Source organism: Daldinia loculata (assembly GCF_022478755.1).
Source record: "Daldinia loculata strain CBS 113971 unplaced genomic scaffold F4817scaffold_60, whole genome shotgun sequence".
Taxonomy (NCBI): domain Eukaryota; kingdom Fungi; phylum Ascomycota; class Sordariomycetes; order Xylariales; family Hypoxylaceae; genus Daldinia; species Daldinia loculata.
The window spans coordinates 1-132810 of record NW_026054914.1 but is presented as its reverse complement, the minus strand read 5'-3'; the positions used below and the strand labels follow the sequence as shown (position 1 = coordinate 132810).

General features: G+C 46.0%; 38 protein-coding genes across 38 annotated transcripts in view; 23 read left to right on the top strand and 15 right to left on the bottom strand.

The window, feature by feature from the left end:
• The window catches only part of F4817DRAFT_244393 (FAD-binding domain-containing protein), a 2555-nt gene extending 2434 nt beyond the window's left edge, over positions 1-121 (top strand). The window contains exon 4 of the mRNA XM_049299081.1: positions 1-121. This exon is cut by the window's left edge and continues 1249 nt beyond it. The gene's annotated coding sequence lies outside the window, so the exon portion shown is untranslated.
• Positions 21-3085, top strand: F4817DRAFT_244269 (putative MFS transporter). The gene is made up of 7 exons (XM_049299078.1): positions 21-705; positions 768-782; positions 846-1261; positions 1315-1665; positions 1721-1836; positions 1887-2144; positions 2270-3085. The coding sequence occupies exons 1-7, from the start codon at positions 484-486 to the stop codon at positions 2647-2649; spliced, it is 1758 nt and encodes a 585-aa protein (XP_049155535.1). The 5' UTR covers positions 21-483; the 3' UTR covers positions 2650-3085.
• A 1-nt stretch (position 3086) lies between these two features.
• F4817DRAFT_244270 (PK beta-barrel-protein domain-containing protein-like protein) lies at positions 3087-5286 on the top strand. Its single transcript, XM_049299079.1, has one exon. It carries the CDS (start codon positions 3274-3276, stop codon positions 5203-5205), a length of 1932 nt encoding a protein of 643 aa, XP_049155534.1. The 5' UTR covers positions 3087-3273; the 3' UTR covers positions 5206-5286.
• On the bottom strand, positions 5287-7223 carry F4817DRAFT_244333 (putative cytochrome P450 oxidoreductase GliC-like protein). Its single transcript, XM_049299080.1, has 3 exons — positions 6997-7223; positions 6755-6942; positions 5287-6661 (listed from the first exon to the last, which is right to left on the bottom strand). The coding sequence occupies exons 1-3, from the start codon at positions 7135-7137 to the stop codon at positions 5368-5370; spliced, it is 1623 nt and encodes a 540-aa protein (XP_049155533.1). The 5' UTR covers positions 7138-7223; the 3' UTR covers positions 5287-5367.
• Positions 7224-8114: 891 nt separating this feature from the next.
• F4817DRAFT_244263 (uncharacterized protein) lies at positions 8115-9738 on the bottom strand. The gene is made up of 2 exons (XM_049299077.1): positions 9487-9738; positions 8115-9411 (listed from the first exon to the last, which is right to left on the bottom strand). The coding sequence occupies exons 1-2, from the start codon at positions 9586-9588 to the stop codon at positions 8179-8181; spliced, it is 1335 nt and encodes a 444-aa protein (XP_049155532.1). The 5' UTR covers positions 9589-9738; the 3' UTR covers positions 8115-8178.
• Positions 9739-10134: 396 nt separating this feature from the next.
• F4817DRAFT_348687 (kynurenine 3-monooxygenase) lies at positions 10135-12321 on the bottom strand. Its single transcript, XM_049304725.1, has 2 exons — positions 11929-12321; positions 10135-11806 (listed from the first exon to the last, which is right to left on the bottom strand). Exons 1-2 carry the CDS (start codon positions 11980-11982, stop codon positions 10589-10591), a joined length of 1272 nt encoding a protein of 423 aa, XP_049155531.1. The 5' UTR covers positions 11983-12321; the 3' UTR covers positions 10135-10588.
• Positions 12322-15558: 3237 nt separating this feature from the next.
• F4817DRAFT_348677 (uncharacterized protein) lies at positions 15559-17595 on the top strand. The gene is made up of 5 exons (XM_049304724.1): positions 15559-15721; positions 15789-16218; positions 16295-16365; positions 16424-16803; positions 16863-17595. The coding sequence occupies exons 2-5, from the start codon at positions 15969-15971 to the stop codon at positions 17398-17400; spliced, it is 1239 nt and encodes a 412-aa protein (XP_049155530.1). The 5' UTR covers positions 15559-15721; positions 15789-15968; the 3' UTR covers positions 17401-17595.
• On the bottom strand, positions 17588-18338 carry F4817DRAFT_348676 (uncharacterized protein). Its single transcript, XM_049304723.1, has one exon. The coding sequence runs from the start codon at positions 18118-18120 to the stop codon at positions 17782-17784; it is 339 nt and encodes a 112-aa protein (XP_049155529.1). The 5' UTR covers positions 18121-18338; the 3' UTR covers positions 17588-17781.
• Positions 18339-18501: 163 nt separating this feature from the next.
• F4817DRAFT_348674 (cytochrome P450) lies at positions 18502-20634 on the top strand. Its single transcript, XM_049304722.1, has 4 exons — positions 18502-19037; positions 19105-19321; positions 19382-19456; positions 19544-20634. The coding sequence occupies exons 1-4, from the start codon at positions 18834-18836 to the stop codon at positions 20581-20583; spliced, it is 1536 nt and encodes a 511-aa protein (XP_049155528.1). The 5' UTR covers positions 18502-18833; the 3' UTR covers positions 20584-20634.
• Positions 20635-20686: 52 nt separating this feature from the next.
• On the bottom strand, positions 20687-26465 carry F4817DRAFT_244150 (acetyl-CoA synthetase-like protein). Its single transcript, XM_049299075.1, has 2 exons — positions 23374-26465; positions 20687-23317 (listed from the first exon to the last, which is right to left on the bottom strand). Exons 1-2 carry the CDS (start codon positions 26065-26067, stop codon positions 20897-20899), a joined length of 5115 nt encoding a protein of 1704 aa, XP_049155527.1. The 5' UTR covers positions 26068-26465; the 3' UTR covers positions 20687-20896.
• On the top strand, positions 26186-28018 carry F4817DRAFT_244153 (FAD/NAD(P)-binding domain-containing protein). Its single transcript, XM_049299076.1, has 3 exons — positions 26186-26478; positions 26545-27406; positions 27477-28018. Exons 1-3 carry the CDS (start codon positions 26448-26450, stop codon positions 27793-27795), a joined length of 1212 nt encoding a protein of 403 aa, XP_049155526.1. The 5' UTR covers positions 26186-26447; the 3' UTR covers positions 27796-28018.
• Positions 28000-29722, top strand: F4817DRAFT_348670 (uncharacterized protein). Its single transcript, XM_049304721.1, has 3 exons — positions 28000-28885; positions 28956-29125; positions 29310-29722. Exons 1-2 carry the CDS (start codon positions 28159-28161, stop codon positions 29084-29086), a joined length of 858 nt encoding a protein of 285 aa, XP_049155525.1. The 5' UTR covers positions 28000-28158; the 3' UTR covers positions 29087-29125; positions 29310-29722.
• Positions 29723-30108: 386 nt separating this feature from the next.
• On the top strand, positions 30109-33692 carry F4817DRAFT_368159 (uncharacterized protein; the record flags this gene model as incomplete). The annotated part of the gene is made up of 5 exons (XM_049307212.1): positions 30109-30915; positions 31059-31169; positions 31230-31324; positions 32566-32772; positions 32825-33692. 5 exons carry the CDS (start codon positions 30109-30111, stop codon positions 33549-33551), a joined length of 1947 nt encoding a protein of 648 aa, XP_049155524.1. The 3' UTR covers positions 33552-33692.
• A 1543-nt stretch (positions 33693-35235) lies between these two features.
• F4817DRAFT_348667 (alpha/beta-hydrolase) lies at positions 35236-37467 on the top strand. Its single transcript, XM_049304720.1, has one exon. It carries the CDS (start codon positions 35416-35418, stop codon positions 37147-37149), a length of 1734 nt encoding a protein of 577 aa, XP_049155523.1. The 5' UTR covers positions 35236-35415; the 3' UTR covers positions 37150-37467.
• A 557-nt stretch (positions 37468-38024) lies between these two features.
• On the bottom strand, positions 38025-40445 carry F4817DRAFT_361235 (Sodium:solute symporter family-domain-containing protein; the record flags this gene model as incomplete). Its single annotated transcript, XM_049306380.1, has 3 exons — positions 38025-39673; positions 39744-40005; positions 40155-40445. The coding sequence occupies 3 exons, from the start codon at positions 40443-40445 to the stop codon at positions 38025-38027; spliced, it is 2202 nt and encodes a 733-aa protein (XP_049155522.1).
• An 850-nt stretch (positions 40446-41295) lies between these two features.
• F4817DRAFT_368153 (peptidase M24, structural domain-containing protein) lies at positions 41296-43095 on the bottom strand (the record flags this gene model as incomplete). Its single annotated transcript, XM_049307211.1, has 5 exons — positions 41296-41543; positions 41608-41714; positions 41767-42138; positions 42222-42858; positions 42917-43095. 5 exons carry the CDS (start codon positions 43093-43095, stop codon positions 41444-41446), a joined length of 1395 nt encoding a protein of 464 aa, XP_049155521.1. The 3' UTR covers positions 41296-41443.
• Positions 43096-44951: 1856 nt separating this feature from the next.
• On the bottom strand, positions 44952-46038 carry F4817DRAFT_361233 (cyclin-domain-containing protein; the record flags this gene model as incomplete). Its single annotated transcript, XM_049306379.1, has 2 exons — positions 44952-44988; positions 45020-46038. The coding sequence occupies 2 exons, from the start codon at positions 46036-46038 to the stop codon at positions 44952-44954; spliced, it is 1056 nt and encodes a 351-aa protein (XP_049155520.1).
• Positions 46039-50431: 4393 nt separating this feature from the next.
• On the bottom strand, positions 50432-52370 carry F4817DRAFT_361232 (thiamine diphosphate-binding protein; the record flags this gene model as incomplete). The annotated part of the gene is made up of 3 exons (XM_049306378.1): positions 50432-50691; positions 50765-52088; positions 52206-52370. The coding sequence occupies 3 exons, from the start codon at positions 52368-52370 to the stop codon at positions 50432-50434; spliced, it is 1749 nt and encodes a 582-aa protein (XP_049155519.1).
• A 2981-nt stretch (positions 52371-55351) lies between these two features.
• On the top strand, positions 55352-57003 carry F4817DRAFT_319434 (putative glucooligosaccharide oxidase; the record flags this gene model as incomplete). The annotated part of the gene is made up of 5 exons (XM_049301064.1): positions 55352-55602; positions 55664-55671; positions 55734-55933; positions 55993-56118; positions 56170-57003. 5 exons carry the CDS (start codon positions 55352-55354, stop codon positions 57001-57003), a joined length of 1419 nt encoding a protein of 472 aa, XP_049155518.1.
• A 2965-nt stretch (positions 57004-59968) lies between these two features.
• On the top strand, positions 59969-60783 carry F4817DRAFT_368143 (uncharacterized protein; the record flags this gene model as incomplete). Its single annotated transcript, XM_049307210.1, has 2 exons — positions 59969-60115; positions 60165-60783. 2 exons carry the CDS (start codon positions 59969-59971, stop codon positions 60450-60452), a joined length of 435 nt encoding a protein of 144 aa, XP_049155517.1. The 3' UTR covers positions 60453-60783.
• A 2220-nt stretch (positions 60784-63003) lies between these two features.
• On the top strand, positions 63004-64433 carry F4817DRAFT_361230 (malic acid transport protein; the record flags this gene model as incomplete). Its single annotated transcript, XM_049306377.1, has 3 exons — positions 63004-63178; positions 63242-63895; positions 63964-64433. The coding sequence occupies 3 exons, from the start codon at positions 63004-63006 to the stop codon at positions 64431-64433; spliced, it is 1299 nt and encodes a 432-aa protein (XP_049155516.1).
• A 2841-nt stretch (positions 64434-67274) lies between these two features.
• On the top strand, positions 67275-70531 carry F4817DRAFT_243721 (subtilisin-like protein). Its single transcript, XM_049299073.1, has 5 exons — positions 67275-67733; positions 67800-68156; positions 68206-69063; positions 69124-69218; positions 69268-70531. Exons 1-5 carry the CDS (start codon positions 67605-67607, stop codon positions 70445-70447), a joined length of 2619 nt encoding a protein of 872 aa, XP_049155515.1. The 5' UTR covers positions 67275-67604; the 3' UTR covers positions 70448-70531.
• A 468-nt stretch (positions 70532-70999) lies between these two features.
• Positions 71000-71696, top strand: F4817DRAFT_243675 (bola-like protein). Its single transcript, XM_049299072.1, has one exon. The coding sequence runs from the start codon at positions 71161-71163 to the stop codon at positions 71647-71649; it is 489 nt and encodes a 162-aa protein (XP_049155514.1). The 5' UTR covers positions 71000-71160; the 3' UTR covers positions 71650-71696.
• Positions 71697-73347: 1651 nt separating this feature from the next.
• Positions 73348-73876, bottom strand: F4817DRAFT_319429 (uncharacterized protein; the record flags this gene model as incomplete). Its single annotated transcript, XM_049301063.1, has 2 exons — positions 73348-73421; positions 73480-73876. The coding sequence occupies 2 exons, from the start codon at positions 73874-73876 to the stop codon at positions 73348-73350; spliced, it is 471 nt and encodes a 156-aa protein (XP_049155513.1).
• Positions 73877-76666: 2790 nt separating this feature from the next.
• On the bottom strand, positions 76667-78373 carry F4817DRAFT_361228 (heterokaryon incompatibility protein-domain-containing protein; the record flags this gene model as incomplete). The annotated part of the gene is made up of 6 exons (XM_049306376.1): positions 76667-77323; positions 77417-77614; positions 77699-77836; positions 77896-77949; positions 77995-78161; positions 78268-78373. 6 exons carry the CDS (start codon positions 78371-78373, stop codon positions 76667-76669), a joined length of 1320 nt encoding a protein of 439 aa, XP_049155512.1.
• Positions 78374-80921: 2548 nt separating this feature from the next.
• On the top strand, positions 80922-83015 carry F4817DRAFT_243617 (NUDE protein). The gene is made up of 2 exons (XM_049299070.1): positions 80922-81287; positions 81361-83015. Exons 1-2 carry the CDS (start codon positions 81060-81062, stop codon positions 82861-82863), a joined length of 1731 nt encoding a protein of 576 aa, XP_049155511.1. The 5' UTR covers positions 80922-81059; the 3' UTR covers positions 82864-83015.
• A 5304-nt stretch (positions 83016-88319) lies between these two features.
• On the top strand, positions 88320-95657 carry F4817DRAFT_243561 (acetyl-CoA carboxylase). The gene is made up of 4 exons (XM_049299069.1): positions 88320-88714; positions 88776-89041; positions 89107-93953; positions 94007-95657. The coding sequence occupies exons 1-4, from the start codon at positions 88532-88534 to the stop codon at positions 95539-95541; spliced, it is 6831 nt and encodes a 2276-aa protein (XP_049155510.1). The 5' UTR covers positions 88320-88531; the 3' UTR covers positions 95542-95657.
• An 892-nt stretch (positions 95658-96549) lies between these two features.
• On the bottom strand, positions 96550-98751 carry F4817DRAFT_243511 (uncharacterized protein). Its single transcript, XM_049299068.1, has one exon. The coding sequence runs from the start codon at positions 98422-98424 to the stop codon at positions 96733-96735; it is 1692 nt and encodes a 563-aa protein (XP_049155509.1). The 5' UTR covers positions 98425-98751; the 3' UTR covers positions 96550-96732.
• F4817DRAFT_243505 (ERG4/ERG24 ergosterol biosynthesis protein) lies at positions 98750-100980 on the bottom strand. The gene is made up of 3 exons (XM_049299067.1): positions 100599-100980; positions 100231-100535; positions 98750-100166 (listed from the first exon to the last, which is right to left on the bottom strand). The coding sequence occupies exons 1-3, from the start codon at positions 100661-100663 to the stop codon at positions 99076-99078; spliced, it is 1461 nt and encodes a 486-aa protein (XP_049155508.1). The 5' UTR covers positions 100664-100980; the 3' UTR covers positions 98750-99075.
• A 56-nt stretch (positions 100981-101036) lies between these two features.
• On the top strand, positions 101037-103146 carry F4817DRAFT_348617 (mannose 6-phosphate receptor domain-containing protein). The gene is made up of 4 exons (XM_049304719.1): positions 101037-101082; positions 101130-101173; positions 101243-102459; positions 102546-103146. The coding sequence occupies exons 3-4, from the start codon at positions 101521-101523 to the stop codon at positions 102699-102701; spliced, it is 1095 nt and encodes a 364-aa protein (XP_049155507.1). The 5' UTR covers positions 101037-101082; positions 101130-101173; positions 101243-101520; the 3' UTR covers positions 102702-103146.
• F4817DRAFT_348612 (glycoside hydrolase family 5 protein) lies at positions 103147-106029 on the top strand. The gene is made up of 5 exons (XM_049304718.1): positions 103147-103867; positions 103924-103965; positions 104016-104112; positions 104168-104781; positions 104855-106029. Exons 1-5 carry the CDS (start codon positions 103799-103801, stop codon positions 105446-105448), a joined length of 1416 nt encoding a protein of 471 aa, XP_049155506.1. The 5' UTR covers positions 103147-103798; the 3' UTR covers positions 105449-106029.
• Positions 106030-106121: 92 nt separating this feature from the next.
• On the top strand, positions 106122-108334 carry F4817DRAFT_348609 (DUF1760-domain-containing protein). Its single transcript, XM_049304717.1, has 2 exons — positions 106122-107180; positions 107236-108334. The coding sequence occupies exons 1-2, from the start codon at positions 106338-106340 to the stop codon at positions 108169-108171; spliced, it is 1779 nt and encodes a 592-aa protein (XP_049155505.1). The 5' UTR covers positions 106122-106337; the 3' UTR covers positions 108172-108334.
• A 1826-nt stretch (positions 108335-110160) lies between these two features.
• F4817DRAFT_348608 (NAD(P)-binding protein) lies at positions 110161-111362 on the bottom strand. Its single transcript, XM_049304716.1, has 2 exons — positions 110956-111362; positions 110161-110890 (listed from the first exon to the last, which is right to left on the bottom strand). The coding sequence occupies exons 1-2, from the start codon at positions 111249-111251 to the stop codon at positions 110326-110328; spliced, it is 861 nt and encodes a 286-aa protein (XP_049155504.1). The 5' UTR covers positions 111252-111362; the 3' UTR covers positions 110161-110325.
• A 2599-nt stretch (positions 111363-113961) lies between these two features.
• Positions 113962-116231, top strand: F4817DRAFT_243387 (allantoinase). The gene is made up of 3 exons (XM_049299065.1): positions 113962-114859; positions 114921-116151; positions 116209-116231. Exons 1-2 carry the CDS (start codon positions 114338-114340, stop codon positions 116013-116015), a joined length of 1617 nt encoding a protein of 538 aa, XP_049155503.1. The 5' UTR covers positions 113962-114337; the 3' UTR covers positions 116016-116151; positions 116209-116231.
• Positions 116232-118481: 2250 nt separating this feature from the next.
• On the top strand, positions 118482-118937 carry F4817DRAFT_243357 (uncharacterized protein). Its single transcript, XM_049299064.1, has one exon. The coding sequence runs from the start codon at positions 118585-118587 to the stop codon at positions 118849-118851; it is 267 nt and encodes an 88-aa protein (XP_049155502.1). The 5' UTR covers positions 118482-118584; the 3' UTR covers positions 118852-118937.
• Positions 118938-119137: 200 nt separating this feature from the next.
• On the top strand, positions 119138-123250 carry F4817DRAFT_361218 (P-loop containing nucleoside triphosphate hydrolase protein; the record flags this gene model as incomplete). Its single annotated transcript, XM_049306375.1, has 2 exons — positions 119138-120835; positions 120893-123250. The coding sequence occupies 2 exons, from the start codon at positions 119138-119140 to the stop codon at positions 123248-123250; spliced, it is 4056 nt and encodes a 1351-aa protein (XP_049155501.1).
• Positions 123251-124356: 1106 nt separating this feature from the next.
• F4817DRAFT_319417 (class I glutamine amidotransferase-like protein) lies at positions 124357-125111 on the top strand (the record flags this gene model as incomplete). The annotated part of the gene is made up of 2 exons (XM_049301062.1): positions 124357-124434; positions 124494-125111. The coding sequence occupies 2 exons, from the start codon at positions 124357-124359 to the stop codon at positions 125109-125111; spliced, it is 696 nt and encodes a 231-aa protein (XP_049155500.1).
• Positions 125112-125281: 170 nt separating this feature from the next.
• On the bottom strand, positions 125282-127475 carry F4817DRAFT_361216 (TPR domain protein; the record flags this gene model as incomplete). Its single annotated transcript, XM_049306374.1, has 2 exons — positions 125282-126955; positions 127458-127475. The coding sequence occupies 2 exons, from the start codon at positions 127473-127475 to the stop codon at positions 125282-125284; spliced, it is 1692 nt and encodes a 563-aa protein (XP_049155499.1).
• Between the last annotated feature and the right edge of the window lie 5335 nt (positions 127476-132810).

The window sequence follows — 132810 nt, the reverse complement described above, 5'->3', positions numbered from 1 at the left end:
CCGCCGCTTATTCTGGTGAACACTCCGAGCAGGACCCCCTATCCTACTTAATAGCTTGAAGAGGCAGGACATCGACAGCCTCTATCTATCGGCGGACCGACCAAATGCGAGAGCCGCACGGAACCCTGGCTTCTCCATAATGTAAAGCTTTCTGTTAGCTATAGTCGGGAGCTATGATTGCTCAATAACGTCTAATTATAGGTCCTCAACACGCACGTAAGGTAGTATTCCAGCACGCCCAATTCCTTTTTTTTTTTTCCCTAGCACGGTTAAGCACCGTTACTCTGTAGACTGCTACACTGCATTGCTCTATTATTCTATGTTGTAGATCTCCTACGTGTATTAACGGGTTGACTTGATATGTATACCTAGTCCTAGTATATCGCCCGCCTAAGAATAATTTCTCTGGGCGTCTGTTTCGCTCCTCGCTCTTTCGACTTGTATACCACCTTTTTCCTTCCTCCCCGTCGAGAGCTATCCACGATGGCTGCGTCTCGGGATAGAACTAGTGCCGACGCTGACGCGACTAGCGCTAGGTCGTCTCTTCCGCCCGCGTCGCTGTCGGGGTCGCTGAATGAAAAGGCGGATTTGAAAGAGGCTGTTATTGCTACGAATGACGATGCTGTTAATACGCCAGAGGCGGTGTATCCGGAGGGGTGGAAGCTATGGATCGTCTATGTCGCGACGCTGCTGACTATGTTTCTTGTGGGTAGATATCCTTGGCTGGATAGTGCTTGGCTGGATTGCTAACCGCGTCTATTCTATAGGTACCGCTTGACATGGTATGCGATTGACCTCATTTAGTGTTCCTATCCGCGAAGTCTTATCCTAACAATTACTTCTAGACCATAGTAGCAACCGCCATCCCCAAGATCACGGAAGAATTCCAGAGTCTAGACCAAGTTGGATGGTATGGCTCGGCGTTCTTCCTAACTTTGGCAGCCTTCCAGGCGCCATGGGGAACGATCTACAAATACTTCCCGCTCAAAATCGCTTATGCTGTCTCCGTTTTCATATTCGAATTTGGAAGTCTGATTTGCGGTGTTTCGAGGAACAGCCAAATGCTCATCGCGGGCCGTGTGATCACCGGCTGCGGAGGCGCAGGTATTACTATCGGTACCTATGTTATCATTGCTCATCTTGTCCCGGCCGCAAAAGCACCGGCTTTTATCGGCGGTATAGGTGCTGCTTTTAGCATTGCGAGTGTAGCTGGTCCGTTGGTTGGGGGAGCCTTTACTGGAGAAGTTACATGGCGGTGGTGGTACGTCTGTCCTTGCTTACTTGTGATTAACTGTGATACTTACTGCTATATAGTTTCTACGTCAACTTACCTATTGGTGGCGCCGCATCCATTATCTTCTTCGCTCTATTCCCGAAGCCAAGTATGCCACCTGCGCCAGCAACTCTGAGGGAGAAGCTCTTAGGTTTGGATCCTTTGGGAACGATCCTTGCGGTTACGTCTATTATATGCTACTTCCTCGCTCTCGAATGGGGTGGCGTGTCGAAAGCATGGAACAGCGCGGACGTGATCGGGACGCTCATCGGCTGGATTCTTCTTGCTATTGCTTTTGGTGTGGTGCAATGGTTCCTAAAAGAGCGAGCATCGATCGTCCCCCGAATCCTCGCGCAAAGACACGTATGGGGTGGCGCGGCTTTCATGTTCTTGTAAGTGTCATCGAGATGCGTACTCCTTCAATTTTAACTAACAAGTGAAAATTAGACTGAGCTGCGCCAACTTCATGATGATTTACAACCTTCCGCTTTACTTCCAATCTGTAAAGGGCTCTAGTCCGACTTTGAGTGGTATTCAAGTCCTGCCACTCATTGTTTCTGCCTGTAAGTTCTTCCAGGCCCTCTTTTCGACACTTACTAACATCACATAATAGCCGTGACCGTTATTGTCAGCGGTGTTCTCTTTACGAAATTCCCCTTCTATCAACTTTACCTCCTTATTGGTGCCAGCCTAACCGCGATTGGTGCCGGACTACTTTACACCCTCGAAGTAGACTCGTACGCAGGAGCATACCTCGGATATCAGTTCGTAGTCGGTATCGGCAATGGCGCGTGCCAGCAGATCCCTCTTACGGTCGTACAGGCCTTTTCTAAGCCTGAAGACTTAGCAACGTCAATGTCCACCCTTCTTTGTGAGTCAAGCCCTCATCCCGGTCTCAGTCTCTCTACGAGCATGAGATGCACCCGCAGCCTGCTTCATATACATATTGCTAGTCGCATAAAGAAAAAGCGCTAACCATCTTACCTTCGTCAACAGTCTTCCAGCTACTATCAGGTGCCATGTCCGTAGCTGCGGCCCAATCCCTCTTTATAAACCGCTTACTCTCCGCCGCTTCCATTCGTGTCCCAGACGCCGACCGCGCAACCATCATCGCAACCGGAGCTACTGATCTCCAACGCGTGTTTCCTGGCGACCAACTATTGGGCATACGCGAAAGCTATTTGGATGGATTGCACGCTGCGTGGGCTATGGCTATTGCGTTTGCGGGTGCTGCTTTATTGACCGGGTTGACGCTAGGATTCAAGAGGATTGAGAGGCCTCAGGGAGGAGAGCCGACGAAGGACGCCGAGGAGGGCCAGGGGACTGAAGTAAAGGCTGAGGAAAATGGGACGTTGGGTAATGGTGAGAAAGCGTAAAGAGTTTAGAGAGACGTGAATACGAATTGAAAGACGAGCGGATTTTGAAATTGGAAACGGTATGATTCAATTTACTTCAAAAATCAAGTTTAGATCTCCTCGGGTTCACGGATGTGTCTTCTTGAAATTTAGACAATCTAGAGAACGTACGGGATCAGTCACATCCGGGGCCTGTTTATGGCGTTCATTGGGATGTAAAGCTGTCGGTAGGTTGTATGATCGGAGGCCGCGTAACTTGACTTCAAGCGTGGGTTTCGGGATCTTAGCTATAAGATGGTGGGTCTTTTCGGAGATATCCCGTTTCTATACGTTGTTCATTCACGAACCGAGGCCGAATTCCTGGCGGATCGGGGCCGATTTTAGCTAAAGGGATATGATGATCGTCCGGCACCAATCCTAGATTATATATAAGTTCTCCGGACTCTATGCCTGGTTCAAGAATTAAGTATTCGCCATTGGAATGTAGCCAATCGCCTTCCAAACAAGGTAGCATTAACCCCCCAAAGCTACTTATAATATTCGTAGGATGCCCATTTCTATATATTTCCTCGTTCTTGTTCTTCTTTGATACCCTCCTTCTTGGGGTAACACTATAGCAACACTATCCGCTATCTACTATACAACATGCCTGCAAAAATCGAACCCCGCTTCGCTTCTCCTGTTCATGACTCCAACTCCTTGACCCCCTCTTCGGATTTCACCGTAGTGGCGGTTTCGCGCTCGCGACCGGCTACCCACGATATCCACTCTCAGCCAACGCTCACAGCTATCGTTCGGTCTCCTTCAACGACACCCTTGGTACTCACTCCCGAGGGAGGTATCGAGGGACACAAGTCTGCCGTTCACGATGCGCAGGTGTACGCATTCTTCGCCCATCATTATGATTACTGGACGTCACGTCTGAACATCGAGCGGTCTGAATGGAATTGGGCTTTTTGGGGAGAGAACTTGACCTTGAAAGCGCCAGATGGGATTGATGAGTGGAGCATCAACTTGGGAGATCGGTGGGTATTTTCGTCCCCTGATGATGACGTGAACGGTGAGCACCAAGGAGTTGAGAATAAAGGGGTTATTCTCGAGGTTGTAGGGGGGCGAAGTCCGTGTTCGCGGCTCGCGTGGCGATGCGGACAGCCGGGTAGTTGGCTAGCCGAGGTCGCTAAGTCCGGCTTCTGCGGTGTCTACCTGAAAGTCGTGCGCGGAGGTTCTATCGCGCCCGGTGCCACAGCGAAAATCATCCCGACTGATCAAGAATACACGGTTCCGGCCGGCAGCATTGCCCAGTGCGTGTTCTCACCGCTCGGAGATCCTGCTACTCGTACGTTGGCAGAGCGTATCCTGCGTGTGCCCAACTTGCAAAAGATGAACAGACAGGTCATCGCTCGTAAGCTAGGGATGATCGAGGATAATGAAGCAGCAGGGAAGAACCGATGGGCTGGATGGCGGTCGCTAAAGGTCGTCAAAGTGGTTGATGAGTCTGCAAATATCAAGTCTTTCTATCTGAATGCTGTTGATGACAAGCCCTTGGCATCCTATCTCCCGGGACAATTTCTCACTGTAAAATTGCCCTCTGGTGACATCCGCCGCTGGTCCATTTCTTCCTGGTCGCCCTCCTCCTCTACCTCAGTCCCGCCATCTTACCGTATCACGGTTAAGAAAGGGCCGGCTGCCTCTCGTTATCTTCACTCCAATGTCCTAACTGGGGACACGATATTAGCACGCTCACCGTCTGGATCGTTTGTCCCTGACTTAAGCCGGGAGTTCCCCCCTCGCAAGATATACATCAGCGCTGGAATAGGCATGACTCCGATCCTCAGCATGCTCCAAGCTCATTTTTCTCACCCGGCTTTGAAAAAAACACCCGCGATCCTTATCCACGTCGCCCGGAATGGCGAGCAAAATACCTCCCATTTTAGATCGGAACTCCCATCATTCAGCTTATTCCGCATGATCACATTTTATACCTCTCCAATTACTGGTGTAGACGTCCAGGGTAGAGACTTCGACTATACAGGGCGACCTACGTTCGAATTCTTTACCACGTTGTTAAGCCCATCGTATTTTATCGATCCACTAGGAATCACTGCCATTGAACTGCCAGGAAACGTCTCCAACGCGTATATTTGCGGCCCACCAGACTTTGTAGATACCACACGGGACTACCTTGGACGCTGCAAAGTACCACCGCCAGCTATACGTTACGAAACTTTCTCGTCAAATTCGGATTTCAAACTTGACGATTTATCAGTTTCGGCGGCGGACGGGACAGACCTACCAGAGGAGTCAATCGTCCGGTTTCGAACGAAAGAGGCCAAATGGAAGAAAGCTGAAGCTCTCTCACTCCTTGAACTTCTCGAGAGAGATGGTGGAGGTGAACAACCAGAATCGGCGTGTCGGGAGGGCGATTGCGGGACTTGCGAGGTAAGGATCTTAAAGGGGGAAGCTCGAGTTTCGAAGAACGCTGGGAAAGAGGCAAAAGAAGCAAGTGGAAAGGCCGGGACTATGATTAGGTCGTGTTGCTCCTTTCCAGCAAGCAAGCTACTAGAGTTGGAATTTTGAAATACTACATCATATTTTATCATCATGGGGGCCGCAGGATATAACGTGATACACTAGATGCCTTTGAAATGGCCAGAATTACACAGATGAATAGCCAACAGCCTATACCAGACCCGACTCTTTCAAAATTACCCTTTCATTCAACTCAACCTCCTTCGTAGACTACCTCGTCAAAGAGTCACACTTCAGCAAAAGATCCGGATGATGGATCCACATCTCATCATCCCACGGCCAATCCATATTCTCCTCCTCCCCATCACCACCAATTTTCTTCTCCTTTTCTTGCCTCCCTACCTTAACATCCAACGAAATATTCCAAGTCTCCAAGATCTCAACAACCACGCTCCTCAGGACCAACTCCGCGACGTACTTCCCCAGACAGGTCCGTGGACCAAACCCAAACCGCCAATAACGATACCGCAAGTCGCGTCCGCCCTTCTGCCGCTCAAGCCACCGTTGCGGTCGGAACCGCTCCCGGTCCTCGCCCCAGAACGGGTCCCGGATGTTGAGCGCGTACGAATCGACGACGAAGTTAGTGCCTGCGGGGACTTCGTAGCCGTCGAGGACGCGCGGCGTCGGGCATGCCTGTGGTGTGGAGAACGCGGCGAGCGGGCGCAGGCGTGCGGACTCTAGGATAGACGCGCCTAGGAGAGTGGGTGTTGTCGTCCATGATGAAAGGAGATAAGCATTGCGTGTCGCTGGGTCTGAGGAATGTGCGAGGATCTCGCTGCGCAGCGCTTTCTGTACAGTTGGATGGGTCGCTAGGAACACGAGGGTCCATGACATACCGCCCATAGTCACGTCAATGTTTGCGAACATCATCTCGTCGAGAGTCTGCAGGAGTTCCTCGCGTGACATAGTCCCTTTCTCGACGGCTTCGTACATCCCGATGATAGGGGCTGCGTCGGATCCCTTGGTGTTGAGAGCGTGCGCGTACGCCCTATCATTCCAGTCTGCCCAGCGCTCTTTGAAATGGCGAAGCGCGCGTATTGCTGGGAGTGGGAGGAATCGCGAGATAGGGAATCTTGTGATTCCCCCGCTAATCACGTTCTTGAATAAATCCTCTCTATTTGGGATCAAATCCCTAAGCTCTCGCTCTAGCATCGCATCCAGCGGCCCATACACAACCCTTGCGACGAAGAGGAACGGGAGTAATTTTAAATCACGCACGGGATGTAGTTTTCCTTGCTCCCTAAGCGTCTTGTTCTCTGCGCCCAAGGTGCGCATGTACGACTTGGTGAAATCCTGTACATCAGCAACATATGCGCTCGTTGAACGGTGTAGGAACGGCGTCTCGACCCCGGTCTTAACGGCGATCCAGGATGAGCCGCTGATGAGACCAAGGCAAGATCCCAGAAGACGTTCCATAAGGTAACCACTGTCATTTGCGTGGGCCTTGATGTGTGTGTGAGAATCACGGAATACAAGCTCTACATGAGAGGGCTTGGTTAGAACGCTTACGAGATATGTTAGCAATCTGCTTGGTATTCATATTGGTAGCGGCATTGAGTTATGAAGATGAGACTAGGGGGAGAATTAGGATACTCACACTTCCCCCTTCATCCCTGACCATAGGCGATAAAGACTCCCATGCTCACTCTCCCACTTGGCGCTGTTCGCACGTCCATTCAGAAACTTCTCGACGTTTCCTTGGCCATTAGGAAAGACATATGGAAGTGATGGCAAATCAGAACCATTCTTCACATGTTTGATTTGGTAGCGGTTAGATAAGATTGTCTAGGAGTTGGCTGTTAGTTGAATAAGCGGACGACTAGGTTTAGAAGTACTCACGTTAATTACACTGGAAAGCAAGGACTTAAGACATGTCTGTATTATTTGGCTTCGTAGTATGAAGACCAGGCCGACGGCTGCAGCGAGAATTGCGATAGGAAAGGGAACGTTGGCAGGAATGTAACCCTGTGAAGAGGACATCGTACCAATTTGTACGGAGCACTCCGCAGCTAATTACTACGATAGAAATTCCAAGTCTCTGGAGTAAGGGATTACAAGCACTAACTAGAAATCAACGAAGAGGCCCCTTGGGCTATGATAAAAGAAACTACAAGTCAAGCCAAGTCTGCAGATTACCCACAGCTGAAATCCTCTACGAGTATGGTACAACAGATCCCGTCTTAGTGCCGGGAACCATATCTAGGGGCTGACTCCTCCGAGCCTTGACCCATGACGCTAACCACCGTACTGCGTGTGGATATATTTTAGCAAAAGTTCCCTCTACTGACGCTAGCTCTCACATCTCGCGATTATAAGGAGATGGAATATCTAGCAATAGATAACGGCAATGGGGTCTCTAAAAGGGAACCGACGTATAAGCTATCCTGTGTTACACATCATCACTGTACAACCCCCGCACTGTGTGAAGCGAACGTTACGGCATACGGAGTCCGGGCCGAGCGTCAGTCGGCCGCCGATCCGGGAGCCGAACTCTCGGGAACTAAATAAAGACGCACTACGCCGAAGCTACACTACTGAGATTTACGCACAGACTTAGACATGACTCGTAGTTAGACTTACCCGTAAATAGTACTAACTAAGCTGCGTAAAGCCGGATATCAAAGAATTTGGTAGGTCGTCGTTAGTACCTAGCGAATTAAGGGAGGAAGACGCTCTATATGCGGAACGCGCTAGTTGACGGCCCTACTGGATTTAATGTCTTGTCTTGCCTTACAGAGAATGTAGGTAGGCACGTAGGGTCCCGTCCCCATGCGATCGGCAAGCTAAGCATTGTAAAATTGCGAGGACCCGAGATACTATGTATATGCAGGACACGATTCTAGCAGCTACTATTTATAGTAGACTGTTTCTGCGTAGTAGTCGACAAGGATGAAAAATAAGCATAATCTTACGTGCCGATTTACGGTACGTTATCGTGACTCGTTACCTAATTTACATCTCTGGTGCCCATGCTAGCTACCCATACAAACAAGTTTTGATTTACATACATGGCAATCGCTCTCATAGCGCGAGACGCCGCGCCGAACTCCATTTCTGCTTCATCTGATACATCAACGTCTTCGTCCTGACCTGCAAGTCTTCAAGCAGAAGATCGTGCGTCCGCTTGGAGACGTTATTCCAATCCGGCTGTAGCAGTGTCTGCTTGATCAGCTTGGATACTTGGAGAACCGTTGACAATTCCTTTCCTACAACGTGCATCTGTAAAGCTTGCTGGACCTCGCGGTCGACTTGGTAGGCGCCAAGGTGCAGTGAGAGGTCTCCGGATGATCCGGTACTTGCGAGGCCGCAGATTATGGACGGCATGCACTGCTCGAAGAAGGTAATCACCTGCGTGAGGCAGACTAATATGAGAATCATATGCGTAGAGGATAGCGGGTCTGCTAAAGGCAATGCGCGGAGAGCCTCAGTGACGCGTGGAAGGAGTTGTGAGCTCTGATGAAGCACTTCATCGAGCGGCATGGGTGATTTGTGTGGTCTGCGGGAGAGCTCTTCAAGCTGCGTCGTCCAGTAGTTGACGTCACCCCCAGAAGAATGCGGTGTACCGGGCGTTTGTCCGGAACCAGGGCCCTGGTAGCTTGATGTCGTTGTTGAGGAAGAAGTTCCAAAGAGTTGTGTTGTATGAAGCTGTTGTTGTTGCTGTTGCTGCTGCTGTTGTTGTCGAGATGGTGAAGCTCGAGGAGATTGGGGGCTAATGAGCCGAGGAAATGTTAAATCTAAAGGAGTTCCGATAACTTCAAAATGATTATCATCGATATCTGAAAAGTCTATATCCTCGAAATTCGAAATGAGCGGGTCAAAACCGGGGCTTTGAAGATCGTCCCCGATATTATCAAGTAACATGGATGTTGCCGAGTGTTTTCGTTGCTGCTGACCGGTGGGTTCGTCTGAGATACTCATGGAATCACTTGCTGGTCGATTATGATGATGGAGGCTATAGTTTCTTTCTACTGACGAACCGGGGAACTGTAGCCCGTTCTGCTCGATCTGCTGCTCAGCGTCGCCAACCCCGCTAGATAGGCTGTTAGACGAATTCCAGTCGTGTGGTTGCTGCTGCTGATGATGACTACCACCAGGGCTGGTGATATACGAGCCCATGGCTTTGGCAACGCTTGACTTGCGTCTCCTGTTTGCTCTATCTACTGGTGTGCGGCCCATGTTCGACTGGCTGTAGTGGCATGTTTTGCTGCCACGCTCACAGCGCTGGCAACCAGAGAGCTCGCCGGTGCAGCGAACCTATAGCAAGTTGTTAGTAACTAATTTTTATTTAACATTTATTAAGCAACGTCTCATCATCCTCCACTCACTCACCTTTGAGAGATGGCAGTTATCGCAAGCTAGACGCTTTTTGCGATCAGTGCTTGGCGACGCACTCGACGCATTGACCGTACGACCACCAATTAGTGTCGTCATCGTGAACCACGTTGCAGCGAGATGTGAAGAAGAGGCTGGCCGTTTTTCCTGCTGCTAAGTAAAGCGATTGGACTTCGACAAGACCCTCAGGCGTATTGTCAAGCTAGACGTCGTGCAGGTATTCTTCCCCGTACATATTCTTTCAAGAATCCAGGAACCACAGATTCATAGATTTAAGATTTATCATCTCGTCGACAGGGGCATAATTAGTCTAGTGACGCCAAAATGCAAGCCTAGGTAGGCTCTCTCGCTCATCTGCGGGGCCAACAAGGTATCGTCTAGATTCCTTTACTTTTACCTGCTAGCTGATGTACGACAACGTTGGCTTGGCGTTCCGGAGTACTGCGCATATGTAGTATCTAATAAGACAAACGGGGGCGCAGCAGGGAAGAGTGTGGTATGGTGGATCAGCTCGCTGACAAGAGATGCGCGCGATGTGACGAGTAACGAGTAACGACGAGGACGTTTGTTCAATAAACGAATCAGCATACCCTTGCTGCTTTGTTACCTCGCTATGAGTTTGGCTGTACACTAATGAGTTAGCCTCCGGGAGATGCTATATTTAAAATCCTTCGACGGCCGCTCCACAATAGCTTCGGTAACACTGCCTATTAACATAAGACCTGAACAGTGTTGGATGGTTCGTATAATTCCAAATCTACCAATTACCTAAGCGTATCACAAAATATAACCCATAGCCTTTACAAATAATAATATTGTTGGTACGTTTTTTGCACTATTGCCAACATATTATACCGACTCCCAACCTTTACGTTGCTATCGAAATCGTAGCGTACTTACAGGAGCAGCACTCCATTTCCGAAACGTAGTATTTACGGACCCCAAGGTGGAAACGACTTTCTGTTCATGGGTCTGCTACGAAAGTCCAACACTTGCAAGGCTAATCAGGTACATGCCTACTCAGGTAGGTAGGTGGATAATAATATTAGGTACATAGTCATCGCTAGGCTCCAATTCTGGACAAGCCTTTTTTTTGCTTTCAAGGATTAGCAGCCTGTTTGAGCTCTTCCACCCACTTCTCAGCCTCCTGTGCCAAATCCGGATCATACAGCCAACGTAACTCTCCACCCTCACCACGGGTGAGCGACTGGTCACTCCAGATAGCGCCCGGAGGCAGCTTAGCTCGCTCTGATTCCGGTAGACGTTTCGCGTTCATCTGGTTAGTTAGGTCGAGGACTTTCTTAACTCGCGCTTGGCGATAGGTTTGCCATTGCGCGGCAGCCTTGTCTAGCGGCACCTCGGGCGAGAGCTTCGAGAGCAGAGTGGCCAGTGCTCTCACATCCTCGAAAGCTTGGTTGGCACCCTGACCGGCAGTTGGCGGGATTGCGTGCGCTGCGTCTCCAACTAGGATAATTCTCTTGGACTCAGATAGCCACGATGCTAGGGGCGGTATACCGTGGAAGGCCCAAAATCCCATCCGGTCCACTGGCGTCGCCTCCAGTGCTGACTGTACGATATCCGGCCAGTCAGACTTATTCTCTTGAAGCATGTCATACAGCTTTTGCTTGTCCTTCCTCAGCGCTTCCCAACCTGCGGCGTCCAGCGCGGGAAATCGCCTCTGCGAGCCAATGAAAAGCTCTGACCCGTCCGGCTTTTGGGGGACTAGCAGAAACGCGCCCGGCTTGGCCAGGACGGTCGCGGGTAGGCTGTAGCCTTCAGGGATACGAAGCTGAGATCTTTGCACAACGCTGTTGATGCCCATGAAACCGGCGTACATAGGCTTCACCTCAGGTAGGAAAGTCCCACGCACAGTCGAATGGATTCCGTCAGCTCCGATTACGAGAGGAGCGGATGCGACGCGTCCGTCCGCAAACGTAAACTCGACCTTGTCAGGGCCATCGGATGTGATGGCAGTCAATTTACTATCGAAGTGAATCGGGATGTTGCGCTCCCGCACCATGGCCCTCATCTCATCTAGAAGTTCTTTACGCATGATACGGATGGCATGGTAGCCGTATAGCTCCTCAGAGCCAAAGTAGTACACATCAGTAGTCTGGTCCTGGCCATCCTTGAAGGTGAGGATGTCAAATTGTAGCGAGTTATCGCGAACACGTTTGTAGACACCAACGCTATCGAGGACCCGCAGGGCGTTGGGCGATAGCATAATACCACCCCCTTGGTCGAAATCCGCGGAGCGGGCCTCGTAGACCGTAGAGGGGATATTCAGATCGTGCAGCGCCAGAGCGAGGGTTAGGCCCTACGAGTAGGGGGCATCAGCAAAAGCCACAATCACAAAGGGTCAGAAGACGGCGCGACAAGACGGCGTGGATCGACGCTAATCGACTCGAAAGACCCAGGGGCAGACGCCAGACTACTTACGGCAAGACCTCCGCCAATAATGGCCACTTCGGCAGGGGGGGCAGTGAGAACCATGGTGAGAAGACGACGTGGGTAGGGTAGGAAAAACACAAATCCTAGCTACGGATGACGAAAAGTGCGGAAATAAACTTGGTGGATTTTAGAGGATTCGGTAGTATATACTCAACAAATGAAATGTGAGATGGTTCATTGTTCGATCAAAAGGAGAAGAAGTGAAGAAGAGAGCAGGAGATATCCTTATTATCCTCATCGCTACTCCGCCTTACGGATGACCGCGCCGAACGGTCGTCTTTCAACCTCGCCGAGCTCTTCTATTCGCTAACCTCGCCGATCTTGTTTGCCTATAGGACAAGCGGGGGACTGAGAGGGGGCGGATTGGGATGGGGTTACAGAGGGGGGAGGGGTGGGGAGAACAGCTATCGTACGGCCCCTACGGCATATTACACAACAGCCTGATTACCTGAGAGATTCAAGCTAGCTATGTAGGAAGCCGTCTTGGACCTCTAGCGATTGGCTGCCGAAGTCGATTTGTTACTAGCGCAATGCAATAGAGCCGGGGGCGTTGGGGGCGTTGGGGGCGAGTAACACAGCAACAATTTAAGACGAGGCTCGACCTACGAATATGCACGTAACGCAACCGTTTTGTATACATGCATCTAAAGAGGTAGTCTTTGAAGTTACCTCTATAAAATACCTCTGCGTTACGAATGATAACCAGTAAAGATAAAGAAAGGGGAGAAAAGGGGGGTCAGAGTCCCGGGGGGTTGATTAAGCTTATTTAAAGTTTAGCATGATTTAGCTTAAATACCTACCTAGGCAAGTATCTATGTATGTACGTGTTTAGGTACGTGTTGCAGATGAAGGTTAGTCAATTATTTTACCGGTAAATCTAACGGCACGTGTGACGAAGCAGTAAGCCAACAAGCTTGGCAGCAGATAGAGAGTACGGTTGACCAGACAAGCCACTGTGCCAAAATGAAAAAAATAATCGCACACTAAACTAAAGTTGGTAAGAGGTCACTTGCCACAATTTAGAAAATATTAAATGTATACTTCTAAGCCTTATTACGGTTTATTGTAATAGAGATATTGATTTAACCAATATAATGTAAGAGATTGGCCAATTAAATTAAAGGATTTAATTGTTAATTTAATTTTCAACTACCACATTTACACATTCAAATAACTTTACAATTCTAGCAAGTATAACATTACAATTGGTATCATTTTATAGCCTCAATTAAAGCGAAAATAATTATCTAAGTTGCATGCTTATACGATGTATTGTTGTTAAGATAGGTATTTAAAGTCTTTTGAAAACAGTCGTCTCAAAGGGTATCACGTGTACGTACAGGTCTCTGGGATGATAGGCACCTAGCCTCAAATCTAATCAAATAGCCTTATATAATACAGCCTCCTGATTGGCCAGCCAGCCTCATACATATACATATATCAGAGATCATTCAAAAAGACCTCGTTTTCAGCCTTTTTGCCTCGGAATGACTGCATGCGACCGTATAGTCTTTAACCAATATATGCAACCAAGTAAAAGAAATATGTAAGGATAGATAGCCATTGCATCGTCATTTGAATTGAATTGAATTGAATTGAACATAAGGCTGTAATATGGTGTAAGGATAAGGATAAGGATAAGGATAAGGATAAGGATAAGGATAAGGATAAGGATAAGGATAAGGATAAGGATAAGGATAAGGATAAGGATATTGCCAGACGGGCGGTGTAAGATTTAGCCAATAGAAGGGCGCGCATCTTAAAAAGAGTAGGAAGCCGCCCCGTACCTAAGTACCTATATTATCCCAGAGACCTGTACGTACACGTGATACCCTTTAAGACGACTGTTTTCAAAAGACTTTAAATATCTTAAAAATAACATATTGTATAAGCATGCAACCTGAATCATTATTTTCGCATTAATTAAAGCTATTAAACAATATTAATTATAATGTTATAATTGTTAAAATTGTAAAGTTATTTAAATGTGTAATTAAATCTTTTGATTTAATAAAAGATTACCTTTTTAAAGCATATTATATATAACGTTATAATGTATATATTTAAAAAAGATAATCCTTTTTCCCTATACGAAAGTGTAAAATACCGTAATAATTCGAGCTAATTGCGCTAACCTGTGGCTGACTACCCTTTTAAGCTAAGCTCACAGATTTTTTTCATTTTGGCACAGTGGCCTGTCTGGTCAACCGTAGAGAGCGATAGAGTCCCGCTTTTATGAGGCTGAACGAAAGGACCGATTGGTGATCCTTCTCCAACTTAAGCGGCCTAAAGTGGCGTATACATAGTGTACACTAGGACCAACAACTACTTAAGTACCTAAAGTAGCGAATGTTACCATAAGAGTAATACGTACTTGATCTGCAGTCTGCGGGGTTTCAAGAACTACATGTAGCCATAATCCAATTTTCCAAAAAGGTGCTTCGCCTCAATCCTGCATTATCTTTGTACCTAGAATGCGAAGCAGCTCCGTAGGAATCATGGAGTCCTTCAATTGCAACAATGTAATAAATTGACAAAAAAAATAACTAATTGAGATATATCCGTGGGAAATGTTCTAATCAATTGGTAAGCAAACAATGAAAAAAAGACTTATAATAATTACAATAAAACAATACGGGAGTTTAATATCCTCAGGTGTTGCGAGGCTACCAATCAGAATAATTCATGACCCTCCACCCTCCACCCTCCACAGTCTGAGCGTTATGCTTCGCATAGTACAACCGTTACTTGCAGGCCCTGGGTAGTACTGTAGTGTACGGATTCGTACACAGATTCAAGATTCATTTTCACCACATGTGCGGAAAACCACGTGGTGATATCATACCCGGAATTCGTCCGTCACCCCAGTCCCTTGCCGCGTGACCTGCCCAACTTAGCCCCGCCAAGATCTACAATTGCTTCAACCTTTTCCTTGTACAGAACGCGGTCCGACGAGGAATACAGCGGGGGGACCAAAAACCAACAAAAACCGTTACGTCCGTCTACGAGTATAACGCAAGTTGAAAGAATGTAACGGAAAATAAGAACATTGCAGGAACCTTGTAAACCGAATTCCGGATTTGAAGAGAGTGATTACTAGACCTTCCTGTCTATTTACAAAAAGAAAGTCTTCAGCTTTGGTTTTGCGGTTACACAAGGTACGCTAAATGATGAATAAGACGAGGAAAAAAAGAAGAAAATCTCACTTATATCATATCTCACATACAAACAAAAAGCAGACTCTAAGAGCAGCGATAACAATTCATCATAGTACCTACAGCGCTCATCTCATGTATCACCTTTAACTCCAGAAATCCTTCAGCAAGCCAGTGTATCAATCGAGCCACTCACATGTTCCTGTTACACCCACATAGGGAAGCTGTGAAAAACGTGGTAAGGGTTCAATTGCTCCCAACCCCCGGCTCAATCGCACGCTGCTTCGGCAATGCTACGTTAGGTATGTTGTAAAGTGCGGAAGCGAGATACTACTTAAACCCCTTACGCTAATAAGTCGAATACCTACTACGTAGGGCACAGCCTTGCCTCATGACGAAAGTCCAACTTTCAGCGGTTAACTAGTTAATTCTATTAATAGTATTGAACTAACGAACTAACCTAGGTAGTAGTAAACCCCACGAGGACATTACCTATATACTTGATACGTCTGGCAGGGTACAAAGTACCGTAACAACGGCCTTGCAGCCAGGAACGTAGGAATGTGTGAAGCAGATCTAGAACCATGCATAGTCGCTTTAGGCGTATCAATATTGTTAACTGAACCGTATATGGATGCTTCATTAGTGCCATAATGGCATACCTTCCTACATAGAGATGGCTGACGCCCGCAGGTATGGCTGAGGGGTTCGAAGAATATCTATCCAAGTATCCCCAACTCCTCTGGTCCAGTTACTGTGCTATACACTGGCCTTGCCTCCCCTCCCTATCTCCAGTTCGTCCGAGTCGTTCGTTTGATCGGTCGTTCGTTCGCTCACTCACCGTGTCTGTTCCCCCCATCGCTCTACCACACGATGAGCAGCCCAGCAGGTGCCACGCCAGCGGTCCCAACAGGGCCGTTCATCGACCCGGCGAAAGAGTCGCTGCCTCCCAGAGCCGTGCTCCTGGTAGCGCCCGTAACCACATTCTTCATCTTGGCGATAATATGTATCGGCCTTCGACTGTGGGCGAAGCGCATAAAGAAGATCTCGCTTCGGTTTACTGACTATGCTATCATTGTTGCTGCCGTCTTTTCGGCGGGATATCTTTCCATCTGCTGGCTAGGTAAGAATAAAAGAAGAAGAAGACTTCTTTTTCACCCCCCGCTGTAGATGATCGATCGACTAACTGGTGTGCATAGTGGCTAAACAAGGCGGCGTTGGCTTCCCGCTTGTACAAGTGGCTCCTCCGCAGCGTACACTTACACAAAAGGTAAACCATATCAACCCCTTTACATTTCTTGTCCAACATCAACTAACTCCATCTCCAGTCGTTCATCGTAGCATGGCTTCTGCAAGCGTGGGCCAACACCTTCGTGCGGTTATCCATCCTCGACTTCATCGCGCAGGTCTTCTCCGTGAAGAAGTTCCGCATGGTAGTCTACTTCTTCGAGGGATGCGCGATCGCGTACCTGGTCGGCTGCACGATAACTTTCTTCGCTATCTGCAGGCCGATCAAGTACAACTGGGAGGTCGGCCCTGCAGCTCTGCAGCACTGCGGCAACTTGAGCATGAAGTTTCTCCTCAGCTCCATCTTCAACCTCACCCTTGACGTGTGCATCCTGGTCCTCCCGATGCCCATGCTCTGGACGCTGCAGTTGAACTCGCGCAAGAAGATCGCCTTGACTGTCGTCTTCGGCCTCGGTATTTTGTAAGTTCTAACATCATATACTCCCATTTTATTACCTATGAAACTAACGAATTCCTCAGTGTTTGTTTCGCTACTGCGTGGCGTACATACAACGTGGTCCACTTCTCCACCCCGGAAGCGAAGTTGAACTTCACCATGACGGTCGTCGACGACGCCCTATGGTCCGGACTCGAGATCAACCTCGGCATCATCAACGCGTGTCTCCCCGTCATGCCCGCAGCGCTGCAGCGAATCTTCAAGATTCCCTTTCTTAGGCTCATCTCTTTCTCAACATGGCGCCCCGCCAGCGGCTCCGAAGCCTCAGGTTTAAGGCCGACGTGGATGCGTCTCGGCAGCACCAAGGGCGACAAGAACGGAAGCATCTCGCGCAAGGTCGAGTACTCGGTAGATGTCGAGGCGAATCCCATGGGCCACATCCCGATGGAGAATATGGGCTCAACGACAAAGCTGGCTGATAACCAGTGGCCGACGTATCAATACACTGCTACGAATCAGTATCACCCCAGCGGGAAGCCTCAAGGTCTCCCGGAGCAATATGTTCAACATCGGTATAGTCAGAATCAATATCCCCAAAATCAATATCCCCAGGCTCAATAAAGGGGAAACTTGGAGATTTAGGTTATGGGGACGGCAAACTGGTTAGGAGCGGGCATTTCAATCTTGTTGTATTTTATTTATATCATGTACATATAAACCAGAACTATACAATAGTTCTTACGTCGATGCTTTACGTTGATGCTTTACGTCGATATCTGCATTCTATGAAATTTTACTTTATTTTCGCGTTCAAAATTCCTAGAACATCACTGTGCTGAAATACAAAGTTATCAGAACTCTAGTAACTCCGAACCTTTTCTATGTCATCACATTGAATGATTGCGCAACTCACAAGAAGAAGGGAAAAATTACATTGTGCATTTCTTTGATATTAAGTTCCTGAAAACTCATCATATGTGTGAGAGACTACGAATTTGTCCCTTATTCCTCATCATCCACCACGTACATTTGGATCTTAGTCTTGTCCAAAAATGTCCTCTCATCCTTGTCCAACCTTGCCTGGTTCTCCGGCTTCTCCGCAATCTCCTTCAACCTCAAGAATCCCGCCCTGTCCTTGAATTCTAGGTAGCCGATGCCATCGTAGTGGGCTTCCGCAGGGCCCTGGACCTTTTCTGGGTAGCGGTGGACGTGGACGTCGGGGTAGGCGTCTCCGGCAATTTCTTTGAGTAGGTTGAGGTGCTTGTTGTCCCAGTGGTCCTTGAATTCTTCGAGGGTGATGCCGGGGGCCTTGACAGCGAGCATGTATACGCGGAAGACCATTGTGACGGTGGTATATATGAGTTTGGGTGTTTTTGTGTGTAGCTTTTTGAAGTTGTTATTGTTCTGATAGGATAATGAGTTGAAGTGAGTTGAGTATCCTTGTGATGGAGGGGCTTGTCTATGAGCGATGGGTGTCACTAATAAGATGTTGGTCGGGATCGTGTTGTAAATCCAGTCCGCGCACGCTAATACATATCTCGGATGGAGATAGACAGGTAGTATGAATAGTATAGTCCGTGATACTAGTAGGGGTAACAATCCTGGACGCCGCTACCGTGCATGTTCCTTCGTTGCACTAGCCGATTCCTTCGGTCACCGATTGCCGATTATAGATGTAAATGCGCCCGCGCGCGTGTAATTGAGATGTGTACGAAAGTGTATTATTGCTTCAGTATAGCGGCAATACCGACTACGCCGAATCAGACGTGCCATTGATCGGTGTGTCTCGTATGAGGCGTGTATCGTCCTATGAACGCAAGGTTATTATTGATTACCAAATTGATCCTTCAATTGATACGGTTTTACAGTAACGACAACGATTAAGAGTAATAGATTTATGAGACTTACCATGCCAAGTTCCGCAGAAGAGCTACTAATAGTGTCAATTAAATCCATGTCGTGATGCTCATTCTTGCTCAACGTGCTATACTGGAAGAACGTCAAATCTGATAATCTATTGCTATAGTATTATTTCCTACACATAACCGGCCAACATGCTGTCGGCATCTTCAGTCGTCATTGCTCTGGTGGGTGTTTTGTTAGCGGCCTGGGTGAGAGAGAGGATATCATCGAGAAGACGATTCAAGGGGCTACCACGAGTTGGGATCGATCCGGGTTTATTCGGTCTGCGGCTTCAAGCTGCTAAAGATGAATTCTATGCCCGAGGACAGCAGTTACTAGAGGAAGGTTACGAACAGGTTCGTTTAAGACATCTCTATAAATTCGTCTCTCAATCATTCCTTGCCAACTGAGAGAATCATATAGCACAAAGACACTCCGTACGTCATTCAAACATGCGACAACGAGCGTCTTGTAGTCCCGGATAAGTTTATCGAGGAGCTGAAGAACCTGCCGGACAACCGGATTAGCTTCAAGGAAGAGCTCTTAGATCGGTTTATGGGAAAATACACCAAGCTCGATGCCGTCCGAGGAACGAATATCCATCGCGATATCGTGAGGCATCAATTGACCAAAAACATAGGTACTACTACTTCGCATGCTTTGAAAGGGGAATGAAAAATACTAATAAGTAATGAATCAGGGAATTTGTTGCCGCAGATGAAAGAAGAAGCAGATCTAGCTCTGAAAAATGTTCTCAGCCAATGCAACTCAAAAGGTAGTTCTCACTCACTCACTCACTCATTCATCAAAAGCGCTGAGTGAAAATGTCACTACTATTACTATCATACTAACTTCTTACTAGATTTCACTCCCGTCAAAGCATCTTCTATCATCTTCGCCGCAATCGGCCAAATCACCTCCCGCAGGGTCATTGATGATCCCGCTATATCGCGAGACCCAGTATGGCTCGAGACTATCATGGGCTTCACTGCGTCCGTGGCCATCTTCTCCATGACCATGAGGCGCATCTCGCCCACCCTACGTCCCATAGCACAGTACACTCTACAATGCGGCCGGAAACTTCGCGCCGATATTGCTCAAGTGACGAAACTCTTGGCTCCCGTCATTCAAGGTCGTCAGCAGCACCTCGGAGAGAAGAAGGGAGTCGAGTCCGATGATCAACCAAAAGATTTCGTACGCTGGCTCTCCGAGGCCGCTGAGGGCGAAGACGCTCGACCCGACGCTATCGCCTTGAAAATCCTCTTCCTTATTGTCTCTTCAATGCACACAAGTGCCATCACTGCAATCCACATCCTCTACGACATTTGCGCTCATCCGGAGTTCTTGGAGGAGCTACGTGCTGAGGCACTCGAGGAGATCGGTGCCAATGGCTGGACTGAAACTTCGCTGCTGAGGCTGCGCAAGATGGAGAGTTTCCTGAAGGAGAGCGGCCGCACTAATTCTGCCGGTGTTGTCTCATTCCAGCGTCTCGTATTGGCACCGATCACTCTGTCTAACGGATTCACTATTCCGGCGGGCACTCATATCTGCGCCGCTTCCGATGCTCGCTCGCGCGACCCTGCGCTATATGAGGCACCACTAGAGTTCCGACCGCTACGCTTTTACGCACCGTCTACTGAAACCAGCGCCGAAGTCGACACCTCGAATCTATTCAGCTCCGTGGCAGCCGGCGACTCGTGGTTTGGAGCGGGGAGGCAGGCTTGTCCGGGGCGGTGGTATGCGAGTGCGCAGATCAAACTTGTACTATGCTTGCTATTGATTGACTATGAATTCGGGTTTCCGGAAGGGCAGAAAGAGAGGCCGAAGAATTGGGTCAAGGACGAGAAGACGGGGCCGGATATGGAGCAGATGATCTGGGTTAGACGGAGGACGACTGTTTGACGTAGTTAGAAATATCATTATCGCTGAAATATAAAGTTATTGGAATCATAATCACTCTGAACCTTTTCGTTTTCACTATTCATGCCATTGTAAACGAATAAGATGTTAGTAAAATGTAAGATCAATATTGACAGAAGAAGGTAGAATATAAGAGTAAACTATAAAATGTAAAAAGATGAAAATAATAAACTGGTAGTTATGCCCCCTACTCCATAAACATGAAAAATGGTATCACGCCCCTACTGTAAAACGGGTTCAATCATAGCCCCTAACGCCGTGGCAATCAAGCCTAATCAACCCCCGTGGACTACCCCTATGTCAAAGCCGCAATAGGGGTACCAAATTCCACATCCTCAATCCCGCCAGACAAACCCCCAACTCCAACATCCAAAAGTTTACCTTCCAAGTCACCAAGTTTAACAGATGCCTGGTTTTCGCAGAAATATCTAAACCCAGCATCGATCCGCGCAACAAAGAGCCGCACTTCGTCTGACGAAAACAGCGACGTGTCGTACTCGACGCGGAGCGTTACTGATGACGAGCTGACGGCTGAGAATTCAAACATGATGCCAAACTTGGCACCCTCGGCCCAGTTCACTAACGGCTGGATTCCGGGAATAGTGGACGACGACGATTTTCCGGTAGTGTCGAGCTCGTGGAAAGTCACCATGGCGTCGAACAGCGGATTATTGGGAATCGCTGTGGCCGCAGCTGCTCGTAATTTCTCGTCGTCTGAAGACGCAAGAATATCCATTAGAGAGCTCCACTCGACGGCGTGACCGAGGGCTGAACGCGAGGATTCTTGCACAGCCTGGAGGAAAGTAGCTAAAGAGGCTCCCTTGAAATCACCCCCGTCTTGGTCCGACTGTCTCCGGATACGAATCGGGAGCGGTTGAAGAAAAAGTCCGATAGTACGGATGTCTTCTTCCTGTCGCCCGAGGTAAGGACTGCCGAGGAATAAGTCTTGCTTTGACGGATTGTCAGCCTGAAGCACTAGGGACACGACTGCCAGAGCGATCTGATGTAGTGTAAGACGTAGCGAACGCGAGACTGTGTGAAGGCTTGACATTGTGTCTTTTGAGAGTCGAAATAGCAGCGATTCTCCGTGGTATGAAGTGCGAGGCTTTTTCATATATGGCGGCATTTCTGCAAAATCGACGCCGGATAGGTACGACTTCCAGAAATCAGCCGTGGCTTGATCGACGTCGAGATTCCAACAAGTCGTGTCCTGGTATCGTTTCTGAGGGGCTGAGGATAATTCTTCAATATAATCATTGAAATATACCGCCGCAAGTTCCTCAAATAGACGGTCGAGAGTTGTGTAGTCGCATATGATATGGCTCACACAAACCAGCATGTGGCGTTTCGAGACCAGTACTCGGATCGGGTCTTCCGTCTCAAGCAAGAATTCCTTGTTGATCGCAGCTCGGACGTCGAAATCCTCGACGTATACAGCCTTGGGAGATTCGGCTGCATAGGACCTTTCTACACTACCGTCTGCCGATTGGCGAAATCTACAGCGTAAAATCTCATGTCTTGCAAGGATGACATTCCAAGCTGATACTAATGCCTGATGTTGGTCAAAGGACGCGTCCAACTCCGAGACGTGGGATACGTTGAACGACGATGTCCCAAGATTTCGCTGGTATTTCGAAAACCAATCGCGTTCGATAGGTGATACCTCGCTTTCTCCGAGAGCCTTTATACCGCCAGAAGCAAGACTCGATGGTTGCCCTGGAACGGCAAGATCAAGTACACTTTCTTCTCTCAGTGCATCATCAATGGCAGATGCCAGACGTGATACTACAAGGTTCTCGATGACTTTTCGTACCGCAAAGTGCCGCTGAATGAGTGACGATATTCGACTCGCCAATTGTAGCTGCAGTATAGAATGGCAGCCAAGCTCCGTGAGGTTCGAGTCTTGATCTACAGGTACGCTCTGGTCAAGTTTCATCAGGTCGCGGATGACATCCACGACCATTTTCTCAGTCGCATTCATAACCCTCTTCTGAGTTTGAGGTTCCATCTTAGTATCTGCAAGACTTGCACTGATGGACTTTTCAATCGTCTTGTAGTCAAGCTTGCCCGCCGCGGTAAGAGGGAACTCTTCAAATGCGACGATCCTCCGGGGCATAGCGTACGGGGGTAAGGCATTACTGACAAACGCCTTCACATCCAATGCGCTGACTGCATTAGGTGAATTAGTTTGGTACGCTGCTATGAGATGATCGTCGCGACGGAATATCGCAGCACTGCCACATCCAGGAATGGCCTTTACGACTCGTGCTTCTAAGTCATCGAGGTCCAGTCTGAAGCCATTTAACTTGATCTGCCGGTCTTTGCGTCCGAGGATGCAGATCTCTCCAGTAGCGCTGTTCCAATAAGCATAATCGCCAGTCCTATACATCTTCTGACCGGTCTCGGGCATTACCGAGTCCTCTAGGAAGCGGCTCGCATTCTGCTCCGGCAGATTGATATATCCACGTGATACTTGTATTCCTGCAATATACAACTCGCCAACTGCGCCGGGTGGGAGTAGACTAAGACTAAGATCGAGAATGTACACTCTGCTCGACTGGTTCGGTCGACCAAGGGAGACGGCTTCGTTCGGGAATAGCTGCTTGATCGTCGCGCCACAAGTCGTTTCCGTTGGTCCGTACATGTTGTACAGTGAGCGGTTCTTAGTCCACGTCTCACAAAGGGACTGGGGAACGGCTTCACCGACGAGGTAAACCTAGGGGAATGTTAGCTTTCTCTTTAGTTAAAGGCATGTTATACCTATCTACATACATTTTTCAGTCGAGGATACTGGTTTGGATCAAGTGCCTTGGCGATAGACGGAGTCAAGATAGCCGCATCGCTATCCCGCAAGTGCGAAAAGGGGTCTCCCTGATGATCAGGCGACGCCAATCGCAACGTGGCGCCATGCGTCAATGCAGAAAATATTTCATGTATGCTGCCGTCAAAGACGGGAGACATTATCTGGGCAACCACGACGCCTTTCGAAGCACCTAGACGAATAATCCGGTCCTTTTGAAAGGCCACTAAGCCCTTATGAGTACATTGTACAGCTTTAGGCTGTCCAGTCGATCCAGACGTGAAGCAGATATAGGCGAGATCATCTGGGCGGGCAATACGCCTCCTTGGATAATACGCCGAGAAGCCATTGCGCGCCTGGGCGCTGTCCGCCGCGAGTATATCATCAACACCTAATACTAGACATTGGAACGGAGCTGCATCATCTTCTTCCTTTCGCGATGAGACGACGCTTTGAGATGTAGCTCGCGAGGGAACAAGCACGGCGCGCGCCCCGCTCCGAATGAAATTCGCCTGCCGCACGGACACTGGCGCCGAGGGATCTAACGGAGCATACACTCCGCCTGCCTTCAGCACGCCGAAGATTGCGACGAGCCAGTTTACTGATCGGTCGGCGTAGACGCAGACGGCCTCGTTGGGTTCAATCCAACTTAATTTCCGCGCGACAATGGCTGCCGCTTGATCTAAGTCGTCGTAGGATACCTCGAGTTCGCCGTGAATGACAGCCAGGTCGTTAGGTTGTCTCGCTACGACGTTTTCGAAGAGCGTTACTAGATCGTCCCCCTTGGATTCATCCAAGGTCTCGAAGGAGGCGCAGTTACTCCAGTCTCTGATCGTCTTCTCCATATCCTGCGGTAGTAGCGCATCGTTTACGCTCGATACTAGTCGATTTGCGTCGTTTCCTTGCAGAAGACAGTTCATGCTGTTTTTAAATACGGACTGCAGGTTGTTCATGTCTTCGTCTGCAAAATAAGAGGTCGAATAGAGCATCTGTAATCGGCATTCTTCTTCGATAACGATGTTTAGAGGAATCCCGGATCGCATATCGGGACGGTTCCGATCTACAGGTATCGGGCTTGGGACCTCCTCTTCATCACATTCGAACTGCGTAGCCATGATGGAGTGGAATTTCCTATCGAATCCCTCTGTGGTGTCTGAATGTTGGACATTGTTTAAGTCAAGAATGTCATCATGAATCCGCCGTAAGAATGTTTCAACAGAGGTCTCGTCGCCTTTGGTGGGTATTTGTACGAATAGCGGCAGGATGTTAATCAGAGGTCCAACGACATCAAAAGCTCCTGGGATCGGCAAATCGCGCCCTGAGAACACCACTCCAAAGCAGATCTGGTCTGAATCCACGAACTTGCCAAGTGTCAGAGCCCATGCTGCAGCGAAGAACACCGTCGTGGTATATCCCGTCCGCGTAACGGCTTCTGCTAGTTGTTCACTAGGAAATTGGATTGTAACAGATTTCTGAGGGGGGACCTCTGCTGTCTTGGCTATCCTTTGCGGACTCAGGCGCAACTCGCCAATTGCAGCAGAAAATTGCTCGCGTTTGTTATCCCAGAAGCGCCTTGTTGATTCGCTTCTCTCTTCTCGTAAGACTCCCAGAGAACGCACAGTCTCCCTAAATGATGGGCCCGCAGGGACACCAAACTCCCCTCCTCGCAAGGTGCGAGTGATTTTATCGCGCAGAATTCGGGCAGAGTAGCCATCCATAAACGCATGATGTATTCGCCAGACAACAGCAGTAGACTTCGCCGTTTCCCCCGATGCCGAAGGCGAAGAGGACTGTACGACTGTGAGTTTGGATATAGGACCGGTAGCGTGAATTGCATGATGAATATCTCTCTGGAAATCGGCCTCATTGTCAACTTGAATTATCTCTCGGAGCAAAAGTTGCTGCGGTAAAACGTCCAAGTCGCGAAGGAGATCCTTGAAAATCGGCTCCGCTAGAATCGTATTCGCCCACGCGTCGCAGACGTCTTGGGCATTCCAGTCGCCCGTGTAAGACTCGTGTATGGTCAATATGTTTAACTTGTGGTTTTGAGAGGTTTCCCGAAGCAGAAGTAGCTGCGGTTCTGTCCATTCGGTGGTGTCGATTGTACTCAGAAGGCTTTCTGCCGTGATAACCTCCTTTCCACAACTAAACAGAGACAAGTCTTCCGTCTCCGGGTCCGGTGTCGTGATCGCTGTATATATAGATGCCTCATCCCCGCTGATATCACCGTTGACATCGTCGCTGGTATCCTCCGTTACTATGATTGTAGGTATAGGTCTTGATATACGTTGGGCCAAGCTCGCAGCTGTTGTTATGACCTCTTTCACGGTTGATATCCGCAGGAATACGCCGGCCGGTATCAAAATCCCCTTTCTTTGGCATTCTGCAGAGATGAGGATTGCGGATAGTGAGTTGCCTCCAAGCTTGATGAAGGTAGTGGTATCTGCGGTGTAGTGGATCTCATCCACACTCACGCCAAGCACCGTCGAGATCGCTCGGATGATAATCGAGGCGAACTTGTTGTTTCGGTTGTCGTTTCCATCGATGGTTTTTTTGCTGTCGTTCGCATCTAATATCGCTATCTCGTGGACGTCGACGCCACTCGGTGGTAATGATTCTTTAATCATATTTCTACTTACGTTCTCTCTTATCTTACAACCTAACATACATCTTCATCGACAATAAGCTTCTAGTGAGCCGAACAGTTACTAGGAATATTCGTCTCTGTGAGAGCCTCACGGGTAGAGGCTCAATAACAGTACAAAGTACCTACTTTAAGTATTATTAGACACTTCAATTGCCAATGTTGGTAATTTTCCATTTTTAGAACTTCGGTGGTTATGGGCCCTGTTAGAACACGCCGACTTGGCTATGGCTTCGGCGACCGATCGACTGATTAGGTAGGTATTTACTCGGTCGGGCTAAGAGGCTCAGCGGCTTATTAAATGATGCTATAATTTTGGATATACTTTCATCCTTCGCATATACACGTGCGAGTCTGGAACCGAAGCTCACTAAGTATAGCTTGGCCAACTAAAACGACGTAATGGCAACCCTGAATGTTGCAATTGTTGGAGGTAAGAGAGGGGTTTTTTCTATTCATCACTATCATTCATCAATCATTTTCTAATTCATGAGAACAGCTGGCCCGGCCGGTCTCACGTTGGCGAAGCTGCTACAACGTGCGTCTATTAAATGTAACGTCTTCGAAAGAGATGTCGACCGGCATGCGAAGAATCGCGGGGGCTGCTTGGACCTCCATGCGGACTCCGGGCAGCTGGCCTTAAAAGAGGCCGGCTTACTCGAAGAGTTCAAGAAGCTGGCCAGACCGGAGGGCGAGACTCTACGGATATTCTCGTCCGACGGTACGGTGCTCATGGACGAGAGTAGAGGCGAACCCGGTCGTCCCGGAGAGTTCGCCGACCGCCCCGAGATCGACCGTACGCAGTTGCGCGACCTGATCCTGGATTCGCTCTCGCCCGAGACTGTGCATTTTGACTCCAAACTTGTCAAAATCCACACTCAGGAGAACTCCAAGTTAACCTTGGTTTTCGACAATCATGAAGAAACCGACTTCGACCTCGTCGTCGGTGCTGACGGGGCCTGGTCTAAGGTCCGACCGAGCATCAGCGATACCGAGCCTTTCTACTCGGGCATCGCAGGCCTAGACTGTCGCATCCCAGACGTGGACGCTAAGCATCCGAAGTTATCCGCGCACGTGGGACAAGGAATGTGTCTTAATTTGGGGTCGAACAAGGGGCTCATGTGCCAGCGTAACGGCGACGGCACAGTTCAGCTCTACGCCTTCGCCCGTGTACCAGTCGACTGGTTCTCGGCGTCCGGGATCGACCCCACCCATCCAGATGCTCGGAGACAAGTTGTCGATGCGCTTTACCCTGAATATTCCGACCTGCAGAAGGCACTAGTACTAGACAGTGATCCGGATACTGTAGGACGGCAACTCTATATGCTTCCCGTTGGTTTCCAGTGGTCACACAATCCAAGGTTAGGGGAGCTATTTCTTTACTACATCTTACGTATAAAACCTAGTATCGACTAACCCATCTCATCCCAGGATCACACTTATTGGAGACGCGGCACATTTAATGAACCCGTTCGCAGGAGTCGGCGTCAACGTAGCCATGAAAGACTCATTGGAACTTGCACATGCCATAATCGGGGAGGGCACCGAACAAGATTCATCACCATTGAGCGAGCGCCTTGCCAAGTTCGAGGTTGACATGTGGGCGCGTGCAAAGAAGAATGCAGAAGCTACAGTGATGTACCAGGACCTGTTCTTCCACGAACGCGGCGGCATCGCCATGGTGGAGCACTTTGCGAAGAGACGAGAAGAAGAACAAAAGTCACAATCGAAGGAAGCGAAGAGTACCTAATTAATTGTAAATGTCACGGATTTAATGCAAATTGTATATACACTTCATTGGAGGAATTCATATCATCTGTGTAGGACAATTGATTTCTTCTTCTTTTCTTCTTCCCATTTCGACCCGTGAATACCGACCGATGGATGAGGCCGAGCCAAGACTAAAAGCTACCGATCGGTAACTCCGAGGAACCGGAAGGATGATAGACACACCAATACTATTACGTTACGCCCATAAGCGTAGTCTCATTACCGCAATTCGAATAATCAAACGTCTCTTTATAGCTTATATCTCTACATCTTAACTTATTGGTCTTAACGTAATTATTAGATTTGCCCATTCTAGAATTATTCACTCTCACACCCTTGCAACATGGCCGACAAGCAAAAAAGCGAGTACTGGATGGAGAGCCAGGGGGAGCGCAAGCGCCTAGCTAGTAACCATTTTATAGCTAAAGATGCTATGGGTGGTAAGCTCGTTCGCGCACCCGTCGATTTCTCTCAGCCGGTCAAAGTTCTTGACAGCGGTACCGCGGATGGAACATGGCTCCTCGACTTAGCATTCTCTCTCCCTTCCCTACCCGCCGGCGCGCATGAGTTCGTCGGCACAGACCTCAACCCCGCCCCCTTTCCTCCTTCCCCTCCCCCAAATGTGTCATTCACGGTCCAAGACATCAAAAAGCCTTGGCCTGAATCCCAGCATGGCCAATTCTCCCTCGTCCACCAACGTCTAACCCTCCTCGGCGCTGGCGCTGCCCCCGCCCCTTCTATCTCCCACTTATATTCCCTCCTCAAACCCGGCGGCTGGATCCAGCTCTGCGAGGCGACTATGGTCTTCCCGCCCGAGATAGTGAACGATGAGCGCACGCCTGCGTACAGCGACCTGCTCCGGCTAATGAAGAGCGTTGCGGAGCACGTAGGCGCCGCGTGGGAGATCGGGGGAACCCTAAAGGGCTTGTTAGAGGGCGTGGGATGCACGGATATCAGCGAGGAGGAAGTAGTGCTGAAGATGGGCCGGACGAATGAAGATGACAGCTTATGCGAAGACGGTGTCCGGAGCTGCGGAATTGCAGTTGAGGGATTGTCGAAGTTTGCAAAGAGTAAGTGTACACCTTGGGTACCCCTAAATTAAGGGGTAAGGTGTTCTATTTTACTAATAATATATTGTAGCGTTCCCGCCGGAGAAGCAGCCCCTTCCAGCCGAGAGGTATGACACCTTGAGGGCGGACTTAGAGAAGGAACTTAGTGAGAAAGGGGCCGTCTTTCCACTCAAGGTTGTCTGGGGGCGGAAGCCGGAGTAGACATGCTGTACTATTATCACAGAGCTTCTATATAGGCATGTAAGTTGAACTCGTAGTATACTGTACATAGCTCGAATCAGGTGAAGCATAAGCGAAATCACCAGATACCACCGACAGCAAGCGTGCCAATTCCTTTCTATCGCCCCTAACTCTTAGATGATATTTTACATAACTTTCCGGACAAGGCAGTCCAGACATGCTTGACTTACTTACCTTATAACAGGATTCCCATAGTAGAATTTGTCTACTGGTTGCAAATATCGGAAGTTTGAACACCGATTAAGTTTCAAGGCTCAAAGTCTATGAGACCAGCTACGTTGTTGTTGGCCCCCCTTTTCAGATGCTATGGAGAACTAAGCTCACTCCGAAACATTTCTCGCATTATATACATTAATTTGCCTTATCTAAAATCCGGATGTCGTCTTTTAATATTGTCATTGGGCAATAATGATCATCTAGGCAAGTTCATAAGCTTACCGCTTTGACCTCCCTGGATCCTTAACGAAAGCGTAATTGTAGGTTGTAGAATATTAGGGTTTTCTATTAGCTGGCCTTTACTAGAGGATGGACAGTACCGATGGATGAATCGTATATGTGGCTACACAACCCATTGCCGATCAACGGCTTCTTCTTAATGTCACTCGCTGATATATTGCGTGTATCTCTGCCACCCACCCTCCTTTGTAGACCCATTTTAAGGCCATACTTATTACCGAAGTCCAGAATGACGATGCCCACGCTTTAAATGCAACCCTTCCAGTACCCCTTTTGCATTCACGACCACGTTTCAAGGGCTTCGTTGGTTGAGTCAATAATGGCATTCGCCATATCGCTTTTCAAGATGTGCTACTCTGTTGGTCCATACAGGTGTCTTAAAGGACCAAAAGGCCACCAGGTGTGCTCTGGTGCCCATTTTCTATAGCTAATACTCGAAGATCGCTACTTTCATGAGAGAACCATCAGGGGCGCAGTTCTTTCTCTCATAATCCCCCTCCCCGATTTCATCTCGGAAGGCCGACACAATGAAATCCTTCCATAGCCTCTATCTAATAATCTCCATCTCTATTTACATAGTGGCTACATTCGCAAACCGCTTAGGAGGAGTTAATAGATTTGGTTCTGGTAGTGCGAGCAATCATCATCTAGAAGTATCCGATCGCAATCGTAACGGGCTTGTCGGCGCTCACGACAATGCAGCTCAAGAAAACAAAAATTCAAACCATGGCTCCAGCAATAATAACCATGGCTCCGGCAATAATAACCATGGCTCCGGCAATAAGAACCATGGAGATGGTTCTGTTGCATCTCATAATGAGGGCCAAAACAACGGACATGGTTCACATGGAGTCAATTCCATCGTGAATGCTATCCATTCGGCTAATCAACAGATCCACACCGTAAACCGCGCGATACGAAGCGTGAGGAATGGCGGTACTATTGAGCATCTTGACTTAGCGTTCCAGTCATTATCCTCTACGATTAAGACAACTTCTGCCGCTATTACCTCAGCCAAATCACTTGGGGATGGGGATTTCCAGTCCATACAGTCAGCTATAAAACCATTTCATCAATCCATTGGTTCACTCATAACGCAGCTGGTGGCCAGGCGAGACACAATAGCTCAGTTGTGCGGATGTCGCCCCATACAAGGTGCTGTAAATCATATACGAATCTCAACACGAGACATGTTCGACGGTATTAAGAACCACTTGAACCATGGCGGTCCTTTACACGGTAGACCCGGCTTCGGAGGCTTTCATTCCTTAGACTCGGGCATACAGAGCTTTCTAAATCACGGATATAACGCCTTCGGCTTCGGTAATTGCATTGTAAGTCAATTTTCTTCTATTACGTCTTTGATTTGCTTTGCTGTTCGTACTAGGCTTCTTTAATATCCAATGCAAGACGAAATGGTTATCACAGATCAGAATCAGTCTTTGATCAGACTGTGCTAACTCCAGATACATGTTAGGACGTTGCCTCATCAGAGTTCAGCACCTATTACACAACTCAGACAAGTACATGGGCACCTTCAACTATAACAGATTATACAACAGTAGTAGACACTTTACGGGTAGATTTCGTAAGTATCCACCCATGCTCCAATTACATCCGACAATACTTCCTAACTAATATTTTTAAGACTTATAGCCCTTCGTATACTACTGGAGGCGGCTATCAAGCCACAGATGTGCCTTTAGACTACGACGGAGACATTGGGTCCTCGAACACATACGGGTCAGTAATCACTAGTACTGGTACGACTCCGTACTCTTCAAGTCTTACTAACACTGACATGAGCCGCTCCTCAGCCACCAATACGTGGACAACTAATACCATTTCAACTTCAATCTCATCAAGTTGGTCCAGCAATAGTGGCACCTCGACCTACACTTCATACTATTCCACTTTCTCTAGTACTGGATTTAGTTCGTATTCGGATACCTATTCTTCGATTTTCTCGAGTGGTTCTTTCAGTTCCCTTCTAAGTTCATACTCATTTACAAGTACCAATAGTTTTACAAGTTCATACCCGTCCAGCAATACTTTTACTATACCAAGCTCAGTTTCAAATATAAACACGATATCCATTAGTACTTTCGGCACTTCATATTCTTCTAGTTTTACTCTGAGCGAGTATGCATCATTCAGCACTTATTCTTCTAGCTTTACTAATAGCATAAGTACCTCGGCACTCAGCATCTATACATCAACATTTTTCAGCACGTTCGGAAGCACCTACACGTCATCAATCACCAGTGTATATTCTTCAACTTTTCCTAGTACGTATACATCAACGTACATCAGCATCTATACATCAACATTTTCCAGCACATTCGGAAGCACCTACACGTCATCAATCACCAGTATATATTCTTCAACTTTTCCTAGTACGTATACATCAACGTACTTCAGCACAATCTCGGATCCTGGGAGTGTATATACATCAACATTCACAAGCGCAGATACCACAGTGGGATTAATAACATATACCTCAACGTTCACTAGCACTGGGATCAACCAGGGTACGGCAACATTTACTTCAACATTTACAAGCACATTCACTAGCAGTGGGCTTATTTCTGGACCAAGTACATATACAAGCTCTGGTAGCACTTTCACGTCAACTTTTACACTAACAGAAACGGATATTATAACGGAATCAAGTATATACACGAGCTCTGGTAACACTTTCACATCCACTTTTACACTAGCGGAGACGGATCCTATAACGGAATCAAGTGCATTTACAAGCTCTGGTAGCACTTTTACATCAACTTTTACACTGACAGAGACGGATACCATAACGGAATCAAGCCAAGTATCGGAAATAGATCCATCCACCTCAACAATCACAAGTACCTACACCAACTCTGGTAGCACGATTACATCGACGTTTACAAGGACTAGAACAAACACTTCAGGAGTATCAACGAGAACCTACACGACAACTGCCACGAGTACATATACTAGCTCAGACAGCACGGTGACATCTACGTTTGTAAGGACAAGAACAAGTACAATAGTAACTTCACCAACGACCTACACAACAACACTCACGAGTACGTATACGAACTCAGGCAGCGTGGCCACCTCAACCTTTACAAGGACGAGGACGAGCACCGTAGGAACTTCAGAAACTTCGGAGCTTTCTCCAACGAGAACCTTTACGACGACTGTCACAAGTACTTACACGAGCTCGGGTAGTGTAGCGATATCTACCTTTACACGGACAAGGACAAGCACCGTAGGAACTTCAGAAACTTCGGAGCTTTCTCCAACTAGAAGCTTTACGACTACCACAAGTACTTACACGAGCTCGGGTAGTGTAGCGACATCTACCTTTACACGGACAAGGACAAGCACCGTAGATAGCTTAAGCACGGAAACATCTACGAACCCGAGTAACACTAGAGCAAACACAGAGACAGCATCGACGACAATAACTTACACGTCTACTATTACAAGCACGTCTACTATTACAGACACGATTACGAGTTCTGGTTCGACATTTACATCTGCTTCGACAACAACCAGTGTGGATACTTCGATATTGATTTCTGTTTCTATCGGCGGTGCTTCTACGTCAAGCAACGGAGATCTACCAGGGACAACCTTCACGTCCACAATTACGAGCCTGAGGACGAGCACCCTTAGCGGATCGGGGTCCGGGACGAGAACTCTCACGTCGATTATCACGAGGACAAGATCAGGATCAGTTAGCACCGCCGCTGTCAATTCAACTAGCCGCCGTAGAACGACATCCAGCACCGCAAGCACGAAGTCCGGTCCTGTTACTGCCACTGTCACTGTAAGCGCAGGTAATCCTGTAAGTCATTTCCCGCACCTCATTGTCACGTTTAGCACGACGTACCTAATAAGAATAGCAGAGTCCGACAAGTTCAACTTCTCAGACAACTACTACCAGTACAACTACTTCCTCCAGATCTTCCGGAGCAGGTAGGATACTTGAGCCCGCACGCAATGATAAGGTGTTGGGAGGCAATCTATTGGGCATGATTCTATTTCTCTTACTATAAGCGTAGTGGGATGGGGTTATTGGGAAAATCTGGCGTAGGGAGTGCTTGGGATTTTAGTATGTGCTTCTCCTATCCGATCTATCCCGTGAAATCATCTACGGGGTGATATCACAGTACCTCCTCCGCCATGTGCTTACACCTTCATCAGATGCGGCTACTTATAAGAGTAATGTCGGCGGGATACTCTTACCAGAGAAGTTCACGCGAGTGAAAAAAGGACGATGATGGCTAAGAACTTGATTATGGGGACCTGGATGAATTCTTGATGAACGATGCTTCCTCCTGGATTATGTGGATAATGTGGATAGATAATGAGGGCCTGGGACTTATGCATGAATTGAATTTTAAAAATTGTCATCTTGAATCCCGGGGTTCTTCCCTTCAGATTGTCTTATTGTGTCTATATACTAGCTGCGTTACCCGTTCGCGCAAGCGCTTACGGGGAGTGCCTAGCTTCAAGAGTGCCTTTTACGCCACATATAAGTCTGGCCTTTCTGATTGGCTAGCCACACCTTAGCGCACGTCCGATGAATCTTTTGTAAAATCAATTATATAGCCTTGCTATTGCGTAAAATATATTATAATTAGTATTGTTGGATAGAGCGCGTTTTGCATGACCTTTCTATCATATTTGCATGTGTTTTAGACCTTATGCGATAGAATGGCAAAGGGAAAAGTCGCCAACTGCGGGGCGATTCTAAGGACCTGATTGGCTGGAAAAATTGTGGCAGTACTAATAAAATATAGGAGAGTTGATCTCGATATGTCTTTAAGCTCAAAACGTTGTTTAAGCCGAAGAGTAACGGACAGCGAGTTCCACGAGTCAGATAATAGCTTGACCTGACTTAGGCCTGGCCTGACTTGGCCTGGGTAGATCCTTTTTTAGGAATATCTATCCGAGTTGAGCGCAAATTTTTTTTATTTGGTATTTTATATAAATATTTTTAAGGCAATATTATTGGCTATTGGTAAAGGTTTGGGGTGAAATATATTAGGTAGCTGATATGGTTAAGTGTAGCTTTATAAAGGTATACAAGCCAAATCGACGATACGGCCGGGTAAGCCCTCAAATCTAATATATCTGACTTGACTCGTATCGAGCCAGGTATATACGATTATCTGACCTGACCTGACTCGTGGAACTCGCTGGTAACGGACTTCCGTATGCCTCGGAGGTAAAGTTACTTGTTGAGACATGTCTGAAAGCAGATGTATGGGGATCATGTAAGACAGACAAAATAAGCATGAGAATTACCTAGGTATAACTCATTACTGGAAGACTCTCATTGCATGATCTCGATACATAATATACATACTCCACAGCTGTTCCTTGCTTTTGCGCTCGTTATCGTGTGGATAGTCCCGCCAACCTCCATCCACATCTATCTAACCACATCTAAGCCAGTACAACCTCGTTTAAGGAACCCCCGCACGATACGATAGCAGATAAACAAATGGCATGCCTATTCAAGCTAGGCGACGTGCAGCATGCAGGCCCCGACGCAACATAGCAGATAGATACGATGTGGTGCGCCGCCAATGGCGTCAGCCCAATACCACGGCTCGTTACCTAGAACAGCCATTGACAACAAAAGAAAATCCCAGACCGGTAAGACTCTTCCATGCGCATTGCCCGTGCCCGTGCCCATGCCCATGCCGGCCTACGTAGTAGCCTAGCTAGCCAGGTACCCCGTCGATCATCATGGCTGCTACCGAACATTCCTTATAAATCGTGACTTGGCGTCCGTCGTCTCTTCTCTTCTTGTGTTCCCGCTCCCTACGCGCGTCATGACAATTGCCTTCACCATGTCTTCCTTCGTGCGGCCGTTGTTGCTCGTGGCTGCGGCATCTCGAGGATTAGCTCAGTTCGTTGCGCCGCCGACTTCGCTCAAAGAAGTCGTCGGCTACGCCGATATTCCAGTTCGGTACAAAGAGGTGCCGCCGGGGACGTGCGAGCTGGACCCTAATGTGAAGAGTTACTCGGGATATGCCGACGTGGGAGAGGATGAACACATCTTCTGGTGGTTTTTCGAATCCCGCAACCAAGATCCATCAGAGGCCCCGTTGACCGTTTGGATCAACGGCGGCCCAGGCTCGAGCTCTATGATCGGCCTCTTTGAGGAGTTGGGCCCGTGCCGTGTTGATTACTTCGGCAAGGTCTACAATAACCCTTACTCGTGGTCTAACGTGAGCAATCTGCTCTTCATCGACCAGCCCACTCAAGTCGGCTTTTCCTACTCTAAGCCCGTTAACGCTTGGTACTCGGACGGCAATATCGTCGCTGTGCCAGACGCTACATGTCCCGACTATGCGCCTGCTGGCTCGTGCGGAACCTATTCCTACCCGAATCTCACGCTAACTGCAAATTCGACTACTAATGCTGCTCCTAATTTCTGGAAGACACTCCAGGGTTTCATGGGCGCATTCCCTAAGTACTCGCGAAACGGGTTTCACTTCGCGACGGAAAGCTATGGTGGTCACTACGGACCTGTCTTCAATGCGTATATCGAAGAGCAGAACGCCAAGCAGATTCCGGGCGCGAAGGAGATCCAGCTGGAGTCGGTCCTGATCGGCAATGGGTGGTACGACCCGATACTTCAGTATCAAGCCTATTACAACTTCACCGTCTATCCCGGGAACACTTATGACTACGCGCCCTTCAACGCGTCTATAGAATCCATGTTCTATAACAATTTGTACGGACCTGGGAACTGCCTCGATCGGCTAAATGACTGCAAAGCTACTGGGTTGAACCACATCTGCAGCAGCGCAGACAGCTTCTGCGCCAACATGGTCGAATCTGTGTACGATAACGTGCTCGGCCGAGACGAGTATGATGTGCGGGAGCTCGTACCAGATCCGTTCCCATACGGATTCTATAGCGAGTACCTAAACTCGGCGGAGCTGCAGGCCGCAATTGGCGCTTTCACCAACTTCTCGACGTTCAGCGACGCCGTAGGCCGGGCGTTTGACGGTACCGGAGACGACAGCCGGGAGATGGGCACGATCGAAGACCTCCGCTACCTGATCTCCAAAAACATAACCGTAGCAATCTACGCGGGCGACGCGGACTACAACTGCAACTGGCTCGGAAACGAAGCCGTGGTAGAAGAAGTTGCAGCGCCGGGATTCTCGAAAGCCGGCTATACGGACATACTCACGAGCGACAACATAACGCACGGCCAAGTAAAGCAATCCGGCAAGTTTAGCTTCACGCGAATCTACGAGAGCGGCCACGAGGTCCCCTTCTACCAGCCTTTAGCCGCCCTAGAGTTTTTCGAGCGAGCCATCAAAGGCCAGGACATCCAGACCGGAAAACACGTTGTGGATTTGGAGTATCTCACCGAGGGAACGAAGAAGAGCACGTATCGCCAGGGAAATTCCACGATGCAGTGGGAGGTTCTGCCTGCGAATACTACGTACAATGTCAATACGAACAAGCCAGGTGGGCCTTGGGAAAAGCAGCAATCCGTGCTTATGATGAAGAGCTTGAAGGCACGTTTGGGACGCCGTGGGAGGTAAATGGATCAGCGTGTTCGATGAGTCAGTTAATAGCTTGACCTGACTCGGGCCTGACCTGACCTAGCCTGGGTAGATAGCTTTTTCGGGATATCTATACAGTTCAGGTATAAAAAAAATTTATTTGCCTAGTAGGCAGATAAGTTAAGGCTGTTTAGGCCCACTTTAGTATATATTTATAGGATATAATTGGTCAATTTAAAGCAAACTGTCTGACAATATTGTGTATGATCGGCAACGTTTTATATTAAGGTAAATAAATACAGGGTTATTTCTGGCACCTTTTTACAATTGACGTAATAATAAGCTATTAAGACAATTCTATTTTAAAAAAAGGGTACGTACACCGATACGTATAAGGTAATGAGGCTATTTGTAATCGTGTTTTTAAGGTCACGATAACCTTTTGGTGTTTTGATTAAAAAAAGCGTTAAGGGTGGGGTTGAGTGGGTATATATTAGATTACCCCGAATCTGACCAATTGGATAGCGTAGACTTTGATTACCTAAATTTTTGCCTGTATCGATAAGAGAGGTGCCTCAGGCCAAGCCCACGATACGGCCAGGTAGGCCTCATTTTTAAATATATTTGACCTGACTCGGATAAGGTCAAGTCTTTACAGTTATCTGACCTGACTTGGCTCATCGAACACGCTGAAATGGATGTTGCTACAAGATTTGTGTAGGATCTAAAGCGTACCTAAGTATATACTATCATGATGACCTTGATGTCTTGAATAAATTAATTATCACAATTCAATACTGCGTTTTACGCGATGTCTACCTCATTACGTCAAGCAAAGAACCACCCAAAGCATTTATCCCCCCTTTTCCTCCAACCCTAACCTACAGCTGCAGATAAACCTTTATCATTCCACATCATGCCGAGGCCGATTTCCCAAAATATCCCCTCGTAGTTTTCCACACGCCCTTAGCACCCTTAGCAATCTCATGACGTCCATCGTACAGCGGGTACACAGCAACGGCAAGGAACGAGAAGAACTGCCAAGCAATAGCGACGGTAGTCCACCCGCTGAAGAACGGCTTCGTGAAGATGTAGTCGCGGTACAGCGGCATGGGCCACGCCACGAACGTTACTAGCACTATGAAAACGAAGAAGGCCCATGCGATACGGTACCATTTCCGCAGCTCCCGCAGTGTTTCCTCGCTGAACGGATGTTGGATCTGGTCGAGGGGGATCGCGGTGGGCTTATTTCGCGGCGAGATTGTAGCTTTAGGTAGGCTCTTCTCTGTATCGCCAAGAGCGTGCTCTGGTTTGTGCGATGACACTTTAGTCACTTCTTCCGAAGACGATGCCTGGGCTTCGCGGGACAGGTATACACGTTCAGGAGGCACGGGGTGTTTTTCGTCATCTTTCTGGCCGGGATCTTTCTTCTCGTCGCTAATCGACGACTCTTCCGATTGCTCTGCAGAAGATGCGCTATCGGGGTCGATCCGGAATTCGTCAGCAAGTTCGATGCGCAGGAACTCGCGCCAATCGAACTTGTAGGGCTTATACTTGGAGATCAGGACAGAGTAGATTGCCGGCGAGAAAAACGATCCGCATGCCCCGTATAATGCCGGTAGTCCAGCTTCGGTCGTCTCCAAGTTGATAGTACCGTACAGGGCTTTCGCTGTACCTAGCCATATAGCGAGGCCAGTAATGAAGCCTAGGATTGGAGATAGGATAGCAGCGAGACGCGTCTGCCCGGACCAGCACAGCGTCAAGGCTAAGGGGATGATGCCCGGACACGAGAGGATAGGGCGGAAGTAACCTATCCAAGTCATATCCGCACCTCCGTAGTTAAGAGCCAGCGAGACGCCCGTGATGAAGATGGCATGGGCTACCACGGCCAGATGGCTCACTCTTAGGAGTCGCTTGTCGCTTGCCTTGGGATTGATGTAGTTCTTGTAGACGTCGAACGACAGGATAGAACTCACAGCAATCATGGACGAACTCACGGTTGATGTTAACGCCATAAACAACAGCACGAAGAAAGCGACTATACCCTGGTCGCCGATTAACGCCTTGACTGTGTACGGCATGACCAGTCCAGCATTGACTTCGGCGCTCGTGAACGCGCCTGGATAAGACGGGAAGATAGGGGTATTGTGAATAGCTCGCGCAGCCAGACCAATAACAGTACCTAGTCCCCAAGGAATTCCGAAGATGGCGATGGCCGCAAGGTTATAGCCCGGTACAGTGGCAGAAACCTCGCTAGCAAAAGACTTTTGCCAGAAGGCCGTGTCCATGACCACAAGAGCCAAGTTACCAAACTTGAGGATCAGACCCCAGATAATAGCATCCTTAGATTTCATAGTAAGAAGTGATCCCTCAAAGTTACCGGGAATGTAGTTCTCAGCAGCCGTCGCCATCACCTTGTCGTAAAGGCCCCCAAGTCCGCCTATGGCTTCATGTGTCAGAATGCTCAACGTAAAGTACATGATGAGCACCAGAGCGACGGTAGTATGTATATAATCCGTAAGGAAGGTAGCTTTAAGGCCACCTACAGCGGTATACAGCACCACTGCCAGACAGTTAATTAGTCTCTATTTTCCATATTAAACTTTAAGAAGTATAATAAGAGCGTGGCTTACCACCTAGGGGAATAAGAACAGTAGCCGCGACGAAATGCATGCCCGAAATACCGTATATAAGCTGCGAGCCCGTGAGGATCATAGACGCACACCCAAACACGTTGTTAGTCAGGTTCAGCACGATGAACACCACGTGTCCAACCCTGCCATATCGCATCTTAATAATCTCAAGCGACGTATGCGCGTAGGGCACCCGTATCTTAGCCAACACTCCAAGCGCCGCCATCAGCGCGATCTGGAAGCAGAGACCTGTTGCCCACCACTGTGATCACCCATGTTAGCATGTACTCGTATCCATTTCACTCCTTTTTACCCATTTACAACATATGCTACAACCCATAGCATAGCCAAAATCCCGTACTCAACCCCCATAAAAAAGAAAGTAGGTAATAAAAAAAAACAAGCACTCACCAACGGCACCGCCAGCCCAAAACGATAACACATAGCCGCCGCAAACACCGTCTCATTAATCCACATCCACGAGGAAAACACCGCCGAGGCCGTCAGCCCGATCCCGACGGACCGGTTCGCCACCATGAACATCTCCGAGGTCCCCGAGTCCTCGGACAGGTACGCGCGCTGGATCTTGATAGCGACGAGGATCACGGCGCAGAAGCCCACGCCGAGCCCGATCAGCAGCCCGTACCCCGTGCCCTGCGGCACCAGCGTGATGCCGTGCACGCCCAGCTCTAGCTGCGACATGTTTTCTTTTTCCCTTTCCTTTCCTTTCCTAGGTAGGTACGCTAGGATCGAGCTTCGTACTGGTTGGCAGATGGAATACGGGAGGTAGTAAGTAAAGATGTAGGTAGGTGTATATTACTACACCGCACGACATCAAACAGCTGAAGAAGGAAGGTCGCGGCGGTTTTATTTAATCAAGCAGTCAGTCAAGCCTTCTCCTCTTACCCACCTACACCTACCACTCCGTTTTCGCCTCCCGTCCGGGATGGATCCGGGGCACACATCTCCGAACCCATGCTCGCGCGCGTCACGCCGTGGGGGGGAAGAATTGCGTTATGGCGATAGCGCAGGGGGGGGGGGGCGTCTGCAAGCCACATGCAAGCTTTTCGGCAGGATCCCGAACCGCTGGGACCACTCCGTGCTTTGGGCGGATGGCGTGCGATGCAGTGCAGATGACGGAAACAGCCCTGGCTGGTATATTAGCGAATGGAAAGTGTTTTGGCGAGACTATTTGGTGATACTACTATGTTTTAGTATTAGGTATAGTGGATAGAGTCAATGGTAATAGGAAAATCTATTTGAGTTGGTGGATATTAGTATTACGGGAGTTCCTGTAGTCATTGACTAGGAATATGACGTGAAGATAGCTACTTACCTCCTACCTACGCACATATATGTGAGGCAGATTTTAGTTACTAGTTTCTATGACCGTCATTTCATATAGTAGGTTAGAATAATTTCAAGGCTCCAGTCAATATCGTCAAACGAAACGTTTATTATACTAGAGTCGAGTCGATTTGATAAGAGATAGAGGAATGGCGTTTGGGGTGGGAATACGTTATAAGAATGGCAATTTATTGGCAAGAGGTGATGCTAAAGAATCAGACGTATTGGTATCATATATTTGTATCTTTGTGCATGAGATATGGGGAAGAGCTTGTGAAGTAGCAGCAGTACCACAACTCCTCAACTACCTACCTAGGTAGGTACTTATCCCTTTTCGTACGAATATTCCTTGCTTAGCTGCTGGAAATGATCTTTTCTATCTCATCAGGGTCCTTGATTGCATCAGTTAGATTGATTGAACCATCCTTCGTGATGAGTAAGTTATCCTCAATCCTATTTCATTTATGTTAGCTCTTCTCTCATAGAATAAAAGTGATTACAGCTCATTTTCGCTTACCTCACACCACCGACATCCCAGTATTTATCCAACACCTTCTCGTCAATGAATTTGGCATGTTTAGGGTCCTTCAAGTAAGGCCTGATGATAAACTCGCAGAAGTAGATCTATCATCAAGTTAGTCTGATGTAAGTTTACCAGGGTATTCATTTTACTTACACCGGGTTCGACAGTAATCACGCTTCCAGCAGGGAGGTTCGCCCGGACTCGTAGGTACCTAAATATCGGGTCGGGATCCGAATAGTTAGGGTGGCCGCCAGTGTCGTGAGTATCTAATCCGAGGTAGTGGCCTAGGCCGTGAGGGAGGAATGCCGTGCTTGTCCGAGCATCGAGAATCTCCTTCCTGTCTCCTTTTAAGACTCCTAGAGAGAGTAAGCCGTCAATGGCGATCCGATGCGCTAATAAGTGGACCTCATCCCACGATACGCCTTCTTTTAGGGCGGCGATGGTGTCTGTTTGCATCTGGAGAACGATCTCGTAAATAGCTCGAGACTCTTCGGTGAATTTTCCGGAAATAGGGAAAGTTCTCGTCTAAAATATCGTTAGTCTAACGCCTTCTTCTTTTCATCAAAGTCTAACAATGTAATAAAAATATGCTGCACTTGGCCACTCACGATATCAGAAGCATAGCAACTCCACTCGGCACCAGCATCTAAAAGTAGTAGATCCTTTCCAGTTAGATCTTTGTTATTATGGACATAATGTAGAGTAGCGGCGGCCCGTCCGCTGGCAACTATGCTGGGGTACGCTTGCTTCTTAGCCCCCTGAGAAATGCTCGCGCCCACGAATACACCCTCCAATTCATATTCGTTCTTGGCCTTCTTAACCCTTTCGAGGACGGCCTTGTGAGCGACTCCGCTAATCTCATTAGCTTTCTTGATGAGAGCGATCTCGTACTCGTCCTTGATAACACGGCTCTCGTCAATGGCTTCGCCTAGGACGGCGAAATCTTTGTTAGTAAACTCTAGAAAGGTCACGGCATCCGAGACGCGATCGGCGATGGCAAAGACTGTGGCATTAGGGGCGCTTCCTAGCCTAGCTAGTGTAGGGTTGAGCTCGGTAGAGGGAAGGACAGCATCGATGTCGTACGTCGACAGAGCTTCCTCGGGAGACAATGGCAAGCCGGACCAGATAACAGAATCCGGGTCTATAGGAGGGATAAAGAGGGTCGAGTGCTCGGTCGCGATATCGTAGATAAAGAAGCAGTCGGCAACGTCGACACCGGTCAGGTACATGAAAGCCCTCCGTTGTCTGCGCAGCTTTCGCGGTTAGCGTCGCCCTCTGAAAAGTAAAGTTCGGATAGGTTTACCGGAAAGGAATCGGCTCATCGCTGTCTTCTAATAGCTTGTCTGATCGTCCCTCTAGGTACAGAATACCGGTAGCATCGGGGATTTTGGACTTGATATACTCGACCACTCGCTTCGCATGCGCCTTGGCCGGGTACTTCCCCTGCAAGATTTTCTCGACATCGATGTTCGCCTTAGACATTGTGGACCTCGCTGGCGCTGCGGTTGTTATATGTCTAGAGGTAGTTGCGAAAGCGAAGGAAGCTTTAGGTGGTTTAGGTGGTTTAGGTGTTCTAAGTGGGATGATTTCGCAATATGAACGTGAATGCGGGGTAGTTTGAATGTCCGTGTAAAGCTTCGCCGGCACCACACGTGCTCTTATGCTACTTCTAAGAATTCCAAGGGAAACTTGTATCTGTCTCAATATTCTCGTATCGCACATATTGTACATTCAGCCTAGGCAGGTGCAAGTAGCACAGTGCGCCGTACTTGAACTCTAGTATCGCAAAAGCAGGGTACCTACCTATACTACCCGGCGCGGCTATCATCGGAATACTAGACGGGTCAAACTATAAATCCTTCCGGTCCGTCACGGCCGGACCCGAACTAGTCTTCACGTCGTTATCTAATCGCATACATATCTCACTATAATACTTCATGTTGATAAATATATTGGCATTATTTCCAATATGCGGCTTTCGTATTGGGGGAGTTGGTTACCAGGAGATAGAAAGTAAACAGTATAAGGGTTAACTAGAGTATCTAGCGTATATGTATAACGAGTGTAATTGTTGCTATAAGAGGACAATTGAGTCAGTCTTTTCCTATCTAACTTCTAAGGCGGCCAGCTTACCACTAAGTACCTACATATACGACTCCACGTCGATACCGGAATTTGTTCGAATGACTGTCCCTTCGGTCATAATTGTCTGCTAAGCTATCTACTTGGAAACACTCATTCGATATATATTAATTATTTGAGCGAGAAGTTTGCTGGATTCACTAAAAGCCTAAGCACCATGATATCTTTTAGACAAGAGATAATTTATTTATTTATATTTCGAACCATTAATCAATGGCTTAATATGACTCTAAATACCTATAAAAAAGAAGGATCTCATAAACTCGCCCTTGATATCAACTAAAAATGACTACTACCCCTATTTCGTAACCTACGCCTCGGCAGACCGACAGTCAATGCAGTCCTAAAAACTTCTTAAAAGAAATCCCTTAACTGATGGAGTAGGATGCTCAATATACTATGTACGAGTAACAAGATTCGGGTATCACATATGAACGAGTTTTCCACGTATGCCTCCCTTCCTCGATGATGCCCTTCGAAAAAAATGCTCCAGAACAACTGCCACCCATATAATGCAAACTCTATACATCCCATGCGCATATAGAAAATAACAAAAATCGTATCACCAATGCCCTGGGTCTTCGCTCTCCAGTGACTCCTGACTGAAGAATGTCTTGGTTGCTTAGTCTCTGCATCAGTCGCGTCTACCCCTAGTATCTATTAGACCTCCTAATCCAGATTCTGGTGTAAATATTGTGGCTAGATATCCTCAGTCCAAGTGCACGGCCTCGTGTCTGAATCGGTCCCTTTACAGCAGACTACACATTTAAAAACCCCGCGTGCGTTGGTTGCCAGGAGCATGCGTCACGTAGGCACGCGTCGCGTAGCAACGCCCCTTCGTCACCCCTCTCTTAGGTACCCTCATAAGTCAAAAAAACAGTTCGACTTTCACCCGCTGGTTAGTCACATTGAATGGCCTCGAGATAGCCGCATACCAAAATGTCTCTTGGGGAGCACCCCAATTCGAACCCTACGGGGGGACTTTGCGGGCGACCCCTGATTTATGACTGCCACATAAACGACCCGTTCCCCTGCATCGCGGCGAGAACCTAAATTGGCGAGGAACGTATCTGGTCGAAAAAGAATATCCCAGTAATCGAAAGTAGGGAGGCGCAGTAGTCGACACCCGGGTTAAATATAGGTGTTGGGCTGGGCCGGCGGACGGTTTTCTTTTTCTTCTCTTCCAGATTGCACTCCTAATGAGGTAATGATGGCGCGACATTGCAAGATTGTCTAGAAGTAATCACTCAGATCTAGATTTCACCCTTTTTTTGGTGGCGCATCCAGTTTCAAAATCGGTATCGCATCATCTTCCGACTGTGCAAGCTCAAAGCCCACGAGGCCATGCCCTTGCTTCAACGTCTCCCAGTGGCTCTTCAAGGTATCCTCCCCTATCACCAATTCGAAACTGGTTAGAAAGCAGAAGCTAATTTCCAGCCTCGCCAACTCGATCTCACTCACTCCACCAACCCGGGCAATCTTAGCGTGCGGGTAGCTTAAGTCCTCAAGAGCTTTCATCGCTACTCTCAGACCCGCCAGAAGTAGACGGTGGCAATTCCTCCGGGTGACAACGATGGCCCGTTCCTCGACAGCGAGCCGGAAAATATAAAATGATGTCGCAAGGTATACGGCAGTTGACATGGGACAGAACCGATGTATCCGCAACAGATAATCCTCGATACTGATCGGCGGAGGCTGTTTGCTAAAGAATTTCCGCGTAATAGCGCTGTGTTGAAGATTGAGCGGCTGCGAGTTGGCGCCGATGATTATATACGGCTCTGGGGTGTTCTTTGGCAGCCCTGGGGTTGATGTCTTCTTAAGGTGGACGCCATCGATGGATTGGTTGGGTGTCGCCTGCCCGGGATTCTGAACCTGAGCTTGAGCCCGAGCTTGGATTTCGGCCTGTTCCCGCAGTCGAACCAGGCTCTTTTCTGAAAGATTCCTAACTATTTCCGCCTTCTCCCGTTGCATACTACGCATATTGGGAATGGTTGGGCTTGTAGGAGGGGGTGTCGGAGGTATATCGCCTGTAATGTGGACAAGCGCTTCGACACTAGCACCCAGTAGTTTAAGAGCTGCAATAGGGGATAATTTGAAGAGGTCGTGAGAGGACGGACTCGGGGCGGTATGGAGCGGAGGCGGCGTTCGAGCTTGCATTGCCAATTTCGGGTCTGCTGAAGGAATAGGAGGTGGAGGAGGTGCAGTCGGTGTCGCGCTATCACTTCCCTTGTCCTCGTCTACTTGAGACGCTCCGGCGTCTGACTGGCCATTGTCGCTTGCCATTTGAACCCTACTCCCTTTCTTCCCTCGAACTAAACAGTTGACCTAAAACTATTACTACTAGGTAGTACTATGACGGATCAACCTCGAGCGGTATAGGATGAGCTCGAATCTATCGCAGTTGAATAAAGTGGTCCGGCAAAACCTGTTATCGCTCAGGATTCGATTAAGCTTGCTAGTGGATAGTACCGGGTGCTATCGAACTGAAGAGAGCTCGTGATATTTTGATCTCCGGCCCGTGGCTTGACTCATGGTCTCTCATAAAAATAACGAGGTAAGTAGCTCAATATCAGCTACCAATACACCAAAGGATATATTGCACGCCCTGGTCTTTCGGTTGACTTGTCAAAGAGCTAGGAGCTATATGTTACCGAACTTAATATGCCAGCTACAGGAGCTTAACAGATCTGATAGATATGTTTTGATCAGGGCTGCGAAACCATATTGATGATAAGTTGCAGTAGCTAAGAGATCGTCGGTGGTAGCATCGCCACTCTTCAGGACGGACCTATGAAAGGCGGGTTTGACCGAGTTCTATATCCTAGTACAATAATGAGCCGCGTGATAGGCGAACCAGAGTCGAAACGAAACCAAACAGGAATAGGTGGCGGTCGAGGCTAAGGCTAGATGGAGAAATCAAACATTTAAGATGAGGGACCAGATTTCCATTATAATAAAAATGAGGGACTACCTAAGATTAAAAAAATGATGGACCTTGGAGAAGTAGTTGTTCTGGCCGTCCGATTTAAGGTTTTCCTCTTTCTCGCTTTGTCGAAACTTAGGCCTTTTTTACCCCTGTAAAGCATCTGGGAATACGGATTAGAGTATTGTGTACCTGTACCCAACCCCTCCCACGCTAGGAGATTCTAGCCTGCCTCGGGCGAAATATGGATTTTAGTTCGGGCCTGAACATGTTGTACATATTATGTACCTACAGGTCACTAGGATGTTCAATACTATTTAGTGGAGATGTTATTTGAAATAGTTAATAAATATTATACTATTTTATTTATATGGTAAAGTATAAAGCTTTTAAAAGATTTTGGTTTAATTTTTATTTAAACCGGTAATTTTAAATGATAAAAGTTTTTTCGAAATATAAAATACGTATTTTACTATAATATTTCGAGTGTTTTAATATTTTGCTTTTTTTAATAACATCTCCACTAAATAGCATTGAAGATCCTGGTAAATTGTAATGCATTAAGTAGGTACCCAAGTCCAATAGAATTTGCATTTATTACATGTAGTTAGTCCTTTCGATTATCGATATTTTGATCTCTTACCAGGTCCAAGAGCACTTACAGCTTACATGCTTGTACAGGGGCTTTTCTACAGGTTCAAAAGACCTGTGACCCTATTTAATAGTCCCGAATTGGAATACCGCAGGACCCCGCCAACCCACTAATTGGAAGTTATCACGCTTACCATTACTAAATACACGATGCGATACCTCCTCAAGTGCGGAGTGTGAAAAGATGGGTGGGTGATGGTCGAGAGTACTTCGTAGAGATATGACAAATGACAAAGATAATTCACAAATTACCAATTAAGAAGACAATGCCGAATCAGGTCTCCAGTAGGACAAGGCTCCGTGTCGAGGTATCAATGGCACGTTCAAGCTGGTCTGTACCTCTTATCTTGTGTTGCAAGAGAATTTACATGTGAATCGCGAGCGTCCTGCAACAAGGTATGGACTAAAAGCAGGTACAGCATCTCCAAAATATATTAACTAACTAACCTAAGAGGCTTATCAGTTATTAAAAGAGCTAATGACCCGAGATTGGGAAGTATTCGCGTCCAAACGGGTACGAATAACGTGTCCCAAGTCAATTGACGGCTCTATAAACCAATAGGCTATGTTCTATATAACTACCATACCGGCAATATGTGGTTTTGAGATATCATATTTTGGGGGTGGAATGATTCTTGTACAAGTTATCCTTGCCTATACAGGAATGGTTTCTCTGATTGGGCCAATATATTATTGTAATATTAAAAAAATGAAGGTGTGGGTAATAAGGTTTAACAACGGACCAATTGTCAACAGCACTAGTGGACTGGCCACCCACTAGAGCCGTTAGCTCAATCAAAACACTCCCGCATTAGCGGGGATGTTGTGGTGGGGCTAGGAGCCTGGGGTTCGAGTCCCAGGCATCCTAGCTTTTTTGATTTTTAAGCTTTTTTGAAGTCATGTGACTTAACCCCACTTATTCTAGCCAATCAAAGCTTTAGATTTTAAGGAATCATTCTTTTACAAGGAATGATTATTTTTAAAAGAATGATTATTTCGTAAACTATCGTATTAGCCATAACAAAGGTTAGAATGAGAAATATGATTCCTGGAACCCATACACTGCCGCTACGGTAACTAACTTACTCTTATTCTATGTAATAAATACGCGAATGCGGGATGTACCGTTTGGAGATCTACAATTTTAGGGAAATATCTGGACAGGGACAGCGGTAGGCCTTGCGTGGCTGCGTGGCAGGGTAGCATTCGGCATGCACCGTCGCGTTTTTGAAGTCTAGTACATATAAAGATGACATGATAGAAAGTGAGAACTTCATGAGAAAGATAGGTACCTACTTAGGCAGCAGACCAGCTGATGCTAAGAGATTTTCGTGAGATGCATGTTTAAGGGTCCAGAACTTGACGAGGCGTTTAAGATGCCCACTTCAACGATTTAGTCCATGCAGTCTCGATCGCTTGTATCGCCAAGGTCCATGTATATCGAAACAATATATGGATACATCTCAACATGTAGGTATTGCAATAAGAGAACCGGCAGTCTCCGAATTTAATATCTCTATGTATGCATCAAGTATTAGTAGTACAAGTCAACGTTGACAATTTCATTTCTGAAAATCTCATGCAAGGGAAAGATAATATAAATCCCATACCTAATTAGCAGAAAAGGTTGGTGCAAGTGATCCATTCCCCACGACCATACATACATCCCCAGATGCTATTATGTACATGAACAAACCAGCCAATATAACCCCTTCCCCTATCCCACGAAAGTAAATCACAAGCAGTTTCGCCGCCTCCACCCAGGCTACGCTTGGCATTACCCCAGACGTACCGGTGATCGACAATCTCTCCAGCGCAAACCCCACGGCAGCCTGAATGCGTTCTGCAGGACCTAACCTAACCTATAAAAGATCAGACCAATACGTAAATCATCAATCGTCAGCGCGGCGTGGCTACGACGACATGACCATCGAGGAATTCATAGAGACCAATAGGTATAATCCTGCTCACCAACTTACATCCCCTTCACCTATTGACTTAGGTACCTAACCTATATAAAGCCGAATCGTGATATCTCAGGCAAAATACCTATCCATATCAACTTCCCCGTTTGCGCGTCATTACAGCGTCAGCCGAAGCACGGCTCCCTGCGGCAGGACCCTTCTTGCATGGATAGCACCTCCAAAGGATCGACGCAGTGATCCTTCAAGAATACACGGGACTCGCATATACGTACATATATACAACACGCATACATACGGGACCAGGTGACGCTCAGGGGCTCGCTCCAACCGAAAATACCCCAAACCCCCCATCAGCCAGAAAAGTCACGAATACATAAGAGCCCAGCAGCGCTAATAGCTGTCGACCCTAAACTCGCTTATGTACCAACAACCTAAGCACGTCCCTTTCCCCGTGGGGAAGAGTACGCAGGCGTAGGTAACCCAATACCTGCGCCTTAAGGATCTAGCATAGCACGCGACCTTGTTTGATACGAAAAGCAGAACGCCTGCATACTCAACATGCGTAATGGCGAAGTACTATAGCGAAAGCTTATATGTATATGACGAGGAAACCTCAACTACATATGCAAGGCCTTAGTAAAATGCTAGATGTACATATGCATTAGATTGGGTATTTTAGGCACCGAAGCTAAGAAGGCTATGGAGTGAGTACCTATATATAGAATCCGTGATATAAACAAGACTAAAATCCAGAAACTCGACAAGTTGCTGCCTATGTACATAGTCCTTGGGTACCTACATAGAGCCCTAAGTAGACCATGAGGTAGGCATAAAGACCAAGTCGCTCTACGTACTGTCCCGGCATACATAGCATACACATATCCACTCACATACATGTTTCTTCCTATGATGGGTTCATATAACTAGTCGAACCACTGATAAATCATACCACGATGGTGTGTATCGTCCAGGATGACATGCTCTAATACTAAGATTCCCATAGAATACCAATTTATATGGATCAATTTCTGCTATGACTCGCAACAGTGCACGATTTACCTACCCGCTCAATCAGCACGTCTATGTATAGTATATACCTACGTCCATGTGACATATCGTGATGTTGATCCCGGCTTTCAATGCAGAAGCAGCTGCTCCTATTCCAGTAGGTCTAAGATTAAGATCCAAGATTGACCTTGCAGTCCAAGACAGCACTCTGACCGCTTTCGACCGCTTTGATGGCGTCTTTGATAGTACGTTCAAGATTGTCTACCTTGTCAACCCTCGCCGCGAACAAGTCGCCTCCAGCAGCCGCCTTGGCAATACCCGCGTAATCTGGGACGGGATCGAACGAGATGTTGATTTCCTCGTTCGTTGCTGTTGACCCTAGACCGTTCGGGTGTACAAGGAGCATCGACTTTCGAGGGGCGTTCCAACCTGTTTTTTATGATTAGTCTTGCTCATATGTTCTTTGCTATTAAATGTCTTGTTGGCATGACTAGGGACTCACCCTTGTTATTTAATACGATGGTTAATACCGGGATATTGTAGCGCCTGGCGATCCAGTATACACTGCCGGGGACGGAGAATAGGAACGTGCCGTCGCCCACGATTTGCACGACAAATTTGCCCTTTCCACCGTTTTCCGCGTCTGTTGCCAACTTAATTCCCATTGCACCGCCACCAGACCATCCCAAGCCACCTCCACCGCAGTTGATCCAGGAACCCGGTAGCTCCGGCTGGAGATTATCATGCACGAATGCGGTATTTGTCACCGCTTCGATGGCCCAGATCGTATCCTGCGGGCACAAGGATCGTAGGGTTTTGGTGAGATACCCAGTGCCGAAGGAACCGTCCTCGGCTGGCTTTGCATTGGATGCTATGGTATCCAGGCGTTCCTTGTATGATGCCTGAAGAGCCTCCCATTTCTTCGTAGCAACTGCTGTATCGATACTTGAAGCCTGACTTTTGGCTTCGGAGATGATCTGCTCGACTGCGAGTAGAGGCTCCGCGCGATATCGATGTTGAGCCGGTACATAGAAGAGCGGCATGAGCTGCTTTAGGGGGTCAACGTCAATGTGGAAAACCTTTGTACCATCCTTCGGTTTGTTTAATGTCGGAATCCAGGGGACGTCGCAATCCAATATTACAATCGCGTCTGCTTTCTCTATCCATGGGTCGATACCGAATCGAAGGCCGATCCAAGCGGGGTGGGACGCGGGGAAGCACATATCACTACCACCTGTATCAAGTACACGCAATCCCTTCACAGTGTTAGCAAGCTCTACTAGAGCAGCGGGTATTTTATGATTTCGACCCGAGTATCCGGTGATAAGCAACGGATTTTCAGCACCGAGTAATGCTTCCGCAATTTGCTGAGGAGCTTTTGGCGGCAAACCACCCAGCTCAACCGAGTCCCAAACATTCTGCTCTAGCGAATACGGGTTGATTTCCTCTTCCATCACTTCTCTCGCTCCCACCAGATGAACCGGGCCCTGGGGAGCACTTGTGGCGAATTGTAAGGCGCGGTTGACCATCTGCTTAATATTCTTGCCCGTCTTGATTTCCTCTGCATATCTACAGTACTGACCGATGATCTGGGTTTGATTGGGAACATTCTGAATCCAGTGGATATATTCAGTCCGCGATCCGCGCATCTCTCCCTCAAGCGTGAAAGGACTTAAGCCGGCAAAGACTAGAACCGGTGCGCGTCCAGTACTGGCGTTATGGACTGCGGCTCCTAAGCCCTGCGTACCAACGTCGACGTGGACAATGACGCACTGTGGCTTACCCGTCAGACGCGCGTAGCCGTCGGCCATTGACATCGCTACCATCTATTGGCGCAGAGTTAGTTTTAATTATTTTGATTGGCAGCGCAGATGCAAGCCAGTTCCATCCTATCATTACCAAATGATACCTCTAAGAGGTACCTAAGGTATCTACGAACGTACCTCATTTGGGCATGTAATGATACGTGGGAATTTACCCTTAGCCTCCCTCTGTCCCTTTACCATAGCTTCGATAATACTGGGATGGTCCGAGCCTAGGTTGACGAAGCAGTGCGTGACGCCTGCCTCCCATATCGCCTCGAAAAAGGCAAACGATGCTGTGTACATGACGGGCTTAGACGTAGAGGATGCGCGGAACTGTTGCTGTTTCAATATGTCTAAAGTGAAGGACTCTTGTTGAGTATTTCTGGTTGTTGCTCTAGACCCGGAAAGGCGTTGCGTGAGAGCTTTTGTACTGTATGATCTGGCACCAGCTGCTAAAAACTTGGAAGCATTCGTTGCAGAAACAGAACCATTATACAAACTTGTGCTACGGTGGGAGGTCTTATTAACATAGCGTTGACACACACTTAAGCCACGAAGGTCGAGCCCATTGGTTACTCCATGGCAAGCCAAGTTTTTGCCGAATAGTTCCCCTTCGTACCGATTGCATGCGCCATCGACAGGTGCGGTTTCGGTCCATGAAGTCGGGATGGACAGGTCAGTGGGCATGGGTCCGGCAAGTCGAGACAAGTAGGAACAGTGTGGGAGATCATCCACCCGGTATTCCCGTTGCGGGGATACTGAAGGCGCTGGGGATGATAGCGTGAACCATAGTGAGGGTGGAGAAGTGGAAGAACGAGTAGAATAAGGTGTACGGTAAGGTGGGGGAGGGGTTAAAGACAGGGATGAAGACTTGGGGATTGGCTTCCGGAGCCCGCTTCGTCTGAGCATTTTTGGAGATTTTAGGTATTATACCTAGGTAGATTCCTTCTAGAGATGCGGGGGAAGGACGCTAGATTGGCTGGATTCGCTGGATTCGCTGGATTCGCTGGCTATTGCTAACTATGCCGAGTATGCTGACAGCAGGGCGTACCTGTACTGTCTGTCCGTCCGAAGTCGTTGCAAGTACCACCGCTTAGCAAAGGAAAGACACGGCGATACAGAACGGACGAAAAAAAGGAAGCAATCGACGGGTGCAACGTGTAAGTTGTTGAGTGAGATTCCGAATGACAAAAGGGCTAAGTTGACAATTATTTGACAAGATCCGGCTCCATTAAGGAATTGACACCGGGAAGATCTTTTGACGATGTCTTCTTTTGAGTATAATTGTTCGGGTTGATTCGACTGTAGTAGAAATACCTTGTTTCCGGATTGGTCGTATCAAGAATTTAGAATGGGAATGTTGAAGGAAGTAAATATGAGATTTTCTGGAATGTGCGTATATAAAGTACATAAATAGACTTATGCTTTAGGGGGTACACAACATTGAAGTTAAACAACCAAGCATTAAAGGTAACTACCTCCTACTTACGTATAGAGCTATAAGCGGTTCACCTTCGGCTTTATAAGTTCGTTTACTAACACCCCATTTTATGTGTGTGCATCGGTATATGCAGCATGCAGCATGCAGTTGAGGTCATGTTGTTGCCGAATAGAGACATATTTTTCGTAGGATAATATGTAAGAATCGGGTAGGTATGGTTCCTAAGTCCTTATAGATAGTGCGTATCCCAAGTTCTTTCCGACTCTCTATACAACATTACTCTAACAACTTCAAAGTTCTCTCAAGTATGACATACATATGTACGTCACTGTGGATATGACAATACCTGTACCCCACGATGCACATGTAGTACTAACTTGACATATCGCTTATTATCGGCAGGTAAAGAGTGCCGAGATACTGATTATCTAACAATAGGTCTTCGTTGATAACAACGCGGACCCTAAGGCTTAGTAAGACATGTGTGTCTTTTTCTTATATGAATAGAGTCACGTTGTTTTAAAGTAGCACAATGCGATACCTGGGACTTCGTGAACCCCGAGATGCGGCTCTGCGTGTAAGCTGAGTTGTATGCTATTGTTTTTTTCGTCATAGTTAATATTAAATTTAGCATTTCCCCATCGGGGTGTGACGTGTCGAAAATCGATCGGACAATTGAAGTATAGCGTTTTGGGACAGATATATATTTTTGAATCATCGGTTTTTGAAAATATACGATAATTTTTAACGAATACGAGTATATGGAATGATAAAAGGGGTCATTCCGCAATGCACGCACTACCTATGTCAGGTGCGTAAAGGGATGTTGGATTTGACTGCCGTACGAAGTACTCGTCGATTTGCTAATACCCCTGGAAGGCTGGAAGGGTCAACGTTACCCCCAGGTCACCTGTGAGGTCATTTCTTAACCTGGCGAATCAGAGATAGGCGATCCGTCCCCAGAATATATCGGTGACTTTCGGTAGCTGTAATTGGCTAAATTGGCGCCGGTCCTGGAGGACCGAGCTCTTTTAGGGCACTTGTGGTCAATGCAGCTCACACCGAAAGATGTGGCACGATACTTCTAGTTAATAAATATGAACATACTGCAATCTTACTCGCATCTCGAAGTGTCTTGAACTGCGAAAGATAGCCTATTCTTCTCTATGGCTTAAGCCCATGTCGAACTTATGTGGCTTATTATTCATTCGGGCTGGAATTTAGGCGGGTTTCTTGCTATTTATCTGTCGATAGCTTGATTTGACCGGCGCCCTTCATCCAATCCCGGCAACCTCACGACTGTATTGGCTTGTCAGCGGCGTTGAATACCTAGACCAGGGAAGCTTAAAAACCAAGACATATACCTGACTATAGAATCCTATTGATTCGGGCGGTCTCACTAAAAACTAACAAGACAAAGTCGGTGACTGGATCAAAAGTAATTAACACGCTGGACTTGGCCGAGGGGCGCGATCCTTGTCAAAGCTCCCTTGAGTCCTTATTGGGCAAGTAGTATCTGGGGGTCACAGGGTAGTCATGGTAATAAACCTGGAAACAATCAGACATGCAAGGAAGCGTAAGTAATAAAAGAAATCATGTTTGCGACTTCTCCCAAGTCGACAAACACAGCCCTCTCTCTTACTCACACGGGAGTCAAGCTTTCTCAAAGCTCCTTTCGACAAACGCCATTCCTCAAAGGCTTTCCCTTTTGGATCTGAACATATTCGAAAGACCAGAACGCCTTGAGCTTTTAGGCTCGCCAAACCTCTTCACCCTCTTCACCTAAAATACCTCCCTACCTGATAAACCATACTTTAGGTTGTATACCTTTGTCTTGGATATAATGGGGCAAACACCAAGCACTGCACTTTCCGACTGTCTCAACGCCGTCTGCAATGGCCGCAACGACTGCGTCGCATTTCCTGACAATCCGCTTTACCAAGTATCCTGGGTCAACCGATATAATCTCGACATTCCGGTAGAGCCGATCGCCGTAACGAGGCCGGATAACGCCCAGGATGTATCGGATTTTATCAAATGCGCCGTTGCGAATAACGTCAAGGTCCAGCCGAAGTCCGGCGGTCATTCTTATGCGTAAGCGCGAGTCCGAGTTACCACATATTTGCCGTATTGACTTTTACTAACACCCACGTAGAAATTTCGGTATGCGCAAATACTAGAAAACACCTCGCGCCGTGGAGAGTGAGCTAACACGCAAGAAACAGGTGTTGGAGGACAAGATGGCGAACTCGTCGTCGATCTCGTACATCTTCAGGACTTTTCTATGGATAACAACACGTGGCAGGCCTCCATCGGTGGAGGTACTAGGCTCTCTGATGTGACCAATAAGCTTCACGACAACGGCAAGCGAGCCATTGCTCACGGAACGTGTCCCGGAGTTGGTATTGGCGGTCATGCCACCATTGTAAGTCCTATCGTTTCTGCTTATACATAAGGAAGCTCTGCTAATAGTGTTGTCGCAAGGGTGGACTTGGTCCTTCGTCTCGCATGTGGGGATCATGTCTCGATCACGTTATCGAGGTAGAAGTAGTCACCGCAGATGGCTCTATTAAACGAGCTAACGAGAAGGAGAATAGCGATCTTTTCTTCGTGAGTATATCATGATCTAACTTGGATGTCACTCACTTACATCAACAATAGGCATTAAAGGGGGCAGGTGCAGGTTTCGGCGTCATCACCGAGTTCGTCGTCAAGACGCACCCTGAACCTGGTAACGTTGTGCAATACTCATTCTCACTGTCCCTCGATAAGCACACCAACTTGATATCTGTATTTCAACAATGGCAGGATCTCATCTCGGATCCCAACTTGGACCGACGATTTGGTACCGAATTTGTCATGCATGAGCTTGGTGTTATCATCACTGCCACATTCTACGGAACCGAAGAGGAGTGGAAAGCTACTGGCATTCCCGACAAGATTCCCGTTGGAAACGTATCAGTAGTTGTCGACGACTGGCTAGCCGTCATCGCTCAGCAGGCAGAAGACGCTGCTCTTTGGCTGTCGGAACTCCGCGTCGCATTTTCTGCTAAGAGTTTAGCTTTCCGTGCTGATGAGACACTATCCCCGGATACGATCTCTACACTTATGAACTACATCGACGACACGAAACGAGGCACACTTCTTTGGTTCTTGATCTTCGACGCTTCTGGCGGTGCGATCAGCGATATTCCCATGAACGCGACCGCCTATTCACACCGAGACAAGATCATGTTCGCTCAAGGATACGGAGTCGGCGTTCCTACCTTGAACCAGGATACGAAGGACTTTATGAACGGCATCATGACCACGATCAAGAGCGGTTCCGCGCAGACCTTGACCACCTACCCCGGATACGTCGACCCGTCATTGACAGATGCTCAGGCATCGTATTGGGGCCCGAACTTGGATGCTTTGGGGTCAATTAAATCGAAATGGGATCCGAACGACTTGTTCCATAACCCGCAGAGCGTGAGGCCGGCAGAAACTGATTAGGAGTCAAAAGGAGAAAGGAGATTTTGGCATTGATACCCCCTCTTCTGTGTTAATAATTTGATAATACCTGTACTTACATACCGTAACTTGCCATCTCATTCCTCCATTCATTGCCATTCGTGTCAATTATTGGAGCCGCTTCGGCTAATCTGCTCTGTCAACTGATCAATATTGCATGTCGTAACTAGTCTACCTCGTGAGGCTTTTCGCAGAGATCGCCAGAGAGATTATCATAAGAGCATATCTCGCCGGAAACTCCCGGCACAGCAGAGCTCAGCTCGTCGGTGACTCCGATATTCGCACCTCGATGGTTCCTAACGCCTTTGTGCAACTCGAATAAATGCGTTGTGTAAAAAAGTTTGTCATGATACGACTTGAAGCCGTAGACCATTAGAACTGCCATCCGAAGCCAAGGATAGATAGATAGGTAGCCCTCTTTTAGTCGGATATTAGCCCCCCAGCTGAGGCGATTCGATAAAAAGCTGTCGGCCCCAAGCCTTGCCCAGCCTCCGTATGATCGTAAACGGAATGCCGTCCGCATATACATGCACGACATGCCGTCGCGTCGCACTAGTCTTTTTAGCCGATGATCACAAGCAGAGCCAAGTGTGAGAATCTAAGACAACAACCTCCAGCCTCTATATCTTGAAATGGACTCGTGAATATGAAGCCCCTCGGGTGCACATATCAACAGGAATTGCTCTGTGGGGTCGATGGTGCCGGTTGCTCAGCGTCGACGTGACCCCTTTGCCGTGCCGTCCGGCCCGCGATAAGCGGGCTCGGGTCGTACACGTATGCACGCCGGGTAGTTAATTCAGCTTTCGGAGAGGAGCGGTCTGGTGTTTTTATGTCAGCAATCCTGTGCGACGAGATGGATTCACTTTATGAGTACCTATTTAGAACAACAACGTTTATAGGATCTCACACGTACGACAACTTGTGCTTATGGCGCACCACTATGCGATAGACTGACTGAGTGACTAAGTGGCTGAGTGACCGACTGGGTGAAGTTTACGAAGTCAGACATCTAGTTACACTACCGACGAAACGAGAATGGAACGCATGAAGCCGACGTCATATGTTCAGCCAAGACACGCATGTTCATCTGTGGCTAATCCGCCACTCCGAGAATACTCCCTCTCCGAGCCATAGTGTGAATAAGCGAGTCTATCACGAAATATCACCACGATAGCTGGCTAGACATTGGCATGAAGATCTGGTAACAGTGGTATAAGTGATGTATATACGCGGGTGAATAAGCGCGTTTTAAAGTAATGCTTCAGTGGTAGACAAAATCTCAGGGGCGCAGTGCTATTCATCAAGCGAACAGGTTTGCCCAGATGCGACACTACAATTACCGAAGGAGAAGGCGCCCGTCTCTATGATCTACGTGTGGGCCTGAATGTCTTGGACGAAGTCTTGGATAGAAATTTGACGGATAAAACATACATAGACGTATTCCGTTGGGGGGACTGAAGGGCTGGTATGGGGATCGACCTGTTCATAGCAATACTGCTGGATGATATTCATTCCAACCGAATATATTCGAGTTCCCTTGTTAATTAGCCCACAATGTAATTGCCGTTTGGTAGTTATCATTATAATTAATAGATTGACATGCAGATCTCTCCTATCCAGAGGCTAAGTGAGTACCATACATCTTCCGCAGAGCATGTCCAAGAGAAAATCAACGTCCATGCAGGGACGGCAATGAGAACAGTATGCACATACAAAACCATTTCCACATGGCAGATGTGTAAAGGTAGGTAGGTATGCATCGAAGTCACCCCCAGACTTCCTGCAAGACCTCGACATTAAGTTGCCACCCATTCACACCTTTTGAAAACCAATTAGGCTTCTTTACTCGCGCGCATTATGTTGTTACCGCCTCTGCGCGAAACAGGTATTTAATATACAGCTGCCGGCCAAGGAACAACTCACCATCAGCCTGGCGAATTACACAATTATCAAGCCATGCTTCTATCAAGTAGAATCGCATAACGTTGAGACATTACGGATCCGTATGTACACAGGCATAAATGGAAAAACAAGGGGGCAAGACCAAGCCCGGGAGTTCCGCCGTGTCCACGGACTTGTCCGCCTATCTATTTTTGCGCCGGATTGTCCAAGAGATGTTTCTCAACGGTAGTAGCGTTGCTTGGCGTACCAGGTTAGGTACTTAACTTATCTCTATCTTATAGCTCAGGATCTATTTGGTATAGCCATTTATAGTTACCTACCCGACGATTTGCTTATTCGAGCCCAACCTATCCTTACCTCCCAATCCTTGCCTATAGCGGTATGGTGTAATCAATACGTTTCGAGTTTTAAGATCGGAAGCTCTCCGTAGTCTTGGTACGGCGTCGGACCTGGTTGCAAGTGCCATGCTAAGCCTTAAGCAAGTGTCAATCTCTTGTCAGAGCCTACCTAAGCTTGCCAAGTATCGCGAACTCGATGATGAGCCGTCTTGCGATTGAAGATAGTATCGTTATTGGTTCTATAGCTCAGCGGTGCCTGGAAAAAGAAAGCAGGCTGTACAGAATGTAGGCTCATAATTGGATAGGATTTGAGGCCAAGAAATCAAATAGCAATTTCTGATCCGGTGCCGCAGCCGATCGATCGGTGTGTCTCTTCAACATTTCATCCTATCCGTGGTTTCTCTGCGGAGCGCTCATTCTCTCGGCGCACAACAATTCTCAACTCGTACATAGCTAAGAACGTAAGAAGGTTCCATTATTGAATGACACTCTGGACGACATAAACGCCTCAACGGGGACGAAGTAAAGCCAAATCAAGGAATTGAATACTAGGATGGCCGATATCGAAACAGCCTACAGATCCATCGTGAGGTGCATCAACGAACGAAGATGAGAGGAACTGCCAAGATACATGCACTCGCACATCGTCAAGGACGGCCAAGACTTCACGGCCGAGGGCTATATCGCCGAAATGAGGAAGACTTGCGATGTCGAGCTTACCATCGATGCTGTGGCAGTTGACAAGTCTCAACAGTGAGTGCATAGCAGCAACTGTCCTGGTGAGGTTCAAGCCTGCGAGTGTAGTTGTTGACGATGCCGCCATACCCGGCAAAACCGTCTCGTTCACGGAGCAAGTGTGTTCAACTGGTTTTACAGAAGGGAAGCTTTCCAAGACTCTAATAGTGGCAAATCGTCTCGAGATGCAGCGCCAACTTTCAAACCCCGATGCAAGGTACACGTCGGACCTTATCACCGAAGAGAATCCGCCAAGAGGCTCTCTTGACGGGGGACTTATCCGCGCTCGAACTAGAGAGCACGTATAGAGCGTATATTGATTGCACCATGGCGCGAAGAATGGAGACGGACCTGCACAAATTTGTTCACCCGCACCCGGTCTTCAACACCAAGACTCTGACGGAAGAGGACTACCGACAGGCATTCTTCACAGCAACCCCTGGACCTCGTCCTTAGCATCCCCACCATCGTCGTGGACGAGCAGACGCAGCGAGTGGCGGTACGGATGGATTGCGATAGCCGGCAAGCCCACCGACACGTTTGCTGGCGTGAAGCCCAACGGCGGGCGCTGTCAGCATCCACGATCCACGAGCACGTCACCTACCGCTTCGAGAAGGGGCAGGATCGCGAGGGTAGGTATGGAGCATCGTCGACCGGGCGTCCTACGCAGAGCAGATGTCAAATTAACATTCGCTACCCCGTAGCACAAGGAAAAAGAAGGCCCGGGTTTTCTTTTACAGTATCGTGATAAGCATGTGCCCTGGGGAAACACAGAGCTCCAGACCATTCATTGCACATACACACACACACACAATCATACAATAGGTTAGGTACATACAATACAATACAGTGTAATACCAATATCAGACATACCATTGTAGATCAGTAGCAGTAGCAGTAGCCGTAGATAAAGCATGAAGCTGGAAAAGATAAAAATATCTAGTCCGTGTATCAAGAAGCACTCCGAGATCCATATCGTCTGTTTCGCATGTGACAGCTCCCCTGTTCGAATGGAAGAATACCGCAGGGGTACCCCTGGTGATGACAACGGCGGCGGCTTTGATATCTGGGCGTACATGCCTGATCCACATGGCTAATGCCCTCTTAATTTGTAGTATATACCTACCTAGTATTTTTTTTTTCTTTCTTTCTTCCTCTTTCCTCCCATGTAACCCCTGCTGGCATCATACATATGTAAGAGCTTATGTACCTAACATATTTGCATGGGCAAGGGCCTGGCAAGTGCCGGGCTAGGCGCTTCTTGTCTTCAATAGCGTTGAGACCCGATAGCGTTACTATCCAAGGGTACAATTAAAAAAATAAATAAGAATAAAGGATATCAGGTCTTGGCTTAATTCATCCGCCTTATTAGTTGCGCGTCCTGATGCTGTGCTGCTGTGCTAGTGTCAAATAGTGCCCAGTGTGTGTGTATATCATTATCTGTGCACTTTCTACTCTGCCACTCTGCCACTCTGCCACTCTGCCGCTCTGCCACTTCTCTGCCACAACGGCTTGGCTCAGCTGGGCTGATTCTAGATTGAGTACATAGGAGAACGTTTGCCACATCGCACAAAAGAAGAGGTGAGCAGACCGAATAAAACACAACAGAATATGACAGACCATACAACGGACACTTGTCAGATTGGGATTGTAAATTTGGCCGAATCCATCCGATGAACCAATTTTTTTATTTATTTTCTCTATGCGATGTCGTCTTGGCTGCCGCGGGAGTTTTCGGGTTGTTCTGCTTCTGTACATATGTAAAACCTGTTACCCTTTCAAGCCCCCCCCTTTCCGCATCCTTTTTTGTACGTACCCCCACTGCGCCGACAAGCCAAGAGCACCGCCAAGCGTCGATATCTATCTTCCGTGTGAGGCTCATGCGTAAGCGGACTAGGGCCAGGTCCGCTAGATCTAATTTGCTTGGATGGCGGCCCACCGGCCTCAATCATCTTCATGTTTGACGTTGTCCAGTAAGAAGCATGTACAAGGATGACGTTGTTACGGTCCAATAGGGTCGTGGCTTGGTGCCATGAGGCTCCATGGGATGGGCGATCTCCCTTGCGCCAAGTCGCCGCCTTGTCTTAGCTAATAACCAAAACGAGATATCGTGATAAAGATTTTGTTTCTCCTTTACCCTCGACTCCTTACTCGTTGCAGACGATGAAGCTAGACAAGGGCATAGCTTCTATTTTTGAAGTCGTCGTCGTTTCCTGTAGCGCTCTGTGGAGTTTGTGGAGGAAGGGTTTAAACACGTCTAGTGTAATCCGTACCTAACATAGCGTGAGTGTGTAAGTGGTGTAGGTGTAAGTGGTGTAAGTCAGTGGTTCCTCGCACCTTCGTCTAATGGTTGCAGGGTGTGCAAGGTTTCGGAAACAGATACTCTGTTATTTGGTTGGGTTAGATTGAATCTCGAATACCAAGAGCTTGTCTACCAAGAAACTTGTATAACTCTATACGTCGGAGGTGTACACTATGTACGGTTAAAAGTGTCTGTGGATCCTACAGCCATGTCTCGTCGGGCAGCGTTGAAGATCATAATGGAAGCTCGGTCGTAGACGGCCGACCTTCATTCGACGATCAACCTTATCGCGACCCTGCCGTGTCATTCGGATCCCGGGAAAGCCCATCATCTTCTGTTTCCTAGCTGTTTCCTACTTCCAGATGTTTTCTGCTTTCTTGGCTCGAACCAACCAGGGTGGCTGTAGTACCCATTACTCATAAAGGCTTCGTAATTGCCCAGTCACTCGAGTTCATACCAAGAGCTTCTCCATTTGGGTAACATTTCGCATTTCGCATTTCATTTCTTCTGACGAGGCCGGTACTCTCTATTCTCTACTTATTTTCTTTTTTTATTCTCCTATATTTTCCTTGAAATTTTCCCTTTTCCTCTGGTCTGGTTCATCTGGTTCTTGTTTATCTGTAAAGTTCTCCTTTCTCCTTTTCTCTTCTTCGCCCGTTGCCTCTTCGACACGGAACTATTTGTTAAGACTTGTTATTCATCACAATGGAGCGGACACTCCTTTCCCAGGAGACTCTCTCCTATCCGACATCATCAACGCCATCTTTATCGTTTCGCACCTCAGACCCGACGGAGGTACAGTTCCCCGTAAACGAGAAGAAACATGATGGACAATTACCGGGGACACAAGCTAGTTCTGCTGCCAACTCGATATTAGAGGGTAAGGAGAACCACACCGGCGACTTAGAGCATGGCAGCCACGAGCACGGACAAGACCATGTAGATATCTACGATCCAAACCGACCGAAGCTTGGAGTCCGCCAGCGAATGCACCACTTCACATGGGCGTGGTTTACCCTACCCATGAGCACTGGTGGATTATCACTTCTTATCTTTGCCCAGACGCATCAATTTCCTGGGCTTAGACAGATCGGTTTATTCGTGTATATCGTCAATCTTATCCTATTCACAACGTTGACCTTTGCCATGCTATCGCGGTTCTTCCTTCATCATGGTGACTTTTACAAATCTCTGTCGCATCCTCGCGAGGGCTTCTTCTTTCCGACATACTTCTTATCCATCGCCACTATCATTACCAGTACGCAGCGATATGCCATCCCGGATAACGATACGCCGCTCGTGTGGGCTATTCAGCTCGCTTTCTGGGGCTATGTCGTTATTACCCTAATAGTGGCTATCGGACAATACAGCTTCGTGTTTGCGGCTCACAACTTCGGCTTACAGACGATGATGCCAACATGGATACTCCCGATCTTCCCTATCATGCTGTCGGGAACTATCGCCTCGGTCATCTCAGATACTCAACCCGAAATCTCAGCTATACCCATTCTGATCGCTGGTATGAGCTGTCAAGGCCTAGGACTCTTCGTTGCAATTATGATGTACGCTCATATGATTGGACGTCTGATGTCAGCCGGTACGTAGTTCAAACTTAACAAAAATCATACCCAAAGATGATATGATAAAGCTAATCAAAGGAAATAGGTCTTCCTAACCGCGAGCACCGACCTGGTCTATTCATGAATGTGGGACCCCCGGCTTTCACTGCCCTTGCATTTATCGGTATGTCGAATGGTCTTCCCGATACCTTCGATAGGGAGATGGACGGGTTCATCGACGTACACTTGATTAGGACTTTTGCTATAATTGGGGCCATCTTCCTATGGGCGTTGTCTCTCTGGTGGTTCGGTATCGCATTGATTGCTGTAATATGCTCGCCCCCTAAATATTTCCACTTGGGATGGTGGGCAATGGTCTTCCCTAACACCGGTTTCATCTTGGCGACTATTTCAATCTCCAACGAGTTCGGGAACGAGACGGTGAAATGGGTGACGACGGCGATGTCCATCTGCTTGTTGGCCACGTATCTCTTCGTCCTCTATAGTCATGTGAGGGCGGTAATTGTTCAGGACATTATGTACCCTGGACGGGACGAGGATGTCGAAGATCATTAAAAAAAAACACATCAACAATTATTACATTTCCAGAAGAAGCGAGAAAAGGAGGCTATACAGTTAACGTATGATGTTCCTTTCGTCTTTTCACATAACACTCTGCCTTGAAGATTATTCTCTTTTACATAGACTCAACGGTGTCCGGGCGGGCGCTAGGTTTGGTCGGACACCTAAAACAATTGGCTGGTTTTCCTTTTGGCATTTGAGATATCCCTAGCATATTAGAGAGGCGTGGTTCCTTGGTTAGCGCCCCATAAGTACACGGGGGCGGGCAAGGACTGAGCCTGTATTTTCGCATAATATAAATAGTACGGTTATATAGAAATAAAGATTGTAATGTTGGCGAAATTATAGACTCCGTGCTGTAAGTGATAGTGAATGTTGTAGCTGTAGGGTATATGCCCTGATATAAATATATAAATAAGATATAAGGTTACTTAAGTTCATATGTAGAGTACGTCTTGTAGGTTTACTTAAATTAGGTACGCTTATGCAATGAATCTTTCCCGCTATTTGAACCCGTTGTTAAGAAACTAGTTCAAACATAAGAATATGCAAGTCAGCGTAATGGCTGTATATTAAGTACTATCCTGCAGAAGTTTAACAGATATAACCAAACATCAAAGTTTTTAACAGCCATGAGATGATATTTTAGGAAGTACAGATTGTGAAATTGTACAATCTGAATTTGTGCTGAAGAGACTTAGCATTCTGTCCCGACAACTATAAATATCTAAGTCAGTGAATGCAGTCGGGACAACAGAGTTAGGAATCGTCCGAAATTGAAATTTGTGTCTTGCTTTGAGAGGTACTTTTATATATAATTAGAAACTTAACTACGATAAATATTATTTATCTACCGACTCAAACAAGTCATATACCTCTACGAACTCATCGCGCTTGATCCCGGGGGTTATACAATACCACCCCGTTTCTAAGTTGTGCCAGTTGCGGCGGTAACCCGGCTTCGGAGACTTGTATTCACGGGAGCACCGCGCCGATTGCATTCTCGTAGTCGGCCGCGCGCATTTTCTAGTCAATGTGCCGCAGCTTTACATATCGAGTTGTGTCAAATATGGTATCGGTGACTTTCTGTTGTAGCACGCGAGTTTATTCGGCAGATGGACTTGTCTAGGTTAGTGACCACCACTTGACCGTTCTACTACTATCAGCGCCACTTAGAAACGCGGGGGGCCATGCTCCTAGAATTGTACTCCTTGCGTTGATGTCTGCTGCGGTGGCGTAACGTGCGGTGCCGGGTGGATATGGTACAGGTATTTACACTACTTAGCTTCCGTCTATAGACACTATATATGTAGGGTCTAAAGTGCGTGGAGTAGTTATCGTTACTAGTCGCGGGTGGAGGAGTGGACTCTATATCTATCCATTTTTAGGGCAAATCCTCATCTCAGCAGCTGGCAAGTACTGCTCGGGATACAAAGTATTCAGCCTACCTATGTATTATGTTAGTATTTAAATGCAAGCCCCCCTTGGCATCTCAGATAGCCATTAGGCGCAGTCAATACTAGTAAGCTTTGATACCTAGTTATATAAATTAATACCAACAAAAACAATCCAGCAATCGTGTCCGTAATCCGTAAATGTTAAATTCGTAGGATGCGCCGAGAACGCTGGATTCACACGCCTTACCGAGAACAGGTAGTATAAGTCGACGAAGAGGGTACACTAGCTAGCATCTAAATCACACTGCCGATAGTGTATGTTAGGTACCTACATAGCGGATTTTACCGCTGCGCTGGTAGCGTTTCCCAAATAGGGAGGTCTCCATATTGTCGCTGGGGACTTGATCGCGTGCGCTGTTAGTACAGGGTCTCCCACGTTGTCTTTTTCTTTATGAGAGCCGCATGAGGCAAGTCGCAAGATGTTGTGGCTCGGGGATTCCAGACTCAAACCGAGTATATTATGTTGAACAGACGCAGTTGTGTGATAGGTAGTATCACGTCGGTATCGTGTTTGCCTCGTGGGTGAAATTAAGTAGTTGTTTGGGTCATCAGCATAAAGCACGACATCGACGGGGTAGCATTTGCATATCGACCTGGTAGGATATTAGTTTCTAAACCTCTCCTACTATATCTCTAACCATCTAATACGGGTTTGTTAACCGGGACGCATTGCCGATGCCGAGACTTTTCCGCAAGAACCCCAATTGCTCTAAGCATCACGTCTACAACATATATTTTCTCCATGTTACTATACCAGCCTTCTCCCCGCATTGCACGCATTTAATATACCACTACATAATCAGCGACTCATGTGTGTAACTCGTGACATCCTGTCGGATTTATTGCTTCTCGTCTTATCTTCTTTAGCTACGTCACCGTACCACTGGGCAAGCCCCGGGATATCTACCCCAAATGAGCTCCTCGCGATTGTTTTCGAAGAAATGATGCGATTAGACCCCGGACTATGCCCCCCTTGCCTTGACTGTTTATCTTGCTCTACCTTGATAAAAATAGGATGAATAGGGCAAGACAATAGACTCATAATCATTAGAGCGAAGAATAGATTCGATCGATATCGTTAATATCTCCACTTCACTTATTAGAGTGTCATGCATTCGTCAAGTTTGTTAGCGGAATTCACTTAAATTTGATATCTCCGTCTCACCTCTCTGTTGTGGGAAAACACAGATTACCACGAGGAACATAGATATTTCCACCAACCGATGAAGCATTGCCTAATGCACTCCCGGAATCTAGCCCACAATCGGCAACCCCCCCTGCCAAGCCTCTCCAGGTCAAGGAACCTCTGTGGCTATCCACCTGCCTTCCCTGTCCGCCCTGCGTCTCTAATACTACCACGGAAGCTGGGTTGATAATGGCAAGCGAGTAAACTGGCTAGACAGGTTGAAGACTTTATCAACCCTCACTTTTATAATGCAACGCGAGTGCGCGGCGCGATGGCACGTCCAATCTTGCATGCGTTAATCCGCAATTTAGCAGGTCATGGACCCTCGCTGCTCCCCCAGAAGGCTTGCCAAACAGCTACAAATACTCATAGACACTCCCACCTCTGTTTGGAGGCCCAGGTCGTTACCTCTTTCTAGCCCTTCTTCATCGAGTGGTTTGGTGCCCCCGCACTCCCTTTTAGTCTTTCGCTCCTAAACACTCGCTTGCCGGCTTCACCTTGTTGCCGCGCTCCTTGTCCAAGATGGTTCGGGGCTCTTATTTGCTGCCGCTGCTCACGAGCGTGCTTAGCATCTTCTCAGTTGAGGCCAGAATAGCGGGAGAGACAAGACATCTTCCTGGGTCTTACATCGTGGAGTTTGAAGATTCCCAGGTATTTTAGCCTGAACGCGCAGGGAAAGATGTGTGAGCCGTACTAACTAATTGCGACTTGGGTTAGGACTCGGCGGAATTCTTTAGCCACATTGGCTCAAAGGCGAAGACGCGCATGAATCTGGATTATAAGTTATTCAGAGGCGTATCTATCCAATTCCACGATTTGAAGACAGCTGAGGAAGAAGCGGGAAAGCTTGAATTGCTTCCTAGCGTTAAGCAGGTATGGCCAAATAGGGTATACTCGTTACCCAAGGATGAAATCGTCTGGACGGGACGAAGCGGCGGGGCAGACTATATGAAGAACGTTAAGAGGCAGCTTGGAAATGACACCTTCACACCACACGTGATGACCCAGGTGGATAAGCTTCGGGCAAAGGGGATCACCGGAAAGGGAGTCAAGATTGGTATCATTGATTCAGGCGTAGGTGATTATATCCAAATGAAAAACATCAGCGGCTTACCATCTTCAGGTTGATTATACTCACCCCGCATTGGGTGGCTGCTTTGGTGGTCCCGACTGTTTATTCACCTTTGGTACTGACATCGTTGGTGATGACTACAATGGTGACAACATACCAGTACCTGACGACGACCCATACGATGGTTGCGGTGGCCACGGCACGCACGTCTCGGGAATTATCGCGGCTCAGGCCAACGAGCTGGGTTTTACTGGCGCTGCCCCCGATGTCACCCTTGGCATGTTCAGGGTTTTCGGTTGTACTGGTGGTGCTGGCAATGACGTCTTGATTGATGCCTACATGAAAGCGTTCGAGGCCGGATCAAACATCATCACAGCGTCAATCGGTGGTTCCTCTGGCTGGAGCGAAGACCCTTGGTCTGTCGCCGTATCTCGAATCGTCGAAGCCGGTGTTCCTTGCACAGTCTCAGCCGGTAATGATGGAGCGGTTGGTCTATTTTATGCCAGCACAGCTTCCAACGGCAAGAAAGTTACATCGATCGCTTCAATCGACAACGAGGTCACACCTTTACTTCTCACAGACTCGAACTTTACTGTAGATGGCGGCGAGCAAAAGCAATTTGGCTACGCTCTCGGAGAACCAGGAGAATGGGCCAACGTCAATCTTCCGCTGTGGACTCCCTCCTTCGATATCACAGAGGCTGATCAGGGCTGCACGGCATTACCAGAAGATACTCCTGACTTGTCAGGTTACATCGTGCTGATCCGTCGCGGAACTTGTACCTTTGTCCAGAAGGCAACCAACGCGGCGCAGTTCGGAGCGAAATACGTTCTTTTCTACAACAATGTTCAAGTTGGGGCAGTAGGTCCTGCTACTTCCGAGGTTACCCGCGTCCAGGGAACTGGCATGGTAAGCGAACGAGCTTTAGTTTCCGTTAGTATCTAGCATCATAGCTAACATTTAAATTAGGTGACAGCTGATCAAGGTGAATCGTGGGTTGCTTCGCTGAAGAACGGATCCGAGATTCTTCTTAACATGCTTGACCCCTCTACCGCACCTGTTAGGTAAGAATCTGACAACGAACTTCAGCGTGTAATATCTAACAGGCAATAGTTTGACCTACCAGAGCAACACTATCACTGGTGGATTCGCAAGTTCTTATACGTCCTGGAACCCGACTTTCGAGTTGGATGTCAAGCCACAGCTCGCTTCTCCTGGCGGTAATATTCTATCGACGTTCCCGATTCCTCTGGGTACTTATGCCGTCTTGTCCGGCACTTCGATGGCGTGTCCCTTGGTCGCCGCCATCTATGCTCTCGTCTCAAACGTCCGCGGCACTCTCGACCCCGCTACCCTTGAAAATATATTATCGGCGACGTCGAATCCGCAGTTCTTGAACGACGGAACCGAAACTTATCCATCGCTTGCGCCTGTTGTGCAGCTCGGTTCTGGCATAGTTCAAGCCTACGATGCTGCTTACGCGACCACTTTGCTGAGCAAGTCCAGCCTCGCCTTCAATGACACGGATAACTTCGTCGACACGCTGAACTTCACTATTAAGAACTTGGGTTCTGAAGAAGTCACTTACGAATTAGGTAGCGTAGGTGCTGCAACTGGATACACCTTCTCTGACTCCATATACCCGGATCCTTTCCCGGGTCTAGAGTTAACAGACGAATATGCCACTATCGCGCTTAGCGAGTCTAAAGTGACCGTTCCAGGCGGGGAAGAAGTTGTCGTTTCTGTTACGGTTACTCCACCTGCGCTTAATGCTACCCGCTTACCTGTCTATTCTGGCTATATTACCCTGAACGGCACTAATGGCGATAGCCTGTCTCTGCCGTACAACGGAGTCGTTGGTAGCCTACACAGCACGAGAGTCCTAGATGTCGGTTACCTCTCGATCTCAACAGACGAAGAGCTAGACCCCATCACAGCTAACGCTTCATTCGTGCTGCCGAAATCCAACAGCACTGCCGCCAACGCCACATACCCCGTTGCTGTAGCGCTGCTCGCATTCGGATCACCCCAAATCAACGTCAAAGTTGTTTCGGTAAATGCTACTGCTTACGCGGGTGCAGATGTTGGTAGCCACATTTTCGGTTCACCGCTCCGCTACGCTTCTCGTGATCCCTTCGCTTTGAGTTGGGACGGAAGGCTTGCGGACGGCACATGGGCACCGGCAGGCGCGTACAAATTGCGTTTCGAAGCGCTGCACATCTTCGGTGACGCTGCCGATCCGGCCAAGTATGATATTGATGAGTCTGTAGAATTCTCTATCCGGTTTATTTGAAGACGTGATATCTGTATATTAGAGAAGAAAAGGAATAGCGAGCATTTTATCCACTGTCATAAATACCTAGGGTTACTCCTCAGTGAATTAGTAAAGATAGAATACGGGTCTGACTCCTTGTATTTCACTTGAAATGTATATAGATTCAGGTTGAAATAGATGATAAGCTAATTGTTGCTGTATTTCTGAACGATATATCGTCTGATCTTTCGATACTTCAAACAGTTGTAGTTAGCAAAAGTATTAGTAGTAAAAATGGTGTTCAAACAAGACTTGATCTTGAGAAAGGGAAAGAGGGAAGATGATGTCCAAGCTATGAAAAGTTGAGTTTATGCGACTCTATCACCTGGTTTAGTACATATATATCTCTCAATGGAATATTCTAGTCTTAATTCCGTAAGTTTAATTGCTTTAGCCCGGAAGTTCACTTAAGACGTCTACCCAATCAATGACTGCGGGATGACAATTACGTAGGATTACGTAGGTACCTACGTACCTATCGATAGACGGTTATCGTGCATTTGGATTTTTAATATGGTCGACCTTTGCGACCTTGAGTGTAATTTGTAATTCCCGTAATTCCTTAACATCTCAACTCCCGGCTTCACATAATATTGTATAACAGATACGACAAACCCGATTTTCTACTATACACTCTTGTCTGGTGGTATTCTCTGCATTTCTTACGAGGTGTGTTCGATTTAATTATCATCATGCTGTGTTACCGTTGCCGTCGCCTCGTTGCGATAGCTCCTAAACGAAGCTCTGCCACCTTGTCGCGCTACGCTCAGCCGATACACATATCCTCGGTACAAACTCAAATACGAACATTAGCCCAGTCAGCCATAAGCGACCATTTCAAAGCTCAACACGCCATTATTCGACACTATTCCTCCTCTCCCGACTCTGCAGCAGCAAGCTCAGCTAACGCTCCACCGACCGAGTCACCTCGCCTCGAAAAGCCAGATTACCTTGACGATGCCGAGTCGGCAATATGGGACAAGCTAACGGCCGAGTTCGCACCGACGGAGCTTATGGTTCAAGATATATCAGGTGGTTGCGGGTCCATGTACGGGATTGAGATTGCATCGGAAAAGTTTCGAGGTGTGAATATGCTAAAGCAGCAAAGAATGGTTAATGCTGTGCTAGGCGATCAGATGAAAGGCTGGCATGGCGTCCAGCTACGCACCAAAGTCCCTTAACTCCGATGTATGAGCAGTTGGGCTGCAAGAATTACAGTTCACCTATCATAGACTCTATACACGGTGGAGGCAAGCCACAGGGTCTCGGATGCGTTTAATATCGGACATACTCATAGATAGACATGAGAAATGTATATCCAGACATTAAGAGGGGGTGTTGTATATATCTCGATACTGAGATGCGGTAGACTCGACCTCCCGTACCAAATTCAAACTCTCCCATCCTTGGTAATGCTAGGTATTGTAAGACTGCAGAAACAATATCTACTGGAATGAGTAAACGCATAATTATATAAATTTGCACCGTAAGTTTAGCTACTCTTATTCTACAATACCCAGCATATCCAAACATAATATGGTAGGAGCATGACAATAAGTCAGGGTTCATATCAATTTCCAGTATTATACTAGTTTGGCATGTATTTGGCTTGAGGCGCCGCCGGCTGTAGCTACATCCATGCCTAATCTTTCCTACGTTGCTTTTCAAGAAGCTGTAGTATCACATAACGTGATAGCCGCTAGTTAATTAGCTCCTCGGGAGAATCTTTCTAGAATATACAAGGTGCGCCAATGTCTATATCCAAGCTTCGGCAACAATGATCTAGGCTCTGATTATTGATATAGGGATGACGTGTCGAATAGAGCTAGAATTCTTCCTTATTTCCCCATATTTCCCGTCTTAAATATCAGCGCAGATTAGCTAGCGGCCGCCACCACAGACACGGAATGAGAAATTCCCGGTGTTGTACAGCATCATTATAATAGACATACATGGTACTCGACGTCAATCTAAGACCACAAGCCCAAGGTAACTCGTATATGCAGCGATATCCACATACCATCTCCTTACTTGCCAAGTGAATACCTAGTAGCTAGCGTGAGGCAGTTATCCAATGCCAATATTAAGAGGAGGAATAGCTTAGAAACTTCCTAGGAGGTAGGTCAGAGCGAGGCCAAATTAATCCGACCTGCCCCTCATTTTACCTCATAACTCGCCTTCGTCACTCTGCGACAGCCCTTCAAGGATAAATCACAAAATTATAAAAAGTATTTCATCTTGTATGAAATTGGCTATTTCCAGGCTTCAACGCGAAAAGTTCACTGTATAATACATGCTTTGTGTAGTGAGTTTGTTTAGTGATGGTTACAGTATACGCGAGTGAGTGGAACAAACTCACTGTGAATCTGCTTTGCAAAGCAGGACATTTATATAATTTCTGAAAAGGACTCCATAGTAAAATCATTCATAGCACTCGGCAACTAGTGTACGTAACTCGACTAAATTGTTAAGTTAGAGTCATTTAACAAGGCGTCCAGGAAATCTTAGTTCAACTAAATACCACATATACATACCTACCTAACGGTTAGGTAATATAACACTGAATTCTTGAAGAGAGCCAAGTCTGATCTTAATTTAAAGAACTGTTCAATCCACCGTATACAGAACCATGACCGTCACGTCAAGTAGAATTGGTTGGTAGATATGGTAAGAATAGTCAAATTGAATTTCTATGTTAGGCGAGTGCTCCTTGATGAATTAACTCGTCTACTTGTAAAATATAGACTTCTAATAAAGCTCTAAGCATCTTGTGCACCCACTCTTGCTCTATACCACCTCTATAAGTTAGGTTCCAATTTACCACAATTTCTTAAATCCAAAGGTATCTCCGTAGGTGTACACCAGATTTTGGCGTTGATTTATCTAGGAGCCCGAGGAACGCCAAACCCGCCATCTCGTCGTAGCTTTCGTAGAAGAGATTGCTCATCAGGGGCTGTGAATGTAACGTATTAGTATTCGATTTATCACTGGTATAATATTTGTAGACTTACATGGAATCTCCGTAGCGACGCTCTGGTCGTAGACAATAATTTGTGTCGTCGTTGTCGATGCGGCGATGATTGCCGCCGCACCGTCAGGAGATGCATAATCCATTCGGATGGCGCTCACTTGAAGAGCGTAAACGCCAGCATAGCTCACGACGAGATCGGGGAAGACAGAGTATTCCTTAGCTCGGCTGCTTCGAGAAGCAGATCTGTCATGCATACTCTTGCCGGATGTCGTTAGTGTGCCGTACAGTTGGTCCTCGAGAACGCGTCCGTAGGAGTCGATAAGGGCAACCTGTATGAAGTCGTAGGTATCATCGCCTTTGGAGCTTACGACGAGTGGCGGGTACATGACTGCTCCCGCCTGGACCTGCGTCGGTGGTTGGACTTCAACCTTTACCATGGCTGCGGCAGATTTACTTCGTGTAGAGAGGGTCTTGGTGCTTTCCTAACTCGTTTGGCTGCAGCGAAACCTGTATGCCGTTGCCGTCTAAAAGTCGATATCCTACCATCATTAAGGAATCTTGCTCGAGCTTTTAAACCTTGAGTGCTTGAGTGGCACCAGCAAAGTCTCAGAAGCATAGAAACCTTACCAATGCTTTCGTTTATTGTGACATAGTCCCCAGAGTCTTAGCAAGGATAAATTATTCCAATGGGGCTCTATGTGACTTGCGGACATTTCCGCTGGAACGGGGTCCGCGCCTGTCATTTGTTACGTGTCAACGACTCATGGGGTTCTTTGATATATCACCGCAGGGGGTGAGGCTCTAGAAACACGACTCAAATAGTAGTACAGGAGGTATATACCTATGTTCAATGTAAGGTATCAAGCCCGGACCTCAATCCCAAGGAAATAGTCACTCCGTATTGTCCCCGCCAAGAGTAGAATGTCCTTTCTTGGACAGGGGATCCTATATTCACCCGAAAAGCAGAGAAGTGACGTCTTGTTCCTTCCATGGTATAGAGTAACTATTTCGATATGCTCAATTCTTCCGCGGAGATCTTAGCCTAGTAAATGCGTCGATAGCTACGGTATGATGCTATAATCGCAACGTAAAAGATGGAATATCTTAGGCCAAGGCTGAGGCCTGTAAAACAGGGCAAACTATTAACTAGTTTCTGTAGAATGAGATGGTGTAAGACTAGTGAGATATGATCAGTAATCAAATAAGGAATAGGCTACTAGGGACAGACGCACGGCAAATCAACGGTCTATAATGGTCTTCCGTTGCACACGATCTTTAAAGATCTTGGATAGATCTAAATCGGAGGTTTTCACTTGTCGTTGGATCTTGGGAAGTACAACAAATATGTCGACAAGGGTCAGGGGTAAAAAGTATTGTGCATATCTACAGGGTTCTTTGCAAGGGTTACCACACTCCTGGGAATTTCCGGGGCGCGGAACACGTCAAGAAGTCCGGGGCCTTCATTTACGCTCCCCTAGTTCAAGCCTCACCCAGGCTTGCCAGGTCGTGATGGAGTAAAAATAACATTTAATTAGAAGATTTTCCCTTGAACGTCCAAGACGCGAGTCCTACGATAGGATCGTGAGTATTTTGCTACGTCACTTTTGACGCGTCAGTACAAATCAGCTAATGTAATAAAAATTGTGCGGAAATAGGAGTTTACATACAAGACAGAAAATAAAATCCGCAAGTCCTAACTGGCCCAACGGCCGCCTTAGTGAATGGGACGCTGCTACTGTAGAGCCTCATTTCGCTAATACAGGGCCAACTCTACGCTTGGCATTAATGATGATAGACACGCGCTCGGCACGCGAAGTTATCCACGATTAGACATTTATGAATTATGCATTTTCTTCACTTTCCCATGGCGGCTCATGGGAGAAAGATAATTCGTTATCTCCCTGACGGAATGCCTTCCGTTATGGCTGGTATTATATGGACACTTGAATCAATCGTTCCACAACGCCTCCAGCCTTATGTCTTAATAGACTCATCTACAGATTCAAGATCGCCAAATCGGAGCAACTCGACTTATGATAGGTAGTAACCACACACAGATAGATTTTCGCTGCATACTATCCGAAACATACTATACACACCAAAGCTTCTTACATAGACAGACTTATACTTTTATGCGCCAAAGAGGCGTGGCGATCTCGAACGGCTCTTCTTCATTGACTGTATTTTTGCGGCCGAATGTGCATTAATGCAATTTATTTTCGAGGCTGATCAGATCCCGAGAGATTCTGAACCAATGAACCAAATCCCGGTGAGTTTTTTGTTTTTGTTGAGCCTGTCGATAGTCGGTCGACCTGCATTTTATGTAGATCTTGCATGGACTGCTAGCAAGATCGGTGACAGGGTCGATCGTAGATAGGGCTGATGCTTCGAAGTACCTACAAATAAGCAAAAAGATAGATACTACGTAACGACACAGCTGAATAGAATTTTTCCATCTTACAGAGAAAAACTTTTAAGCTATTGCCGGGAAGTGATGCTGCCGACAGACTAGTTAACGGGTTCATAAGCGAATCTTTCAGCTAACATGATTTTAAGCTCCCTCTATTACTTCCCGTGGGTGAGATACATTACAAGTCGATACCCCTCACGGTTTCACGACAGGGGACCCTGAAATGGCTGTGGCGTACAAAGCTAGGCGGAAGATTCGATTCGAGCTAATGACTTTGTGTTTTGAGCCATGCATATGCTCAACATTGACTATTTCCAGTTCAATTCCAGTTAAGACATGGAGATGGTTGTCTCATTTAGCCTTGTCTTACGAAACGGTCATAGGTCTATCAACACTAAATAGTGTTCCAAAATATATTGGGCTCGATCCTCGGTTGAACGTAAGGCTACCGAATATCTGTTGGGCATCGGAATTTACCTACCACAAATCCTAGTGATCCTTTCGCCGCTACATAGTTGGACGCCCCGACAACATTGCCGAAGTTAGGACCGGAGCTCTAGCTCGGCCGCCATCCGGGATAATTATTAAGTAAACTTGACTTATAGGTGGACAGTAAATAATTCATTGTTCTCGTTATGATTGTATCCTTACTAACTAACACGAATTCCACCTAGTCTCGTGGCCTTATTGGAGGCATCGTTCGATTCATTGGTTGTACCTGCTAGTCTTAGATATATTGTATATACGTTACAGGAGATGAACCACTCGGTGCTTTTCAAACAATACCGAGTAGTCCTACTGCTTTTCTAGTCCATGTTCAACAAACAAGCGTACCATCGCACGCCGGCTGTAGGACCCTGCACTTCCTTCTACCTAGCATTATCATATACACGACGTGACGAACATTGCTATCGGGTGCGTATCGAAAGGACAATTTCTCAACCACCAAAAAGTCAAAAACACCTTGAGGCAAAGTATTTTTATGAAGAAAGTTACCTTCTTGCAAGATGCCAAGAAGAAAATCTGTCCCGGGAATGCAGGCGTTGTTGAACGGCTCGTTCCGTACCTCCAGTCTTACAAGCACACCATCGACGGTCAAAATGGTGCCCTCGATTCTAACGTAGCCTAAGATCATATTGGTAGTCTCTTCATGTCGTCCGGGTGTTCTCTCAGGCTCAATTGCGAAATCCAACCTATCGTTATTAGCTGCTTTGCCTTCCCATCCGAGGTATGACCACGATGGGAAATCCGGACGACGGCGGGGCTTAACAGTTTGAAAATGGTACCATCGCATGGATTGCGGGAACTCTTTTAGGGGTAAATTCCAAACGAATCCTTGTGCCAGTAAAGTTCTTTGCAGAGAAGACAGAATACCTCTGAATGCATTTGAGGAGTCTGAATAGTTCGTCATTCTGCGGCTTGTATATTCTTCGACTAATCCTTGGAAAGTAGAACCTGCAGACTCGCGTCGGGACTTCAAATCCATGGTGTATTCCGTTTCATTGGGCTATAAATGAATGAGTTGCTGCTCTCCACTTGACTAATCACGATGCTCAGGAGTGCTTACTCGAAAGGGGTTGAGCTTCTTTGTATCAAGAATATGAATGCCTTCTGGATCAATAGTCTCGTCTACTGACTCGGTGTATTTTGCAGTACTACAGGTAAAATGGATCTGATACTTTCCGAAGTCAATACGGCGACTACACAGAAAATATGCTTGTAGGGTCCAAGCCCGTGTGAAATACGTTACCACACCCATCTCCTCCTATAGAGCTGGAAATAGACTGAGCAGCTGACTACCCTCGATGCTCTCATTAGCTTGAGGTACTCTTGGACTTTTGGCACTCACTCCGCAAAGTCTCGCGTCAGCATCGTTGCCATCAAGGGCGACAATGGTTACCCAATAACAGCTGTAAATGATATCCATTATTATACTTAACTGTTGGATCTTTTCCGGGCTGGGGGTCTGGTCAAACAGCGCATCCACCTTGAATATGTTGTCAGCTAGATATAACCTTCTATCCATCACACGTGAACATGACTTACCCAGAGATACCTTAACCCGAGAGCTTTGGTGACCGTTGTAGCGTCTTCGATGATCTGGGGGAGTTATCCACTCTCTAATGCTCCAGGTTTAGGATTCACGCCACCCCAAACGTAGCTCAAGGTAATGTAACGGCAGCGTGGAGGACAGTTGACTATTTTACGAGATGATATATCGATCATCTTGCGCATAAGGGGTTGATCCGACCATTCCACCCGACATCGAGTATGCTCTCGTTCACACTGGCTTATCCAACTACTCACAATGCCTGATTCCGATGTAATTCTCTCTCACGAGCCGAGAATCCCGGTCTCGAGAGGGCGGCTCTTTTGTGAGAAAGGGCGAATGCCAACTCAAAGCCATATATTGCGTACTTGTCCCCCCATCCATTTGAGGAATTCTCGGTCTGATCCTGATAACCAAGTCGGTTCTAGCTCCGGATAGGCCGTATGAAATACTCGGTATTTCAATCTTCTTCATCCTCGGGGATTGGAGGGAAGACGTGGAAGATCATTCGGCAGAGTGGACACGACGCATCCAAGAAATCGAATAGAGCGGACCTAGGTCAAGCCTTCGGGAGAGGTTATAGTTCTTATTCATCCTTCCACCTATTTCATCCCTGGCGTCTTCGTTTGTAAGCCAATCTATAATTCGAAACCCCTCACACATTTTACAAAGTTGACTAATTGAACTAGCGGGCTCTCCCGCAAGAGGTTTGGTAGCAAGATGATCTGAATCCGCTCTGAGGTCGTTATTGTTGTTATGTCGTTTAAGAGTCGGGCAATTTGATGGCTACTTAAGTATCAAGATGTAGGCGCTAGGGTGGATGCTGGTCTGTGACTATAGATGAATATTAGGATGACGGGAAATTGTACTTAATCTTTAATCTATATCCATATAGTCACAATGTCTTAACTAGATCTCGTCTCGGTATTTAACGAACGGATATAAGAAGCACAAGCACGGGGCTCGACATATAATTGACTTATTATATCTGGGGAACCCCATCAGCCCTACATATGCATTTCCCCAGACTTTGCCCAAAGCTGCTAGGCAGATTCTGGAAAAATGTCTTAAAGGGAAAGTCGAGTATAGTTGGTGACGTCTAGTCTCGGGTGAGTTGTAGACATTAAACAATACTGTTGAATGTCATCTAAAAAAATAACTTGAACAATCGTCCGCCTTTTAACCTTTTAAGATCGGCACAAAAGGCGGAGATTAGCTTTCGGAATCGTCAAATGATCGATGGAATTGAATGAAATAACATATCCGCCTTTACGGGTTTATTTATCTTCAACCATAATTTCCTATTAAATGGTTGATATGATGGAGACTTTGTTCTAGTAGCGCCTGTGAGATCTTGCTGGAGTGGAGTCGCAGATGAGCGACGAAGTAGTGTTAGGAGGAAGTAATATGACGAATGCTAAAGAGGCTTAAAGAAGATGACCCCTTTATTCTTTTTGTGATTATACGAGAGTGGGCCATTCTTTTCTACTTATTTTTCTAGTTCCTTTTTCTTTTTCTATTTCATCTTTTTAAGATGACGATATATCAATATCGAAAATCATAAAACTGGTGCATTATGGGACTGATATTATGGAGATTGGGATCCGTGCCAGGCCTGATACCTACCTACATATGGGCTATGTATGTACGGGCAAACCTGAGACTTGGCAATGCGTTCCGATCTGTGGCCGAGCGTCTTTAACCCCCCCAGACTGGTCTACCCCATGAAGGCCCATGAAGGCCTACGAAGTTGGGTACTGATGAAACACTGCACAGAGCATGACTCACCGCTCTGGCTAATATAAAATTGTCTCACGCTTCTGCAGCGTGGAATTAAACGCCCGTTCGCATTGACTTCCTTCTGTACCTAAGGTATAGTATTCATATTAACAGTGCTAATGGTAATAATAGGGGACGATTAGATCAGATTAGGTCAGATTGTAAGGTGGATAGAATTGATTTAATTACCTAAGGTGCTTTAGTCTTTTGTCTTTATTAAAAGTATAGATGTAGTTACTTCGTAATATAAGACAGGTATTTTATGTAGCGTATGTAGTGTAAGTCACAGCACCTGGTCACATGGAGGTTAGGTAGCGCTTCATCTGTTCAGTTGATATTTTAGGTACCCACATATGTTAGGTAGTCTTTTAGGTATCGACTGTACCTATGTACTACCGTATCGTGAGATATGGAATATAATCACTCTTTGAAAACACCCTCTTTCTACCCAATAACAATTAAAAGGTAAACATATGATGTAAAAGTTATACTTAAACAACAAGACCAGTACATTTCATATGCTATGCGAATACTTGTAATGCAAAGTATATTCTCGAATTCTGTAGGTATTGGTGGGGAAGGACCAGACAGACCAGGTTGTCATGGTAGCAGCCACAACTTGTCCCGCGCTAAGCCATATCAGTATTAGCTCGATGCCGTCGGAAGGGGGGAGATGTTTGAATGTTGACAGTTGAAGAAACCGCCAACAATTCCCATCTTGATTTCTCGGTTCATCGTCAACAACCCGAGTCCATCTTCCTCGACGGACAACAACGACAAATGCAAATGGCAAACGGTAAGTGAATCGGCAAACTCGACATACCAGCGACGGCGACGACAATAACTTCGATACCTACTAAGACCTTTTCTATACACCCCGACGGATATTCTATTTCGACCTTTTTTTTTTTTTCTCTTTTGCGACACGACTCATAAACACGTACCCTCCGACGGTGGAAAATAGACACGTAAGTTTGTGCTCGCATATCTTTCGCATATATTCCTTACGCACCTCGTAGAAAGAAGAACTCTGCGAACAAAGGGGAGTAAGTACCGCTGACATTTTAAAAGAAACAAGTTCATAGTAGAAATCGTCATATCCATTCACAAGTACCATTTATCGAATTCAACCGGGCTTCTTTCTAACTGACGACAACACTCTTCAACTTTTCATATCTCTTTTGTTGCGTTACGATTGTTCATTTAATCTTCTGGAAGGCCGGCACGATTAAGAAAGTGCCGGATAATAATATATCGCGTTAAATCACGACATAAGACTTTTTAAATATTCGTGATACCCTATTCACCGCCGATGCGACAACACCTTTTCTAATCGGGATTGATTTGCGCATACCGCAGTCTACCGACGTAGCAAACAAACATGGCCGAACCACCATCATCACCTCCGAACGAGACCGCCACTCCCGAAGAGTCCCTAGCCTGGTACAAGAGACAATATGAATTATTAGGCGACGAGCTAGCAGAGTTTCGTGAATCCAGCCACGAGCTTGAGGCTGAACTCGAAAAGGATTTGGATGCGGCAGACAAGAGGCAGCGCGCACTACAGCAAAAAGCTGAAGGGCTGCAGTTCGAGGTTGATGAGTGGAAAGTAAGTACATGTTTGCTGGGTCGCATCTCCTATATTGCCCCGTTGGCCTGTAAATCTAACTATGTGCCCCTAGGAAAAATGCAAGAAGGCAAAAGCCGAGGCCAATGCGGCACAGAATGCTTTGGAGAAGGAGATTACGAATCTCCGTGACACGAACCGTACCTTACAGTTGAAACTACGCGATATAGAGGTAGCCAATGATGATTTCGAGCGCCAGGCGCGAAATACGACGTCGTCTCTCGAAGACCTGGAGTCCAAGTACAACGTCGCTATCGAAAGAACCGTCATGATGGAGGAAGAGATCAAGATAGGCGAGCAAGAACGAGAAACTCTACGAATCGAAGCCCAGAGATTGCGCGAAGAATTATCCGACCTTAAGGTCGAGGCCGAGATCATGCAGGACAAGATCAAGAAGGCAGAAAATCGCCACCTGTCTACTATCTCTACGGACATATCTATCCCCGAGTCGCCTACTTTCGAAGGCTCGCCTCGTTCCATGGCAAGCTCTCCTCTCATCACCACGCCCCCCGACGATATCATCTTGCCTCCTACAGGTAAAGATGCGCCTATACTTAACGAGCCTCCGTCGCCACCCATGTCTGATGCATCGGCGCCTCTACCCAGACCCTCTTCCAAGGCCAAGACACCTGGACCTTCAGCGCAGAAGAAATCCCGTCTTCCATCTGCGGATCGCAGCATTACGCCGAAGCCGAAGGGCACTATTTCCGCCAACTTACGGGCTCCAGGCACGCGCTCCGCTACTACCGCGCGCACGCCGGCACCGACACGCACTACGAACCGCGCGGCCTCGCACAGAGTTCCGCCATCGACATCTCTTACCCATATCCGCTCCCTTACCGCCCAGATGCAACGACTCGAGGCTCGCGTCCAATCGGCGCGGTCTAAGTTGCCTGCTCCTCTTAACACACCTCCGCGCTCGTCTCCTAGAACATCGCTTGTGGGAGTAAGCCAAGTACCATCCACTGTTACGATGCGTTCAAGGAAGCGTACCGTCGGTTCCACTACTTCCTCGGTAGCAGATGAGACACCCACTACAGGCAGGCACATATCTAGGCTTAGTACCTCAGGCGTATCAAGATTATCCTTTGGGCAGTTGGCCAACCGACCCAGTACCTACGACCCTGATAGCTCTGCTGTTAGCATCTCGCGACCTAGTAGTCGGGCGAGTGTTACGAGCTATCCAAGACCCGCTAGCCGTACTGAGATTGCTCGTCCAATGTCTCGTGCTAGTTTCTCGAGTGCAAGGACACCTTTGGGAGTGAGACCTAGAAGTTCTCTTACTGGTAGCTTGCATGGCCACTCTCAAAGCGTAAGCCGTGTCGACCTTGAAGATTTCGATGAGCGGTTCGAGGATCGCACCCCAAGTCGTCGAGGAACTTACAGCAAGTTTGACGCTGACGGTTCCACTAGTGGCATCCCAACTCCCAGTGCGATTCCGATGCCTAGGCGGCAGAGCGGCGGGATGCATTCGGCTCGTAGAATTAGTGGTGGCGCGTCGAACGAGCCCGCCACTGGGAGGCCCAGGAAATTAAGCGACCTTGGAGAGACTTACTAGTCCAGCCCCCTCCCCTCCCCTCCCCCTTTATAACATCTTCCTTTTACTCTTCTCTTGTATCTGTTTGAAGTGCCGCGCATATCGCACTGTCGAACGTGGTGTGGGGGCCACTAGCATTATACCTTCGTCGCGGCGTTGTGCCGAGACGTCACGAGTTACGGACGGATTTGCATATCATATTCGCTAGCATGCGTGCTTGCATTTTCATCATTATGGGCAAAGGGGAATTTTTCGGCCGGATGGTGCTGGGCAACGCATCCTGCTCGGTACGGTGAACGATGGTGTTTCGAGGCAGGCGGGGCGTTACGGAACCCAGAAAGGGGCGATACCTATTTTCTTCGGCCTCTTCAGATTGACGTTGGCCTTTTTTTCTCTCATTTTTTTAAACACATACCATGGCGGCGGTAGTAGTTGTTGACGATTCCCTTGTATTGTGTGCGCGACCGCCAGCGTGGTAATGGGAACCTTGTACATATATGTACGGCTTGAGATGAAACGAGATTCAAAGACCGAAGACCGCCTGAGAGTCGGAGGATCTAAACCTGTTGTTGTTGTAGTAGTAATACCAGCCTGAGCGGCAAATATCTTCCCTTTGTTAAATTACACGCTTTACAAAATTTTCACGGTTCCGAGGTTGTGTTAGATATAGACGATGCTGGACATGACAATCTTGGGAATTGCTTGTAGAATACGGTGAGTATATATAGTCAGTGTGCCTGCATAGGAGACTTATGTCGGTGCAGTTGTGTATCTGTATACTATACTAGTTGTAGGGGATTTGCTCTTTTGATGTGTGTAATAAGTCACTTAGACTAAGCCTAGGAAGAGCCAGATCCTAGAATATACATACATCTGAGGGTAAATAGACCTATATATACAACCTAACGTATACAAGGTATGGCTTTTCGTATCTAGAAAGTGGGTTTCGATATAACTTTTCATTACAAGACATTTTAACAGAACTTATCATTATTATCAGTGTTTACTATCATTATCGGTCAGAAGAGGGTTTAACTTGGGGAATTGTCTTGGTCAAATCTGTGTATGAAAGGATATAACAGGTATACCTATTAACGTATTGAAGGTATACATGTCATGAGTCAGATATGTTAGACGGGTATAAGGTAATATACAAGGAGTTGCTGAAATTCGTTACTGTATACGGTTGGAACTTCGCATAGCTCTAGGTGAGTAACACATGGCATGAAGAGCTTTAGGAGAACTCCGGGTACTTGGCTTTTTATAGAAGTTTGTGTCCGAGGGGGTGGATATATATACTAGTTTAGGTACTCAAGATAGATTCTCCCTACGATTTATAGTTTAAGATGGCTAGGCTAGGTACGTTTGGGGTTATGTAAGGGAGAGATATAACCGGCGATGAAAACAAGTAGTGGTACTATATTAATACGTCAAGGGCTTGAGACATATGTGTGGCATGTTAGGATAAGTGCTCAGGTAGTTATATCCAATTGTCTTTACGTATATATTCAAAATAGAACCGTATAAGAAGTAATATAGAAAGGAGTAGATTACCAACCAAGTATTGATAATTTGGGAAATACTATCTAAAGCTATCTTCTAACAGAATAATATCTATATTACCTTCTACATGCGGAGGAAGTCATTTGTTATCCTGTGTTATTTCTAGGTATTGCATTCCGGTGGTGATAACAACCAGTACGGGTCTATGGCTAGAGTTCATGCAGACACATATCCGGGTACACGGTCGGCTCTTTTACCACGCTTGATGCCTTTAGTAGAAGCTACCTGTCGTGTTCTAGAAAAGCGTTGCACATGGCTGCAGAACGCATCAATGATACATACCTAATAGGGATGGCATAAGGCTGGCATTACTGTAACTTGATACTATTACTGTAATCGGCAGATGGGGACGACCCACACGTGATAGACGCGAGCATCTCTCTGTTCGTCATAGGTGCGTCTGTGACAGAGCGTCGGTGGATCACTTCACAGCTGTGCTGCAGGATGACAGTTTCGTGTTAGCAGCGAAACTAGAAGCCGACTCGTCCCGTCGACGTGCAGCAGGAGATGAGCTTGACAAATAGACTATTATATCTAAGTGCTTGGATAGACTTCTAGCGTATTAAGGCGGGTTGGAATTAGACCCCACCAATAATTATTCGTCACTTTATTCGTTGGACGGCCGTGCTCTCTCGATAAACACGCCGAGCTAGCCTTGTTCAGATCCAAATTGGCAAACTCGCCTTCTATACGATTCGAAGGTGTATCTCGATAACGGTTAGCGAGAAGAGACGAATTGTCCTTGGTCCTGTCGGGGAACCGAAGCCCAGTGCCGATATTCTGGGGACGGGCTTACATCCTATAGGAATTGCTTCTAGTACTGAGGCGAGGCTGGACGGGCTTGCTCTCGGGGAAAGACACATCCAGCACATGCTGCTTACCCGGGGACTATATACAGGAGTCGGGTGCCTAACCCCGTACTGATGAGTAGCCAGTGAGAGTGTTGCGGTGATGGTGGCTTTTGACGGCCTATAATCTTATAGTGGGTTGTTTGACAAGGCCGGATTTCTTCGGTCACCGGGGTGTTTCACTTCCTGACATGGATCGCGGATGACAGGAAGATCCTCTAGGATTTGCTTAGTCAATTAATGGTATAGTATCACACGGATAATCCCCAAGTGGTAGGCGGTAGTTGCTTGACTTGATTAAGAGATGGTTGGTTCAAAACGGAGATAGCTTGATAAGATACGGATGCGCGATTGAGGCGCAAACGGGCATGAATTATGCATGCTTACGCGTGTAATATTCGATTGTTCCGAATAACGCCGGACATGATGTTGGGGACCTGCGCTTGTCTTTGGTGGAGATGAGAATTCCGAATTCCCAGATTTTGGCAGCGGTGGATAATGACGACAGACAAGCGAAAAAATCAACAACAAAAAGATAATGTAGAAGGAAATAGTTCAAGAGTTGGGAAATGCCGGCTTGTTGTGCTAGACCAATTTAGCATATTAGCTGCCTGGTATATTGAATATTGAATCGAGCAAGACAACAAAATCAAGATCGTGTTCCACAACGAACTTGGTTGTAATTTGGGCTTGACTCGTTTAAGCGAGCAACTCGATAAATTACTAATTCGCCTACAAAATAATTGGCCAATTCAGGAACCGTAACTGAACCGGACCACTGGATAGCCGACTTGTCGCAGACTATGTGGCTCCCATTTTTTTAGTGTCGAAATTTACCCCAACAATTGAGTTCACTTTAGATCTGTAACTCGATGATACCTGGGTACATGCTAAACTGTCTCCTGCACGATGATATAATCAAGGTCATTATTGGTTTAAAAAAAGATGGAGCTCGAAGATATTTAAGTGTATAATTAACGATGGCAGGTGGAGAGTTATAACAATTAACTAGAATACCTACAAAACGTACGGTCCCCGGAGTATTTGACGATCTTCCGGAATGTTTGTCAATACAACACGGAACAAGTAAGCGGATTTCGCAATGATGACCCAAGATGATTACGATGATGGATGATGGGCGTGCACTGATAACGCCGGGGGATGGATCATGCACAGTAAGCATTGGCCACTGTCCTGAGGGGACCCTGGGGACATGATTGGGAGCTGGAAAGTAAATGGGTGTACATACATATCTTAGGTTAAGGTAGCTATCGAGATAGTGGCGGCCCGGTGCCGGCCCAAGGGGAATATGTACGGAACAAAGACAAAACCCATAACGACAACTACACTCACTACCTCCTAGTTGTAAAATAAAATAGATGGGATTCTCACCCAATTTGTCCCACTTCCCGAGAAGGTTCTTACTGGATTAGGAAACATTTGTTGAGATTCGGGTAATGAGTGGAGAGAGTCCACCGGGACAGCATTGGAAAAGACGTCCTCTTACTGTATTGTATCTTTTATGTGTAGAGTTAGATACTACTACTCTGGTAGATGTGGCTATTGAGGAGAGGGCGCGGAAATAAGATAAAGAAGTAGAAAGAGGTTTGTGATTGGGACTGGGAGGATGATAGATATATTCGGGGGAACCCCGATCTATTCCGTTAATTTGATATGATATAGTCCGGATGTGATATTATCCATGGTATCGACTATGGACTACATGTATGTATAGGTAGTTAGTAAATAAAACATCAAGGCAGATGCGTTAACGCTTTGCCGATCTTCTTTTTTATTTGTCCTCTAAGCTAAATGGACTTGACAGCTGCTTTATGTTAGAACTGTCGTGAATGTAATAATCGTAGGTGAAATATAGTTCAACGCACTTATCATGCATCAGAGCGTCTAATGATTAAGAATGCCAATTGGCTTTTTATTCAATTGGTTTTCCATATCTTGTTTTGGCCGGACTTAAGGGACGTTAAAACAAAACGGAAATGCCCCGTCCCCTTGATCTAATGTGACCCCAATAAGTTTAAAATCTTATTCAGCCATGTGGGAAGTTGGGTCTGTACTTACTATGACGGTATCCATCTATATGGGACCCAGGCAAATTTCGGTCTAAGATGTACCTAGAAGATGTCCTTGGATTTGTACCTGTACTGTACCCGGCCGCACCTGCCGCGCCTGTAGCAGTTGAACCTGACCCGAGACGTACAGCCTAACTTTAGAGGACGCTAGGAGATCCCCAACACCCTGGAGTCACCTATGATTGGTCGAAAAGATGACTTAGGTGTCGATCATAACAGTACGATTAGGTTCATTTTAACCGTATCAGCCTCGTTGATTCCCCGAACTAATCGCTAGTCTGTCAGTTTAGTGTAAGCTCCGATCCTCTTTTTTTATTTTTCTCTTGCCCTGGGGCTTGCTTGGGACATGTACATCACGGTATCCCTCTCGTCCAAAAAGGCTTGGATGTCCGGCCAACTTCTTCGCCTTTCCTCTCTGAAACTTTCCAGCTTTTCTGCTTTCCTCACCAACTAGTTGTAGTCGGTGCGTCAGCGCTTGATACATTCTTCCCCTCTAATTCTAATATCTCGACGACAAAGTCAAATGCATGAAAGTCGAAGATTGAATCTGGCTTTACAGTTGTATTTTACGTGTAAGTGGTAACCCTTGTATATGCATATCAAGTGTATATTCAGATATTCACTTATACCCCGACTATTTTGCCGTTCCTTTACTCCTGCGGCCGTGTCTCCCCGTTCTTGATCGACGAGGGTAGCACACAAGCTCAACAACGATATTTCGACTGTGGATCAGATAGGAACCCAAGCAATTCTCGCAGATTCTGCGAGTAGCTGACCTTCCTACTGACCTTCGCAATTTCTGCCATGATTCTGATATCCTCTATTCCCCAAAACTTCACTCTTAGTTCCCCCTCAACCTTGCCACTAACTCTGCCTTGAACAGAATTGCGGGAGGTCAGCCGAAACATCTTCAACTTACTTTTACTCTCCTACTCTGACCTCAGCTCTGACCTCAGCTTTAGCCATAACGCACGTACCACAATCGGAACCTCCCCCACTCCGATTCTTCCCCGCCTACGTATCCTTCGTTAAGGCACAATTGCAAGTCTTTGGCGTTGTTCAGCAGCTCGATTAGGGCGTCCGCTCTGCTTTCATGACCCCTTAGACATTTTATTCCGATTCATCAGTCCGGCAACCATCACCTGCGCCGCTGAAGCACCTTACATCTACCTCTCCACATCCGACACAATGTCTTCTACAGAAGTCGCCAATGGCAACCGGACGGTGCCCGTCGCCAATGGCAAGCTCACTTATGCCGAGAAGCAAAATATACCAGAGCACTTCATTGGTGGTAACAGGCTAGAAAATGCCCCCGCGTCCAAGGTCAAGGACTTTGTAGCCTCACATGACGGGCACACAGTCATTACAAACGTAAGAAGATTGAAATCGAGTTAGAGGAGACAGTATAGGATTCGTTAACACTCATCTCTAGATTCTGATCGCCAACAACGGTATTGCCGCCGTCAAGGAGATCCGATCTGTGCGAAAATGGGCGTACGAAGTTTTCGGCGACGAGAGGGCTATCCAGTTCACGGTGATGGCCACACCGGAAGATCTGGCAGCCAATGCGGATTATATCCGAATGGCCGACCACTATGTCGAGGTTCCCGGAGGCACAAATAACCACAATTATGCTAACGTCGAGCTGATTGTGGATATTGCCGAGCGGATGAATGTTCATGCTGTCTGGGCTGGATGGTGAGTTTATAAAGATTTCGAAGTTAAATTTGTTGTAAAAGTCAAGTCTAACACGTCATTTATAGGGGTCATGCTTCAGAAAACCCTAAGCTCCCAGAGTCCCTAGCGGCATCGCCGAAGAAGATTGTCTTTATTGGCCCCCCCGGTTCCGCCATGCGGTCACTTGGTGACAAGATTTCTTCTACCATCGTTGCACAACATGCCAAAGTACCCTGCATACCGTGGTCGGGAACAGGTGTTGATCAGGTCGAGGTAGACGATAATGGTATTGTTACCGTGGCCGATGACATATACATGAAAGGATGCGTTGGCTCTTGGGAAGAGGGTCTGCAAAAGGCCCAGGAAATTGGCTTCCCAGTCATGATTAAGGCTTCCGAAGGTGGTGGTGGTAAGGGTATCCGAAAAGCAATGTCCGAAGAGGGATTCGAGGAGTTGTATAAAGCTGCCGCGAACGAGATTCCCGGCTCGCCAATTTTTATCATGAAGTTGGCGGGCAATGCTCGGCATTTGGAGGTGCAATTGCTGGCTGACCAGTATGGTAACAACGTCTCGCTTTTTGGTAGAGATTGTTCCGTGCAGCGAAGACACCAGAAGATCATTGAAGAAGCTCCCGTTACGATTGCCAAGCCTCCTACGTTCAAAGGCATGGAGGAAGCTGCCGTACGTCTTGGTCGTCTCGTAGGTTACGTCTCTGCTGGTACGGTCGAATACCTTTACTCTCACGAGGACGACAAATTTTACTTCTTAGAGTTGAACCCACGTCTTCAGGTAGAGCATCCTACGACCGAAATGGTCAGCGGAGTCAACTTGCCGGTGGCCCAATTACAGGTTGCCATGGGCATTCCTCTACATCGAATTAGCGATATCCGGTTACTATATGGTGTTGACCCGAAACTTACCACGCCGATCGACTTCGAGTTCAAGAACCCGGAGAGCGACAAGACTCAGAGGCGGCCGCAGCCTCGTGGTCACTGTACAGCCTGTAGAATCACGTCCGAGGATCCCGGTGAGGGTTTCAAGCCTTCTAATGGTGTGATGCACGACCTGAACTTTAGGAGTAGCGCCAACGTCTGGGGTTATTTCTCCGTCAGTACTGCCTCGAGTATTCACAGTTTCTCCGACAGTCAATTTGGTCATATCTTCGCTTATGGAGAGAATCGAGCCGCCTCGCGGAAGAACATGGTCGTCGCTCTGAAGGAGTTAAGCATTCGTGGTGACTTTAGAACGACCGTTGAGTATCTCATTAAGCTGCTCGAAACTGAAGCATTCGAAGATAACACTATCACGACTGGTTGGCTGGATGAGCTCATTTCAAACAAGTTAACCGCTGAGCGCCCCGATCCTATGCTTGCGGTTGTCTGTGGAGCCACAACCAGAGCTCATATTGCTAGCGAGGCCTGCATAGCTGAATATCGTTCTGGGCTTGAGAGAGGTCAAGTTCCTTCTAAAGATATCCTAAAAACGGTGTTCCCGATTGAATTCATATACGAAGGTTACCGATACAAGTTTACCGCTACTCGCGCGGCTATTGACAGCTACCATCTCTTCATCAACGGCTCCAAATGTTCCGTCGGTGTTCGCGCACTTAGCGATGGTGGTCTTCTCATTCTTCTAGATGGACGAAGTCACAGTGTCTACTGGAAGGAGGAAGTCGGTGCAACTCGTATTTCAGTAGATAGCAAGACATGTCTACTAGAGCAAGAGAACGATCCTACTCAGCTGCGCACACCCAGCCCCGGTAAGCTTGTCAAGTACACCGTAGAAAACGGAGGACACGTCAAGGCCGGACAGACGTTTGCCGAAGTCGAAGTCATGAAGATGTTCATGCCTTTGATAGCCCAGGAAGATGGTTTCGTGCAACTAATTAAGCAGCCTGGTGTTACTATCGAAGCTGGTGATATCCTCGGCATCCTTGCCCTCGATGACCCTTCCAGAGTCAAACAGGCGCAGCCGTATCTCGGGGGTCTTCCTGAATTCGGTCCTCCTCAGGTTGTTGGTAGCAAGCCGGCTCAGCGATTCAGCTTGACGCATAACACTCTCAGGAACATCCTACTCGGCTACGACAACTCAGTAATCATGCAACAGACATTGAGAGAGATGATTGAAGTATTGCGGAGTCCAGAACTTCCTTACAGCGAGTGGGCTTCTCACCATGCTGCTCTCCACTCTCGAATGCCACATAAGCTTGACACTCAATTGACGCAAGTTGTTGAGCGTGCTAAGGCTCGAGCCTCGGAATTCCCTGCTAAGGCACTGGCCAGGACCTTTTCGAAATTTTTGGATGACAACACTTCACCTAGCGAGGCTGACGCACTGCGAACAACCATTGCTCCTCTTCTTGAAGTTCTCGACGAGTATGCCGATGGTCCGAAAGTGCGCGAGCTGAACGCTATCGCAGGCCTCTTACAGATTTACGCTGAAATCGAGGGACGTTTCTCGGGTCGTCGAAGCCAGGACGAAGAAGTCATATTAAAACTTCGTGAAGAAAACAGAGAAGACTATCTGAAGGTCATCAGCATCGTCCTATCTCACAGCCGTGTCGGCTCTAAGAATCATTTAGTCTTAGCAATTCTTGAGGAGTACCGTCCTAACAAGCCCAATGTCGGCAACGTCGGCAAGTACCTACGACCAGTTCTGCGCAGGCTTACCGAACTCGAGTCGCGCCAGACAGCTAAAGTATCTCTGAAGGCTCGAGAAATTCTCATTCAGTGTGCACTACCATCTCTCGAAGAACGAACTGCACAGATGGAACACATCCTCCGCTCGTCGGTAGTTGAAAACAAGTATGGTGAAACTGGCTGGGACCACAGAGAGCCTAACCTTGATATTATCAAGGAAGTTGTGGATTCTAAGTACACTGTTTTTGACGTGCTGGCGTCATTCTTTGCTCACGAGGACCCGTGGGTTAATGTTGCTGCTCTCGAGGTGTACGTCCGCCGAGCCTACCGTGCGTACAACTTGCTGAAATTGGAGTACCACGAGGACGAGTCTGATTCGGCTCCTCTCTTCTTGTCTTGGGACTTCTCTTTCCGTAAAATTGGACAGACTGAGTTCTCGGTTCCTCTTCAGTCGGCTAATCCATCTATCCCTGGCACTCCGACCTCTGAGACTGGTACATTCGGCCGAATAAGCTCAGTTAGTGACATGTCGTATCTCAACCGTCGTACCGAGGAAGAGCCTACCCGCAAGGGAGTTGTCGTTCCTTGTCGCTATCTCGATGATGCCGATGAGATGCTCCAGAAGGCTTTGGAGGTTTTGCCAACCAGGAAGCGCCCTGGGCTTATCCCCGACCTCACGGGCAAGCGTAAATCCTTTGCGCAAAAGCCCCTCGAAGAGGAACTGACCAACGTTGTCAACGTTGTAATCCGCGACGTAGAGTCCTACGAAGACGAAGAAATTCTCGAACGTATCCACCCTATAATCGACTCATTGAAGAATGAGCTTGTCAACCACCGAGTTCGTCGTGTTACCTTTGTTTGCGGCCACAACGATGGCTCGTACCCAGGTTACTACACTTTCCGTGCACCCGAGTTCCGTGAAGACAACAGTATCCGTCATGTTGAGCCAGCTCTAGCCTTCCAGTTGGAGCTTGCTCGACTAGCCAAATTCAAGCTTTCTCCTGTCTTCACAGAGAACAAGAATATCCATGTGTACGAAGGTATAGGTAAGGGAGTTGACACTGATAAGCGATACTTCACCCGCGCTGTTATTCGACCAGGCCGCCTTCGGGATGATATACCCACAGCCGAGTATCTTGTTTCTGAAGCCGACCGAGTTATCAATGACATTTTCGATGCCCTTGAGATCATCGGCAACAACAACTCCGACTTGAACCACATGTTCCTGAACTTTACTCCTGTTTTCCAGCTCAAGCCTGAGGAGGTCGAGCAGTCTCTTCAGGGTTTCTTGGACCGGTTTGGCCCTCGCGCTTGGCGTCTTCGCGTCTCTCAGGTTGAGATTCGTATTATCTGCACGGATACGACTACGGGAATGCCTTATCCTCTGCGTGTTATCATCACCAACACTTCTGGATATATTATCCAGATTGAGCTCTACGCGGAGCGGAAGTCGGAGAAGGGTGAAATGGTCTTCTATTCAATCGGCGGCACAACCAGGATTGGATCGATGCACTTGCTGCCTGTCTGCACGCCATACCCTACCAAGAACTGGCTCCAGCCTAAGCGTTACAGGGCGCATTTGATGGGTACCCAGTATGTATATGACTTCCCCGAGCTTTTCCGCCAAGCTGTTGAGAACACTTGGTCGAGGACTACCAAAGCGCTACCGTCATTGAATGACAAAAAGCCTGCCCAGGGAGAGTGCATTGATTACAGCGAGCTCGTACTCGACGACCGTGATAGGCTGATTGAGATTTCTCGTGAGCCTGGCACTAATTCGTGCGGTATGGTTGGATGGCTCATTAATGCTCGTACTCCCGAGTACCCTGAGGGCCGGAAGTTCATTGTCGTCGCCAACGATATCACTTATAAGATTGGATCTTTTGGCCCTAAAGAAGATCATTTCTTTAACAAGTGCACGGAATTGGCTCGCAGCCTCGGCATTCCGCGAATCTATCTCTCTGCCAACTCCGGTGCGCGACTTGGCCTTGCTGAGGAGCTTATCCCGCACTTCAAAGTAGCTTGGAAAGATCCGGAGAGGCAAGAGTCGGGCTTCAAGTACCTCTACCTAGATGCGGATGCTAAGAAGCGGTTTGAAGACGGTGCTAAGCGCGACGTCATCACCGAGGAGATCACTGAAATGGGCGAGAAGCGCCACAAGATTGTGGCCATCGTGGGTGCCGAGGACGGACTTGGTGTTGAGTGCTTGAGGGGCTCTGGTCTTATTGCTGGTGCCACAAGTCGTGCATACAACGACATCTTCACAGTTACCCTCATCACATGCCGGTCTATCGGTAAGCTCAACCGTTTCTCTAGTTTATTGAGATTAATTGCTAATTTTCTATAGGTATTGGCGCATACCTCGTCCGCCTCGGCCAGCGTGCCGTTCAGATTGAGGGTCAGCCCATTATTCTAACTGGTGCTCAGGCCCTTAACAACTTGCTTGGCCGCGAAGTTTACACCTCTAACCTACAGCTTGGTGGTACCCAGATCATGTACCGAAATGGTGTGTCTCACTTAACTGCTAATGATGACTTTGCCGGCGTGTGCAAGATTGTCGAGTGGCTTTCTTTCGTTCCTGCTCGGCGCAATTTACCTGTACCGATTACGCCTAGCCTCGACACCTGGGATCGTGAGGTGATATACACCCCGCCTAACAAGCAGCCGCACGATGTTAGATGGCTCATTGGCGGTAAGCAAGACGAGGACGGATTCCAGCCAGGTCTCTTTGACAAGGACTCCTTCGTTGAGACTCTTGGTGGTTGGGCCCGCACCGTTGTTGTTGGCCGTGCTCGTCTTGGCGGTATTCCGATGGGTGTTATTGCGGTGGAGACTCGAACCGTTGAAAATGTTACCCCCGCTGATCCTGCGAACCCCGACTCCGTTGAGCAAGTCAGCAATGAAGCTGGCGGTGTTTGGTACCCGAACTCTGCATTCAAGACCGCCCAGGCCATCAACGACTTCAACTACGGCGAACAGCTTCCTCTTATGATCCTTGCCAACTGGCGAGGTTTCTCCGGTGGTCAGCGAGACATGTACAACGAAGTTTTGAAATATGGTTCGTACATTGTCGACGCTCTCGTCAAGTTTGAGCAACCTATCTTCGTTTATATCCCGCCCTTTGGCGAGTTGCGTGGTGGCTCCTGGGTTGTGGTCGACCCTACCATTAACCCTGTCGCCATGGAGATGTATGCTGATGTCGAATCCCGTGCCGGTGTCCTAGAGCCCGAAGGTATCATTGGTATTAAGTACAAGAAAGAAAAGCAGCTAGAGACCATGTCTCGCTTGGACCCCCTCTACGCCTCGCTGAAGAAGCAAATTGCTGACAGCACCTTGTCCAAGGAGGAGCATGCGGAGCTTAAAGAAAGGATGACAGAGCGCGAGAAGCAACTACTACCCATCTATGCGCAGATCGGCCTGCAGTTTGCAGACTTGCACGACCGCGCTGGCCGCATGAAGGCCAAGGGTACTATTCGCGAGGTCTTAGAGTGGAAGAATACTCGCCGCTTCTTCTACTGGCGTGTCCGTAGACGTCTCAACGAGGAACACATCCTCAAGCGCATGGCTACTGCCTCATCTCCGAAGGTTATTGACTCGAACAGCGCTGCTGCCACTGAGAGCCGTCAGCACAACCTTCGCCTGCTCGCAGCTTGGTCTGGGGTCCCCGATTTCGACCACAACGACAAGGATGTAGTGACATGGTACGAGGAGAACGCTGAGACAATTGAGACCAAGGTCGAGCAAATCAAGTCGGATGCCGTTGCGCACGGATTAGCCGATTTGCTTAGATCAGATAAGACCTCAGCTCTTAAGGGTTTGAAGGATATGCTGCATGTGATGCCTGTCGAGGAGCGGGAGGAGATTCTAAAGTACTTACAGTAAACGAGGTGATGATACGTGTCAATGCGGAACGAAACGAGACAAAGAGGAACTGTAGGATTTGACGACGGGGTATGGATGGTCTAAAGGAGGCCAAGTCTACGTCGTGTATATTTAAGTCTGTTTGGGGATTTGGTTTAGGCGTCTGTCTTCGTTGCGTCGGCGCGGTTAATCTTTGTCAGTTCTTCTACTTGGTGTAAAAATCCTTAGATAGCTCATCCTATATGTTTGGACATGAGGATGACAATTCAGAGTTTTCCTTGTTTACTTGACTTAAGATTCAGTTTTCAAAATGGAATATCCCAGGACCTATCTCCTCCTATTCATTTGTCTCGCCTCATGCCTGGGTAATAATAGCATTGCTGCATATGGTAAAAGCTCCCTTTTCGGTAGGTTTACATATAAGGTGTAAAGGGGGATAGTTGGCAGAGTTGAATATCACTTTGCCTTAGGTTAGGCACCTAAGAGTAAGTAACCCTATGTCTCTTGTTTCCCTGCCGTCCTCAACGTGACCCTGTTAAATTCACTATGCCGGTAATTAAACCCATAGAGTACTATACCGATGGTTATCATTGAGCGACAACACTCGAGCGGAGCCTAAGCGTAGCAGTGAGAAATTACCTGGTTACAATTACTACACTGGCCTCTTGCCGGATTGATTACGTCTCGTGGGTATTTTGATAGATTTAGCAAATAGACGTGAACATCGCCGCGGAAGCTTATGTTTATTAGGTACCTAGGTACCTAGGTAGGTAGGTAAAGCAAGCCGTGCTCGATCGAGTTCACGTAGAGAATATTTCATAAAGTGCTCAAGAAACAACGCGTTCATTAACAAGGCAGCTCTACTTAACAAGCCCTTGCAAGCAGATTAACTTGAACAGTTATCTAAGGGCAAAATAGTAGCTAAGCCGAAGTATAACTTACAGGATATGCATAGTGGCGCCGTTCCAACAACCTGTCAAGTTCATCCAACACTCGGACCGTATCCTGTGGTAAATTTGCCTAGGATGGCATCAATGTAGATGTAATCCCATTTCCTTAGGCCTCCTTCCTTTTTCTTCGTTCATCAAACTCCTCACACCTCGCGATTCTATTGCTAGCATGAAGATGGATAATCAAGACCCTCGGATCGGTATCGTGCAAAACAAATTAGGTAAAACTGTCGGTATCTCGGGAGATGTTGGATAAAGGCTCCTATTTCTTCCACCCCTGATTGATTGCTCGAGTTAGGCTGTCTAGGTTCGGTTCTGTAAATACAGGCTGTGCAATGCACGCAGTCGAGCGGAGCGTCTGGTGGACTTTAACGGGATCGAGTTGAGGGCATACAGTCTGCTGGTATCCACGAAGGTTTGGCATACCTCCCTTGGTTAAGTCGACAAAGTCATCCAGGCTATTTGCTATGCATGCCACATCGAAAAGGCCAAAATCCGCACAGAGAGGCGAATTTCGGTTCAATTCATACTTTCCTGTTTCGATTGTACCCTCCTCATGCTGGTAACCCTTAGAGTGATTAGGGACATTGCTTTTATTGAAGGGATATTCGTATGCATATACGATCCATAGTGACTTCTTGGAGTTGGTGACATCCATAAGCAAGAAGAAATTTGTACCAATAAGGTCAGGTGGTGCCTTGTCGACTCGCGGTTGGTATACGTGGATCTCTCCTAGAGGTAATGCATAACGGAGCGGAGGAGCGAATATAAAATTCGGAACAGGGTACTCGACTTCACAGACGTTGCTGCGATAGTGCAACAGTGAAGGTAATCGCCTCGCATCTAAGTGTTGGTCGCCATCGAGGTGTCCGCGTTTATATCGTTGCAGCATTAGGGGCGCTCGCTCATAAGGCTCATACTCAATGTTCCACCATCCTTTCTCGCTGGTTCCTAGACGTACAAAGTATACCGTGCCGTCGTTCAGCGTACATAGACAATAGTCTCTCGCCGTAACTGGCGTGCTGACAAACACTTCCATCCCATACGGTGCGCGAAAGTCGAGGCTCTTAAGATAAGCCACGAAATTGTCACGGGTAACGGCCTCCGGCTGGTAATTCTCACGATTGCTATCGTTATCGTGAATATCAAAAGCACTATCTTGAAGGGGCCGTTCTCCTAGGAAGATAACATCATCACCACTATCATCGCCGCCGTCGTCAATTGCTATACCCGGCTCTGGCATCTGTGATCGTGCTTGGGTTGCTGCGTCTTGGCGGATTTTGGGTTCGGTAGATTTGTCATTAACGTTGTCTGCTTCGGTTGAAGCCTGCAGATCATGGAGAGCACGCGACATGTCGTGCACACGTGCCTCCAACTCATTGGTTTGACCTTCGAGCATTGATAGATTATCTATATCTCGACGCAAGTCGCGAATTACAGTAGCTCTAGGCAACTTGAAATCATTATATGATCTATTCAGTGATCTGACAATCGCTTCGAGTTCCGCAACACGAGCATCGAGAGTGTCCGGGCCTCGTTGGGAATTCTGGGGTTGAAAAGAGTCTTGGAAATTAGACATAGGTTCCCTGGGTCTTGAAGGCATTGTGCTTGATCTAAGTCGGTGACCGGTATGGGAGGCCATAGGCGGACGGAAATCATGGTCTCTCTCCCTGGAGTGCTGTCGTCGAGGATTGGGCAGACATTCGGAATAGTCGAAAGGCTGTGCAGAAGTTGTGTTAGTTGGACCCCAGGGCCCGGACGACTGCGGGCTAAAGTGGTCAGGATAGAAGCCGTGATAAGGTCCATCTCTGCTGAGGGGAGGTCTAGTAAAGACGTCGTTGGGAGGAGGCCCATGGTATGTAAAGAGAGGGGATGCAGGTCTTGGTCTCTTGGGTGGCTCGTCGTAGGGGTCGGCCGTGAAGGGACGAGCACGCTTATGGTTTGCGTTCGCCATGATAACTCGACTGATTTGAGTGATTGGTACTTGTTGACTATTCGTTAAATAGGTTCAAGACCAATTCTTTAACAATAGCTGACACCCGAGAAATATCGAGAAAACGTATGTGTATTCTGCGTAGATACGTAGGTGGGCAACTTTTACTATTGGCGGCGTCAACACGGTTGTTGGGTGGTTGAAAAGGATCAGTGACCGACGAGAAGAAAAAAGTTGTTAGGTTTTAAAACCAAAAAGTTAAGTCATCACTGCTGACTATTGGCTACTGGTTAATTCATAATGACGGCAGGCGGAAGTCGTCGTTACTTCCTTGATATATTTGAAGAGAGTTGAGGTGGAAGGCATCAACATCGTTGTTTCCTAAGTGATCCACAACTTGGGCCATGGGAGATACATACATGTAGGTACCCAGTGCCCGGATACTGCGGTTTCAGGTACCTAATATGATTTATTCCAACATTACCTACCTACATGATGTACCTGCGTAGTCAATCAAGGTAGGACCTAAGTTGAGAATATACATTACATATTTTCCCCTATTACCCCCCCTTTTCATTTTCAACTACCCCCTAGGTCCTATAACCCTGTCACTGTATCTGCACTATCCATCTTACAGTCGCATCTTCTTCTTAATAAGGTACTTAGATAGACCTAGTAGATACCTGGTACAATCTTGTACTTCACAATGCTCTTGTACTTCTCCCAGTCCTCTCCGTACTTCTTCGCACACTTCTCGTCGTCTCGGCCGTCGCGATGAATTAGAAGGACGGCAAAGTAAACAACGTAGAAGTAAGTGAAAAGCATACCCCAGTACTTGGCTGGGCCTTGTACTATTTCCCTCCCGTCGAGTGTCTTGATAGCACCTTCAACATTGCTGCCAGCTGGCAGGATAACGTATCCGGCAAAACCAGTGGGCAATGCATACGGCCACGACTGCAGCCAATCACCGAAATAATTGATGTGTCTTGCGACACCCCACCAGCCTGATGTCATCAATCGTGAACCCGTCTTGGTCTCGATATACTTGATATGAGCAACACGCGGGTCGCTAGGGTTCGTGCGGAAGATGTTCTTCTGGAGGTTGCTTAACCGGAAGATACCGAAACCTGCAATTAGGAGAATGGAAACCCCTGTAATACCTAGCCAGCCGAGGGTCACTGGGTGTGTAGATAGGTATCGTGTTTGCTGGCTATAAATGAAGGGGACCCAGACGAGATCTCCGAAGGACAGCATGAAGCCGAAACCGTCGTTGGTAATATCGATGGTCGTAAGAATAGCGGGTTCCATGTACACTGCATCCAAACAGTAGACAGTCTGTACGATGGCGACGAATACAATGCTGTCAGTCACGTAGCCGAAGGTGCGGTACTGCTTGGAGATGAAAGCACAGTTTAAAAGGATCCAGCCAAGCATGCCGGGGCGTAGCTCCATCCACTCCTTGATATCAATCTCGCCGATGATTGGAAGGGTAACACGAGGGTTGAGCTCCCGTCCCATATAGAAATCGTAGATCAGGTTCCCAGAGCAGCCACCCTCGGCGAGCTGTCGAAACTGAGGGTTACCTGGCTTCACAGAAAAGCTACGGACATAGACAAACGTTGCAAGTGCGTAAGCAATGAGGATGTTGGCAGTCAGAATCTGTACGTAGTTGTCGGCAATGAAGGTCCATACGGGAAACTCGGCTCCCTGCGCAATAGTACCGGCAAGGCAGAGAGAGAGGGTGAACATGTACGAGGAGAAAGCTTTAACAGACTGCGTTAGCTAAGCTCTATCCCGTGAAGATCTTCCGAGCTAGAATATACTCACCGTTGAACCTATACTTTAGCCTGCCTCCGGACGACAATTCCGTACCCTCAACTTCGGTAGCGGGGAGAATACGGTATAGAAGAGCGCTGAAGAAGTAGTATGCTAGAGTCCAGCCGGTAGCTTTCCAGCTAGCCAGACCTAAGATACCGTCCTCGGGCCATCCTACCTCGGCCTTCAATTTCTCGATGGACAATGTTTTTGGACTTAATAGCGATGGCGCGGGACAACCGGAAATATCGTTACATCCAAAGGCGAAGATGTAGCAGAGAATGGGAAGACCGAACGTAATGGCAGCGGTACCGAATCTAAACGGTTATATACCATTAGCTCTACCAACTTCAAATTGGGTCTTTAGAATAAACACTTACGGACCGCCGAACTCATAACCATGCGAGCTATGCGCTGGCTGAGGTTGCTTTGACTTGGGCGACATGTTTAAAGTTGTGTCGCGATCCAAAGGGTAGAGTATTGTTTGGGAAGAGAGAACTCGTTAGTGTTGTTATTCTCCGAGGAGCGCCTGAAAGCTCTTTATAATCCAATAACTTTCTGCCTGGCCCTCTTCTACCCGTCTCGATCTTTAATACGCGTCTATTCGAGGCGGTGCGAAATTGTGAAAAGTGACCGGCTCCCAACGTCCCGCATGGTACGATAGAGGTGGAAGTTTTGTAGATAGGAGAGCTTACCGGAAATCTTGGCTTCCGAGTGACACCATTTTTGACTTCATTACTACCTCGACTTCCCCAAGCTCATGTGGAGACGTCGGCCAGTAAATCTTAAGTAATCTTAGGTACATCGGACCTAGTTATGTAATTTTAAGGTTGGCTCGTTTCAATGGCATTTCAGCCAATCAAGGTGAGCAGAATACTAAGGTTCCACTATCAAATGACCAATAATGAAAGAGTATCTCCAGTAGCGGCAGCTAAAACGTGTACATACAGACGAAGTACGTACCAATCTCTAGGATCTTCTATTCAGGGGTCCGTGGATGTCGAAGTGCGCTAAGAATACCTAGGTAATAGCGGCTTAGACGGCAAATCGACAACTTGGCTTATTGAATCTTTGAATGTTTGGAACAACTTTGTAAGAGAAAAGACACGAACTTCATGAATAAACGAACGATTGAATCATCACCTCATCGAAACCACTATTGTTATATTAGAGGCTTCGATATATAATAGTTTATGACTAGGCTATTTTCGACATCTCCGTAGCGCATCCAGCGCATTTCCTCGACCGAAAAGAAAACCACCCGTGCTCCATACCTCTTTAGCCATAGCCTATCTCGCAACCATGCGCTTCTCTTCAGGCTCGACATATATATGTCCGACATTACTCTCCCTCCTCTGCCTCACTTCTACCTCACTTGCCGCCGATGCCGACAAGACGACAACTTCAACAGCGTGCACCGCGTCATCAACGTCAGGCGCCTTCTTCGACTTGCGGCCCGACATAGCCCTCAAGAAGAATCCCGATGGGTCTAAGCCCGCGCATAGTAACGGAGCCCCGCTAGTGGACTACCACGCCAAGGGCTACGATTACGGGTTCAACTTCACCTTGAACATCTGCGCTGCCGTGGTAGAGCCTGTTGACGAAGTGATCGGCGTAGAGCCGAGTCAGTGGAAGAATGTCAGCGCGTACTATACCTCCAAGGGCGACATATATAGTCTGGGTCTACAGTCCGGCGCTCTGATATCGAGAGGCAAGGAGCTAGTTCTACAATACACGGGAGGATCGCCATGCGGGAAGAGCGTGAAGAGGGAAGCGGATATCGAAAGTAGGAGTTCTTCTGTCCACGAAGGCGCGGCCCATAAGGGATCTGATTTCGAGCGCGAAGAAGATACGCCGTCGCCTACGAAGACAGCCGTCGCGACCAACACTCGGAAATCATCTAAAGAGACGGACGAGCCGAAGCGGAGGAAGTCAACCACCATATTCTTTAGTTGTGACAGGGACGCTGGCGCGGGCGCAGCTCAAGTCTCCTTCATCGCGACAGACCCGGAAGAATGCTCATACGTATTCAAAGTCAAGTCACAGCACGCATGCGCAGGCGTGGAACCGCACAAGCCGGGAAGCGTGGGGCCAGGCTCCGTGTTCCTAATTATTTTCGCCATCGCCGTCCTAGTCTACCTACTCGGCGGTATATTCTACCAGCGCACGGTAGCCCACGCCCGAGGCTGGAAACAACTGCCTAACTACTCGCTCTGGGCCAGCGTCTGGAGTTTCATATGCGTAAGTGCTTGTTCCATTCTACGATCACGATCACGACAGGAAGACATAAAACAGAACTTGAAGCTAACTGCTACTGCTAAACGTAGGATTTCTTCGTCATGGCCACCTCCTCTTGCGCTCGGCTCCTCCCGAATCGGAGAGGGTACCGCTACGTATCGGGATCACCATCCGGAAGAGGTCGAAGTAACCGCGAGGACGAAAACCGGTTGATCGACCAATACGACGAGGAGTGGGAGGATTGATGGGTTTCTTTTTTATAGGTTTATTCTTAGCTTTTAGTTTTCTTGATTGGTTTGCATGTTATTACTAGACTTTTGCCAACATGACCTGGTTGTACTACTAGAACTAGACGTTCGGATAGAAAACACATGGCATATGTTTTATTCTTAACGCTTTTCTCCTTTTTCTTTCCTTTTCCAAATAACTACTATGTATGCGTGTAGTTATGAATGTATGTATTAATTAGCGGTTTGATGGCTAATAGGGGCATGAATGGGATGATGGAAAACGTCGGATCTCTGGGCATTACTTGATTGCATTACTTGATCGGGTCTTCTGCAGCCGGGCGGCGCAGTTGGATATCTTGGGAAGCTGGCAATTTTTAGCATGTTTCAATGTTTCAATGTTTCAAGGTCTCAAAGTGAACCGCCTCGTAATAAGCTAACCAAGGTACGTATATGTTCCTATCCTATTTTTGTAAACTTGTCCATATTTGAGCGTCCAAGTAAAGAGTCGGGGAGATGAGAAATATTATGAAAAATAAAATAATATCGTCACTAGTTTGTAATACCGTTTAAACTGCAACTCTTAAGGAACCATAAGACTTGTTATGTGGCTTTCGTTGGTAACACGACGGCTCGCAACCAAAAAAGAAAAAAAAGGCGTGGAGGCTATGCCGTAGATAGATATATGGAATCAACATACCTTGATAGGTTAACCTATTCGGTCAGGTAATTTTGGAGGTTTAGTAGGTCTACTCTATATGCGAAACGCCGCAGGTTTAAACCTCCTGAAATCCCACCCGCGAAAGTGACCGATCATGGGCTCACTCTAACCCGATTACGCGACCTGATGGATTGATTCTTCCCTTTATATGACTGATGCCCAGTGATGCAGGACATCCTTCGCCGAGAAGATGGGATTGTCGTCTGCATCTGTTTCCTTGATTCGTTTCCTTTAGCCTTACTCTCTCAGCTGTCATCTGTTTTCTTCTACATTTTCATTCTTGCTGCAATCTCACGTTGCATTCGTTCGACGGCGGGGCCTTCATTCCTTTCATTCTCGTTCTTCGCCTTTTGACTCTCCTTATGTTCAATTCGTAAGAAGCTTTTATTAAGAAATGTACTTTAAGAAGTCGATTTTCTTGTTGGCTGCGGCGCGTGTTGTCCTTGCAAAAGTTCAATTTCTAGTACGTTGCCACTTATAGCTTCTAAGACACTCAAACGCTAACATTGATATCTCAAGGGAGTTTCGATAGCGGGAGGCGAATTCGGATGCAAGAACGATGTAAGTATAATCGAAGCTATGATTGAAGCGCCAGGTTAACATGATGAAAGGGAACATGTCCTTTAGACTCTGCAAAGCTTCCGGACGATGGAGTTACTCAGATGTGGCACTTTGTCGGAGATGACGCCATCAACATACTGAGAATGCGTATGACCACCATTCAAGATATGTTAACTTGAATAAGACTAACGAGCCTACTCAGCAACATCATGGCAGTTTCTCGTCAAAGACAATTTAGGGGGGACGCTCGATAGCAACAACTTTGATAAATACGACCGATTGATGCAGGCCTGTCTCGCTACCGGCGCATACTGTATGATCGATATCCACAACTATGCTCGATGGAACGGCAAGATCATCGGACAGGGTGGACCGACGGATGACCAATTCGCCAATCTCTGGGAACAGTTGGCGAAGAAGTACTCTGACGAGGATAAGGTTATCTTCGAGCTCATGAACGAGCCGCACGACATCGATGTCGATACGTGGGCGAAGACTTGCCAGGAAGTTGTTACGGCTATCAGAAAAGCGGGCGCGACGAAGCAGATGATACTGCTTCCTGGGTCAAACTCCGATGGCGTGGCGACACTGACCAAGGACGGCGGTGCGGAGCAATTGCTAGATATCACGAACCCTGACGGATCAACAGATAATCTGCTCTTGGATATCCATGCGTATTTGGATAAGGATGGCTCAGGGACGAACAAGCAGTGTTCAACGGATAACACCGATGCCTTCGCAGACCTTGCGAAGTACCTAAGGGAAAAGGGGAGGAAGGGTCTCGTCAGCCAGACGGGAGCGTCCCAAGATTCCTCTGTAAGTCTTAGCAACATTGCTTCTCATTCCGTCATCTATGTTAGCTGTTGCATGTTTCTAATAAGTTGGCCAGTGTCTTAAGATGTTCTGTGCGCAAAACACACTTATCAACGACAACTCGGACGTCTTCGTCGGCATAGTCGGTTGGGGCGCCGGCAATATCGAGACCTCTGATGTTCTAAGCTTGACGCCATCGAAGAAAGATGGACGTCTAGTCGATAACCAGTTGATGTCTGAGTGTCTGGTCGATACGTGGGCCAACGCTAAGGAAGTAATCAATCCGCCGGAGCCGGAACCGGAGTCGACAACAAAGGAATTCATTCCTACTTTTACTACCTCCCTATCGAGGAGCATTGTTACACCACCCGCACGCACATCCTCATCTTCAGACTCTGTAGACTTCGACGAGCCGGTTGTCACGGTCCACGTTCTGTCCGATATAAGTATACTACAGACAGCGGAGGTACCCCCCACCCTCACGACATTGATAACCGCGGCCGGATCACCGAGCGACGAATCTTACAGCATCGCATGGGAGATACCAACAACCACACCAGCAATAAGCCAGACTCAAATACCTTGGCCGACGCCGACAGCAGATGCTCCGTCGACTAGAGCCATGGCGCTCCTCCTCTGGAGCTGCGCACTGCTGCCTCTTCTTTTATGATTTCTAAGAGCATAATAGTTTAAATTTTGAAAAATTCGACGGCCGGGGTCTTTGCGGCCCGGTAGATAATGAGGTCAGGACCTCACAACCTGCGAGCGTATGGTTTTGCTCGAAATGGGAATCTCAATATTTGCGAATGGTCGCTGGAATATGAATCATCAGGCGTATGAGACCGGTTATTCTTAGTTGGGCTTCTGACCAGAATTTGTGTCATATTGGCCTTGAACACTTCCTTGTATAGGTATACTTGCATTGATGCACCGATACCATTAACACGATCCTCGTTGGATTGCTGGCAAAGAATGTCTTGGATAAATTGTGATTTTGAGTGAGATGTAAGTGATCATCAAATGGCTCACCGACTACGTATATTATGAATCTCGTTGAGTGAGATTTAACAGTATGTATCGGAGGGGTGTAGTAAAAGGGGTATGATTAAGATAGATAGATAGGTTCTTGATCTGCTTGGGAATTACTTTGTAGGAGTTAATAAAAGACGATCATGAACTGATAGCTGCATCTCTTTCACACTGTATCTATATATCTGGAAGTTGCGAGATGCGGGCGCTACTGCAAGGGACACGCACTAATAAACCACCATAACAACTTCTAAGCTGGCACGATACTGTTTTTTGTGGGACTGTATACACTGTGCTTTGTACCTGTTTACACTGTCCCCTCACCCACGTCATTGGCATTACAACTAAAAGGCTTAACAGCTTCCAGCCAGCCCGAGTCCACAACATTTAGTTTGTTCAACATCAAGCCACAAAGCCTCGTTTCTAACCCACCGTGTCTATCTCCTGCCATAATCCATAATCACCCATCCCACTCCGACGAGACGGTACACATCATATATGTTCCCAAATATTACAAATATTACATTAACATGTCTGAACTGTCGGAATCCATAAAGGCTATACAAGAAGCGTCTAAGGAAGACCGCTTCACTTATCTCACCGTCCTCCAATACCATGTTACATCTCCAGAAATCTTACCAGCCCTAAATGAAGTCCTCCAAGATGCCGATCTCACGCAAGAAATTGGTTGGGACCTAGTACAGATGCTACTGAACATCGACGGCTCGGAAACATGTCTTGAGACGGTGGCCCGCTTGGGAAATCCCCGCGAAGTCGTCATCAAGGTTATGGAGGCGCTAGAGGGTCTTACTGTCGCCTGGAATGACGAAGTAGTCGTCGATGTGGAGGAACCCGGAGTCATCCCGGACTCCAAAATACCGGGGAAATTCATCACTCTACTTGGCATGCTCGCGATTCTTCACCAGCGTATCAAGACAAAGTACCCCTCTCGATTTCTGGGGCCATCGCTAGTGAAGGTGTTCGAGGCCTATCAGCCCACACCGGAGATGACTGCCTCCGTAATAAATCTAGTCTATTCGCTCTCGGGCCGTAAAAGGCCACCTCTACCCTCTAGGAAATCTAGCATTAATGTGGCCAATCCCGATCAAGACGGGGATGAATCTAAGAATGCGCCAGATCCCGAGGCCGAGCAGGAGGATCCGCAAGAGGAGGCCATGCAGCAGAAGCTATTGCAGGCTTTTGTCACGTGTATCTTACAGCGATATGTAAATGCATACGACATGCTATGGTCACCTCGACTTCTGGAGGTATACAACCCGCAAAAGAATGTCCCAGGTAAGAAGACGACGGTTGAGGCGTTCAGGGAAAATGAGGAACTGCAAAAGCGGGATGCAGTAGTAGGACAACTTGTTGTAAGTTTATCTACCACCTCCCACTCAATATTCTATTAGAGCTAACATCGCTTAGGCCTTACTACGTGATCTCGGTCTAAGTAATTGCTCAAAACAGTTCGTAAAGAGCATTTCCGAAGGTCCAGTACATAGAGATCCCCTTGCAGCTTTCAACGACTTCTCCTCAGCGGACGATATACACTACTCCCCGGGTGGGTCCGTGTGTCTTATCGCCTACTGGTTATTCTCGAGAGACGTCTTCGGCTCAGATAGCCCTTGGCCCGAGATGCACATATTCCCGGACCATGCCTCGATACTCGGGCGATTTCTTGGCAGGGAAATGCAGTCGGAGATTCTTGCTAGTCCGGGAATCGCCGATGCTTTACTAGCTATCGGACTCGGACTCGAATATCGGAAACTAGTAAAAGCTGAAGATTATACAAATTTAATGGCCTATCACCATAATCTGACGCTCATCTCAGTATTTCATCCGGATATTCAAGTCAGGAACGCCGCCACATCATTTGCAGGCACTCTTCTTCACTCCGAGCCCGACGACCATAACCGGTTAGAAATCCTCGAGGATCTATTAGAGAACTGCATGTTTGCGTCCCTCAAGGCATGCGCGATCACGTGGCTAAAAGAAGAGCTCATCGCCGCCAGGCAAAACAAGCGATCCAATCAGTTCTCTTCCCCTGACGTCATTGAACGACTGCAATATTTCTTATTCCCTGATATGCTGTCCTTGAATGAATCGAGCTCAGACGCGTTAGTTGAGTTTTGGGCTCAAAATAACCTATTTCTCCTACAAGTTGCGAACTTCGCCTACTTCCTATTTACCGGCTTCAAGGAGCTCGTACCGGCCGGCATGGGAGCAGCGGTGGGGCAACGGTTTGTGGAGCCCTTGATAGCCGCGGCGGAGAAGCTTCAGAAGGCGGAGGGAGTAGACGGCGAAAATCAGATGCAACTTAGCATTCTTACGGATCGACTTCGCAGTCTTGGCCTGCAATAGGTCTTGTGTGGTTTGTCATTTTGGAGGTATTGGTGGGATTAGCGGGTTGTTGGAATCTTGCGTGATGTGAGGGATGTGTATGCCAGCTACTAAATAACCACGTCTTGATGAGATAAATACCAGTCTTAGATTAGTTTCAATGATTACCCGAAGTTCCCGATTGCCTATGCGAGTTTCATTCTCGAATATTAATTTGCCGACTATTAAGCTTAGTGATGACATTAGTTGCTTTTTGCTCTGTCTACTGCTAAGTAGATTGTCTCGATCGATGAGCCCCTATAGTGAAGCCGTGTATATGGACCGTGTGTAGGAATATGCTACATGTATTTTTCATACCTTATTTGTTACCAATGGCAAGGGGTTACGAGAGTCCTTGAAGAGGTCTAAGTTAGCACTAAGTAAGAAATTGAAGCTTCATATTTTCTAACTTTCTAAAATCGTTCAACTCCCATAATCATCCGAGTCGCCGTCTTCCTACCGGAGTCTCATTATCCCCCGTAACTGTTCTGGCTAGCTAAACCAACTCCTGGCTTGGAATTGATGATTATAGTATCTAAAGGAAGCGTCCATCCGGATTTTATCTCGCTTTTTGGCAACTTTAACTGCCCATCGGCTCCTCGTTCAAATTTTACTGTCTGGTTATCCAAGAGTGCTTCTAGCTCCTCTGCTGACTCTGGGGGCTTTGTGGATAACTCGTATTTCTGTCTTGTACTTGTGTCGTTATATGCGTGGGTAGGGTGCGTGCATGTTACCTACATTAACCATGCTCGAATATGGGTTAACCTTCAAAGCGTTACCACAGAGAGCCAACGTTATGAAGTTGTCCCGGGAACAACGAGTAGCAGGGCTCGGGTAGTAAAAGTTGGTTTGTTGGAGGGATATAGAGGGAGAGAAAATGTTGAATAATGTAAGGAGGATGGGGGGGGGATACCAACTGCTCCTGTTCTAATACTTTCAGGCGAGAATTATAATATCAGAACTTGGTATGTTCGAAAGACTTCCCTAGTTGCAACAGCGAGTCTTTGTCGAGCTTGGCTTCAAGTTTCGGTAGATCATGTTCTTCTTTAACGTGTTGCTGGAGGTTGGAGAATAGGTTCTGGAACGTTGACTTGAAGTCTGGATCTTCTACATTCAGGTTCTGTAGACGATATAATTGTTCCTTGATCTATACGGGCGAAAATTACTTTCTATTAGCACTATAGTACGCGATTTATGTATTTAAGAATCTTCTCCCTTATTGACTTCTAAAAAATAGCGAGTAGTAAACCAGAATGTTGCATACACTCTGATGCTGATCGCGAGATTTGCTTGCTATATCTCGCCCATTATTTAAGTTTTTTTTCTATCGCCAGATAAATAATTATCTCCTCTGCTACAGGGTGCCGTGCCAACTCCCACACGAAAGGGTTCCGGTACTTAGCCGTTCATCTGTGCTCTTGTTATCGAAAATATGAGGGTAGTATGCTTCAAGCTCGCGGTGGTCTTGTTTGATTACATTTAGGAGAGGACCCCTTACTACTACGGTGATGGAAAATGAGTAGAGAGATGGTAAAACCCGTCGCGAACGTTATGATCTTCGTGAGATGGAAGAGAGACTCAAAAGGAGGAATGGGTATCAAATCATTTCTTAATCTACTTGTCAGCAACTTACAATAAATATTTACGAGGTTATTATTCAAAATAGACCTGTAAATATTTAATTCACTTACTGCTTCGATGCCTTCATTGGCTCTTATCACCCATTACGTTTCGACTAGGTATGATTTACGACGCCGATAATGCACAAGCTATGTGACGAGGAATAGGGGTACACCGACTTGGAGACTAGAATCGAAAGTTGCTTGCGATTCTAGAACTTAATTATGTTTTCTCGATATAACTCTTTAAGCATATGTTCATTACATAACTTACCAGTTATATTCGAGTTCTTAATATGAAACCCCTAACGACATGGGACCTCGTTTTATAGCCTGCCAGGTTATGATCTCTCTACCCTTCACCTTCGACATTTCTAATTATATCTAGGGTCTTTACCTAAGTGGCCTACATACAGTCTCATAGCGTAATCAATGTGAGAAATAAGGCGACTTAATACTCGATTTAGCCGTTAAACTGCCCCCGACCCTTCAGCAAACTATATAGATGCGACACCGACTATTTCAAATCCGTACTCTTAGCCACTTCCTCCCATTCATCACAGACCTTCAACATATCCTCACATTTAGCCCTAATCCTTTCCCAACCATCCGTTCCTAAAGGAACTCGAAGTGGTACAGTCTTTCCAGCCGCCACGCCAGTCCCTTTTACCAAATCAATCATGATCGAAACTGCCTTGGAAGGATCTCCCGGCTCGTTGCCGACTATGCCAGCTTCAGCGGCTCGCACGGTAGCATTGAAGCCGGCGTAGTCTTGCTGGCGCGGGTCTACGTTCCTTATGTTCTTGAAGGCACTCGTGCGGAAGTAACCAGGCTCGACGATCAATAACTTCAATCCTGGGGCAAAAATGGCAAGTTCTTTAGCGAGACACTCGATCGCACCTCCAAGGGCGAATTTGGATGAGCAATACCCAGCAGCGCTGGGATCGGCATGCCACGCTGCTTGTGAGCTTATGTATAGCAGCGTGCCTGTTCCTCTGGCCCGCATTCGAGGCAGAAGTGCGCGAGTAATGTTCAGTGGACCGTGGAAATTAGTCTTGAAGACATCTTCCATATCTTCCTGTCTACTTTCTGTCAGCGGGTCGCAATATGCAATTAATTAATTGTACTAATTAGCATCTATACCCACGTCAATTCTTCGATGGCACCACTTAGAACATAGCCGGCATTATTCACGACTACGTCAATACCGGATGGATACAAATTCCAGGCATCAGCCATCTTAGCCGCAATAACGTCCGGTGGCGCTGTCACGTCGAGGTCCAAGATTGTCGCTCCAGTATCTTTGAGGTGAGCAAGTCTTTTTTCGGCATCGCGACCAGTGGCAATGACATTGTCTCCCTGCTCGCAGAGTTGGCGCACGAATAGAGCACCGAAACCGCTGGAGCAGCCGGTAATTAGCCAAGTCCTGGGTGTTTGAGCCATTGTGCAGTATGCTTTCTTTGACTGAGTGGTAATATTTGGTAGGGTGTTGAGAAGATTGGTAATCAAGATGGCCTCTCAAGTTCCGCCAGGGGGTAAGCCTGTTTGTTTAGTTAATATGAATCCTAACTTATTACACTGCACTACCTAGCCTATAAATAATAGAGATTGATGACTATAAATTTTGTGGCGCCAGGTAGGGACCTATAATTAGATATAAACACCGGAGGCTGTCGGACCTACATATCATTTGTCTGTATAAAAAAACGGAGCCAAATTGTAAGCAACTGTAAAGTAGCCTTGACAAGTTTTTATAATTATAGATTACCTCGCCGGCCCTTCCAAGGAGAACTGCTCTTTGAAACGGTAGTTGAATTCTGAGACGCTATTTGAGCAGAAGGGCTCGTGATTGTTATGACCTAATCTCTTAGGGAAAACTTCTTAGAGCTTTAGATATTTCGGTTAAAGAAGTTGACCGAAAGAACCGATTGTGGCATTATTTCATTGGTAGTAACTGATCCGCGAGAATGTATATTAAAACAATTCTAGGCTAAGCTATTGTTGCCGTTACCGACATGAGTAGTACTGCCATCTCTGTTATTGGAACCTTGGTGGTAGCCTAGTAGACATTGAGGGTTTAGCTGCTTCTTTATTAGTATCTCTCTGCCTGGGAATGATCACTCTTAAAGGAGTTATGATATAATATTTACTTTGTGACATGAAGTTCCTAACTTATGATAATCAGTTGAATTCTTATAACTGGTCTTAGCGAATCAAGAATATGAGTTGGTAACTTGTGAAGTAATATATAATGGGTACGTTGGTTAATTATTTAATAACTATGGAAAATTAGTATCGCAAATGAAGAAATGATTTGATATAGCGCAGTGAATACTAATAATACATGTATTGCCAGGATGTTTTCTTTACGTGTGATACTACCTGCAAGTGGTTTCCGATAGTTGCGTTGTTAAATAATCAATTACCTGTAATTATCAGACCTTAGAGGTTTAAGCAACGGATATCCATATTGAGTAGATCTATTTATTAAACGACTCCTCAATATTTCGCAAGCAAGCCAAGGGTTGCGAAGACCCTATCGAGAAGACGTAGTTTTGGGTAGCGTAACTAGCGAGAATAGACCAATGGGACTTTCCGAATTAGTGGAGGACAATCGAAAAGAGGCCTTCTACATCGGAAAATCAATAAAGGCGAGTAAATCGGAACTGGAATATGCGAACATGCTCGACTGCAAAAGTCATGATTCCGGTAGTTCGGGCCCGGCGCGGAGTAGCCTCGCGGTTAGCGGACGGGAGCAACGAAATTTGGCCTAAGTTTAGGCACTCATAAAGACTAAAGCGGCGGTGTTTATCTGGATTGGTCCACGACAGCGGTAGTCACCGAGAAGGCTATTGCTGTTAATACCTTGGGAAGTGGAGTAGGTGAGTTGGTGAGTTGATATTGATACGTGACCGTCAGCATTATACCGCCCCTGATGGGAGACGAAAGTCGAACGTCGAAAGTCGAAAGTCGAGACCTTCGTGGCCGAAAACTACCGAAATTATATTACTATAAAATTACTTGATAAATATTCGAAACCGGGCGATAGCGATGGCGATGGCGGCCGCGGGGGATTGCCAGATGCGGTGCTGAAATGAAGCCATTCGTGGATGACTGACCACTTGGGTGACGGCTCGAACTCGAAAGTTTACTCGAATTTATCGCGAAATGATTGCTCGATAGAAACTTATGGTTAGGTAACTTTAGTACGGTCCACACCGTCCGTTCCGCCGGGGCGCATCGACGTAACACGGACGTCAAGACAAGAGATCTGTGGATGGAATAATTGTTTGGGCGTGCATATGAGGTATCTATATTACCAGTACTGATCCTTGTGAGAGGAAATCGATATTCGAAATTTGCCGGTTTTTATTTCATTTTATTTTATTTTTTTACCATAGACCCTTGAGTTGAATTGAGTTGAAATTTGTAGATGATGTGTCACGTATCGTATCCCACAGGCAGAACCCGGTCAGGTCCGATATCGATCTGATTACCTAGACTACCTAACATTAAACATGGCAGCGTGGGCAGGTATTGGCTAAAATAAGTTACATAAATCCCCTTACAGACAGAGTGGACATCAGACTAATGCAAGTCATAACCTTTCCTGGGTTAAAGAAGTCTTGGACCAATCAGAACTTGCCGATAACAACCATTGTCCAATTCGGGAGTCCCGTCAAATGTTTTTTTTTCCTTCTTCTTTTCTTTCCTGCTCTCGTCTTACTCAATGTACCTACCTACCCTCTTACTTATCGTCACCCACACCCACTTTAAACCACTTCCCGTCTTTCTCTTATCTCAATTGCTATTTCCGTCATGTTCTTGACTTATCTTCTTAGGCGGTTACGCCCTCCTGAATCAGGGCCTGCTGCAGGCCAGTCCGACTATTTCCTATGTTTTCTCTAGCAGCCTCGAGATATCTTACCCCTTTACCGAGGCTAAGCCTATAAACCCACCGTAGCCCACAGCTTACACCAACGGATTCACCGCTCACACGATCGTACTAGAGCCAGCCGAACTTGAAATTTGTCGTAGCGGTATCGCTGCTGACCTACTGGCCTAGTTCTAAGTAAAACCCGAAACGCCGTAGGTTGAATGTAACTTCTCTGACTCGATCGTATCCATTAACCCACTTGCCATTCTTCCTTCGCTTTTCTCGGCTTGCTCATATCTTCTCGTCATATATCCCCACGTAGTACACCTCCCGTCAGTAGGTCTTGTCCTTTCTGGGCTATCATTCACTTTCGTTCCAGTCATCACCAGCACCGTACATACTGCTGCATGTCACTGCTGACTTGTGATACACTCCCTCAATCATTTGTTGCGTAGTATACTTTTCTCCTTATCTCGTCTTCTTTCTCTTATCATTCGTCCACCAACCTGCAGTCAAAGACACTGTGATAAGAAGATATCTGCTTTGTCCTCGTTACTAGTCTATCGTCTATCCTTATCTTCGTCTGCCAATCTACCACTTCGTCTGTTAGCATCAAAAAAAGAATAAAAACTCCACAGGTCGACCTTACATAATGACAGTCACTTCTAGAACGAATGCCGGACCGTTGACCGTCCTCGTGTCAACGAGGGCGGTAATCACTTTACCAGACGATAGCCTCCTACTCACCCCGGCTACTATATCTATCTCGCCGGCTACCGGAAAGATCGTGGCTATTATACCTACTATCCTGCCCAAGACGTCGTTTGCTCCGTCAACGACATACATCAACTATGGCGCCAAACTCTTGATCCCTGGACTTGTAGATGCTCATGTGCACCTTAACGAGCCAGGCCGAACGGAATGGGAAGGGTTCAACACCGGTACTAGGGCGGCAGCTTCTGGCGGCGTGACTACCGTTATCGACATGCCGCTCAATGCTATCCCACCGACCACAACTTTGGCGGGGTTCAAGGAGAAGCTCATTGCTAGCCAGGGCCAATGTTGGGTTGATGTGGGGTTCTACGGGGGTGTTATCCCCGGAAATGCGGATGAGCTTCTTCCCCTAGTAGAGGCCGGTGTTCGCGGGTTTAAAGGCTTCCTAATCGAGTCGGGTGTAAGTTTGCGCTTACAGCAAGCCAATCGTATTTAGATAGTTCGCTAACAAGAGTAAATAGGTCGAAGAGTTCCCTGCCATCTCTTCCAATGACATTGCACTTGCAATGAAAACACTAAATGGCACACCGACGACGCTCATGTTCCATGCCGAGATGATCCCTCCGATTTCCGATTCGGTTGGTGATGCAGTACAAGCCTCCGAACCCCCCTTAGCACCACACGGCGACTTACAATCGTACAATACGTTTCTCGAGTCGCGACCTCCATCCTTCGAAACTTATGCAATCGATGAGATTCTCTCCCTCGCGCATCTGGCTCCAGGTCTGCACCTACATATCGTACACCTGTCTGCGACGCAAGCGATCCCGATCCTGAAGGCCGCCCGCAAGTCTGGAATCGACATTACGGCTGAGACATGTTTCCATTATCTAGGGTTGGCGGCTGAGAGTGTCGAGGATGGTGATTGCAGATACAAATGCTGCCCACCAATTCGTGAGCAGCTAAACCAAGACGGTCTTTGGGAAGAGCTCGCAGCACCGGATTCGTGCATTAAAACCATCGTCTCCGACCATTCGCCCTGTACCCCCGAGCTCAAGCTCCTCCCACCTCACCTCCAAACAATCGAAGCCTCGCATATGCACCATTCCGATTCGGGTATTGATATGACGGCTGACCTAGCTTATGACGATGGGGAGCAAACAAAGATCGGGACGCAGGTTGCAAAAGGCGTTGGTGACTTCTTCGCCGCATGGGGTGGCATCTCGTCGGTCGGACTCGGCTTGCCCATCCTTTACACGTCGGCTAAGGAGCGAGCGGCAGCTGGAAGCAAGGCAGCTCCGAGTATCACCGACATCGTGCGCTTATGTTGCGCCGCGACGGCTAAGCAGGTCGGACTATCTCATCGCAAGGGGGCGCTCAAGGTCGGCATGGACGCTGATATTTGCGTATTCGATGATACCGAGGAGTGGACACTACACTCTGCCGGCATGCATTGGAAGAACCGCTGCTCGCCATGGGAGGGCCGCCGGTTCGCGGGTCGTGTCAAAGAGACGTGGCTGAGGGGCAAGAAAGTCTTCGAACACGGAGGCATCAATGGTGGGTTCGTGACCGGGAAGCCGGTTGGTACAGCTATTGTCGAGAAGAGGTTTGCTTAAGAGCTGTGCGGGGACCGAGGCCGGTGTTAATGAGCTCAGCTATGAGGCGATGGGGAAGGAGGAAACTGATCCTTAACCCTTAACAGGCTGAGCCGCGATGATTATTGATAGTATGATGACTTGATGATATTGCATGGCCCGCGAGAGAGATTAGATGGAGTTTAGGAGTTATGAAGAGGTTATTACTTATTAGGTACCTTAGGTAGATAGTATAGGTAGGTACCTAGACTATTAGATGTTAGGTATTTGCAAGTATGTTCTTGATTAATCATTGATTTGGTGCTATGTACCTAGGTGTCACACATCACGCCAATTGACGTGCTTTGAAGGTTAGGTGCCGACGCATCATCGGCGAGGAATGCGTCTGACGCGGAGAACCCTGACGCCTTTGTCCAATGGCTTGTTCAACCGTGCCGCACCTCATCAGCTGGTGCGCTTCGTTCAATAGAGGCACAAAGCAGTTAAAGGGGCCTGTCCTTAGAAAGTCAATTTTTAATAATTCTGGTTTATAAGATAACTAATTATTTTAGGTAGTTATTCTTTCTTCAAACCGATCTAGATAGTTTGTGGAATGAAATGCTGAGTTATGTTTCCCCATCATACATGACTGCGGTTAAGCATAACCCATCGGGCCTGAGTTTGTTGATGTAAGTGGCGTAGGAAAGCAACCTATTGTCGCATTGTTAATGATATTTTACATCAGGTACATTCAAAGTCATATTACGTAGCAGCCACCTCTATCTAGCTGTATGTTTTAAAAACTACATCTCATGTTATTGGGAAATTCACAGTCGCATAATCATCTATCTAATGGGGACTGTGATTAATCTCACCCAGTTCCCCAAGGAAAAGGTAAAGCTTGGCTCTTGACTAAAACATACCTAAGATAATGTTTCTTGAATCTAACCGAGGCAATGTAATATCTCGCTTAAGCTGGTTTATTTTTATCGCGGGATATTATTGCCAAACTCCACATTTTACATGCTAGGTATTCTTTATTTAATTCACTACATGTAGCCAGGGCCTAGATAATCATCGCTTCGCCATAATTGCGGATAGCCTTTGTGTATGTAATTGATTAGCTGCAAATACATAGGACTGGAGCCGAGATCGCCAAGTAATACTCCGTAACTCATTTCCCGCTGTCCTGTTCGTTATGGGGAAATTCCAAGGCGCTTTATGCTGTGTACGCGATGTTTTAGATTCTTCTTTTTTTTAATCTTCATCAATTCTTCAAATCGGGCTCCATGTCTCCATGTAAAATTGCCAATATGGTTAGGCTCGTCTATTCTTACTGTAAGACCCGTGCGCTCATCTGTCACATATCGATATACATACATATGAAAACCCCCCGATGAAGTGGCGGCCATGTGCATCCCTTGGTTAAGAGCGCCACCGATGCGAGCAATGCAAACCGTCAGGTTAGCTTTGTGGAACCTTGGAAGCGTGTTGGTCTAGACTCTAGACCGAAAATGTAATCCTGGACAGGCAAGCGAGGCGGAACGCTTCGTTTCCGAACACAACCTTGCTGAATTCGGCCTGTTTCCATGCATGCGCCACATAGATCTTCTTGATCTTTATCATTTGATAATCGTGGTGATATGCCGTGTAAACTTGTCTTTGAGTCGTAAATCTTGTGGTATTCTCAACTTTCATTATACGTATATAAGGTATGCAGTATGTATTTTGTATTTTGTATAACTACCTATACCTTATATGCATGTAGATACCGCCCGTATGGAAACAGTCCAATTTAAGTTCGCTTAACGAATTGTCTCCGTCGCCGGGACTGGCCCGCTGTCAGCTATTTCTAACCGAGACGTGATGTAAGACTACCTTAGGTACATAGGTAGTGACATAGGACCCAACCAGGCACTCGGATTGGGCTGAACTGAATCAGCAGCAGGTAGCATTGCTTAATGTTTCCTAGACGTAGTTCTCCAAATCCCAGCAGGGAAATGCTATGTCCCACTCAAAGCCACCTTCGCTTAGAGCATCAAATGTCTTACCTTCCAAGTTATGTCATACACTACATACTGAGTTCATGCCGGGGGGCTGCCTTATATTGTATTCATATTCTCCTTTCCGAAACACGTGGCGTAGGGCAAGGGTCGCCATGCTACTTGACTTACATAGATATTTGTGGTATATGGTATATACGACGAGATACATGGAGAATATGTAGCATATGTAGGAAAAGTCGGTAGATTTTGCCAAGCCATCGTAAAAGTACAAGTAGGAAATCGACAATCGGAAGATGTGGGGTGAACGGCAATGGTATGTATGTAGGTCTGTATGTATGTTAGGTACCTCCTATGGATTCGGAGATGATGTATTATCATTACGCCAAGTTTGCTCACCATGACGGGACGGGCATAGGCAGATGGGTTTCTAATAGTATTAATTACGTATTGGATCGGTTGGGTTCTTAGCGATATATTTGATCAATTTCCAATAATCGTGTTCCGACTCGGCTACGAACCGAAATATTCGGGACGAGGGTGTTAACGATACTACGGAACCGCTAAGGTCTAGAGCCCGCTAGAAGGCTAGAAGGGTACATTGTTCTATGGCTTGGTCGCAGTCGGTTGCAGATTGCAGCCGTCCATGGTCCATGGTTCCAATTAAGGGCCGTAGCAAGGATAACGTGGTTCGCTGGGCTCGCGTGGGATTAATCCTAGTCAGCTTGATGTTGCATCTTGCATTACTATGTCTGGTACACTATCTCGGTAGGCCTTTTGGGGGGCGACCAGGTCTTTGCGATCTCGAGAGATTTTGCATTTTGATGTTTTCTATGTTAAGTCTTTCCGTCTTTTTGCGAGCCTCATTTGTTTAGCAAGATCGAATAACACACATATATGCATTAATTTATAGAAGAAACAACTTGTTTGGTTCCGGGAATGCCATCATAACCGTTCGAGCTTTGCTCGGGCTTTCTTATTTTACATAGGCCTTTCGTATCTATCACTTGGCTGATAGCGATCGGAATCACTACGGACGTTCCAGCTATGACGTCCTCAAACTCAGACATCGCCGCTCCAAGTCACGACGAACGAAATGGCGAGAAACCTGTTACTATCCATATCGACACAAACGAGCCTCTAAGCTCCGTTTCGACGTCAATGGATATAAGCCGACCGGACCTAGGCCGGCGAATATCGGTCCCAGCAGTCGGCCACTTGTCGTTAGATGATGTCGAGGCCGTCGAAGTTCAAATAAGGAACCTGTCGGTCACTGTCGATACGTCGCCTTCGATATGGGATCCTGCGACTTATCCTGATTTGTTGAAAACGTTTGGGAAAGGCCATAATGGCCCAAAGACCAAAACTCTCCTTAGTTCAGTTAATGCTTCCTTGAAATCTGGAACCTTGACCGCGATTCTCGGAGGTAGTGGTTCTGGAAAAACGACTTTGTTAAATACGGTCGCGGAACGCATGTTCAGCTCTCGACTCTCGCAGAATGGGACCGCCACGTTCAATGGACAGGAAGGGGTGCATTCTGTGAGACACGCATATGTAATGCAACAGGACATATTGCTTCCCACTTTGACGGTACGAGAAACGCTACAGTATTCGGCGGATTTGAGGTTGCCTCCACCGACTACGAAAGAAGAGCGCATGCGTATTGTGGAGGAAGTCATCCTCGAATTAGGTCTAAAGGATTGTGCAAATACCAGAATCGGAAATAGTCAACATCGCGGGTGTAGTGGTGGAGAAAAGCGAAGAGTGAGCATCGGCGTACAACTCCTGGCAAACCCATCGATTCTTTTTTTGGACGAGCCAACTACTGGATTAGATGCGACGAGCGCTTATCAACTGGTCAGGACTCTCAAGGCTCTGGCAAACAAGGGGCGGACTATTATCACAACTATCCATCAACCACGTTCCGAAATATGGGATCTATTTGATAACCTCGTAATCTTGTCCAGGGGAAGCCCCGTCTATTCAGGCACCATGAAGGAGTGTATCCCGTGGTTTTCAAATCTTGGATTCCAACTCCCTGCTTTCGTTAACCCCGCCGAATTCATAATCGACCAAGCTGCCGTCGACAACCGCTCTCCGGAGCTCGAGGAGGAGAGTACTGCCAGAGTTGAGCGTCTAAAGGCAGCTTGGAACGAAGAATCGCTGAGGATTTTCGCGACATCTACATCTAAAGAGGCCGCCGAGACGGAGGATAAACCAAAGCGGCCGATAATAGGGCAACACGCAAATTTCTTTCGTCAGCTGCGAGTTTTGACTGACAGGAATCTGAAAGTTACTTACAGAGACCCGATGGGGATGGCTGGTTCTATACTGGAAGCAATCCTTATGGCTATCATCACGGGGTATATCTTCTACAACCTTTCCCGGGATCAACCTGGCATTCGATCAAGACAGGCTGCACTATATATCTCGGTAGGTCTACAAGGTTACCTATTCTTAACATTTGAGATTTTCCGTTTAACATTAGATATCCCAACGTTCGACCGCGAGAATAGCGAGGGTTGTGTAACCGCCCTTCCTTTCATATTGTCCCGTCGATTAGCGCGTTTGTTTACCGAAGATATACCCGTTCCGTTTTTGTACAGCGTTATATTTTACTTTATGGTGGGCTTCGACTCCGACGTATCGAAGTTCTTTACGTTCTTTTCCATCATCCTTCTTAATCACTACATTGCTGTCACGTTGGCCATGTCGTCTGTCGCCGCGGTCAGGCATTTCCCCGGAGCTAGTTTGATCGCCAACCTTACGTATACGCTACAAAGCATGGCTTGTGGTTACTTCATACAGAGCAATACGATCCCGGTCTACGTAAGATGGACCAAGTATATCACATATACTGTAAGTCGGCCATACCTCACATGTGCTTTAAGCGAAAATTTGCTAATATTTTAATAGTATTATGCGTTTGGGGCTCTATGTGGCAACGAGTTCGAGGGTAGCTTCTATGATTGCCCCTTACCAGGCGGTGAGTCAAATCCAGCCTGTAACCAATACGCTGGACGGTACATCATGGACAACCTTGGATTTCCTCGAAACTGGGTAGCACGACCAATCATCATTCTAGTTGCCTTCGCCATTCTCTTCTTCGTTACATCCTGGGTTGGGTTAGCTTTTCTAAAAGTAGAGATGACAATTGCACGCGCTCGAGCATCCGACACAGATCTTTCGGCCGGAAAAGAGAAGATGACGGCAAGATCAATTCATGAAGTGCGGGCTATAGATGTTGGCCTTGACGAATTCTCCTTAGCACTGGATAAGCGATCCTTAACCGGGAAAAAGCTGCCAACTAAGATAATTCTTAACCCCGTCACGGCAACATTTCAAGCCGGCACACTTAATGTAATAATGGGACCGTCTGGTTCGGGAAAGACAAGTTTACTTAATGCTATGGCCCTACGCTTACACAGTACAATCAGCACTAGGTATCGGCCATCAGGGAAACTGTCCTTCAACGACGCTGTTCCATCGGATTCGGTCATACGATCTGTCGTGTCGTACGTCTGCCAAGACGACGATGCATTGCTTCCGTCTCTCACAGTGCGTGAAACTCTACGCTTCGCAGCTGGTCTTCGCCTTCCCACGTGGATGAGCAAATCGGAGAAATACCAGCGAGCTGAAGAAGTTCTGGTGAAGATGGGTCTGAAGGACTGTGCCGACAATTTAGTTGGTAACGAGCTGGTAAAGGGTATCTCCGGAGGAGAGAAGCGACGAGTTAGTATAGCTGTACAAATCCTTACCGATCCTCGAGTACTATTACTAGACGAGCCGACGAGTGGATTGGATGCATTCACGGCAAGCAGTATCTTGGAAGTGCTCCAGGGGTTGGCTAGAGAGGGACGCACACTTATCCTTACCATCCACCAAGCTAGATCTGACATCTTCAACCATTTCGGGAACGTACTCTTGCTAGCTAGGGGAGGTTCACCCGCTTATGCTGGTGCCGCAAGGGACATGCTGCCTTATTTTAGCAAACTTGGGTTTCAATGCCCTCAGCATACAAACCCGGCTGATTTCGCACTCGATCTCATCACCATAGATCTACAGGAAGCGAATAGAGAGGCGAAAAGTCGAGAAAAGGTCAGAAGGCTTATCGAGTCGTGGGATAATGTCATGAAGGGGGAATCTCCATCGGCGTTACAAACCAATCCCCGTCTTTCAAATATAAAAGAGGCGGAAGAGTCAGGGAATGAAAAAGGAACGACCGCTTCTGAAAACACAAAGGCAGAAGAAACAGTTCCTTCAGGGGAGGGAGGTGAAGCAGTCCAAGAAATTACAACCGATTCAGACGGAACACTTGAAAGGCGTCTCTCCAACCCAGCACCCCGTCGCTCGTACCATAAAAATGCTTTAGCAACGCCAGCCGAGTTAGGGGCACTTGTCCATAAACGTGCAACCTTTATAACAGCATTCCCACTCCTATTACACCGCGCAACCATCAATCTTCGGCGACAACCGCCCCTCCTCCTAGCACGTACGATGCAAGTTCTCGGTTTAGCTATCATCCTAGCCCTGTTCTTCGCACCGGTACACAACGACTACTACAGCATCCAAAACCGCGTGGGTTTCATCCAAGAAATAGGTGCCTTCTACTTCGTCGGCATGCTTCAGAACGTCGCGGTGTATCCGGCCGAGCGAGAGGTATTTTACCGCGAAGACGACGACGCCGTGTATAGTGTCGAGGCATTCTTGTCGACATATACCCTCCTCGAATTGCCTTTCGAAATTGCGTCCTGTCTGCTCTTCGGTATCCTGGCCGACTTTGCGGTTGGTTTCCCCCGCACCGTTGAGATGTACTTCGTGTACGTGTTCTGCGGCTTTGGAGTCGTGTCGTGCGGTGAGAGTCTGGGTATCATGTTTAATACATTATTCAACCACACTGGCTTCGCCGTCAACCTCATCTCAATCCTGCTTTCCGTTGCTCAGATCATGGCGGGCCTCATGTCGATCAATATGCCAGAGCTATTCAAGATCTTCAACTATATCAGCCCGCTCAAGTATGCGACGGCAGCCCTGTCGCCATTTACTCTGCGGGGCGTCAAGTTCACATGTGACGACGCCCAGAGGCTGCCCGACGGCCGGTGCACCATCGAGACGGGCGAGCAGGTTCTGGATCTGTACAAGCTCAATGTCGATCCTGTAGTCAACATTGGCGCATTAGCAGCCACAATCGTCGTGTACCGTCTTGTGGCGTGGCTCTTGCTAAGGGTAGTAAGGACGAAATGGAAGAGCGTTGTTGAGAAGAAAAGGTCATGAGGTCGAATACATACCTCTTTGCGAGCCCCTGAATACGGGCTTTGAATTCATGCATAATATAAGTGAGCGACATATTTAAGAGGATAATACCATAATATCTGATTTAGCGATTTCACTATCCAGTACATAATTGATAACTTAATAAGGACCTATATCCTACATATATAGTAACATGTATGGTATCTTCACTAGTTACTAATAGCGCAAAGATGCGAAGTTAGTGTTGGCGGATGATGATTTGCTATGCCTCGAAAATCATATCGACGGTTTACTATTAAGTTACTGATATCCGAAGGAATGCAGGCATTTCAAAGTGCCTAGATTGATAGAGATGACAAATCGTCTATTCCAACTCCTGTCTCTCCGAAATTTCGAAACCTTCCGTCTTTCGGAAATCAGAGATTTTTTAATTTGAAGATTGTATGCCGTATAGAATTATTCAGCATCTCCTAAATATATCCTGAATAGCAATATCAGTTATTTCTACGCCACAACTCCCAAGTGCGTAGATCGCCAATAGGAGTCAAGCTAAAAGCCGACTGGGAGTAGCCATCTTAACCCCTACGGCGATTAGGTTATTTGGGCTTCGTTAATTCGGAGCTGCTTACATGAAATTCAGACATGTCTGTGCTACCTATGGGCCGAGATCTAACGGCCGGTCCAAGTCGGTACAATTTCCTGCCGTTTTCAAGACTAGTTTGGCTGTGCCACAACTATCCTTGATGGAGTCGCCGGAGCTTACGTTGACGTCAAGTTATTAGTGTAGTATTAGCTCCACATTGGCCGAGAATCGTATACGACGGGCGGGGCTTACTTACACATTCGATACATTTCGTCAGTTACATCATACAGGATACCTTGTAGATCGTGGTAAAGGTAGCGAAAGGGTGTAATATGATAGTATTCATCTTGATATAAAAGCAGGAGGTTTAGGCGACAATATGGACAGAAAATATCCTGCATCAACTCACACATTAATCTACAATAGTACGATAGATTGCACATCATTACTTGACTTACAACTCTGATACTTGACTTACAACCCTGATACTCACTTCATCAAACAATTATCAACAATTATCAACAACATCACCAAAAAAGACACAATGGCGCCTAAAGTTCTTGTCGTTTTAACTTCCTTCGGCTACATCGATAGCGCTAAGAGGGAGTCCGGCTGGTATCTTGTAAGTGCCTAACCTACATCTCTAATGCCAACTAGTACCTGAACTAACTTCTCCAATAGCCCGAGTTCGCCCACCCGTACGAAGTTCTCTCCGGGAAAGGCGTTGAGATCGTAACCGCGTCACCTAAAGGGGGCGTCGCACCGTTAGACCCAGCATCAGTAGAGCAATCCAAATCAGATGCGTCCTCGATCTCCTTCCTCAAGACCAAGTCCGCGCTGTGGGAACAGACAGCGAAACTCTCCTCGTTCCTTGGGCGCTCAGGAGAGTTCGACGCATTGTTTTACCCGGGCGGGTACGGGCCCATGTACGACTTGGCAACCGACAGCGAATCCATCGCGCTGATCAAGGAGTTTGTTGCGGCGGGCAAGCCTGTTGCTGCAGTGTGCCATGGACCTGTCGTATTCACGGGCGTCACGCTACCTGACGGCAAGCCTCTTCTCGCTGGCAAGAAGGCCACGGGCTTTAGCAATGCCGAGGAGGGAGGTATCGGCCTGCTCGAGCACTTGCCCTTCTCACTCGAGGACAAGATGAAGGAGGTCGGTGCCGAGTACAAGACAACAGAGAAGGTGTACGACCCATTCGTGGTAGTTGAGGACGGCGGGAAGCTTATCACCGGACAGAACCCTGCCAGCTCCGCGGGGGTCGGTGAAGCGCTTGCGAAGGCGATTGGTGTTTAGAGGGCTGGCTCTACGGTGAAGTAGGAAGACTGAAGAAGCTAGGAAAAGGGGGCAGCTGAGGACCCACCGGGATAGGAGTCATGAGTTAGGGTAGCGAGTGTTAACTAGATATCCTCAAATCAATTAACTGTCATTCTCATCCATAAACCATAAACACGCCGTTTAAATACTTAAAACACGCTGGTACGACAGAAGCAAGATGCTTTAATAGGTACATCGGCACCAGCTATTGCCGCATCTAACTGTGGTTTTATAGCCCTGGCCTCATCGATGCGCCCTAGCTTTCCTAGACATTCGTGATAGCCATGTAATGACCAAACGTTTTTCGGGTGTTGCAATGCGCGCGGAAGCTTGCCGCCGATCCCGAGATCCTCGGCGTAAACCTCGACGGCTTTGTCGAAATGGCCTTGTTCGACCAGTAGTGCTCCGTACGCATGACTCGGCGGCTGCATCCAACCCCACGGTTCGTCGTAAGGGAGGGAATAGCTTCGCTCGATTGCCACACGTAGGTGAGAATAGGCCGAGTCATAGTTACCCCTTCTGTACTCCAACTCGCCGTCTAGCATGGCTTCTGCGACCTTTATAATATCAACACATTTATTGTTAAACACCATGCGGGACTCCGGAACCATCTTCGCAGCTTCGACAAAAAGCTCGCGCTGCTTAGACGCCTCTTCAATCTTGCCCGTTGCAGCTAGTGCTACCCCTTTCGCGTAATGGTTGAATGCATTGGTCGTGCAGTAGAGTTTATCGTCTTCGTAAAATGGTAGGTCGATGATCTCCTGCCACCGGCCAAACCGAATAAGAGCGTGTACACGCATAGCGAGGAAACCCTCTAACCAATCTGCCATGGGTGGTGACTCGACGCGCAGGAGTTCCTCCGGCAGAGTCTGTTCGACACGGGCAACGGTATCGAGGGTGACCTTGAGCTGGCCGGCGAACATGCCGGCGTAGATGCGGAAATGAAGGTCGTGCATTCGGTAGAGCGTATAGAATCTCAGGGGGTCTTCTTTCGCAAAGAAGACATCATCTGCGACGATGGCCTTCTGATTTGATTCGATAGCGCTCTGGTAATCGCCGACTAGAATATCGATATGCGTTGGCATATGGTTGAGGTGACCAGCATCGGGAACAAGATCCCGAAGCGCATTCGCCGCGTCCAACGCTGCTTCAGGGGTCGTAGACATCTCCATAAGGTGTATATAGAGATGAAGCAGACCCGGGTGTCTAGATCCACCGTCTTGAGCCATCGATCGCTCTAGAATAGCCTTAGCCTCTAATGTGCGAGCTCCTGATGCTGGCTCTCCGGTAGCGAGATCCCAGAGCTGCCATGGAGTTAAGTTCATCAACGCATCTACATATAAAGCAGCTATATCCAGGTCATCAGGGAACTCCCCGTAAACTCTTCCCATCGCATCGGCATACCCTTGATTCCATATTGACCAATCTTTATCACCTGTGTGCTCTTGTGGGTACCGAAACTTCAGCGCCTCTACGAGCGCTTTCTCAACGGGCAGTGCTTTGTCCAACCTGGCCCTGGCTTGCTCAACCACGCTGTGGGTACGTCGCATGACATTTTCCAGTTCGGTTTCATCGAAGAATTCCCAAGGCTTATTATAATTCGGACCCAAGACGTAGGCCAGACCCCAATAAGCCAAGACACAGTTGCTGTCGCAAGCGATGGCGTGTTCGAAGCATTTGACAGACTCTTCATGATTGAACGCGTAGCTCCAGATCAAGCCGCGATTGACCCATTCTCGAGCTTCTTCGCTGCTCGAGTTCACCGCCCGCCTATAAGAACCAAGATTATAATAATCATGATACGGGTTGATTAGGTGAGATTCCTTAGGTTTAATACACATCGCGTATTTACAGTTGTTCTGGGACAGTGCCTAAAGTAAAACTTCGTTGCGATCGCGCCATCTTGGATTGCCCGCATTCGGATACGTACTTACATATTGTTATATCCATACTTGCTTATATTAGGTACCTCACCTACCTACTTCGTACTGCTATTTTGTATCCAGAAATGATTATGATGCTAAAACACGAAGTCTGTGAAATATATCAGAAGTTGGATAATCTCAAAGATTCAAGCTTTATTCTGACATTGAATAATACTCTGCACTCCTTCCCCTAGATAGTATCAGAGATTCCTATTATATTTAGGTATTTTATTATACCGTTATGTAGCCTTCCTTCGAGAATCTCATTCCCGGCTCACTTTCTGGCGTTCCACGCCAAATATATTGCCCCGCATTGCCATCTGAGCCGGGACATGTTTCGGCAAATTACTTTGTTGCTTGAGATCAATTTCCTTCATTAAATTCCCTAGATTCCAATCACGTTCAAAACAAACGGCATGGTCCTTGCCTTCAATTATTAACGTATAACCCAGAATTGTTTGCTTGCGCCACTTTTCAGCAGCGCTTGCTGACTCAAAGACCGCAGCTATACCATGAGAAGTGCTTCGTAGATATATCAAGCCCTGGCCGCAGGGAAGCCAGACATCATATGGTCTTTCGCTAAGTATACGTGCCTCGCGATTCTTGGCCTGGTAGGCTATAGCATGGCTCCGGCTCTGGAATCGGAGAATGAACCCTTTTTCTCGAAATCATATAAGAATTCCACGCGAGTTGCGGACATTATCGTATCGTACTCATTCCCGGAGCCTAGAGAGATCCGAAAAGCAAAGAATGAAGAGATTTTATCCGGTTGACTATTCTCGAATTCCTAGTTAGTGTCGCCTGTAGTAAAATAAATTATGATTTGGTACCTTAATCTAAGAGAAGGTTGTGTGGCTTCAGAGGAAGGATTAGACCTTGTCTATCGGAATATATCGGTGGAAATGAGTGGCTAATGTATGTAGAGATAATCCTCGAAACCTCGAAAGGAAATCTGTTATCTGTACCTAGACCTTATATATGTACCTAGGTAGGTAGTACTCCCGAGAATACCGAAGAAAATCAGGGAAATTTCCTGGCAGAATAACGTCAAAAAAGGTGGTGCACCTACCAGCATAATTGTTAATAGACTGCGCCAGTTATTTTGACGCTATTCTGCCTGGCTCATCTCCTCTCAGAATTTTGTGCGTTATTAAAGATGGCGGAGCCGTGGCGTAGGTACCATAGCGGAGGGGAGGGGTTTCGGAGAATGGTTCCACCCACGGAATAATTTTGTAAAATAAAACGTTTTTAGGTTTTAAAGGCTTTGATTGGCTGGATTTTGAAATAAATAAGCCTGGATTTAAATTTTTAAAACCCATTTTAAAATTACCGTTTTAAACTTTGTAAAATTATTCCATTTTATAATATTGTTTTAATTTTTGTAATTATACCATTAATTTTTTATATATTTTAATAAATATTATTTATTAAATTAATATTTTTATTTATATTTAATTTTATAATTATATATTTATTTTATTTTATTACATTTTTTTTACCATTAATTAAAATTAATTTATAATTTTATTTTTATAATAAAATATTAATTTAATATATTTTATTTTTTAATTAATTTAAATTTAATTTAAAAAATAAATAACCGTTTTAAAATTTATTTAAATTTTATAAATGTTTAATAATTTTAACGCATTTATTCCATTTTTAAAAATAATTAATATATTTTTTATTAAACTTTTAATTTAACATAAAAACTTTTTAAACCACGTTTTAACAAAAATTAATGTATAATTATTTATATATTACATTATATAATAAAATAAAAATATAAAAAAATATTAAAAAAATTAAATTATTTTTTAAATTAAATTATAAAAATTTATATTAATTATCTTTTTAAATTATTTAATATATAGTTTTAAAATGTTTTTTTTACTTTTTTTAAACATATTTTTTATAAAAATTTACTTTATATATTTAAATTTAAAACCTTTAAATTTTATACATAAATTAAATTATATATTTATTATTTTTTTAATAAATATTTTAATATATTATAAAAAAAATTACGTTTTTTTACCAATATATTATAATATATTAATATTAAAATTATTACTTGGTTTTTAAAATATTTTAATAAAAAATTTACCATATTATATTATAAAATTAAATTTATACAATAATTATATAATATACGGTTAAAATATATTTATATAACTTTAAAATAAAAATTACATTTTAATAATTAAAATTAAAATATTATATAAAATATACTTTTTAACAAATTTATATTTATTTATATTAATTTATAAAATAAATCTTAAATAATTTTATATAATTGTAAAAAATTAAAATAATAATTATTAATACAAAAAAGCCATAATTAAATATTTTAAACCTTTTTTTTTAATAAAAAATTAAAACCTTTTTTTATTTAATTTTAAAATAATAAAAATATTACGCCGGAAAAGTTTAACAAATATATTATACTTTTCTTTAATAAATATACCTATAAAATCCTTAATTTAATATTTTAAATAAAAAATTTCCTAATTTATTATAATATTAATATTAAATAATATTTTAATAAATTTAAAATTTATAATTTATTATTATTTAAAAATAATTTAAATTTAAATTTTATAAAAAATATATAATATTAAATAAATAAATATTTTATTAATACTTTTTAAAATTAAAATTTTAACGTTAATAATTAAAATTTTAATTTAATTAAAATTATTTTATTTTAATATTAATAAATAAATAATTTAAAATTATTAAAAAATAATATTAAAAATATATTAAAATTATTAAAAAAAGTTATTTATATAAATAAAAATTTTATATAACTTTAATAAAATAAAAATTATAAAATATATTATATTATTTTATATTTTTTTAATATATAAAAAATTGGTAAATTTTAAATAAATAATAAATTATTACATATATAAAACTATAAAATATTAACATATTAAAACATTTTAAATAAATTAATATAATTTTTTATAAAAATTTAATTAATTATTTATTACCATTTTTTTTATTTTTAATTATTTTTTATTTAATTTACTTTTTTTTATTTTTTTAAATTTAATATTATTATAATATTACGTTTATAATAATGGGTTTAGTAAATTAATAAATAAATTTTATAAATTTTTTACTAAGCTTTTATATAATAGTAATAATTTAATAAAATTAATAAAACTTTTATACGGTAATATTAACTTAATAAAATTAATAAAACTTTTATATGGTAATAATAATTTAATAAAATTAATAAAATAATATTATAATTTTAAAGGATTTTATTATTAAAAAAATTGGTATATAAAACTTAAAAAATTACTTTAAATTTTTTTTAAAAAGTTTTATATTAATAAAAATGTACGGAATATTAAGCCATTTTAAACGTTTAAAAATAATAAAATAATAAGATTTTATTTTAATTATTTTATAAAATTATTTAATAATATTAATATTTTTATTTTTTAATAATTTTAAATATATTTTTAATATATAATTTTAAAAATAATAAAATATTATATAAATATATTTAATTTATAATTTAATTTATAACAAAATTATATTAATTATTAATTTATTATTAATTATTTTTAATTCGATTTATTATATAATGCGGTTTAATTTTTTAACTTTTATTTTATAAACATTTAAATAAAATTAATAATTATTAAATTATAAATCCATTTTATATATTATATTATAATATTAATAATTTTTTTATAATTTTATATAAAATTATTATTAAAAAGTTTATTTATTAAATTATTTAAAATAAATTATTATTATAATTATTATATAATTATCTTTCCGAAGGAATATTACGCTCAAATTTTTTTAATTGATAAGGTAATTGATAAGGTAATTGATAAGTAAATGATAAGGTAATTACGTAAAAAATACGCGGTAATTGCGCGCGCGCGCGGAACGCGAACGCGCCTTCGGAAAGATATCACGTGCGCGCTTGCGCGCACGTAAAAACGGCCCGCAAGCTTGCGAGCGGCCGTTTTAATAAAATTTTATAAAATTAAACCTTATATTTAAGATTTTATAAATTAATAAAAAATTAAAATTAATTTTTTAAATTAAATATTATTACCTTATAATGGTTATTGATATTAAAAAAATAAATAAAATAAATAATTAATTTTATATTATAAATAATAAATAAATTTTTAATATTTAATTTTATAATAATATTATGGTTTAATATTTTATTTATATTATTAAAAATTTAAAATAAAAATTTATTATTAACTTTTATAATAATATATTAAAGTGGTTAAAATTTAAAACTTAATTAATATTTTTTTTATTTAATTTTTTTAATTATATTATAAATAAAAATAAATTTATTATATTAAGTTTAAAGATTTATTTTTTTAAAAATTTATAAATAAAATTATAAGAAATATTATATTATATTTGTGCGGTTAATATTATTTCGAAAAATAAAAATAAGTTATTAATATATTATATTTTTAAACCATAATATAATTTATATTATAATATTATTAAAATATATCGATTTAAAAATTAATAAATGATTAACTTTACGTTAATTATTATAAAATTATATTAAAAAAATTAAGTTTAATTAAATTAATAAATAAAAAAAATTAAAATTATTTTTAATTAATTTATTACGAAAATATTAATGGGATGTTAATAAAAATTATATATTATAATTAAAAGAAAAAAAAAAGTTAATATTATTTAATTATTATTAAATATAATTAAATAAATAATTAAAAATATATTTTATTATAATTTTAATAAATGGAATAAATTTATTAAATATTTAACGTTATTTATATATAAAATAAAAATATAAATATAATATATTAATTATTTAATTATTAAAGTTTTTAATATTAATTTAAAAAAAGTTTTAAATGTTTTTTATAAATTTAAAATTATTTAAATATTTAATAATATTAATTATATAATATAATAATAAATAATATTTTAATTTAATATTTATTTTAAATTTTAAATTATATTAAAATTAAAAATATAATAAAATATTAAAATGGCCAATTTTTAAATTATTTAATAAAAGTAAATAATATTAATTAATAAATATAATAAATAATATTAATAAATATTATTATTATAATAACTTACATAAACTATTAAATAAGTTATTATATTTATTTTATTTATACGTTAGTTATATTATTAAAATAATTTATAAAAAAGATCTTTTTTTTTCCTTTTTAATTTATTAAATTTTATATTAAATAAAACTTTATAATTAATAGCTTTATTTTAATAAATAATTTTCAAACCATTAATATAATATCTTATATTTAATAAAAAATATTATATTATTTTTTTATTTTTTTTTTTATTATTTTTTAAATTTGCTTATTATAACGGTTAAAATATAAAAAACCACCGAATTTACCTTTTTAAAAACCATATTATTAATATTAAAACCTTTATATAATATTTTAATATTATTAAAAATATATTACAATTTTATTAAATAATTAAAAGATAATAAAATATAACATAATCATTTATTAAATAATACCTTTAAATCTTCTAATACCTTTAAATCTTATAACTTATATTTATAAAATTTCATCGACGGACAGTCGCAAGCTCCTGATCCGTCTCGAAATTTTGTTATGGGAGGTGGGGGCTAAAAAGGGATTGGGGGCCAAAAGGGGGGGGGGGGGGGGGGGGGCAAAAAAAAAAAAAAAAAAAAAAAAAAAAAAAAAAAAAAGAGGGAGAACAAGCCACTGAAAAAAAAAAAA

Bases quoted from the DNA above. Each gene is read 5' to 3' on its own strand.
- F4817DRAFT_243511 (XM_049299068.1), bottom strand. From the start codon at position 98,424: ATGGCGAACGCAAACCATAAGCGTGCTCGTCCCTTCACGGCCGACCCC.
- F4817DRAFT_348609 (XM_049304717.1), top strand. From the start codon at position 106,338: ATGTCTGAACTGTCGGAATCCATAAAGGCTATACAAGAAGCGTCTAAG. The intron at 107,181-107,235 runs GTAAGTTTATCT...AACATCGCTTAG, and splicing joins CAGTAGTAGGACAACTTGTT to GCCTTACTACGTGATCTCGG.
- F4817DRAFT_348670 (XM_049304721.1), top strand. From the start codon at position 28,159: ATGGCCGACAAGCAAAAAAGCGAGTACTGGATGGAGAGCCAGGGGGAG. The intron at 28,886-28,955 runs GTAAGTGTACAC...AATATATTGTAG, and splicing joins ATTGTCGAAGTTTGCAAAGA to CGTTCCCGCCGGAGAAGCAG.
- F4817DRAFT_348687 (XM_049304725.1), bottom strand. From the start codon at position 11,982: ATGGTTCTCACTGCCCCCCCTGCCGAAGTGGCCATTATTGGCGGAGGT. The intron at 11,807-11,928 runs GTAAGTAGTCTG...CCCTACTCGTAG, and splicing joins TTATTGGCGGAGGTCTTGCC to GGCCTAACCCTCGCTCTGGC.
- F4817DRAFT_244269 (XM_049299078.1), top strand. From the start codon at position 484: ATGGCTGCGTCTCGGGATAGAACTAGTGCCGACGCTGACGCGACTAGC. The intron at 1,666-1,720 runs GTAAGTGTCATC...AGTGAAAATTAG, and splicing joins GGCGCGGCTTTCATGTTCTT to ACTGAGCTGCGCCAACTTCA. The intron at 2,145-2,269 runs GTGAGTCAAGCC...CTTCGTCAACAG, and splicing joins GTCAATGTCCACCCTTCTTT to TCTTCCAGCTACTATCAGGT.
- F4817DRAFT_244150 (XM_049299075.1), bottom strand. From the start codon at position 26,067: ATGTTAGGTTGTAAGATAAGAGAGAACGTAAGTAGAAATATGATTAAA. The intron at 23,318-23,373 runs GTATGTAGATAG...ACATTCCCCTAG, and splicing joins AGTATCCTCGACTGAAAAAT to GTTTACCTCGTCGGTGAAGC.
- F4817DRAFT_243721 (XM_049299073.1), top strand. From the start codon at position 67,605: ATGGTTCGGGGCTCTTATTTGCTGCCGCTGCTCACGAGCGTGCTTAGC. The intron at 68,157-68,205 runs GTAGGTGATTAT...TACCATCTTCAG, and splicing joins TTGGTATCATTGATTCAGGC to GTTGATTATACTCACCCCGC. The intron at 69,219-69,267 runs GTAAGAATCTGA...AACAGGCAATAG, and splicing joins CCCTCTACCGCACCTGTTAG to TTTGACCTACCAGAGCAACA.
- F4817DRAFT_243505 (XM_049299067.1), bottom strand. From the start codon at position 100,663: ATGTCGCCCAAGTCAAAGCAACCTCAGCCAGCGCATAGCTCGCATGGT. The intron at 100,536-100,598 runs GTAAGTGTTTAT...ATAACCGTTTAG, and splicing joins GGTTATGAGTTCGGCGGTCC to ATTCGGTACCGCTGCCATTA. The intron at 100,167-100,230 runs GTGAGTATATTC...AGTCTGTTAAAG, and splicing joins GCTAAAGTATAGGTTCAACG to CTTTCTCCTCGTACATGTTC.
- F4817DRAFT_244270 (XM_049299079.1), top strand. From the start codon at position 3,274: ATGCCTGCAAAAATCGAACCCCGCTTCGCTTCTCCTGTTCATGACTCC.
- F4817DRAFT_244333 (XM_049299080.1), bottom strand. From the start codon at position 7,137: ATGTCCTCTTCACAGGGTTACATTCCTGCCAACGTTCCCTTTCCTATC. The intron at 6,943-6,996 runs GTGAGTACTTCT...GCCAACTCCTAG, and splicing joins TGCTTTCCAGTGTAATTAAC to ACAATCTTATCTAACCGCTA. The intron at 6,662-6,754 runs GTGAGTATCCTA...ATATCTCGTAAG, and splicing joins TCAGGGATGAAGGGGGAAGT to CGTTCTAACCAAGCCCTCTC.
- F4817DRAFT_244153 (XM_049299076.1), top strand. From the start codon at position 26,448: ATGGCAACCCTGAATGTTGCAATTGTTGGAG. The intron at 26,479-26,544 runs GTAAGAGAGGGG...TCATGAGAACAG, and splicing joins GAATGTTGCAATTGTTGGAG to CTGGCCCGGCCGGTCTCACG. The intron at 27,407-27,476 runs GTTAGGGGAGCT...ATCTCATCCCAG, and splicing joins CAGTGGTCACACAATCCAAG to GATCACACTTATTGGAGACG.
- F4817DRAFT_243561 (XM_049299069.1), top strand. From the start codon at position 88,532: ATGTCTTCTACAGAAGTCGCCAATGGCAACCGGACGGTGCCCGTCGCC. The intron at 88,715-88,775 runs GTAAGAAGATTG...ACTCATCTCTAG, and splicing joins GGCACACAGTCATTACAAAC to ATTCTGATCGCCAACAACGG. The intron at 93,954-94,006 runs GTAAGCTCAACC...AATTTTCTATAG, and splicing joins CATCACATGCCGGTCTATCG to GTATTGGCGCATACCTCGTC.
- F4817DRAFT_348677 (XM_049304724.1), top strand. From the start codon at position 15,969: ATGAGCAGCCCAGCAGGTGCCACGCCAGCGGTCCCAACAGGGCCGTTC. The intron at 16,219-16,294 runs GTAAGAATAAAA...TGGTGTGCATAG, and splicing joins TCTTTCCATCTGCTGGCTAG to TGGCTAAACAAGGCGGCGTT. The intron at 16,804-16,862 runs GTAAGTTCTAAC...CGAATTCCTCAG, and splicing joins GTCTTCGGCCTCGGTATTTT to TGTTTGTTTCGCTACTGCGT.
- F4817DRAFT_243617 (XM_049299070.1), top strand. From the start codon at position 81,060: ATGGCCGAACCACCATCATCACCTCCGAACGAGACCGCCACTCCCGAA. The intron at 81,288-81,360 runs GTAAGTACATGT...ATGTGCCCCTAG, and splicing joins TCGAGGTTGATGAGTGGAAA to GAAAAATGCAAGAAGGCAAA.
- F4817DRAFT_348667 (XM_049304720.1), top strand. From the start codon at position 35,416: ATGACAATTGCCTTCACCATGTCTTCCTTCGTGCGGCCGTTGTTGCTC.
- F4817DRAFT_348612 (XM_049304718.1), top strand. From the start codon at position 103,799: ATGTACTTTAAGAAGTCGATTTTCTTGTTGGCTGCGGCGCGTGTTGTC. The intron at 103,868-103,923 runs GTACGTTGCCAC...TGATATCTCAAG, and splicing joins TTGCAAAAGTTCAATTTCTA to GGAGTTTCGATAGCGGGAGG. The intron at 104,113-104,167 runs GTATGACCACCA...GAGCCTACTCAG, and splicing joins CATCAACATACTGAGAATGC to CAACATCATGGCAGTTTCTC.
- F4817DRAFT_348608 (XM_049304716.1), bottom strand. From the start codon at position 111,251: ATGGCTCAAACACCCAGGACTTGGCTAATTACCGGCTGCTCCAGCGGT. The intron at 110,891-110,955 runs GTGGGTATAGAT...GACAGAAAGTAG, and splicing joins GGTGCCATCGAAGAATTGAC to ACAGGAAGATATGGAAGATG.
- F4817DRAFT_348676 (XM_049304723.1), bottom strand. From the start codon at position 18,120: ATGGTCTTCCGCGTATACATGCTCGCTGTCAAGGCCCCCGGCATCACC.
- F4817DRAFT_243675 (XM_049299072.1), top strand. From the start codon at position 71,161: ATGCTGTGTTACCGTTGCCGTCGCCTCGTTGCGATAGCTCCTAAACGA.
- F4817DRAFT_243387 (XM_049299065.1), top strand. From the start codon at position 114,338: ATGACAGTCACTTCTAGAACGAATGCCGGACCGTTGACCGTCCTCGTG. The intron at 114,860-114,920 runs GTAAGTTTGCGC...AAGAGTAAATAG, and splicing joins GCTTCCTAATCGAGTCGGGT to GTCGAAGAGTTCCCTGCCAT.
- F4817DRAFT_348674 (XM_049304722.1), top strand. From the start codon at position 18,834: ATGCTGTCGGCATCTTCAGTCGTCATTGCTCTGGTGGGTGTTTTGTTA. The intron at 19,322-19,381 runs GTACTACTACTT...GTAATGAATCAG, and splicing joins TCAATTGACCAAAAACATAG to GGAATTTGTTGCCGCAGATG. The intron at 19,457-19,543 runs GTAGTTCTCACT...ACTTCTTACTAG, and splicing joins CAGCCAATGCAACTCAAAAG to ATTTCACTCCCGTCAAAGCA.
- F4817DRAFT_243357 (XM_049299064.1), top strand. From the start codon at position 118,585: ATGGCTTGGTCGCAGTCGGTTGCAGATTGCAGCCGTCCATGGTCCATG.
- F4817DRAFT_348617 (XM_049304719.1), top strand. From the start codon at position 101,521: ATGCGCTTCTCTTCAGGCTCGACATATATATGTCCGACATTACTCTCC. The intron at 102,460-102,545 runs GTAAGTGCTTGT...TGCTAAACGTAG, and splicing joins GCGTCTGGAGTTTCATATGC to GATTTCTTCGTCATGGCCAC.
- F4817DRAFT_244263 (XM_049299077.1), bottom strand. From the start codon at position 9,588: ATGACGACACTAATTGGTGGTCGTACGGTCAATGCGTCGAGTGCGTCG. The intron at 9,412-9,486 runs GTGAGTGAGTGG...AACTTGCTATAG, and splicing joins ATAACTGCCATCTCTCAAAG to GTTCGCTGCACCGGCGAGCT.